This window comes from Eublepharis macularius, chromosome 2 (assembly GCF_028583425.1).
Source record: "Eublepharis macularius isolate TG4126 chromosome 2, MPM_Emac_v1.0, whole genome shotgun sequence".
Taxonomy (NCBI): domain Eukaryota; kingdom Metazoa; phylum Chordata; class Lepidosauria; order Squamata; family Eublepharidae; genus Eublepharis; species Eublepharis macularius.
In genome coordinates this window covers 201,412,813-201,556,991 of record NC_072791.1, presented here as the reverse complement: position 1 = coordinate 201,556,991, position 144,179 = coordinate 201,412,813, and the positions used below count along the sequence as shown (strand labels likewise).

The window sequence follows — 144,179 nt, the reverse complement described above, 5'->3', positions numbered from 1 at the left end:
TCCCTTCTCCTTATCCTCTCCTCCTCCCTTCTCCAGTGTAATCAGTGTCTTTGGAAAGCTCCCTTTATCCTGATCAGTAAGGTTATGGCTGGGCTTTCTGAAGCCAACTCTGAAGTCGTGGTTAAGAGCAGCAGGACTCTAATCTGGAGAACTGGGTTTGGTTCCCCACTCCTCTGCTTGGAGCCAGCTGGGTGACCTTGGGTCAGTCACAGCTTCCAGGAGCTCTCTCTGAGCCTGACCACATGATACGAATTACACGTGAATGACACGAAAACTTACTTACATGTGTTCCAACATTGTTTTCAACTACACGCGCCAGGACTGCAGGACCTCCATCGAACCCGTGTTCGCAGTGGTATGGGTTTTCTCCGCGTACCTCTAAGATATCCCATCATGCATCTCCACTTTGCACAGATAGGAAGCGGAAGATATAGGAAATAAGGACACTCTGCATTGCCGACTTACTGATCGTGACCGCATACACGCGCCGTTGCAGCTACACTGGAGCAGAAAATTTTGAATGCGTGCCTGGACCAGGACACGTGCTCATCAACAGAATGCTGGACATGGGCATTTGGGGTAAGACAGGACTCCTGACACTTGCTCGGTCTCATGTAATTCGTGGTCCCGGTCTCAGCCTCACTCACCTCACAGGGTGATTGTCGTGAGGATAATAATAACACACTTTGTAAACTGCTCTGAACAGGTATTAAGTTGTCCTGAAGGGCAGTATATAAATCACATGTTTGTTGTTGTTGTTGTTGTTGTTATGTTGTTATGATTATAGCTAGGGAGATGAGTGGGGAAAAGAAGGGCTGAAAGCCAGCTAGAGAAGAGGACATTTAAAAATTCAAAGCCTTCCTTTCTAGCCTGTCTTGATCCCAAGCATTAGTGTCATGGATTGGTGGGAAGGGGACAGAAGACTTCTCCTATTCTTTCTACCACCACACAGGAACTAGAGAAACTTCTTTTCCTTGCCACTGCTTGGCATCAAGGCCCCCTTGCAGGGACAGCAATGATGAGGGTGTCACCTACTTTCTTTGCTATCACTGCTGAAGACCAGGGCAAGCTCCAGGGGTGCTGCCCTGATCCTTGCAGTCCCGGGATAGCACGGACTCTGGAGCCCAACCTAACAGCAGCAAGACTGGGAGAAGGCTCCTCCATGCCACACTGCACCTCAGTGATGGGGCATGGAAGGAAGCATACATGGAAAGGCCAAATGGCTTGAGCTGGCCTTGTCTTGCTGCCCTTGCTTTAACTTCTCTTCAAGATAGCCAGTGAAACAAACAGGAGCCTATCCCAATGATCTCTGGGAGTAGAAAAGCGTGACAGGGACAGGGACCCAATCTGCAGAGTATACATGCTGTCCTATATCTTCCGTAAATGACCACCTCTCCTTAATGATGGGCACCTTTTAACTGTTGGTTTTGTGATTTCTGATTTTTTGCACATTTATTGTTGATTTAACTTTGTATCATTTCATTACTGTTGTGAACTGCCCTGAACCTGTCTGTGGAGAGGGCAGGGTATAAATATAAATAAATAAATAAATGCATAAACAAATAAATAACCCATTACAACAGCTGTGCTCATGTGTTCAATCTTCTGAAGGTGCTGCCCTGAAATTGGGTGAGGTACCGGAACATTCTGTGTTGTGGCTCTCACTTCACAGAATGGCTTTCCTGAGGGGTTCATGAAGGTTTCAACAGAATGTGTAGGTGGAAATGTTCAGGAGGTCATTTTTATAAAGAGAAAAAGGTAAATAGACCTCGTAAGGAGGGCACCTTCATAAAAAAAATAGGGATTTAGTTTATTTCACTGTTTATAGTATGTAGTGTCTTGTTTGTTTCTAAATTTTTTGTGATGTAATTATTGCATTGCTTATGGAATTATATTCTTTCTTGAATTGTTTTTCTTATTTTGTAATCCATCTTGAGTCTCTGAGAGAAAGGTGGACTATGAGTAACATAAAGGAAGAAGTAGAAACCCTGGCAGTAGTTCGGGTTGCTCTCTATTCAGTTATGAGCTGGTGGGTCAAAGTGGCCATAATGGCAGTCAGTCAGGGCTGAACTAGATGACACATATAGCATGAGTCAAGACAGGAACTCCGCAATCCCACTTGTGAGACACATAAGATCGGGTAACTAACATTCCCAAGTACTGTAGGGCTGGAATCCATACACTTGGAACCGCACTGCAGGACAAGCAGAGCACACACACACACACAGCTGTTTCAGCTTGAGAAAATGGTGTGGGACAAAAGCCTGAAGCCACTCTCCATCCTGCACTGCGCTCATTTGCTGAATCCGGCCCCACAGCACTTGGGAAAGTTAGTTCCTTGATGGTATGTGTGACATGAATTGGAATGGGGAAACCTCAACCCAACTCGTGTTATACATATTGACTAGTTGAGTCCTCCTCATACAAGGAAATATTACCAATGCTTTGCAAACAAGTAACTGTTCCCAGTGAATGCAGTCCCTTAGATCGTCTGAGAAATATTGTCAATGATAGTAGGTACTTGTCGGAAAATTCAAGAGCTAATAAGCGCTTTGCAAGTTGACTTTACCGTCAGTTCTGCATTGAGTGTGCTGTACTGTGGTGTGGAGATTTTCTTTGTGTAAACAGCCCTAGACTGACAGCAGAAAATGCATGAGTATTGATTGACACGGTTAAAGCTAAGCTTCAAGTAAAGGTCAATTTCAATATGTCATGTACAGAGTTTTATGGGCTCTTGTTTCTAAAAGAGGCTATGAAGGAGCATTCAGTTGGATAAAAAAGGTATTTTCAGGGAAGTCATACAAAGGCATATTCTGATACAGACATATGATGATGTATCAACTCTGCACAATGAACTCTCCTGGAGAGGGATGATGGCTCTAGAATTACTGTGGCAAGCATTCCTTCATATTACGAGGATTTGTATCTTTTCAGCAGAGGTCGTAACTGCAAGCATTTTTTTCACAACAGTTATTGGCATCTCAGTGCGTGGGATGTAATGAAGGGAACAATCCTAAGCAGGTCTACTCAGTACCCTACCCAGGTCAATCCAGTGCAGAAACGTTCTTAGGCTTTTAGTGGAAAGATGGTAAAGGTCTGCTTTTCTCAATTTATACTTTCCTGGTATGAAACGATTGGCCAGGATGTGGCAGAAGGTTCGACAGACCTGTAAGATAAAATAAAAAGGCAGCAGGAATAAATGAATGCAGTGCAGCCTTAAACACGTTGACACAAATGACACACAACGTTGAGGACATGTGATGTGGAGAATCCTTAAGCATGTCATTCACTCCTAAAAAACAACTGCAGGAGGTCCAATATGGGCCATTGGATTTAACTCTTCCCCCTGATTCAGTGGAAAAGAGCAAGAGTCCATAGCACCTGTAAGACTAACAAAATTAGTGGTAGGATATGAACTTTCATGAACCTCAGATGATCTGAAGAAGTGAGCAAAATTAGTGGTAGGATATGAGCTTTCGTGAGCCACAGTTGATCTGAAGAAGTGAGCTGTGACTCACGAAAGCTCATAGCCTACCACTAATTTTGTTAGTAGTTAGTGCTACTGGACTCGTGCTCTTTTCCACTGCTACAGACAGACTAACACAGCTACCCATCTTGATCTATTTCCCTGACTGAAATTGCCCTCACTAGCTTCCTTAAGGTACCATTGGGAAAAAAAGTGAGCCTTTCTTTCTTTCTTTCTTTCTTTCTTTCTTTCTTTCTTTCTTTCTTTCTTTCTTTCTTTCTTTCTTTCTTTCTTTCTTTCTTTCTTTCTTTCTTTTTTGCTACTAGAGTTTAAAGCTGTCCAGTGGTGTTAGTTTCAGTTAGAAAAGGGCATGAGGCAGTTTAACTCTTCCTCATGAGGTAAATTCTCACTCCATAAGAGTATTGATTTGGGGGACAAATACCATATCTGGGATTCCAAGCACAGAATCCCTTATATTATTGCTTTCTGAAGTAAGTTCAGCTACTAGCTCTGGGTAGGTGTGCTTAAAACTGGAGCCTTTTACAGTTAGTAGTAAGTGAAGGAAAAGAGTCACCAGTTCCTCTTCTAGTATGAGTATATCCTCCTATGGTGGGTAGTGAAAAGAAAGTATCTTACGGTGGAAGGGCAGTTCCAGAAAAGCTGAAGCAGTCCCATAGCTCCAACAGCCAGACTGGAAATGATGCAGGACTGTTGATTGCAAAGCAAGAGATGGCCCAGCAAGGGAACCCAAAGGAAACTGGGTTAAGGAATAGATCCAGAGGAGTTAGCCGTGTTAGTCTGTAGTAGCAAGATCAAAAAGAGTCCAGTTGGTTAGACTTAAAGGTGCTACTGGACTCTTTTTGATTGGGTTAAGGAGGGGGCAGATGAAGCCACATGACTGAAACTGACAGCTCCTGCCTGGAGCAGTGGAGAAACCCCCTTGTACCATGGACATTAGACCTCTGGGACTTGACAGAGCTTCCCAAGAGAAGAGCAGTGTAGCTGCTGTTCTCTCTCAATAACAGGAGAGAAGCAGAGAATAACGGGCAACTCCTTGCCTTGTGACAGCCAACACACATGTCCATGAGGCTTACTTATCTCCTCATATGTACCTCGGAGAGCTCTTAGATATGCAAGTAAACACCTGCTGGTGGTCCCTGGCCCCAGGGAGGCTCGGCTGGCCTCAACCAGGGCCAGGGCATTTTCTGTCCTGGCCCCAACCTGGTGGAACTCTCTGTCAAAAGACACTCGGGCCTACCAAGATCTTGTATCTTTTCGGCGGGCCTGTAAGACAGAGATGTTCTGCCAGGCATATGGTTGAGGCCAGCACTGGATCCATCTAATTAGCCTCCCTGCCGGTCTCCTGTCAGTGGGGGGGGGGGAGTACATGGTCCATCTGCCTCCCCATGCTTGAGGAGTTAGAGGTTCACCAACCCACACCTCACCCCTTTTCTTCCCTTGTGTATGGTGGGCAGGGGAAGGGGGAACGGTGCCCCATCTGGAATGTGGATATCCATGTTTGCACTGAGATGCTATTTTTATTGGTTTTACCTATTGTACCTTATTCATGATTGTAACCCGCCCTGAGCCTGCTTGTGGGGAGGGAGGGCTAAAAATCCAATGAATGAATGAATGAATGAATGAATGAATGAATGAATGAATGAATGAATGAATGAAGCTTACTTACCTGACCAGACCCTACACCCAAGGACACTGAAACTTCAGATGACAAAGCTTGCCTGTAGGTAGGTGGGGGATACAGCATTCTAAAGATTTATTGACTTACTGATAAAGCTACAGTGCTAGTTGCATGGGACAAAGCACAGGTGTCAAGCTTGCTCCCTCTGAGGCTTTACATTACAAACTTCCCCCCTCCCCCAGGAGAAAGAGATTCATTCCTACTATTCCCCTTCTATTATATGGTGAGAAAAGCAGAATACACCACTATCCAAGCACTCTTGTTTGGAGGTATGGCTAATTTTGTAGCCCGGGATTCTGATCATCATTTTCGTAAAGGTGTACTTATAGAGGACCCTCTCTACATAAACAGGAACTCTTTGGTTCCCTGCTATATAGAAAGAACCATGTGTACATACATTTTTATGTACATAGACTCTATAAAACCTTCTAATGTGCATATGTGGGCTGTAGTGACCCCGATCCCCTTATATGAATGTTCACAGTGCACACTTTGAACATGTGAAAAAATGTCCTACAATAAAAGCCCAGGAAGATTTTCCAAAATAACACAATTTCCTAGAGGATTATTTCATTCTTTTCATCCAAAGCAAGCAGATGAAGTGGCAGAGAAGCCCAGAGATGGACAGAATGGAAAACACTCATATATTTTCCTATCCTTTCCCCTCTCTGCTTTAGGCCATTTCATCAAAAGTATGTACTTTCAATCCACTATATAATATTTAGAATAGAGACTGACATTGGACAATTCTTATCAATGCTACACCACCCCATCAGCCACTGCCATCAACCTTGTTTTGGTCATGTACTAAAATGAAAAAAAAATCAATTTGAGATTTTCAATAGAGACTTACTACTTAGATGTCTCTATGTGCCTTTGATGTCTGCCCATGAACCCCTGCTCATCTTGTGAACAATTCCAGATGACTGCACAGCTACAAAAGAAAGAGAATGCAATCTAGGCAGTGTTCATCGTTTAAAGGGTGCCTCCAACTAGAAATGTGAAACTAAGAGGGAAACAAGTTGGTTGATTTAATAAAATGACCATGATCCTAGGAGATACTGTCTCTTTAATAAATGAGTTTATTTAGTTCTTAAATTGGGCAAGCAGTCAAGTGACCACTGTGCAGGCACAAAACTGCTTGTCATGGTATTGTGCTCAAGAAGAACTTCCCTCAAGCATCACCAAGGTTATCCAATCAGGCATTTGTAAAGGCATTTCATCAATGAATGTTTTTCAGGTGAGCATGTTTGCAGGTTGTTAGCATGTCTAATTTCTTTCAGACATGAGAAAGACATGATAAACCAAGGTAAAAACCAAATGCTTCATTGAATTCCCTCCCATGCCCTGTTTACTTTGTGTTTTGTTTCCTTTAAAATAACAGTGTCGTTTTGATATAGTTGAAGACTTTTGTAACTCCACCTGCAGTTCAAACCACTCGCTTTTCAGATAGGTTTTGCACCCAAGAGGCATGATATACTTAGAGTCTTCCTTATGTGGGATCAATGGCTTTAGTTCTCAGTTGCTCCTTTAAGGGGGAGGTCCACCAATGGACTGTGTCCAAACTTATTTGCATGGCTTCATCAAATGTCTTCTTTGACTTGCTAGATCTATATCCTCGCTTAACCAGAGGCCTATATTTCAGCTTAACAAAAAGCACTCATTTTGATTTTTTATTTATTTCAGTAATTTTCATACCACTTTTCTCCCCAAAGATGGCTCACAAAATATGAAATACAGTTAAAATCGTTGATCAGGAGGGAAAATACAGCACACCATATCCTGGGCTGCTCTTAGACCTCTGGTTCAGCCGACTTGCAGTGCAATGCTAAGAAGAGTTACACCTTTGTAAACCCATTGAAGTCAATGGGCTTAGAAGGATATAATTCTGCTTAGGAGTGCAGTGTCAGAGGCTCAGGCTGTGAGCTATGAGCTTAAAGCCAAGGACCAAAAGCCCTTGGGCTTATGCCATAAACTCAACAACATTTACCATGCCCAGGCTTAAATACCTGAAAGCAGAGGAACCAAAAATGCACAGCCCAGATCTCATTCAACTGCTGTAAATACTATTAGCATACAAGTATGTCTAAACAAGAGTATTTTACAGATGCCTTTAAACAAATGAATGCAGGCAAAACTCCAGTGACGGGTATCCTTATGAAAAAGCCTAAGAACTCCTGTAGTGAGAGTATATAAATCCAGAGTAACTCCAAGATGCTCATGAGCTTGATGAAAATGAATATACCAGTGGCAATTTCACCACCTGTAACCTACACGTTACATTTTGTACCTTTGACAGAATCCTCTGTTTTCACTCCTTCTCAGCATGCGTGAATCACCTGGAAACCCATGCTTGCAATCTGTCTTGTTAATATTAAAGATGGCACTCACAACCCTCAGGGTCTGTACATGTTTTAATTGTGTTCGTTTTTTGTGATGGTATCTTGTAAACATTTTTAATGCATCATCATTAATATGCAGAAAAAAGAAATCTATTTCTGTCAGGAAAAGAGGAAATAAATCTTCACTATCGCTTTGGTCCACTAGTTTACGTTAAGAATATAGCACCTTTCCCCAAAAGCTGTAGGAGACATATGCTCCCATTATTACCTTCCATGATTCATTGCTAACTCCAGCACAAACACCCTATTCAACTTACTGGCTTGTGACGGCCCTCCCAATTAACACTGAAATCTCAAGGAATCCATTATATATCATGAAATTATTTTGCGAGTGGTCTCCATTTAGGATTCCCGCCTGTAGGTGGGGTGCAGTAGAAAAAATGATAAACTATAATCAACCTGCCAAAATCTAATGCAGAGAAAAATGGAAGCATTGCTCCAATGCAATTAAGAAGTTTACTTTGCTTGCAGCAGGAAACAAAGCTATATCACACACATTCCCAGTCAGTGCAAACAATCTGAAGTCACGCGCTCTCTCTCACACACACACTCACACACACACAGGCTCAGTCTTTCTTTGCATTGCTCCCAGTTTATTCTGCATTCACCCATACAGCTTGGGGGCAGAGGATGGCTTTTAAAAAATAAAACAGAGTTCAGATGGGCTCAAAATGTCTCCACAGGAGGGAGGAAGAGCTCCTGCCCCAAGCCAATTTCCTGCACAGAAACAGTGCAGGGTGGGTGGGTGGCTGGGAATTCCCAATAGTTGCTGTGTGGTTGAGAGAACCTGAGCTGGATTTCGAGAACCTAAATGCATAGTTTGGCCCCAAGTATGGAGCCACTGCTTCCAACAGGGTTTAGTGGTGTCTGACTTTTGCTGGATTGTGTCCTAAAATGCAAGTTGGAGAAATCCTACCCTGGTTCCAGTCTTACCACTCCAGTACCTGTTGTTCACCTTGCACTAATTTTCCATTAGAGGTTATCAGAGTTTCACAAATGAGCTGCTCTATAATCAAACGTACCCTGCTCACATTACCTGTGTCCATTCAAATGAAATGCCCAATATGATTGCAGATTCATTTGCAATTCTAAAACAAGCAGGATTTTAACTAATTTTGCATCTGTGAAGTCAGCAGCATTCAGCAACGCAGCTGGCTGGATAGCCATTGATGGTGCCTGTGCACACTTTGCTGGCTTGTCTGGATTCTGTATGTGCCAAGGACATTTTGGAGGGGGTGCACCAAACAAAAATGTGTTTCAATTTGGGTCCGGGTTTCAGGGATACCATAAAAATTTGGTAGCCCTAAAATCCAGGTCACATTCTCCAATCTGATTCAGTAGGATTAGACAATCCCAAATTCATCCAGCCCTTATTCTAGTAGACAGAGTTTTCAAGCAAACTCCACCGAATTTGCAGGGAATCTACTCCTTCCTGTCCACTAAAGACCCCCTCAAGTTTCAGGAAGGTTTTACCCAGGGGTCCAATTCTATGGTCCCCTGAACAAAGAGCCCCCAGCCATTCTCCATTATTTCCTATCGGGGAAACATTTCCAAGGCTTTCCAGGCAAAGAGAAACCTTAAGCAAAGGCAGGCTCTAGTCAAAAGCCAATCCCAAAGCAAGTCCCACTGAACCAACAAAACACAACAGAACCAAACTACAGCAAGGGAACCAATGTCGAACCAGAGAATCCCAAACTGAAGCAAAGGAGGGACAACCATGGAATTTAAAAGTCAGCTTGCAGTAGCAGCTTAAAGGGCTCTTTTGGAGCTTGAGGGCCGAGGCAGAGAAAAGCAGGCAGCAGCAGAGGCAGAACAGGCAGCAGCAAGAGGGCAGCAGGCCATGGTGCAAAATAGTTCAGCTCCACCAATGCAAGCTCGGTGACAGGGTAGCAGGATGAGACTGGTGCTGGCAGGGGACAGGAGGCAATAGCAGACAGAGAGGCTTGCTGGGAGCATGGGGAGCTGTGAGGGCATGGGCTGAGGGAGACAATCTTGCCTTCCCTCCTCCATGCCTGGGAAAAAAAAGTTCGATGAAGCCATTTGCTGGGTTACTCTGAATAATCCAGCTCATCAGAACCCGGCTTCGTAGATCCAGATGTCCAGATAAAATCTAGACATCTTCCCCCCACCCCCCATCTCTACTGTCCTGTTTTTTACAGGGAAGACAGGTGGGCTGGTTCTGACTATAATGGGAGGCAAGTCATAACCTCTATGTTTCTGCCATGCCTGTCTGCCAGCAGATGCAAGCAAAATGTTTCCTTTGCCCGCTCAGCATGTACATAACCCTAGATAATTAAATAGCTCAGGCAACCAGTATGCATGCTTAACAATTCTCAGAAAATTAGTGGAAAGTAGAATAACCAAGTACAAAAATATAATCTGGAATTATCTTGTTTGATGGGAACTCTTCTGGCTGGATGGTATTCCTATTGTGACATACTGGTTGATGCTGAGTCACTTTTTCTCCTTGCTGCCTCAGCCCCTTCTACCTCCTGCTGGTCTGTAAATCAAAACTAGATGAGACACCAAAATAACCATTGGATTGGGAAGGTTTCCAGCACTTCCCAAATTTTGGAAATATTTTAGCTCGGATTTTTTTTTTAATTTTAGCTCAATATTTTAGCTCAATATTTTAGCTCAAGTGGGCATAGTTTGGATCGGATTAATAAATTTCTGGCTGCACATCAGTAAGCAAGGTCTTCTGGCAGCTGAATCTTTAACTTCCACTTTAAAAATAAAATCCTGCTCATACAAGGAGACTGTATGCATTCTATTTAATTGCTCGTTAATAGGTAAATTTGTCCCTGCTTTCCATGTTCTGGTCCATTAACACAAAAGCAATATCATGTCTGACAAGTAAATGAATCAATAATATCCTATTTCTTTTCTATCGATTGCATAGACCAACCAATGCAGGAACAGAATTTCTGCCAGGTTAATTTTAACTTCTGTGTTACTGCAGCTGACCATAGCTACATTAGTCGTGGCTGAACTGTGGGTTCATGGTTACATTCTTTTTCTTGGCTGTTGGGTGGATATTGCTTTTGCTAGCTCAAATACAAGTTTGTGAGCACCAGGCATTTATTTTTCTGGCTTCAGAACAATATGGTGTGTCTTTGTATTTATTGAGAACAAAATGATGGAGACTTTAATTTCCTTACAAATATTGAAGTTATCCATATAAAACTATTTATTCTTAATTCAAACTGATTTTTACATTTCGCACTTGGTTTAAGATACATTACACACAAACCTACCTGCTTCCGTATCCTATTAAGCTCCATCAATGCAAGTTTTCATGTTAAGGTTCGAAGCTCGATTTTGTGTTTGTGTATGAAATACTGTTGACAATGTCATGAAAATGAGTCTTGGGTTTAAGCAAGAGTTTTGACATTTCTTAAATTGTGTTAAGGGATGACTCTAGATTCTGGATGCAATCACTGAATCATTCACAAAACCAGTAAAGCATGTGAAAGTTCAGTGGGAAAAATAAAAATCTATTGAATTCAACACATAAAACATGGCTCTAACTAACTTTCTATCTAGAACATACTGTCCTTCCTCCAGGGTGTTCAAGGTGGCATTCCCCCTTTCCCTCTTTCCCTGTGAAATGGACTCTGGTGATTATTCTATTAAATTGAGTGCACCAGGTGAATGCAAACCAACACCCCTGGTCTAATATACACAAAATTCAACAAGTGAACATAACAACAACAACATTCAGTTTATACATCACCCTTCAGGACAACTTAATGCCCACTCAGAGCGGTTTACAAAGTGTGTTATTAATATCCTCACAACAATCACCCTGTAAAGTGGGTGGGGCTGAGAGAGCTCCAAGAAGCTGTCTGTCCCAAGGTCACCCAGATGGCTTCAAGCAGAGGAGTGGGGAAACAAACATTTGGGAGGCAGTTCCACATGTAGCTGAGCAGGGTCAACCACAGTCAGTACTTGGATGGGAGACTGCTGAGGAAGACGGGAGGAAGGCAATGGCAAACCCCCTTCTGCTTATCTCATGCGTGGAATGCCCCATGGAAGGGGTTGCCATAAGTCAACTGCAACTCAACAGCATGTTCTTCTTTTGCAGGTAGCGACTTTGAAATCAGTGCGTATACACAGAACAGTATAAAAGGGTGGCAGTCTGCTAATGAGCTGGGATGTAATTAAAGATTTTGAGGATGCATAAGTGTAATGCAGATGAGGGAAGGCAAACAAGCTTGGTAGTAACTGGCAGGATCACCAGCTCATTGGAATAACCCTGTCCTTGGACACCCCACATGTGCTTTTGGCTGAAATGTCCGAGGATCAGCAACCAATTGTTTATATTCTCATATGGCAAATTGTGGTGATATTAGCCACATGGGTTAAGGCCTGTGCCAATCACTGTTAACATCTCAGTTCAGTTCATTCTTTCCCAGCCTACAAAATACCTAAATTATATATATATTTTTAAAAAATAGTGACATTGCATAGGAGAGGCCTGGTGCTCTCCAGACTTCAGAGTTCAGTTCCCCTGGTGGAAATAACTGCTTTGGATGGTGGACTCTGGCATATAATAACAATAACACAATAACACAATAACGATGACAACAACAAACAACAACAATAATAATAAACACTCGATTTATATACTGCCCTTCAGGACAACTTAATGCCCACTCAGAGCGGTTTACAAAGTATGCCATTATTATCCCCACAACAAAACACCCTGTGAGGTGGGTGGGGCTGAGAGAGCTCCAGAGAGCCATGACTAGCCCAAGGTCACCCAGCTGGCTTCAAGCGGAGGAGTGGGGAAACAAACCTGCTATCCTGCCACTGGTTAGCTTGGCAGCTCTGTTTCTTGTCTCTCTCCCTCTACCCTCGGTGTCTGGGGAAGCCAGGCTTGCCCACCAAGCAGAGGAGCTGTACAAAGGCTGCCTGCCCCAAGCTACTTCCCTCCCCCTACCCAGTTTGCTGGCAATTTGACAGAGGGAGGTGGGAGGAAGGATAGGCCATTTTTCTTTGTAATAAACACTATTTTGAAACAGTGGCAGGCTGGAGGGGGGGAAATGTTAAGTGAGCAGTTCTCCCCCCCCCCTTATTTTTTTGTTCAGGACAATCTGATGAATCAAGCTAATTAAAACCAAGCCGTGAATTAAGCATCCATTTGGGGGGGGGTACTACAAATTGCAAGCTGTGTGCTTGTCCCTCCCTTGGTCTCCATTAAAATCACCAGAGACATTGTTAAAAGAAGGGAGGGTGTGTGTGTTTTGCCTCGAGCTGCCAGCTCTCTCCTTTCTGTTTCATTGCCTCTGTTCCAGGATCTAAATTCCTTTAAACGGGAAATGCAATGGGTTCCTTTTAAGCGAGAGATCACAATAGCGCAATTAACATATTTTTTTTTAAGTTGGGGGGAACTTTTGATAGGAGTCCACAGAGGCGCGCAGGATTCCCGTTTGTAGGTGGAAGCAACTGTTCTTAGGATGCACCAGCCAAGAAAGGAGGAGCAGCAAAGCCTTTGCCCTGCCTCCAGCTCTGTCTTTTTAAACTACCCTTTCTGGCTATCATTGCATCTTCCAGCACATGTTCTTCATGTGTCAGATGTCTCACGTAGAGAAACTCACTCTCAAAGTTCAGAGCAGGAAAATTGAAGAGTGGCATGTAGACCTTCAGGAAGAACAGCTGCTCAACTCTCTAGAGGAGCAGGTGAGTGTGATGAGGGAGAGCTGACAATGTCACCCACATGGGAAAAGACACACTCATTCTGCATGCTCATTGGAAGGCATGACAGGAGCCTATGAACTGTGAGAGAGAGGTCTGGCCAGACCACCTCATTCTTGACCCAGCAGCTCAGAGGATAGGTAGTATGCAACCCTCAGGGCTCTGAAAGGTAGTCCCTAACAACTGCATCTGCCGAATCCTGGCTTATATACCTCACATTCCCATAAGGGCTGAGCACATCCCTGATGGCCTCCATCTCCAGGGACACCTTGGGAATGGCCATGGAGGGACTCTGTTAAGAAAGTGAAGTGTAGGGGAGAGCTAGTCTTCCCCTCCTCCTCCTCCTCTGCTGGAAAGGGTGCCCCTCTTAGCCTGCATATGCTGCACCTACTGAGAGAGCTCGTTTCTCATGCTGATGAACTTCCTAGTCTGCTCAGTGATGCTACCCTTGATGCACAGGTCACACATGGTCACCAATATGTACAACTTGTTCTTGGTGAGAGGTTGCAATGCCCTCTTGCAGCCTTCTCACAAGTGTACACACTGCTGAGACAAAGTCTGCATGTGCTTGGCCAGACAACTAGAGTTCCTCCAATGCCACATCTCATTGGTCACTCATTTACTCCCTCCCCCTCCTGCCTCACTCCCCCCTCCTCCCTGCTGCCTGGTATGGGGGAAGCCTGGGAAAGAAGAGAATGGAGAAACCAGACAGCTTTACAGTGGCCGGCACAGTGATTGCTGGATAAACCCAAATAATTGGACAAATTCAGGAATCCAGTATTTGGTATACCAAAATATATCCTGATATATTCGGATAGGCCAAACATACCCGAATAATACCGGTAAGGTATTATTTGGATATATGTTGGGCTTGGAAATACCAAATTGCACACCCTAGTCCCCAACACTAGTCATGAAACGCAGTGCAGCCAAAACAATCAAAAAGATAGAGCCCACAGAGATAAGACAGAGTTTAATTCCCTTTGACAACCCATTCAATTTTCTGTTAAATGTAGATGTTCCCCTCCATACATCTTTTACTCCTGAACAGGAAAACATGCGGATCCTCCCATCATTTCTTATTTGACACTCTGCTGACACACATCTCATCCTCCTGATTTGTTGCATGTGGCCCTATGTGCATGTTTTTCGGCCCAGTGTATAGACATTGGCTTTGATCCAAATAATCATGCATCAGTTAAAGTTCCTTGAGTCAGACTTTCCTGCCTTCACCCTTCTGGGAGTCAAGAGAGAGTTGCAAGGGGCAGTCAGCAAAAACCACATCCCTCTCCTCCACCAACCAAAGGGCTATTACGCGGGCAGAATGATACCTCTGGGTCAAACCCATTCATGAGAACTATGTGGTACACAGAGACAATTACAGAGCTTTCTGTGATCCTAGTGGCTAGAAGATACATAACTATCACTACAGAAGGCCTGTTTGGCCCTCTCCGTGTACCCTAATAGATGGTGGTGCATGAAGAAAACAGATAGGGCAGAAACAGAACCCTGAATCATGCATGCCTACACTCTGAAAGTAACAATTCGTTGTGGAACCTAGCTAGGGGGAACCTCTGCAGTGACATCTGGCTTTCTGGTAACCATTAAATGCTGTTTATAGTGGTGATGTGAATTTGTTCTTTTGTCTTTCAACCAGCTAGACTGCTGTGTGGATTCAGGCACAATACTAAAAGGTGCCTTGATTTCCCATTACCAGATCCTGATCTTAAGAAAATTCCTTGTTGCCAGAATTGTATTTATTGTATACATTCATGTGGTGCCTTTCTATTAAGTAATATTTATTAGTGACTTACAAATGACAAAAAACCAACAACCTGTAAACCAGCCTTATGATCTTCCATGTATCTTTCTCAGACTATTATTACATGAAGACTTTTTAGGGGAGGAGAGGAAAAAACAGGGAATATAAATATTCACTGTCAAGCTCTTTCTCCTGGGCACCTTTCAGACCACCCACATTCTAGAGGCAGGGGAACCTGGCAATGGCAAATGTTTAGAAAATTCAGAGAGCACCTCCGTTTATTCTCTCTTACCCTGGGCCTGTAGGACTACTGTGGGCAGATTTCCACGTGCCATTCTCACTGTGCATAAATGCCGTGCACATACCCATTACAGTTTCAACACAGAAGGCTTTCTGGAAAAAGTGCATTGCTTTCTTCATCAGTCAAGCAAGCGACAGAATCCAGCATATCCGCTGTCTATATTTTCCTTCTGCGCTTTACACCAAGGTCTTTCCTCAATGATATTAAATATTAATTCTGCATAGGTTTAATCCCAAACTGGAGCAGCAGCCTTAAGGTTAATAGTCCTTTTAATTAAGGGATAAGTCAGTTATTGAACAGAGAAGCTAATCACAGAAGGATTACCCGTGAAAATGAACATAGTCTGTGCAATTAGTCTGATAATTAAGACTTAAGTACTGGATGGAGATCAAAGTGCTGGTAATCTGCAATAAAGTTCCTCGAGTTGTAAGGATTTACAAAATGTTAGCTCATGCTTTATTGCACCTTCCATTTATTGCATGCCCAGGATAGCAGCAAACACATTCTCCCTGCGGATGTCAGCATGCCTAACTGCAACAGCTGTTGCCACATAAGCCTGGTGTTTCTCACAATATGATTACTCTGTCAACGACGGCCATAAAAGATGGCATCTGTATTCATCAAACAGAGTTATCAATAAATGTAAAGCCATACAACAATTAGAGATCTCCAAGGAAGAACAAAATCCAACCGGGAAAAAAAAATTAGCCAACTATAGGATTTAATTACTGAGACTGTTAATCAATGAAATGCCTTCATAACTTTTAATTAATATTTTTTTTAATTTGGACAGAATATTTAGAGAATCCAAAATGCTTTTGTTTTCATTTAGGGTATTATTCGGTTTTTTTCAACAGTTGCGCTGCCAAAGGATCGGAGGCATCTGTGATCGGCTCCCTGCCCAAGGGAACACTTCAGGTCTGTAATTGCATTTTGTCACCTACAGAGGGTGTTCGGAATCCTTGTTAAAAGTAAAGGAAATAGTTAGGAGACATCTCACTGTAGCCATTACTATTGTGCAAATTACCGGGTAGAGCAATCTAGAATCTGTCAGGAAAGGTTAGTGAGAAAGAGTGTCGGGAAATCAACCATTCAGCAATTTATCATGGCCTAAACACCGACGCTTTAAAGAAGGCATTGCTTTATGAAGTTGGCAACCGCTGTCTTTTAAAAATATATATTATTATTTTTACAATAGTATATAAAGAGAACAAGGAGAGTGTGCTTCCTTATAAAAGGAACAATGATGGAAAACATTGATAATCCTATCACTCAGAATTGCTGGCTAAGTGTAATGAGAATTTATTTGTTCAGAATGAAAAGAGTCTCCAGATATATCATGGTTTGTAGTTCTACAGTCCTTCCTCCACCCTCACCCCATCCTAAACCAATTACCTAAACCGCTGATTTCAGGAACTTGCTTTCAGATAATGGTCATGATCCAGGGAAGGGCAATCCCCACATGGAAACAGATTTAGTGTGCAGAGTTCCCACTGTGAGTAAATGGTGCAAGTTCCCTGCACCAGTGCTTTCTAAAATGTGCAACCAAACACAAAATGTGCCGTTCAAGAAGAAATTTCCCCCGGTTTGAAAATGCAGGTTGTGCAAAAATTGTATCATGTTAACTGGAATATCACACTTTCTCTGCATTTATTCTGTCAAATTCCCAGCTCTGAGGATCTTCTTCCACTCTTACTTGGGCTTCTAACTGTGCGATATTAAGCAGAGTTACACCTTCCGAAGCCCGTTGATTCCAATGATCTTAGAAGGGTGTAACTATGCTTAGGATGTGCTGTAAATCTCTTGGAATATGACTTTTAAGCAAGGCCACACACATGATGAAAAGTGTGTTGTAGTGGTGTGTGCTTCCTATGCAAATTACAAATACATACCTCTGAGCAGTTCCATAATTTTCTTTGAAAAAAATCCGTACCTGTCTCTGAGCAACCCAAGACGTTTTCCCAACATTCCACACAGCCTAATCCCCCACTTGGGTCTGCCCTCCTGTTCTTGGTGGAAGGGGAATGCAGTGCAGTCTCCTCCACTTTGCCACACTGACCAGGTGGCGGAGGAGTCAGATCAATGGTGTGGCTGCATCTGGGGATGTCTATATTGGAGTGACACACAAAAGGCAATGCCTGAACACGGGACAAGGCATATCTTCAGCATTCTTGCTGCCAAGTCAATTTTATGAATCAGTGAGATGCTAGTTTATAATTTGTTGATTTACTACATTTTTAACCCACCTTTTTCCCCAAGGAGCTGAGGGTGGTGTACATCAGTCTCCTACTTCCATTTTGCCCTTACAACACACTTGCAAGGTAAGTTACTGAGAATTTGGGACTGGCCCAAGGTCACCCAGCAAGGTTCATGGAAGACCTGTGATTTGAAACAGGGTCTCTCAGATCCTAATCCAACATGTAGCTCACAGGTCAGATGTGGTCCATCAGATCCCAGGATCTGTGACCTGCTGAGATTTTTAGCAAAAAAAAATGGAGCTGTTTCATTCAACTAGAATTATATCATGAAACTATGAATTACTGACAAAAGGAAAATAAGTATGAATAAAAGCTCCAATGCACTTAACTTGCATTTGAGTCATGTCCAATACTTGTATGCCAAGATTGGACCGTCTCAGCTCTGATGTTCAGCTGCCACATCGGAGTTATAGAGTGGCTGAGATTAGGAACAGATGTACACAATGCAGAGCCTCATAAGACAAGAAATATTTGTATGACCTCCACTCAGTATCTACAGGTTACAGGTAGAAGAATATGAAGCTATATTGAGAATTTCAGACATTACTTAAGTTCTTTTGTGATGTTACACAACCACATGTACAGGCAGCTCACCAACCTCACATAACAAGAGTACAGGTACCTCCTAATACTGTATACATGGTTGTCATTTTTTGTAAGTGCATTCTATGAATGCATAGCTTTGTGGTGCGCAAAGACAAACCCTGAAAAATCCAGTGGTCAGTTCACACATACCTAAGCATTATATACATGGAAAATACATGTGTTGCCCCTTTTCACACAAAAGGGTGATCTTGCACATTGGGAGGGTCGCAGGTAGTATGCACTCCTGTTATATGTAGCTGGGTGGGCCCCCAGGACCTGTGGCTGTAACATCAGAAGAGAACTTATGTCAATATGCATAGTGGGGAAAGTAAGGAGAAAGTGGTTTCATGCTTGTTGGTTGTTTGGCCCTTGTGACACAGCAAGATAGGAGAGCTGGCTGCGTGACTGTTGCAAGAACCAGCCAATAGGTCCTCTAGAGTCCTAGCTTCTCCTGTAAAGAGGAAGAAGTGCCCTTTGTACAGTGAAAGTAGGTCTATCTAAAAAAGCACAATTGTGGAAACCATCATGGGCTCAAGGTACGTGCATCTCAGTTGATTTGTTTATAATAACATAATAATAATAATAACATTCGATTTATATACTACCCTTCAGGACAACTTAATGCTCACTCAGAGCGGTTTACAAAGTATGTCATTATTATCCCCACAACAAAACACCCTGTGAGGTGGGTGGGGCTGAGAGAGCTCCAGAGAGCCGTGACTAGCCCAAGGTCACCCAGCTGGCTTCAAGCGGAGGAGTGGGGAATCAAACCCGGCTCTCCAGATTAGAGTCCCACTCTCTTAACCGCTGCACCAAACTAGTTTGCCTTATTTTTTCTACAGTACAGTATATTCTTTGCTTTATTACCCATTTAGATTTTAAAGAATTGTCAAACTTTATTACGACATTCTGGTATTAGTGGCTTGTATGCATTTGTTTATTTCAGGAATACACCACAGATCTGTTCCATTATAACATTTTCCTCTATTGGGTGTGTTTTGGGTATGATTCCTATGAAATATATTGTTTTAGACAAAGAAAATCTGGTATCTTGTTCATAGATCTTTCTCTCTACAGGCTGGGGACTCAAATTGATGCTTCCCTTTCCCCCCCCCCCCCGCCCCATAAGAAGACTTTCCTTCCTCACTTCAGCTGGACAGGGAGGAAAAGCAAGAGGTTAATAAAAGTGAGAAGGGAATCAAGAAACTGCTACTTCCAGTGTTCTGGACAGGAGACGATAACTCTAATGATTAAGAGATTTGAAACAAACTTGCAAACCCAACATTTGTGTCATTGGAACAATTAAAAGAAAAGACCAAGCAAGAATTTTATATTAATCAAAAATGGCATCAGAGTTATGAAATATACAAAATCAATTAGAAGTATATTTGTAATCGGGATATGCTTCCATTATAATTCTCAACCCATTTACACCATGGCAATATTACTGATTTCAGTGTGGGATTGCTCTGTGGAATAATTGCTTTGAGAATTGTGGTCCTCATTGCTTATTTGCTATGTTGAAAGGTACCTAGTACCATTGATTTGACAGAATTGTGATGCACCGTTTTCGGAGGGTATAAAAAACAATCTTGTTTGGTGATAGTAATATAAATCACATTTATGATTAGATTTCAGGCATGTAGAAAAATCCAGTCAGCCACTTCCAATGCAGAAGTTTAAAAATGGTTTCCAAAATTATATCTACATATATTTTAATCCACAGGAGGATAGATTAACAAAATGCTACCTCCACGACATTTGGGATGAGAATCTATCTTGTTGAAAAGCTAAAAATTCTCAATCCATCAATTAAATGTGGATTCAGGGCACCGTCTCATATTTCCTTGTCAAATAAATTATGTCTTACATCAAAGACCACACAGATTCCTGCTTAACAAAACAGGGAAATGTCTGAATACATCATAACTGTGAAATATGAAAGAGAACAAAATTAGACAGCCAATAAAACTGAAGATTTGTTAGTCAGCTAAAAGCTACCTTAGAAATGATACCAGTGGCAATCAGGATGTATGATTAAAGGGATTTTTTTTTAATCTGCCACAGTTTTGCTGTACATTGAGCTACAATTTCAAAAGAAAATGGCAAAGGCCAAGTTAAATGAGCAATAAGATTATTTGAAAACAAAGAAGAATGGCCAAAGTTTCGTCATTTCAGATCAGTATGCTACACATACCCCTCCCACCTGTCATGCCCTTGGCCCACTAACCTTCATGACCCCCAGTCTCCCAACTTTTTTATGTTTTTCACAAATGTCACACCCACAAAATGTTTCTTTCGTCCACTGAACTGTGTTCTTCCTCCAGCCCCATCTCTGTGTGTGTGGGTGGGGGTACTTTCCCCAAGTCCGTGTCTTTTTTTTTTCTTCAGTCATCGGTTTTCACTGCTCATCCTTCTAACCGGTCCCTGTTCTTCAGCCCACAGACTAATCTGTCCCTCCTTTCTTCTACCACTTGTCTCTGGAATTCCCCACCTTCTGAACTAAATTCTCACTTCGTTTCTTAACCAACAGAGTATCTTTTGCTCAGAATGCTTTTTTCTGCTATCTGCATGCTTTTTATTAGCATGTACCTCTTTCTGTCCCATTGGACCTTCATGATTTTTTTACTCTAACAGTGACTTGGAACTAAATTCCAAGGGATACAGTTAATTTTGTTATTAACATTATTTCCTTAAATAGTTACACCATCTGTAAGTCAGGACAAATAAATCCCTCCAACATGAAAGAGTAGCCTCTTAAGATTTCTGCAATGTTAGAAAACAAAACTATGGAAATCAAGTGATTCTTAAAGCCAAATGGATTATGAGTAAGAAATTTCACTACTCATGATTCGTTATAGCTGTTGAAGTGTGATTTGATACTTGGTCACTTTTGTCTAAATAATTCTTAATACGACAGTTTTATACTGATATTTATACTAATACTTAATACGACCGTTTTTTATAGATATTCTGGAGGAGCCATCTTACTACTACAGACACCGTTAGCTAATATGATTATTTCAGAATCTAAGGAAACAATTATTTGGGGATCAATTAAATCAAGTGAACTGCTCAGTTCCCAGCAGAGCTTAGTCTCCTGAAGTGGGAGAACAATGTCATTTGGCAATCAGAAGCTGAATATTATTTTGATATTAAGTCATCTTTTGATATTAAGTCATCTTTGTCTACATTGTATTGCTTCCCGTGAATTAAATATTTGGCAAATTGATACTTTATGTGAAGGAGAAAGCATAAAGCTTCAAAACAATATTTAAGTTGTTAAATATGAGTGTGTGAAATTCATATTCCATATACTTTTTGAAGAAAAAAATGGATGGAGGGAAATATAATTTTAAATTTATGCACTGACTTTTTGTTTGGCTAGGTCATCCTCCCAAGAGATGCAAATGATACGTAGCATGTTTCTGTGTGGATCACTAAAGATATCACATATACATTCAGAAGCATGAAGGGAAACAGGCTCAGCAATCTATCAACTGCTTACTCCAGAGACCTCATTGCAATAGTAATGGTATACCACAGGGGTGGGCAAATTGCGGCCCGTGGGCCACATGCGGCCCGCTACAGAGTTTTTTGTGGCCCGCCAAGACAGTAGAAAAGTGTGATAGGGTACATTTGTCTCATTAAACTGATTCTAAAATTAAATGTGCTTGCAGCTATAGATGATATGAAATTAGCACAATAAATAAATTGAATAAAACTACCACTATTTTATTTAATTTATATTTATTGATTTTTATGATACAATTTATACCTTTTCTGAAATGCAAAGTTAACTAATGAATGCAATCGTTTTAAAAGGTGCGGCCCTCCGCTAACCTCCGCACCCACGTGGCCCCCGAGCCAAAACAATTGCCCACCCCTGGTATACCAGACTGAACACTTAGGAGCTACGAATTGCAGAAAGGTATGAGTTGTAGATGTAAGGCCTATTCACAGGGCCTAGAGTTGCTTGAAAAGGGACTTGTGTGTTGTGTTGCTTCACTGGTCTCCCCCCCATCTGTGTTTTCTGCAGGCATCAAAACCAGGATGGACTTTGAATTAACTTGAATGTATAGTAGAATTTAACTCACATGTTGAGTTCACAGTTTATGCAGGCTTGCGCCAATCCTGATGACTTTACTTGGGAGTAAGCACCAGTTATTTTTGGTGGGTCATCTTTCCAAGTAAAGTATTTACTCCTAGAATCTAAAACTCTAAGAAGAAAAACAGTATTAAAAATATTTTCTCATTTGTGTGTATGTGTGTGTCATTTAGCAATGTTCTTGAGACCTGATTCGAGCAAGGCCAGTTTTATGTTTCAAGTATTCTATGGTGCCCAATCTAAAGAATCTATGCACATTATCTATCTGGATCCATCCACCAATATACTTAATTATGTAGCATTGTCTTGGTACACTTTTTGAGCTATATCAATCATATATTTCCCATATTTACAATGTTTGTATATTAAAATTTCAGCTCTTTTAGGCCTGTGATTGTGCATAGCACTGAATCCAACAGAGCTAGAGATTTTGCTGCTGCTAAATAAGAGCACAATGTATGCAAGAAATTGTACAAACATTTTATTTTATTTATTTATTCATAATGGATATTTCTTAGCTTTGCATGATACAAGGTTTAGCAGGAACGAATGGAAATGAGGGTGAAACTGTAGCATTTACTTTGGATTTTTGGTGCTTATGATAAATATTAGAAAGAAATGTTTCATTTTTTAAAGACCAGAACTACTGATAAACTTTAACACTATTGATAAATTTCAGTAGCCCAGTTTGTCCTAGGTTACAGTACTCACAGTGCAATCCTAAGAAGAGTTCCCCCAGTCTAAGCCCATTGAAATCAATGGGCTTAAACTGGAGTAACTCTTCTTAGGATTGCACTGTTTATGTATGCAGTAACACCTTTCCTGAAAAACTAATTTCAATAGAAAGTTTTGAGATTACTATAACATATATGTCTGTACATGGGCAGACTGATTTAATAAAGGCCAGATCATTTTTGCCAGTATATCAGCCAAAATGCCTCTATAATATTATGGTTTGTGGGTCATTGCAGACGAGTTGCCATGCTACTCTGTTGTATCAAAAGCAACTTTAAAGCTTTTTGTTCATCTTTAAAGGCCAGAACTGGAAAATATGGACAACACATGTCCACTGCCAAAAATGGCAGCCGTGAGCCTCTCGGCTTCCTGATCCTGACCCCTACAAATGGCAGCCACCATGCTGCATTCCTTCATTGTGCAGATGTCAAAATAACTCAAAATACTGCTTGTTTTGAACGACTCTCAGATCTTTAAGACAAGCAATGAAGATATTGGATTTGGCACAAAATGACATCATCCACAGGAAAAGTTCAAACTTTGAGTTCTTTTTTGGCACGTTTGCCACATCCATGCTTCCAAATAAGTTTCTGCTTACCGTGATTTATCTTTCATTGTATCCCAAAACCATATGTGTATATACATAAAATACTCATCACTTGCATGGATTCCATGTGGCCCAAGGTCATCATGTGCAGGTAACTAGTCTTTTAAAATCATCCCTCTAATATGCACTTTTGCACTTAGACAGATCCTTCACCATGTTGGTGCATGCTCAGAGCCTGCAGGATTGAACTGCAATCCCAGAGTGTCAGATAAATATTTTATAATTGATAACGACTCAATCAGACTGACCAAACATACAAGACTGCAGTATTAGAAAGACAAGCCATGTGGTTTCCTTTCCATCACCATCACTAGCAAGATTGAGATAATCAGGCAACATACCTTTTTGTGAGCTTTTTTCCCCCATTGGGGCTTTTGGGTTGATGTAGGGGAGGAAGAACATGGTGTTAGCACACATGTTCAGAGATAGTTTCAGGTAAGTAGCCATGTTGGTCTGCAGTCGAAGAGCAAGATCCAGGTCCAACTAGATTTCCAAGGTCAGAGCTTTCGAGAATCTGATAAAGAGAGTTTTTTGAGAGTCTAATGAAGGGAGCTTTGACCCTGGCTATGTTCAGAGATGGTGGACAAGGGACAAGTGAAGCAATGTGAAAACATATAGGCACAAAGGATCGTTTGTGAAGGATCGTTTAGGCATTATTTGAAAGATTTGAAAAAATGAACCTTTTTTATATTTGAGGGTGTTGATTGCAATTTGCAATTAAGCAGAGATCCAAACAAAGGGATGATTATTCCAGTTTAAAAGAGGCTCTTGACACTATACAAGGAAGTTGGAATGGAGGATGTGCTGATGGCCTATATAGGCTTCTCTGTAGGTTCCTTCCTATTGTTGATCCAACACCGCCCCACAATTTGTGAGCTGGAATACTGGGTCCAAATCTTTCCCACCTCTTTATGTCCTTTTGCAGTAGTGATATAGTTTGGAGGTGGTATGAGCAGTACTTATGTGGCAAGTCTGTTCATCTGCCCTCCGCAATTTTGAGAGCTGTAAAGCAACTGTGAGTTGTAAAAAAAAACAAACGTTTGTCACTTGCATCTTTTGCTTATGCGTGTGATACAGTCATTCAAGTGTCATGGTGATTAGTCTGCCAAGTTCTTATTGGTAGAGGTTATTATCCTGTTCCTTAGTAGTCTCCTCTGCAGTTTCCAACCCATTTTGATAGGGAGCCTGTTTTGCAGACACCTCATCATTAATTTGTATGGTGGAATATGGCACCAAATTATTTCCACATCCCACAAATTATTAACAGAGAAAAAAGGAGGGAGAGAGCCCAGATCCATGGCAAAGGAGCTATTTTTCAGATTAATATGTGATACAAACAACTGTACCCTGACCTGGATAGCCCAAGTGAGCCTGATCTTGTCAAATCTCAGAAGCTAAGCAGGGTCGACCTTGATTAGTAATTGGATGGGAGACCTCCAACGAAGACCAGGGTTGCAGAGGCAGGCAATGGCAAACCACCTCTGATAGCCTCTTGGCATGAAAACCCCACCAGGGGTTGCCATAAGTCAGCTATGACTTAAGGGCACACACACACAAACAACCGTACTATGTAGCCAGTTATTTGCAGTGTGATTACCAAATCTGTGTATTGGAGGTGTACCATACAAAATGTGAAAGCCACTACCAAATCCTCTGTTGTCACTCCCTTGAATTTTAGCCCTTTTCAGTCATTACTGTTTTGGTACTCACCATTTGCCTAAGGGGAGACTGTGCTACTTGTGATTCTCTCGATACATGCAGTTGCCATTTTGTATAAATAGGGTAATGCTGGTATTTTCTGGCTTTGATACACGTGATCCAAAGCCCAGAAAACTTGAGGGTATGGACTTATATGTGTCAAAAGTGGAAAAATATGAGCATTTTTCTAATGACCACACATGGCAGGAAGATCGTAGGTGGTACATTCTCCCCTTATGTGTGGTTTGATTGCCAAAATTGTATCAAACGAAAACACTTTTACAAAACTATCTTAAGGATTTGTCTGTTAGAGGCCATAGAATTTGATGTAATTAGGACTCCTACCTGAGGTGAAAAGCTACTGCCCCATGAAACTATTATCCAGTCACTTATTTTTCCAGCTGAGCTGGACTAGTAGAACAATAAACTGGCAATTAAAAGACTCACTTTTAAAATATACATTACATGTCCATCCTCCCCCACCCCCATTATGGCAAAGGTTAAGTGGATTATGTGGAGATAATTCACTCAGCTCCGGGGAGAAATGCACTGGCTGACTTCATTACTATTTGCTGCTATACTCTCTTCAGTTTTCACTAACTGACAGACTTCAGACAAGAATGGAAGTCCTTTGTAGCAGTGAAAACAGTTAAATAATTTTCAGATGGTGGGATGTATAGAAAAGCCGAGAGAAAGCCTGAAAATAACTCCCTGGAGACATTACATTATGATTTATATAAACCCACGGGGCGACTGTTGGATGCCTGGCTCTCTGACGGATATTTCAGGCCCTTTCTTATAATATTCGGCATTCTTTTTTTTTCTTGTAGCCCTTTTTCTAAGAAAATGTGAGGGGAAACATACAGGAACTTTTCTACCGAAACTGCTCCTTCCTTCCCAGTGTTCTATCCAATCAGTTCAAGGAAACTAAACTACATGGCACATGATAGGCACACCTATTTTTAATTTATTTTATTTATTAAAAATGTTTCTACCCACACAGTAAACAGTAGATAAAAATAGAAAACATTTCAAGTAAAACAGTAAAAAAAAACCTAAAACAAACCATCCACAAAGCGCAAGAGTATTAACTAGGGGTGTGCAAGGAAAAAACTTTCGGCTTTCTTGTTTCGGGATTACCCGAAACAAGATTCTCTACCGGCATTAGCCGAATGCCGAAACAAGAATCTCTTTCGGGATTCGGGATTCGGCATTATTTCGGCATTCTTTCGGGATTCTTTCGGGTTATTTTGCTGGGAAAATGCCTCCGTCTTTCAGGACGCCTGGAGGAGGCATTTTCCCACCAAATAAGCCCAAAATTGGTGGGGACCTTCCTCTAACCCTTCTCTAACACCCACCCAAGTTTCAGACAGATTGGACTTTGGGGGGCCATGTTATGGCCCCCCAAAGCAGGTCCCCCCATCCTCCCATAAAGGAGCATCTTCTTCATTATTTCCTATGGGGAAAAAATGAAGAAGCAGGCTTCCTTTGCCAGGGGTGGCATTTTGCATGCAAAATGCCCCCCAGCCCTCAGGGGCCCTTCTCCCACCCCTCCTCCCACCCCCCACCGAGGCTCAGCCTGCTCCCACTTGGGGGGGCCATTTCATGGCCTCCCCAAGTAGGTGCTCTAATCTCTACCACTGACAGCTGGGGGAGGCTTGTGTTGCCAGGGGTGGCATTTTGCATGCAAAATGCCCCCCAACCCTCTGGGGCCCTTCTCCCACCCCTCCTCCCACCCCCCACCAAGGCTCAGCCTGCTCCCACTTGGGGGGGCCATTTCATGGCCTCCCCAAGTAGGTGCTCTCAGCCCCTAAAGTCCACCCTTCACAGCCCCACACAAACCCAATTCCCCCCCAGCTGCCACACACAGACCCAAATCCCCCCAGTAGCCCCTCACAGACCCAAATCAACCCCCACCTGCCCCACACCCACCATAACCCCAGGAACAGGCTGGCCTGCCCTCCCCTTTTGGGAACCCCTAAACTCTCTTTCCCAGGGCAGTTCTGCACAGACAAGGGGTGCCACAATGGTGGCAGTGCCAAATCGTCCCTGGGAAAGAGCACCTGCCCTGGCACACAGACAACCACCCCCCTGACCCCCCCACCACCCGCAGAGAAGGCTGGCCAGCCTGCCCCATTGTTCCCTATGCTGGGAACCAACCTCCCATCAAAGAAGGGAACACAGACACACAATCATTAAGTTTAAAAAACCTTTATTTTCTCATTTTCAAATTACAAGTGGTCAACAAATCACAACATATTACACTTATTGTCCCTCATAGCACAACACAACACAATTAACTACACATCAGAGAATCTTAAACACATTTTTTTTTTTGAAATGGACAAACAGTAAAGTTTTGAACATTACAACAGGTCACATAGTGAGCGGGCACAACAGGGCATGGAAACAGAAGATGATCATAATAACTACCAGCCTAATACAACTCTCCCTCCATAAAACGACTTAATGGGGGGGAACCACTGCAACAAAATCCCCCCCCCAACCCTCTGGGGCCCTTCTCCCACCCTTCCTCCCATCCCCCCACCAAGGCTCAGCCTGCTCCCACTTGGGGGGGCCATTTCATGGCCTCCCCAAGTAGGTGCTCTGCTCTCATCTCTACCACTGACAGCTGGGAGAGGCTTGTCTTGCCAGGGGTGGCATTTTGCATGCCAAATGCCACCCTCACCCTCAGGGGCCCTTCTCCCACCCTTCCCCCCACCCCCCACCACATGCATTCCTTGACAATCAAGAAATCTGGAGTTAAATATAATGTGCATGTAAGTCCCTCAAAGACAGAAGCAATATGACCCATTTGATTTCCACAACCTCAGACACAATTAGGGATCCGTTTCCCCTTGGTGGGGGATCCCCCACTCTCACCTATCACCCCGAAGGGGGAAAGTCAGTGAATGAGCCTTCAAGGTACGCTCCAGGGGCTGCTGCCGTGATGTCACTGATGTCATCTGGCTGCCCTGAGAGTATGCCTGTGCTTTGCAGTGGGCTGATTTGGGCCCTGCAGGCCAAAGCAGGATCCCTTGTGGCCCAAATCTGCCTGCTGTGAATTGTGCGTGCTCCCCAGCCTTGTGTGATGATCACATCACTTCCTAGAACAGACATCATCATGCCAGAGCATTGCCATTAAATGATCATGCGTGTGTGAACAGACCCTATGTATCCTGTAGGCTTCAGTGATGGTATAGTAATGTTTTCACTCACATTATAGAGAGAGAGAGAGAGAGAGAGAAGGGGGGGAGGCACTGAAGCTAGATTATTTCTTCTATTTTACTGTCCCCTTCCAAAGCCAGGGTGGCATTGGCACAATGCCCCCCTCCCCCCGGCCAGAGCCTTAGTACCAGTATGCATTGACAGGCCCATGCATCATAGTCCTTTTTGAGACCCAGCCAAGTTGTGTGCCTTTTGGAGAAAAATGTTCAAGTTGCTGGTGGGGGTATGAACAATTTTTAGATATCCACTGTAGTGCAATGGCTAGAGAGTTGGTCTAGAATCTGGCAGACTCTGATTCTGTGCCTTGTAGGCTTGATGGATGTTCTTGGCTCAGCCTAAGTAAACAATTGTGTTGTGTTTTCCAGAGGCAGTCTAGGTGATTTTGGGGCCCTGGACAAATGTTCTTGACGGGGCCCCAGAACCAGTGCCGCCCCACCACTGGCTCCTTGCCAAGGCCAAGCAATTTGGCAACCTAGGCCCCAGATAGAGTGGGCAGGAGTGCGTTGTTTCCTTCCTCCCCCCCCCTCCACCCCCTCATACAACTAAGAAGGCCATCGGTGGAGTCACTCCAATGTGAGGCATGGAGCAGCTGTCTATTGTTAGCCTGGTTGTGATGAGGGTGAAACAAATCAAGGGAGAACAGCAATGTGTAAACCACTCTAGGTTCCCATGGGGGAGAAAACCGGGGCATAAGATAAACCTTTAATTTGGTGGGGAGGGGGTATATACATTTTATGTGTATGTGTCTGTATGTTTTATGCATTCAAATCACTTGTGGTGTACTTTAGAATTATATTGAGCTCCACAGTATCCCAAAAACCTTGTCCATGTATTGCAAACCGAAGTCAATCTACCACATCTAGGGTATTCTTCTTTTCCCTACTGCCTTCAATTTTTCTTAGCATTATTGTCTTTTCTAGTGAACCTTGTCTTCTCATGATGTGACATAAGCACTATCATCAATTGATATCTTCAAGGGAGAAAGCAGGCCTGATTTGGTCTGGACATGTCTTTTTCGGAGTCCATGGTACATGTAAATTGAAACTTTCTTCCCACTTCACAGTGTGAATGCTTTTTCCTCCTATGAGCTTTGTCTAAATTTTACTGTACTGATACTGCTCATTTGGCCAAAAGGCCTGCCCTTGATCAATGCCACATTAAATACTTCATAATAAAAATATGTTTTTAGAACCATTTAAAAGTGTCCTTAAGTGCCATACGCCGATTTAAAAAACCATAAGCTAAATGTTTGGGAACACAACCAGATATGTGAATGACTGAAATGCAGCCCAATCCCACTGCTACTTAAAATCCATTTTTGATGGAGGTCTGGATTGTCTTACATTGGTGTCATTGGGCTTGGAATCAGGAACCTGGAAGCGTTCCATGGTGGCTACAACTTTCATGCCAAGGCTAAGAGGGTGGGAACGGGATCTCTCTGGGGTGGCAAACTCTGGCCTTGGAAGTTACTGGCAATTTGGGGGTGGGACTTGTGCAAAGGAAAATCTGAGTAGGGATCTCCCCCAGAATCCATGGTCCGCATTTGCCCTCTAAAGAGATTGCCCTTGGAAGCAGCCAGTTTATCTGTAGGGAACTACTCTCTCTAACCTGAACTCAAGCCCAACCAGGAGTTTGGCAGCCCTAGGAAAATTTCTGAAAAAGATGGCAAAGGAGGGCCAGCAACTGATAGAGGCATGGAAGCCCACACCAGGACAGTAGCAGGGGCCTACTTGGGCAAAAGGGACGACCAGTGCTCTCATCCCCCATAGTCCACTCCTTTCAGCCCCACACAAACCCAGTTCCCCCACCCCAGCTGCCACACACAGACCCAAATCCTCCACTCAGCCCCTCTCAGAACCAAAACCACCCTCAGCTGCCCCACACCGAGTACCCCAGGAACAGGCTGGCCAGCCTGCCCCATTGTTCCCTATGCTGGGAACCAACCTCCCATCAAAGAAGGGAACACAGACACACAATCATTAAGTTTAAAAAACCTTTATTTTCTCATTTTCAAATTACAAGTGGTCAACAAATCACAACATATTACACTTATTGTCCCTCATAGCACAACACAACACAATTAACTACACATCAGAGAATCTTAAACACAATTTTTTTTTTGAAATGGACAAACAGTAAAGTTTTGAACATTACAACAGGTTACATAGTGAGCGGGCACAACAGGGCATGGAAACAGAAGATGATCATAATAACTACCAGCCTAATACAACTCTCCCTCCATAAAACGACTTAATGGGGGGGAACCACTGCAACAGGGTCCAGCAGAACCTATGTCATTTCCTGTGGCTGTGCTTTCAGTTCAGACACACAAAGCTGAACTGGGCACTTCCAAGGCACTGGACAATGGTATTTCTGGAGCAGTTCTGCAGAGGTCTCCCCCCACCCCCACACCAGCCTCAGAATTTACCTGGGAACATCTGTGAGAGATCATCATTGGCCGGTGCCCATCCACCACTCTTCCCGCATCCCCCAACCATGCAAACCCAACATTAACATCAAATTTTTTTTTTTAAACATGAACTGAACATCAACTTTTAAAAAACATAAGCACAACATTTTTTTTTGGGTTTTTTTCCTTTTTTTTACATGAACAGAACATCAACTTTTAAAAAACATAATCACAACATTTTTTTGGGTTTTTTTTCCTTTTTTTTACATGAACAGAACATCAACTTTTAAAAAACATAAGCACAACATTTTTTTTTGGTTTTTTTTCCTTTTTTTTACATGAACAGAACATCAACTTTTAAAAAACATAATCACAACATTTTTTTGGGTTTTTTTTCCTTTTTTTTACATGAACAGAACATCAACTTTTAAAAAACATAATCACAACATTTTTTTTTGGTTTTTTTTCCTTTTTTTTACATGAACAGAACATCAACTTTCAAAAAACAGTACAACAATTCTTCTACAATTTTTTTTACAATGATTTCATCTGATAAAAACACCTAAGCAATCCCTATCTAACCTGTTTCTCCCTCCAGTAGCAATCCATGTTTCTGGGGCATTATTTTTCATAATAAATTTGGTCCCACAGGGTATGTCTCAGTGATGGGAGATGTTTTGAATACCCTGGGGGGGGGGCTTTCAAATTGCTGGGTGTTTTCCCTTTGCCACTGGTTCCTAACCACCCTCCCTCTACTGGCCGGTTTTAACTGTATATACAGGGTTTTATACAGGGGAGAGCGCGATTCCAAAGGATTGGACTCATAGAGGATGCAGGCCACAAGTTGGGCTCACCTCAGTCACTCTGGAAGTCCAGTCCTGAGAAATCGAAGAGGCGAGAGTTGACCTTCAGGAAGGTCAACTGCTCGACTCTCCATGGGAGAAGGCGAGTGCGATGTGGGCCGACAATGTCGCCCGCATGTGAAAAGACGCGCTCGCTCTCCACGCTCGTCGGAGGGCATGAGAGCAGCCGCTGCGCCTCGAGGGAGAGGTCCGGCCAGACCGACTCCTTCCTGGCCCAGTAGCTGAGCGGATCGGTGGAGAGCGACTCGCAGGGCTCCGCGAGGTAGTCCCTGACCATCGCCTCCGCCGGATCCTCTCTCACGGTCCTCACGACCCCAGAGGGGACGAGGGCCCACCGGAGCATCTCCATCTCCATCGGCACTCCGGTGGTGGCCTCGGGGGGGGCCTGCGCAGAGGGGGCGTCAGAGGGACCCGCACGGCAGGGCCCCTCTTGCGTCCCCCCTGTCGACAGGCGTCCCCTCTTGGCCTGCCTGCGCCTCACCCAAGAGCAGAGCCCGTCTCTGGCTTGGGTGAGGTTCCCGTCCCGCTCGGCGAAAGTGCCCTTTATGCGCGGGTCACACATGGTCGCCAACATGTATGACTCTTCCTTAGTGAGAGGAGTTAGCCTGGCAGCTATGCCCTGCTGCAGCCTTCTCACTAATGCGCGCACCGCTGGAACAAGGTCAGCACGGGGCGCGACCCGGTCTGCAAGGGTGGCCAGATTCCTCTGGAGCGTGTGCACCAGGGGAATGACCAGACCGAGGGTCGCCGTGTCTGACGAGACCGCCACAGTGAAGTCCTTGAAGGGCTTCAGGACCTCCACTGTCTGGGTGATGGTGAGCCAATCCTCCCGGTTGAACTCACCCACCTGACTCGCACCGCGGTGCTCGGAGAGCCACGCGTGGAGTGCGGCCTGCTGCTCCACCAAGCGCTCAAGCATGGCGCAGGTGGAGTTCCAGCGAGTGCTGACGTCAGTGATCAGAGCGTGCTCTGGCACACCTGTCCTGACCTGTGTCTGGCGCAGTTCGTGCGTGGCCTTCACGCTGCGCGAGAAGTGACCCGTGAGCCTCCGACATTTCTGGACAAGTAACTGGAGTTCACGGGTCCGGGTATCCACGGGTTCCTTCGAGGAGCCCAACCCCAGCGCATCTCTCACCACTAGGTGAAGCTTGTGAGCGGCACAGTAGACGCTCTCTCGGCTCACTAGATGCGCCGCTGCCCTCATGTTCTTGCCACCGTCCGTCACCATGCATCCCACGGTGGCGGGTCCCTGGCCTATCCACTCGTCCAACTGTCTCCTTAAGGTGGCAGCGATGTTCTCCGCCGTGTGGGACACGTCGAGCACCTCGGCGTGAAGCAAGGCCTTGCAGTAGCCGGCCTGGCGGTCTCGCATCCTTCCCTGTCTAGCTGTGCTAGGCACCTCCCCCCGGCCCCCACCCAGAACCGACTCGGGTTCCCACCAGTGAGCAGTAAGCGAGAGGTACGCTTGCTGCACACTTGGGCAGGTCCAGATGTCCGATGTGAAGTGCACAGTTCTCCCGGCAACCCGGGACAGCTGTGCCTTCACATGATCCCTGGCAGCCCTGTAAAACGAGGGCACCACCGATCTGCTCAACGACGTGCGAGCAGGGACGGCGTACCAGGGAAAGCAATCTTGGAGCAGCCCTGAGAAGCCGAAGTCTTCAACTACGGAATACGGTTGCCCATCCACTGCTATCATGTTGACGATGTGGCGCGTGATGCGCCTGCTCGCCCTCCGGATCCCCTCTCTGGGCACACTAGCGCCCTGCATACCAAGCATCTCCGGGAGAGAGGCTTGGCGTCCCTTTCCTGCAGGTACCCTTGGGGGGAGAGCACCAGAGGAGCCTGCCTCCTTCTGGCTAGCTGGCGGCCGTGCGGCGCCACTCGAACCCTCCTCCCGAAGAAGCACCGCCTGGTGGTGCCTCTTCATATGGTACCTCATCCCAGACGTGGAGAGATGCCACACATCTTTGCCACGGCTGACGCGCTGCCTACAATGCAGGCACAGGGCTGCTCGGGGATCCTCCGTTGTCTGGAAGTGCTTCCAGATTTCGGAGGAAAAGGGCATCCCACGCTTCCCAGGAGAAGCGCGTTCGGGACCACCCTGCGGCACCTCCTGTGAGGTGCTCTGGCCGGACACACCGTGTCCCACTCTCGGCCGGGCAGGTGGGGATGGACGAGGCTGAAGGGGCAGAGATGTGGGCTCTTCCACCACAGTCTCTGCCTCTTCCTCCCGCGTCCTCTCCTCCTGCACAGCCGCGAGAGGCCTGCTGCTGGCCTCAGAGGAAACTGGGGTGGACCGCCCCAGGGGGGGTCTCACGGGCAGTTCCTCCAACATCCTCCGGGTTCCTGGGGTGAGCGGGAGCGCAGGGAAAGTCATGTGCTCCGCGCCCATCCCAGGAGACACCACATGCTGCCCCTCCTCCAGCAGCTGGCTCGCAACCACTGGAGGAGGAGGAGCCTCAGCAGCAGGCCCCTGCCCAGTGCCAGCCCCTGCCTCACGCACCCGGGTTGGGGGTGGCCCTCCAGCAGCTGCCTCAGGAAAGAGAGTCTTGCGAACCCTCTTCCTGTCACCAGAAGCCAGGCTGGTGAACGGCAGCAGCGCAGGGGAGGGCCTCCTCCGCTCAGATGGAGGGGCTGCCGCAGCAGTCCCCCTCCCCCTCCCCTCCTCCCCTCTAGATTTCTCCCTAGCCTTTCCCCCGGGTCCCCTCTCTGCTTTCCTCTCTGACATACTTTCCCCTCCCAAATTCAACCCTAACTAATCAGAAAAGATTTAGAAAACAAAGGTCAACTTTGTTTTCAAGACCTAACTAACCTGCTATAAATCTGTGTTTCTAGTGGCTCTGTGACTTGGAGATGAACAATCAAGTGCCTTTTTAAGCAACCCTATTTATGTCAGGGAACCTGAGCCTGCCAATCAGCTGAATTCCTCTGGAATTGAGCTGGCCCTAAACCCCAATAACAGGTGACGAAGCCTTAAACACTCACACACTAGTATGCCCGGGCCGGCCTGGCACCACCACGTGTGCCAGAGATGGGCAGTGGAACCCTAGTTATGGGGGCACTAATGGGAAGCCTATTGACAGCTATTACAAATTTTTATATATATATATATATATATATAGAATTCAAACCTAACACTCACTCACTAATGCTTTCCCTGCTGAGTCCCTATTTAGTTTTTTAAAAAAAACTAGGCTCGGTTTCCCTAATAATTATGTTGAGGGCAATTATCCACTGATCACCTACCAACTGGCCTACCTACCTAAGAGACACTATTTAGCGGGACCGATGTATCTGTGGTATGTCGGTGTGGGGTGTGGATGTGGTGTTTTGAAGATGAGCCTCCCCCCTCCCAAGCTAGCAAGAACCCACCCCCAAGGCCACCCAAATGTCAACCCGGACTCGCTCACACTAACACCAGTCCTGCAGTCCAGCGATGTTCAGGCGGTCTTGCAGCTGGTCCTCCTCTCCTCCACGATGCTGTCAAGAAAATTGGAAATGTTAGCAGAGTCAACACCACACGCCGCACACGCAACCCCAAAATTCAAGGCCCCGTTGCACAAGCCAAGTCAGCCCCCCCCCCCTTAAAGGCTAGGGCCAACCAGCAGCAAAACAAAACACATCCACCCAGCAGAGCTTCTGGCCTGTGCAGGCCAGAAGCTGGCACACTCATTTTTTAGTCCTGTGAAACAGCAGTTCATGCCCACCCCACACTCAAACTTGAAAAATGAAACATGAAAGAAAGCTGGCACTGCGATCAATGCTGGCCCCCCTAACCCCCAAACAATATCCTCTTGCCCAACCAGAAAATGCCCCCCCCCCCGGCCCAAGCCATAAAGACAGAGCCAAAGCATATGCTCGCAGGTAGGCACAGCAGCAGACATAAGCTCAAAAACCAAATTTAACAACAACCCTACCAGTCCACCAGTGCAGATGTCCAGCAATGTTGATCCTCCACGCAGAGATCTGCAGGCCGATGTCCACCAAGTGCAGTCCAGTCCAGAAGAGGTCCACCAACGATAAACAACCTGAATGTGAAGCAAAACAGTGAGTGCCAGGCCAGCAAACGGGAAGGGTTACCAAAGCCGGAGCAGCAGGCCTGTGTGTGGGCCGAAGGCTGGCACAGTTGATCAGGACGGAGCCTGTTGGGAATCCTTGCAAGCAGGGGACCAGACACAGAAACGCAAGCCACACCATTCCAGATTGTGGAGCACAACTGTGAGTGCCAGGCCAGCAACCAAAAAGGGTTACCTTGGCCAAAGCAGCATACCTGTGTGTGGCCCACAGGCTGGCACAGTTGATCAGGACGGAGCCTGTTGGGAATCCTTGCTAGCAGGGGACCAGACACAGAACAGCAAGCCACACCATTCCAGATTGTGAAGCACAACTGTGAGAGCCAGCCAGAAGAAAGGCTTCTGGCCTGTGTAGGCCCGAAGCTGGCACACTCTGGTTTTAATCTTCAAACAGTGGATCAAGCTTAAAGAAGGCAAGCACAACAACCAATGCTGAACCCCCCCCCCCCCACCATCAAACATTGTCTGCCCAACCTGTCCCCCAGGCCATACCTGTGTGTGGCCCACAGGCTGGCACAGTTGATCAGGACGGAGCCTGTTGGGAATCCTTGCTAGCAGGGGACCAGACACAGAAAGGCAAGCCACACCATTCCAGATTGTGAAGCACAACTGTGAGAGCCAGCCAGAAGAAAGGCTTCTGGCCTGTGTAGGCCCGAAGCTGGCACACTCTGGTTTTAATCTTCAAACAGTGGATCAAGCTTAAAGAAGGCAAGCACAACAACCAATGCTGAAACCCCCCCCCCCCACCATCAAACATTGTCTGCCCAACCTGTCCCCCAGGCCATACCTGTGTGTGGCCCACAGGCTGGCACAGTTGATCAGGACGGAGCCTGTTGGGAATCCTTGCTAGCAGGGGACCAGACACAGAACAGCAAGCCACACCATTCCAGATTGTGAAGCACAACTGTGAGAGCCAGCCAGAAGAAAGGCTTCTGGCCTGTGTAGGCCCGAAGCTGGCACACTCTGGTTTTAATCTTCAAACAGTGGATCAAGCTTAAAGAAGGCAAGCACAACAACCAATGCTGAACCCCCCCCCCCCACCATCAAACATTGTCTGCCCAACCTGTCCCCCAGGCCATACCTGTGTGTGGCCCACAGGCTGGCACAGTTGATCAGGACGGAGCCTGTTGGGAATCCTTGCTAGCAGGGGACCAGACACAGAAAGGCAAGCCACACCATTCCAGATTGTGAAGCACAACTGTGAGAGCCAGCCAGAAGAAAGGCTTCTGGCCTGTGTAGGCCCGAAGCTGGCACACTCTGGTTTTAATCTTCAAACAGTGGATCAAGCTTAAAGAAGGCAAGCACAACAACCAATGCTGAAACCCCCCCCCCCACCATCAAACATTGTCTGCCCAACCTGTCCCCCAGGCCATACCTGTGTGTGGCCCACAGGCTGGCACAGTTGATCAGGACGGAGCCTGTTGGGAATCCTTGCTAGCAGGGGACCAGACACAGAACAGCAAGCCACACCATTCCAGATTGTGAAGCACAACTGTGAGAGCCAGCCAGAAGAAAGGCTTCTGGCCTGTGTAGGCCCGAAGCTGGCACACTCTGGTTTTAATCTTCAAACAGTGGATCAAGCTTAAAGAAGGCAAGCACAACAACCAATGCTGAAACCCCCCCCCCCCACCATCAAACATTGTCTGCCCAACCTGTCCCCCAGGCCATACCTGTGTGTGGCCCACAGGCTGGCACAGTTGATCAGGACGGAGCCTGTTGGGAATCCTTGCTAGCAGGGGACCAGACACAGAAAGGCAAGCCACACCATTCCAGATTGTGAAGCACAACTGTGAGAGCCAGCCAGAAGAAAGGCTTCTGGCCTGTGTAGGCCCGAAGCTGGCACACTCTGGTTTTAATCTTAAAACAGTGGATCAAGCTTAAAGAAGGCAAGCACAACAACCAATGCTGAAACCCCCCCCCCCCACCATCAAAGATTGTCTGCCCAACCTGTCCCCCAGGCCATACCTGTGTGTGGCCCACAGGCTGGCACAGTTGATCAGGACGGAGCCTGTTGGGAATCCTTGCTAGCAGGGGACCAGACACAGAAAGGCAAGCCACACCATTCCAGATTGTGAAGCACAACTGTGAGAGCCAGCCAGAAGAAAGGCTTCTGGCCTGTGTAGGCCCGAAGCTGGCACACTCTGGTTTTAATCTTAAAACAGTGGATCAAGCTTAAAGAAGGCAAGCACAGCAACCAATGCTGAAACCCCCCCCCCCACCATCAAAGATTGTCTGCCCAACCTGTCCCCCAGGCCATACCTGTGTGTGGCCCACAGGCTGGCACAGTTGATCAGGACGGAGCCTGTTGGGAATCCTTGCAAGCAGGGGACCAGACACAGAAAGGCAAGCCACACCATTCCAGATTGTGAAGCACAACTGTGAGAGCCAGCCAGAAGAAAGGCTTCTGGCCTGTGTAGGCCCAAAGCTGGCACACTCTTGTTTTAATCTTAAAACAGTGGATCAAGCTTAAAGAAGGCAAGCACAACAACCAATGCTGAACCCCCCCCCCACCATCAAACATTGTCTGCCCAACCTGTCCCCCAGGCCATACCTGTGTGTGGCCCACAGGCTGGCACAGTTGATCAGGACGGAGCCTGTTGGGAATCCTTGCAAGCAGGGGACCAGACACAGAAAGGCAAGCCACACCATTCCAGATTGTGAAGCACAACTGTGAGAGCCAGCCAGAAGAAAGGCTTCTGGCCTGTGTAGGCCCAAAGCTGGCACACTCTTGTTTTAATCTTAAAACAGTGGATCAAGCTTAAAGAAGGCAAGCACAACAACCAATGCTGAAACCCCCCCCACCATCAAACATTGTCTGCCCAACCTGTCCCCCAGGCCATACCTGTGTGTGGCCCACAGGCTGGCACAGTTGATCAGGACGGAGCCTGTTGGGAATCCTTGCAAGCAGGGGACCAGACACAGAAAAGCAAGCCACACCATTCCAGATTGTGGAGCACAACTGTGAGAGCCAGCCAGAAGAAAGGCTTCTGGCCTGTGTAGGCCCAAAGCTGGCACACTCTTGTTTTAATCTTAAAACAGTGGATCAAGCTTAAAGAAGGCAAGCACAACAACCAATGCTGAAACCCCCACCCCACCATTAAACATTGTCTGCCCAACCTGTCCCCCAGGCCATGCCAAGAATAAACTGCAACACCTTTTTGCAGAGGCAGGCCACAGCAGCACATTGCCCAGCATCAAAAAAATTTACAAAAATTTTAAAAAGGCCTACCAGGTGTCCTCTCAGGATGTCCAGCACAGTTGATCCTCCAGGCAGATGTCCTCCAGGCTCCAGGTGCAGTCTCTCTTCTTCTCCTCTCTCGGTCACAGCTCAGCAGCAGCAGCAACAGAAGTGTTCCAGACAGTCTTGCTCCAAATTTAAATCCCCTGCTGCAGCCTCAGCCAAAGATTTAAATCTATTGGCTGGCATGAGAATGCAGCAGTGGGATTGGTGACTCCTAAAGTCCCCAGTCCCCTGCCTTTCCCCACCCACACTCCAAGAGCCACCCTCCTCCTGCTCCCCCTCCCCTACCTGTTAGTTTTGGCGGGAATCTCTGCTGCTTTGCAAATGCAAAGTGCAATGCAATGCTTGCACCTTGCATTTGCAAGGCAAAGCAGGATTCCCTATCCTCCTTTGCAAGAGGGGTGGGGGGTGACAGAAGGAGTGAGTGATTCACTCCTTCTCCCCCCCTCCCCTCTTCTAAGAGCCTGCAGGAAGCCTTTGCTTCCAGCAGGATTTTGCTAGCCGCTTGCTAAGGCAAACGGCTAGCAAAATCAAAATGGCGATTCTCGAATGCCGAAAGAATGCCGAAAGAATCCCGAAACGTTTCGGGTTTTTCTTTCGGCAATCCCGAAACGTTTCGGCATTCCCCGAAACGTTTCGGGATTCTTGAAGAATGCCGAAACACTTTTGTTTCGGCATTCTTTCGGCATTCAGAATGCCGAAACGCACATCCCTAGTATTAACATTAAATAAAATCAACTTTTACTCATATGTAATAAAATTAAATTTGAACACATTAGGCTACCTGTCTTAAAGCTCTGGCTCTTCTCCGTTGATTCACACCCACCCACTGTGTAACATTTGGTCTGCTTGCCACAAAATGTCTGGCAACAGGCCTGGATATAGGCAGTTTCCAGTTTTCATTTGGGCTACAATTTTGAAATTAGACCTGGAAGTAAAATGCTGATTTTTGTATAAACTTTGTTACACGTCATGCATATGAGGGCAACTTTAATCAACCATTAAGCAAAAAAACAGGGAATACAGGGTGGTGTTATTAAAGCAATGTTGAGGTTTAAATTTTTTTTTTTTTACATACTCAGGTTTTATCACCCTGCGCTGAACTGAATTAGAACCCCCATTGCACCTCTAGTTGTGTGGCAACACCTACACGGTGTTTCCAATTAACTTTGTACATTTTTAATCAGTGACAATTTTTTTTTTTGGTAAATTCAATTTATCTTTTACTGCAGTCCTCATAAAACGTCTTGCAACATTCCGGAACTTTGCAAGCGTTTTTTACTTGCTACTGACATAAAGCAGCTGTTCGACCTACAACAAAGGCTCAGGTTTATAGGCAGCCTGAATTAGGATGTTGGTTAATCAATTAAAGTCCAAGAAGAGAGGGAAAAGATCATCCCACCCACTCCTCTGACTCCACTGGCCGGCATGGAAAAAAAAATGTGTGCCACAGTGCACTTGGACATTAGCTATTGAACTGTTTAGCAATGTCACAAAAGCCACTGTTTATTTTAGCATCTTATATGAGACAGGTAAGTGAAAAGGTCAAGCACATTTCATTAATAAATCTACCCTGCGATTTGTTTTTCTTTTTTAATCAAATTCAAATGCATCCCGTTAAAGAACCAAGTGATTAGATCATAAATCTGGATGTCCTTGAAGATGATGAAAGAAATACTCATCTGTAAAGCAATCATCGCGCTGCCCGTTCTATCATCTGCACATTTTTTCAGGTGCGAAGAAAATGGCTTAATTGCAAGCCACTTTCTTTATTTCTCTGGGAACAGATACAGAATATCTTGTTTGTGCTTATGGAAGAAAAGTATGGAATGCGGATCTTGAAGTACCACATGTGTTCAACTGTGGGGCTTTTTAAAACTCTAGTTTTGCAATAATTCATAGATGAATTGGGGAAATTAATCCATGAATTCACTCATCGGAGCAGCCCCCGCCAAAAATGGTTCTGAATTGGTGTTGTCCTTCATGAAAATGACCTAACTTATAAATTAAAGATGATTTCCCCCCCTACAAGTTAAAAGACTTGTCTGTTATTTACTCAAGAGAAACTGTTATTTGTTGTAATGGTTGAATTAATTAATTTGCCTGTTAAAAGCAAGAGAGTTAATGGACTGTCACCCAAGCCTAAGGAAATGTGTTGTCCCATTTTCCTGGAACAGCATGACATTGTAATTTGTAAAAGAGCACTCCCGCATCGGTAAGGGCACCTAAACTGGTCATTGATGTAGTCATGCAGAAAGATTTAGGGTTGGACAGCAAAAAAAAACCCTTTTGATTTTTTGAGCAAGAAAGCCAAGGGTTTAAAAAAAAATAGAGAAGCTTATAAATAAAAAGATGTGTGTGTTTTATGACGTGTTTTTTCAGTGTCAGTAGTGAACCTAGCACTATAGAAAGTAACAAAAGCCAACTTGCAGTTTGAGGGCAAGATACGTTTCTGATATTTCCATGGACATACATAGGAAGCCCCTTTAATAGAGCTCTGTCCCTCCTCACCTTGCCCAGCCATGAATTAGGCCGAATCCACATTACCTTCGCGCGTCCCGGTGTTGCGCTAAATGTCCGCGAAACACCCGGAAGTATAGAGTCTTTCAAGCGCGATTTCAGAAATCGCGCTTGAAAGACGCTATACTTCCGGGTGTTTCGCGGACATTTAGCGCCGCGCGGAGGTAATGTGGATTCGGCCTTAGTGAATTTGTGGATTAATTTCTCTCATTTAAGCTATGAATTATTACAGACCTGTGGTCAAATTCCCCATGTCTAGTATATTGCTTTCATTCCACTCTTCCTCTAAGGAGCTCAGCGGGTATACACCATTTATCCTAAATTAGGCTGAAAGAGAGAGACTCATCCAAGGTCAGTTGCATTTCATGACCCTAGGAATTTTAACCCAGATCTCCAGAACCTAGCACAACAATCTGTCTACTACTCCATACTAGTTTTCTGAAAGAAGGCTGGATCAGTAAATGAGAGGTTATCCATGTTGGATGAGCTCTGGTTCTCCAGGATCCTGTTACTGAGAGCCAAACTACAAGTGATGCCTGACACTAGTTGGACACTTGTCAGCTTCCCTCAAGTTTTGATGCAAAATGTAGGCATCCTGGTCTTGCAGCTTGGCTCTCCAACAGCAGTCCAATGGACTTTTCAACTGTCACTTGTCCAACATTCCGCCAAGCTGCCTACATTTCCCATCAAAACTTGAGGGAAGCTGACAAGTGTCCAACCTGTGTCAGGCGTCACTTGTAGTTTGGCTCTGAAATAGATTGGGGTCAATCATAGAGTCTTCTGAGAGCTGCCTAGGAACAGGAGGAGAGGAAAGTCTTCTGCTGATCGTCTCCTGCTACAAGCAAATACAGAGAAAGATAGATGCATTTATGCCTGCAGGTATGTGTTGGGTGAGGGCAGTGTGGCTAAATCATATCATAAATTGTCTGTATATTCCTCCTTCAATGCCTGTGCTATATTGGACGTAGATGAAGTAATGAATTTTTGGAATAATTCCAAGTAAACACACCTCATTGAAGGGCTGTGGCTTGGTAGTATAGAGCATGCGTGGCATGCAGAATTGGTCCTTGAATTTGAATCTCCAGTTAAATGGATCTCAGGTCACAGGTGTTGACAAAGACCTTCTCCTCTGCTGCTAGTCAGATATAGACAATGCTGAGCTAGCATTGTGTGTGCTTCAGTTTATTGTGCAAATGATACGCTCCTATACATCCTTATGTTTATGCTCTAATTCGTTAATTTGTTTTGTTGGGCCCTGGCCCTTGTACAGGATGTGGCATTTATTCTGTCTCATTTATTTAGTTTGTGGGTTGGGATCCCATTCCCCTGGTGTGGGCGGGGGATTTCCTGCTCCCACCTTTCTCCCCTCACCACCGCTTACCTGGCGGGGGGAAGCGGGGAATGGGCCTCCTGGGTACACTCCCTGTAAGTGGCGTGACAACCTCACTGATGTCATTGTACCACCACAAGAGTGCTCTCATGCTTCGCAGTGAACCAATTTGGGCCCCAAATAGGCTGAATTGGGCCTGTTTGGGGCCCAAATCAGCCCGCTGTGGAGCAAGGGCATGCTCCCCACCTTGCACAATGATGTCACTTCCCGGAAGTGACATCATCATGTCAATGTGGGACTGAGCACGCACTTTGCAGGAGTAGGCAGAAGGTAATTACTGGCGTCCCCCCTCCCACAGGGAGGGGAAGGGGGCTTTACAATCTTTGTATTTTTAGATACTGCTTTCTAATTAGATGAAGTCATGACTGCCAGTTGTTTTAATATACTAATATTAATAATATATTTGGAACTATATATTTGGAGGAAAATCGAAAAGAGTCCAGTAGCCCCTTTAAGACTAACCAACTTTACTGTAGCATAAGCTTTCGAGAATCACAGTTCTCTTCATCAGATTCTCTTCGTCACGCAGCTGACGAAGAGAACTGTGATTCTCGAAAGCTTATGCTACAGTGAAGTTGGTTAGTCTTAAAGGTGCTACGGGACTCTTTTCGATTTTGCTACTACAGACTAACACAGCTAACTCCTCTGGATATTTGGAGGAGGATCCACTTAAGTTGTAGGAAAGCTCCTTCAAGTGAAGGAAAGCTTCAGACGTTGCTGAGAAGATCGAAAGGATACAGGCTGTTGTTAGAGTGAATTTCCTTCAATGAGATTTTTCTTTGCTGTTAATTAAGGTCACAAAACAATATTTGCATATCTTATTTCATACATTACATAATTATTCTGATCTTTCAAAAGCACATGCATATATTCGACTCTTTGAAACACTTGAGCTGCACTATAACTATGAGACTGCAAATATTTTGACAGTACCCAAAACACTCCAGTTTGTCCCACTCTACAGATCAGGCAGAAGTCAATGGATTTCCCAAATCACACTGGGAAACAAGGGATGTGTGATACTTTAGTATCTCTGTCTCAAAAGCTTGATACCACACACTGCATCCAAACTCAAAACACAAAGCTCAAAACCATCTCTCGTTGGTGGTAGCTAACCCAGTAGACAAGGGCAACGGCACCTTTTCTGAAAGAAAAAGCTTTTTGTTGTTGTTTTGGTTTTGAGCCACAATTTTTGTTTATTTATTAAAATATATCCTGCCTTTTTTGTGGCTCAAAATGGTTTTCAAATTACAAATTAAAACCATATAGAGTAAAAAAAAACCCTCAAATAACCCCGTACCCCTTCCATAAGATATCTATAATTTATACCACATTGAGCCCTCACGCAGATAGCCCACACAATCCTGATCTCATCAGATTTCAGAAGCTAAGCAGGATCAGCCTTGGTTAGTAATTGGATGGGAGACCTCCAACAAAGACCAAGGTTGCTCTGCAGAGGCAGGCAAGGGCAAACCACTTCCATTAGACTCTTGTCTTGAAAACCCCAGCAGGGGTCATCAAATGCCAGCTATGACTCAAGGGCAATTTCCACCATCATACCTCATTAAAAGCCTTGATATATAGAACAGTCTATCAGTGCCTCCAAAAGATTTCTAGAGATGGTGCCCCCCTCATTTCCTCTGGAGCCTGTCCTACAAAGTAGGAGCTGCAGTGCAAAAACTACAGACTCTGGTGAATGCCAGATAGGTCGCAAGTAGGGGAACAGCCAGTAGGTGGCAGCTTGAGGATGATAATTGGCACTTGGGGATGTATAGGAAGAAATGGTCCTTTAGCTATATATGGGTCCTAGGCTGTGGAGGGCTTTTAAAGTCATAACTAGCACCTTGAATTGAATTGAACAATGCAGCAGAATGCTTTATGGTGCACCACCAAGTGAAGCAACCATCACATGTTCCTGCGCAGCCATAACCAAAGCTATTCTTACTAGCAGTTCCAAAGCCGTTACTTCTCTCAAATCAGATGCATACTAGAAAACTCTAAACTTTCGTTCGACTTTCAGCAGATACCAGTAGCTTGGTAATCATCATACCAGAGGGGTAGCCATGTTAGTCTGTTGGAATCTCAGCTATTAAAGTTTGCAAAGCAAACACCTTCAGCTAGCAAGCCATTCAGAACTCCAGCGAGAATGTCACATTGCACATCCAAAAAATGTTTGTTTGTTTGCACAATTTATATCCTGACTTTCTGCCCATTCAGGGCCACTAAGGTAGCTAATGATTAAAACAAGCTTTATTTAAAAAATACATCATAAAACCAAGTAAAAACCTGAGGTGAAAATGCATTTATAAAACAAAATACAGCAAATTAAAATGTAACGCCGGAAAGAGGAGTCATCGAGGCAGCATCAGAGAAAACATAAACGTCTTTACATGCTGGTGGAAGACAGTGATAGAAGGGGACAGGCAAGTATCCCTGGGAGGGAGGTCCATACTTTTATTGTCATGACCAAGAAGTTGCATTGCCACCAGGGGTCATTTTGTAGAAAAAGAGCTGGAGAGACTCATTAGCATAACTCATTAGCATATGCCACACCCCTTGACATCACCAGAAGTGTGTCATTAGCATAACTGATTTGCATATGCCACACACCCCTGACATCACCTATTCTGGCTGTTTTGGACCCAATCCTGGCCATTCAGGGCCAAAATTGGGCCCAAAATGGCAAAAACGGGCTGAAAATGGATGAAAAGGGGCCCAAAATGGTCAGGATCAGGCCACTTCTGAGAGGGAGAGTGATACACCACCTATCAGAGGCCCGATCCGGGCTGTTTCGGCCCCAATCCAGGCTGAAACGGGCCCAAAATGGCTGAGAGCGGGACCACAAGTGACGCCTGACACAGGTTGGACACTTGCCAGCTTCCCTCAAGTTTTGATGGGAAATGTAGGCAGCTTGGCGGAATGCTGGACAAGTGACAGTTGAAAAGTCCATTGGACAGCAGCCGGAGAGCCAAGCTGCAAGACCAGGATGCCTACATTTCCCATCAAAACTTGAGGGAAGCTGACTAGTGTCCAACCTGACTAGTGTCCAACCTGTGTCAGGTGTCACTTGTGGTCCCGCTCTGAGAGTCAGGTGGGCAGGGCCACCTGACATGTGGCCTCTTTGGGGAACTGCCGGAACTGCATTCCTGCACGTTCCCCCTCGAAATGAGCCCTGGTTGCCACCCATCTAGTCCCAGAAAGTGGAGCCTCAGAGAATCACAGTGGCAGTTGGGCAGCTTCATAGGGAAATAGGCAATAACATTCGTGCATCAACAACATCAAGACCTTTAGGCGTAATAATCATTTTTCCAACTAACAAAACAATTGCACAAGCATATGTCTCTGTCATAGGAACCATCTGCAGCCCCTGATACATAAACAATCAGGTTTTAATGATGGTAAACTCCGATATGCAGCCATAATTAAAAAGGCATATCCAGGGTCTATTAGTCACTCTCTATCCATAATTGAAGTTTATAAACTTTGCTTTTATTTGCTTTGCCATAGATTCTACAGCCTTTTACCCATAAACACAAATATTAACCATAAAACATTCAAGGAGCCATTTGGGAACAGCATGTGGAGAAGATGAAAAGAAACAATACAGAACTCTCTCCAGGGAAAGATCAAATGGCTGGTTACTTAAGGAAATGTGACCTAAATGGGGAACTCTTAGCCTGAGGGGAGGTTGGAGAATGGGACACCTATGCTATATTTAACACCTCGGCAGTTGCACTCTGAAATGTTTCAAACACATTTTCCGCCATTATGAGGTGAAGAAAACACAAATTAACAGCTGCTGAGTTCTGAATCCTGAAATAAAAAAAAGAGCAGTGGCATAATTAATGCAAGCGTTTAAGAACTCTGTTTAAGAAACAGGAAGGAGATCATGAAGTCATTCACCTTGTACACAAAAAGCTCCATGGTTTCGAAGCCAATACGTAGACTGATACCGTGATATGCACAGTCCAATTAAGTGCCGGGATTTGGATTTCAGCCAGTCTAGAAACTGTACCGCTATTGTAATTGCTTCGGGCTAATCATCTGCCTCCAGTCTTTAAACTCAATCTTAGTTCTTCAGTTTAACAGGATTGTGGATCAGACTGAAGATTTTTAAAAATTCTGTCTTTTTATTCACAGATACTTTAAAATATATACGCATATAAAGGTAAAGGTAGTCCCCTGTGCAAGCACCAAGTCATTACTGACCCATGGGAGGACGTCACATCACAACGTTTTCTTGGCAGACTTTTTTTTTACAGGATGGGTTGCCATTGCCTTCCCCAGTCATCTACGCTTCCCCCCCAGGAAACTGGGTACTCATTTTACCAACCTCGGAAAGATGGAAGGCTGAGTCAACCTTGAGCTGGCTACCTGAACCCAGCTTCCGCCGGGATCGAACTCAGGTCATGAGCAGAGCTTGGACTGCAGTACTGCTGCTTACCACTCTGTGCCACGGGGCTCATTATATACGCATGTATTCATTACCAAACACAAAACTCTGTTTTCAAGAAGGAGAGAATAGTCACACTGTAGGTGGACAATATAGCCAAAAGTATTATATAGATTGGCCAAGTCTGCACAAGCAAGTTCATGAAAGCCAACTTTTCTGAACTCATAGGCACAGCAAGTTCCTTTAATTAAAGAGAGGGGGATGCAGGGTGGAGTTTCAGCTGGCCATCCCTTGCTGTAGGGCTCCATACCTCACTCATGGTACATTGTTCTGGAGTGTCTCACAATCCTCAGCAGTAGATTGGTGTGAGATTGTGGCAGGCAGGCAGGTGGGAACCAGCAAAATCATTTTTTGTGATCTCAGAACATTTGCAGAAGTTTTGATTCCAGCTCATTATCTCTGTGACCGTTTTCAGATGTCTTGGCATACCACTAAATTCATGGAACAAGGGCATCTCCATGGCGTGATTTCTGAAGTCATCGCACCACGATTCCATTTTCATGGTGCAATGACATCAGAAATTCTGTGAATTTAGCGCTATGCCGAGACATGAAAATGGTCTGTGTCTTAGGCCGTTTCCACACAGCTGGTTGTTCCCACCCTTTGCCCGCCTTTTGTGTGTGTTTTGCTGAGTCACTTCAACAACTCAGCTTCCACACACACTCCCCAAAAGTGCTTACCTTGCACTTTGAGGTCACAGGACAGCCTCCACAGTTCTTAGAAAAAGCTGTTTGAGTGGGGAGGTCGGGCATTTTTGTCATCGTCATCCTCCTCCCTTTCAATTGTTTCGCTTTGCACATGCGCAGTTGCATGCTGAGAGCTTCAGGGGACAAACTGGGCTGTGATCGGACAATTCCTCAGAGTGCTTTAACTAGTCACGTACCCAGGGCTTTTTTCCAGCAGGAACACGGTAGAACGGAGTTCTGGCACCTCTTAAAAAGGGTCACAGTGGTGTGGAGGGCAATCTAAACTCCCCACTGTCTGGAGATCAGGGGGTGGGGCCTCCGGCCATGTCACCATTTTCGCTGAGGGCAATTTAAACTTTTAAAACTCCCCCCTTGTTCCAGCTGACCCAAAGTGACTTCATTGTGCGGTCTTGAGTTCCACCACCCCTTTTCCCAGAAAAAAAACCCTGCATTTACCCAAGAACTCAGAAGAAGTGCTCCATCAACCCACAGCAAAAGACCAGAGAAAGTGTGGTCCCAGAAAAGGTGCCAAAAAACCCGAAACCAAGCAGCCTGCAACCATTTGGCAAACAGAGACGTGTGAAATCCTGGGGGAAAGCCACCAGCGTTCTGTGAATGGGTCATCCCTATAACAACATGTGGAAATGGCCTTTCTAAATTCATTGTTCTGGGATATAAGGTAAGATTCACTCATTCAAAGACATATTTTCCTACACAAATTCATATACTAGCATTCAAAGTAATTAATATTTCTAACCAGATCACTCTTACTTCCATTTCACTACCTTCCCTACTCTCCTTTATACTTTGTCCCTCAAATTCAACTATGTAGGAGCAGCTGCCAAAACCCTACAAAATCTTACTGGAAATATGAATCTAGTTGTCCGTATTTTTTAATTCTGTGCAGACTAACACAGTAGAGGTTTCATTACCCTGCTCTTCATACTGACCATGGTCATAGAGTAGGTTTGCCCAAAGGACTATAGAAAAATGTGCTGTCCCTTTAATAGAGGACAAGTGTGTGGAAACTGGCAGCTCAGAGGTGGCCCATCAATTAAGTGGACTGAAGAAATTACCTTGGGCACTATGGCAAGGGGGCACCAAAGAGGCTCAGGGCAACTGGGGCGGGATCTCTGGTTGCCATTCTCGGATCTCCAGACTATGAGATCAGTTCCCCTGGAGAAAATGGCTGGTTTGGAGGACGGACTCCATAGCATTATACCCCACTGAGGCCCCTCCCCTGACTCCACCCCCAAATCTCTAGTAATTTTCCAACCCTGAGATGGCAAACCTAGCAAGTGGCCCCAGTGCTGCCACCTAGGTGCACTGCATGATCAGCAGTGGCGCAGGAGGCCAGGGCATGTGCACCTGGCCTGCCTTCTCTGACCCCTGTCCACCTGGATAAAGAGCAGGTGGCTGCCATCTGTATGCCACCCAGCTACCAGCTGTGGTGGCGGCAGCTCCTTGCCTGCCTGGCCCCATGCACCTGGGTAGTAGCATGGGAGCCAAAGTCTTGAGCCACATAGGGCACCCAAAACTCTTGAGCTGGCCCTGGGGCAGCTGAAACATTTCATGGCAAGGAGGTTGTTATGAAAGGAAGAGCCTGCTGTCATTTTGATGGAGCCTGGTTCCTGAATGTTGGGGAACAGCCTCGAAAACAGCTCACTCTCTCAGGAAGGAAGTTCTAGAGCATCTCTGTGCTAAAAGAGATGCAGTCATCTCTTTCATCTGCAGTCACATTGGGATTAGCCAAAAAGGAGTTCCCATGCTTTTGAGGCCCCAAACCTAACAGCAGATTGGATAACTTGTCTGAGAGTCCATATGGGGTGCCTCCTCAAAGGCTTCCTTTATGTGTCTGTGTCGATGTGTGTGTAGCTATGTGTGTGTGTGTTTATGCTCTCACCCAGGGCTTTTTTTCAGCTGGAACACAGTGGAACGGAGTTCTGGAACCTCTTGAAAATGGTCACATGGCTGATGGCCCCGCCTCCTGATCTCCCGACAGAGGGGAGTTAAGATTGCCCTCTGCACCATGCATGGCACGGAGGGCAATCTAAACTCCCCTCTGTCTGGAGATCAGGGGGCGGGGCCAGCAGCCATGTAACCATTTTCTCTGAGGGCAACCCACTGAGTTCCACCACCTCTTTTCCCAGAAAAAAAGCCCTGCTCTCACCCATCAGTTCCCTCAGCACTGATGTTCAGCAACTGTGAGTTCTTTTTAACTAGCACTTTTTCTGTCTTTTTTTTCCATTAGCCTGTAACCTTTAGACTTTGTCTGCATCTTACTCTAGAGTTGTGGCTGTAGTAAACAACATTATCTAATAGAGGACTTTTGCACCAATTTTCTGGCACACCTAACTCTGAAGCAAGGGCTAATGTAATCCTCCCTGGGAACAATTGTTCCCCTGGGCAACTGCCCTGGCACAGAGAGGGACTCTCAAAGTATAGGCAGGGAGCAAGCAGCAAGGAGTGGTGGCAGTCAAGAAGAGACCCCAGTGTCCTACCTCGCAAGATTGCTGGAAGAGAATTTAGAGCACGTGCCTTCCCAACCACAGCTTCCCCAGGCAAAGATACCATACCAAAGAGAGAGAGAGAAAGCCTTCCTGGTTGGCCAGGGCAGGGAAGGATGTGACGGAGGTAAATAACTTCTGATAAATTAAGTGTCTATTAAATGAACAGAGATCCAGAGCAGTTAGCCGTGTTAGTCTGTAGTTGCAAATAGTAAAGAGTCCAGTAGCACCTTTAAGACTAACCAACTTATTAGTAGCATAAGCTTTCGAGATGCATCTAAGAGAGCTGTGGTTCTTGAAAGCTTATGCTACTAATAAGTTGGTTAGTCTTAAAGGTGCTACTGGACTCTTTACTATTAAATGAACAGGAAATTTTTTCCTCTGGGCAGTTGGCAACCCTAGCATTATAGATCAGCAACAAACAGAAATGTAAGTTGTAGTTCCTTAGAAGGCACCACTTTCCACACTTAGGGAACTGGCTACGACCAAGGAAAGACAGCTTTGAAGTCAGGGGCAGGGTTTGGATGCAGCAGAGTATAAGATCCAGCGCACACACAGAGAAATAGAGGGCCTTCCTCCAGGAATGAGCCTTAGCAGAGGTTTGGCTGGTGGGAACCCAGAGGCAGGACTTTCTCAGCTGTTACCTCTCAGTTTGGAACTGCTTCCTGTGACCGATTTGCCTCCTGAGAAGGGCCAGTGGCTGCTTGAGCGTAAATTTTTTAAGTGGCATAGTATAAAGAGATGGTGCTGGCCACGATGGGTGGTACATCCCATAGACTTGATAACTGCAAGCCACTACTTACTGACATACTCTATTGAACATTGTCTAAGGGCAGCATTATAAACATCATTTGCATATGCTATCAATTTACCCAGTTTGCCATTGTGTTAAGGCTGCATCAGAACTTGTCACAAATACTTGATGGAATGAGGAATTTGAATTGTGTGTGTTATACTTCCAAACCGCGAGCTATTTTCCTTTAGATTTTTTTAAAAACGCTAAATGTGAACAGTAGGATTCCTACAGTTGAATCCTTAGAGCTCCCTCTACTGGTAGTGAGCAAGAAAACTACGAAGGCTCTTTTTACACGCAAGCTATTTTTTTAAAGGCTAATTTAAAACCAAAGCATTTCCCATTCAGTTATCAATCTGAGCCTATATTATGACAGGCATATTTACACCAGTAAAACAACAGACGTTTAAGGCTTCCTTAATATAATGGCAAAAAATCCCTGTCTGAGAACCACTGTTTATTTATTTATTTGGGGGAAGGTGTGGAACTGGGTGGTTTAACAAAGGCTACACCAGTGGAAGAGAATGTGCAGAAAGGGGAGTCCACAACAAACTCGTTCTACTGCTCTTTATGTGTCTCAGCCAGAGAGGCGGACAAGCAGGGGTGAACCAGCCTTACTTACAGGGAAAGTTCTTGGTGAGCTGCTGCCGTGGGAGGCCCCTGGTGCCTAAAGCAAGCGTCGCCAAGCGGTCCCAGGTGGTGCTGACATCGCTGTATGGCCCACTTTGCTCAGCTTGCATCGGGGCTATCAGGGAAGTCATGGGAAGAGTTGCCGATGGTGCTGCCGAGAGTCTATGGCTGCTTCCACACACGTTGGATAATCCACTTTCAATACTCTTTAGTGAACATTTGAAACTGATTTTCCATATGTAGAACAAAAAATCCACTTCAAAAGGATTCCGAAAGTGCATTGAAAGTGCATTATTCAACGTGTGTGGAAATGGCCTTGGTCATGTATAGATTCGAAATTACCAGATAAATCAGTGAGTGCAGACCCAGAGGTTATTTTATAATATCGTGCCAAGGATTTGTTTTTCCAAATGTTTATTTGGAAAGCATTCCCGCAGCTACATCCATTGGCCTATCAGATTCCAGGGAAAGATTTCTCTTTTTGAGAGACTGGGTTTTTTTTTTTAATCCCGTGTTGTCCAGGTCTAAATTTATCCTATTGAATTTTAAGGGGGGATGATTCCTAGTAGGAATTCCACCTCAGTCCTAAACATTATCATCTTTATGGTTTTTGGAATGTGGCCAACAGTATCCTTTTACCAACATGAAAGGCAAGGTGGTATAGTGGTTAGATTGTCAAACTAAAGATCTAGGAGATCAAGATTCAAACCTCTGCTCTGCCACGGAAGTTTGCTTGTTGACCTTCAGCTCTCTCCGCCTAACCTATTTTACAGGGTTACTGTGATGATAAAAATGGAGAAGAGGAGAATTCTGTAAACCACTTTGGCCTCCCGTTGGGGAGCAAAGCAGGCTATTTATTTTCTTCACTTCTACCCCGCCTTTCTCCCCAATGGGAACCCAAAATGGCATAGAGCCAGTTTGGTGTAGTGGTGAAGAGTGGCAGGACTCTAATCTGGAGAGCCAGGTTTGATTCCTCACTCCTCCACTTGAAGCCAGCTGGGTGACCTTGGGCTAGTCACAGTTCTCTGGAGCTCTCTCAGCCCCACCCACCTCACAGGGTGTTTTGATGTGGGGATAATGACATACTTTGTAAGCCACTCTGAGTGGGTGTTGTCATCCTGAAGGGCAGTATATAAATTGAATGTTATTATTGTTATTGTTACATCGTTCTCCTCTCCTCCATTTCATCCTCACAAGAATATTGCACGTAGGTTAGGCTAGTCGTGCGTGACTGGCCCAAGGTTACCCAGTTAACTTACATGGCAGAGTGGGGATCTGAACCTGGTTCTCTGTGATCTTTGTCCAACGCTGTAACCACTATACCACACCACTATATAACCACTATACCACACCAGTGTAAATAACCACTATACCACACCAGTGTAATGGCACTTCTATTGGCAAAGAAAGGGCATAACCCCCCCCCTACTGTAAACATCCACTCTCTTACCCACACAATTGCCTATGGTCCCTTGATGCCCCAGGAGCAGATTGGGGGAGCTCTGGGCTGCTCTAGCTGCGGGAAGTTCTGATCTGCAATCTTTGCTGTACTCACAATGATTTTAATCTAATCCAATGTTGTTACTGTTGCTTTATTGTTATTTACAGAGGCACCTCCACTGGATAACCAACAAAACAAGAGTAGATCACTACATGTGAAGGAACAAAATAATACAGGTATAATCACAGTCAACAATGAAAACATCAATTTTACTATATTCAACCACGAAAAATTCAAGTGTTATTGAATGAATAAATGAATATATCACTAGTAATCCATACCGGGCGTTCACACCCCTGCCCTACAAACAGGGCCGGCGGCGGCTGCCTGTTGTTTCGTCCGCTTCGTCTCAGCCGCCGCTTTTGGTTCATTGACTGTGTGATGATTCATATTTGAATATTGTGTTACTATTGAGAATACACAGATGAGATTGGTGGATTTGTAACCTCCCTGGAGGAGGTCTATGGACGAAACAACAGGCAACACCTGCCGGCCCTGTTTGTTGGGCTGGGGTGTGAACGCCCGGTATGGGCGTCCCGATGACAACCATCTTCACCTGAAAAAGAATATAACAAATGGTTGTTGTGGGTTTTCCGGGCTGTATTGCCGTGGTCTTGGCATTGTAGTTCCTGACGTTTCGCCAGCAGCTGTGGCTGGCATCTTCAGAGGTGTAGCACCAAAAGACAGAGATCTCTCAGTGTCACAGTGTGGAAAAGATGTAGGTCATTTGTATCTACTCAGGAGGGGTGGGGTTGAGCTGAGTCATCCTGTAAGAGTTTCCCAGGGTGTGGAATGCTAATGGCGGGAGGCTTCACTGTATCCTGAGGAGGTTCTTTTGCATATGGATTGGTACTTGATGTGCTAATCTTCTCTGCAGGGCTATTGTCAGGGATAGAATGTTTTGTTAGCCTGGTGTTTTTCAGAACTGGCAACCATGCTCGGTTCATTCTTAAGGTTTCTTCTTTCCTGTTGAAGTTTTGCTTATGCTTGTGAATTTCAATGGCTTCCCTGTGCAGTCTGACAAAGTAGTTGGAAGTGTTGTCCAGTATTTTGGTGTCCTGGAATAAGATACTGTGCCCTGTTTGAGTTAGGCTATGTTCAGCCACTGCTGATTTTTCAGGTTGTCCAAGTCTGCAGTGTCTTTCATGTTCTTTTATTCTTGTCTGGATGCTACGCTTTGTGGTCCCGATGTAAACTTGTCCACAGCTGCAGGGTATACGGTATACTCCTGCAGAGGTTAGGGGGTCTCTACTGTCTTTTGCTGATCGTAGCATCTGTTGTATTTTTCGGGTGGGTCTGAATACTGCTTGAAGGTTATGCTTTTTCATACGATCAGTAATACATTAAGGGGTAAGGCAACTGGGCCCCTGCTTGTCTGCCTCATTGACCTAGGACCAAACTACACTTTATGAATTTTGGCAAGTCGGGTCTGGGTTCTTCTGTCCAAACTTCCTTTACCCACATTCACACAGCAGTGCAAGTAATGCAGTTTTTAAAATCACAGGGGCACAATTAGGCTTGGGACAACAACATGGGAGAGCAGGGCCAGATCTACGGGGGCGGGGGTGGTCGCTTGCCCTGGCCGCTGCCAAACAGAAGGCTCCAGAGCAGCTGCTAGCCAGGAGCATACACTCCCAGCCCTCTGGTGGCAGCATGGGCTGCAGCGCAGGGGCCAGCCACTTTGTCAGCAACACACTGGGCGCCTGCCCCCCCTGACGGAGCAGCCGGCTTGCTGTGCGCTCCTGGCCCTCCAGCAGCAGCATGGGTGGCTGTGTGGCAGGGCTGGGAGAGCTGCAGCAGCTGGAATGGCGGGCATGCTCCTGGGGGAGGTGCCCTGCATGATGATGTCACGGAAGTGACATCATCACGCACTCCTGGGAGTGCATGTGCATGTGCGTGAAGCGCGCGGGGACAGGGGCACCATCAGACTTGGGTTACCCTGGGTGCTGGCAACTCAAGATACAACTCTGTAGGGCTTCTGCCTTCCCCCATGCTGAAATGAGCTGAAATAGCCACAAGGGAAGTAATTTTCCCCACTGAGGCTCAGGAAAATGAGCCCCCCCTCACTCCATTTTCTTGAGTTGAAACAGCTCCAGGGGGGCAGAAACCTCTCTTTCTCTGCACACCGTCATTCCAAGCCAAACTGGGCCCCTGTACACTAAAAAAAATCTCAGTAGAGATATCAAGTCGCCTTTTTGGCCTTTGGAGACAAAAAAATTTAGAAATTGCAGTCTCAGACTAAATTTTTTTTTTAAGTAATTGATCGTATATCTCTCAAATACTGAAGGAAAGATACTACTTCCCTAAAAGACTGAGAGCAAAGGGAAAACATGATTGCCGTTTTATTAATGATACTGAAGATTAATTTAAGTCACACATGAATGAATGAAATCCTGCCCTCAAGTCATAGTTTACTTCTGGCAACCCCTGGCGGGGTTTTCATGGCAAGAGACTAACAGAGATGGTTTGGCATTCCCTGCCTCTGCAACCCTGGTCTTCATTGGAGGTCTCCCATCCAATTACTAACCAAGACTGGCCCTGCTTAGCTTCTGAGATCTCTCCAAAACAAATTACAAACCTCGAAGGTTATATGTTAAATATATTTTGTAAATTTTTATATTTTTAATTCTTACAAAGGTGCAAGTGCTCAAATATGATAAATATTCTACAATAAATATACTACAATAAATATACAGCTAATAAACCTTCATAAATAATCCTAAATATTCATCAAGCGTCCAATCCTTCCAGTCCACTTTGAAAAATCAAAGTTGTAAACTGTATATTCTTAGTTCTTGTTCTGTTTCAAAGTTGTTAATATCTGTGTGGAGCTTGAAAACTATAAATATCTGTGTGGTGTATCCTCAGATGACAACATTGCCTAGTGGTTACAGCTGAAACTCTCCAAGATTGGGCTATGAGAACTGTATGATCTTGTTCTTTGTTCTGTTTCAAAGCTGTTGATATTTGTTTGAAGTTTCAGAACTGTTCATATCCGTATGGAATATCTTCACACAACAACATTGCCCAGTGGTTATAGCCGAGACCATCCAAAAATGGACTGTAAGAGCCTGACGGGTGTCGCCAGCCTGCTTTCCCGTTTCAACAATGTCTTTTTCAAAGGCTCAAATCAACATACAAATCACTCCACCACCACCACACTCATTTCCTGGAAGATGAAGGAGCCGACGGACCATTGCTTAGCTTCTGAGATCTGACAAAATCAGGCTCTCCTAGGCTATCCAGGTAAGGGTCCAATACTGAGGTCAAGAAATGCTAACACAGGGCATGGGAAGTCTCTGGCGGTGAGCTCCAAATAAGGAACAAAGATTGTGCCTCCGCCATACCATCAGGATCAGGGGGATGTAGGGAAGAACGTGTGCCACAGGGGTGCCATTTATGCAAGGGCAGACTCTCGATCCTGAGTTTCAGGCTAAACGTTGTCAAATATTGCCAATTCTTGGGAACACTTGTGCAAAGCACAGTCAAGTCCCAAGTGACCTAGGTGACCCCCACCAAGGGGGCCCCCAAGGGGCAAGTGAGGAACAGATGCGGTCCACCCCGGCCCCCTACCCAGGAGATCCTCGGGGGTCTGGCATCCAAGCGCCAACCCTGCCTCACCCACAAGATCTGACAAGATCAGGCTGAGCCATGCCAACTTTCCTCCCATCTCTGATTAGATGGAGTACTCCAAAGCAGTTCTATAGCAGGCATCCTCAGATACACTGCCTATGTAATTTGGCCTAGCAACATAAAGCTGCCTTATACTGAATCAGACCCCATACTGTCTACTCTTAGTAGACCATTGGTCAATCAAGGCCAGTACTGTCTACTCAGACTGGCAACCGCACTACAGAGTCTCAAGTTGAGGTCTTTCTCATCACCTGGTTCCTGATCCTTTCAGCTGAAGGTACCAGGGATTGAACCTGGGCCTTCTACATGCAAAACAGAGGCTCCTCCAGTGAGCCATAGCTCTTCCCCAGAAGGGAGTTGATGTGCAAGAGAAAGACTGACAAGTGTAAGGGCAGAGGCAAACCAAAGGTCAAATTATCTACTCAACAATCCTAAGAAAGTGCAAACGCTGCAAGACAATTATTTTTTTTTCTAGCATTTAGGGCAGAATCTATTATTGCAATCAACAAAGGGCTGCTTTTCTTTTTTTGAGCTCTCCCCTAGAATACATAGAAAGGCTGCTTTGTTGAAGGCACCACCACTGTTTATTTCCCACCATCACCTCACATCATTGGCTGCTGGTGGTGGGGAGGGAAAACAGACAATGAGATGTCATCTCAACATGTGGAAAAATGATGCTGCTAGGGTTGCCAGCCTCCAGGTAGTGGCTGGAGATCTCCCGGAATTACAACTGCTCTCCAGGGCACAGAGACCAGTTCACCTGGAGAAAATGGCCACTTTTGGGGGTGAACTCTATGGAATTATGCCATGCCAAGGTCCTTTCCCTCCCCAAACCCCACTTTCTCCAGGTTTCACCCCCTAGATCTCCAGGAATTTCCCAACTTGGAGTTGGCAGCCCTAGATGCTGCCTATTACTGGAGAAGTGGGAGGACTTGGTAATGGGATGCCATTTAGGGCAACAATCTAATCTAGAATGAATCGTGTAGTTCTGGCCACAACCTTATGTGTTTTGTTGCCTTAAAAAGATATGAGCTGTTCTTTTTTTTCCCTCTGTTTGATAATCCCAGCACAATTGTATTATTTTGTTTTTATTAGGAATCTTCGCTGTTAGAGTCAAATCTTGTAATCCGCATAGTGATTAACTAATGTCCTGTTTTGTCATCCATTTTGTAATCAGCCTTTAGTCCTGATGAGAAAGGTGGATGAGGATGATCCTGCAAATAATAATAAGTAATCAAATAATAGCAATAACAACCTGCAATCTCCCTCTACTCTTCCTGCAAGCTCAACAGTTGCATTTGTGAGTGCTGTCTGGTTGCCTATGGAACAGTGCTTCCAATATCACCGCGGCAGAAGCCCCTCCCTGCTCTTCCCAGCATGATCGGAAAAGTAATCCTGAACATTTTCCTGAAATGGTGTTAGGAATTTGCCTCCTATCTACCCAGGTGCCTCACCCACATTAGGATGCTTTCTGACATGCAGAAATTAACCTTAGTGCCTCTTGGACTGACAAGGATTCTGTAAAATGACAAGCCAGTTTAGAACATGCACTGACCTTCGTTCTTAACAGCTTGCATAAATATGTTTGGGGAAGAAACATTTGAAAACCAGATTGTTTTTGTTTTACATCAAAGGTGCAAAGGGTGAAAGAGGTGGAGGGGGTGAAAGAGGGGGAGCCATTTCATTAATATTCTTATTTGTTTAGAGCATTACTTTCAGCCAGACAGATACCCAATCATGTGGAATGCTGACAGATTTAACTGCAGCATCAACAGAATTGCTTTTCTAAGACTGCAAAGTCTTTGCAGATTTACTCCAGTCTAAACCCAGTGAGTACTGTGGACTTCCCTCTTCATAGAACCACATCGTAAATGCTCGAAGGATTGCAGTTTGGGTTCTTTTTTCCTTTCTCTCTTCTAATACTTTTTTTTTCTTTTGAATTCAGCTTATGGCCCATGGTTCTCTTCCCAGGTAGGAAAGGATGCAATTTCAGTGTCTGTTATTTAAATTACTGCAATTACTGCGAAGAATTTTTAGGATCTATCATTGATACTGGGATAATATATAAAGACCACATACAAATGGTACGTGAATCTGAGAATCTTTTTATATTAGTGATATTTTATATTAGTGCTATTTTAAACTGGAAAGCCAGTTTGGTGTAGTGGTTAACAGCGGCAGGACTCTAATCCAGACAACTGGGTTTGATTCCCCACTCCTCCACTTGAAGCCAGCTGGCTGACCTTGGGTCCATCACAGCTCTCTCAGAGCTCTCTCAGCCTCACCCACCTCACAGGGTGATTGTCGTGAGGATGATAATAACATACTTTGTAAACCGCTCTGAGTGGACATTAAGTTGTCTTGAAGGGCGGTATATAAATAGAATGTTGTTGTTGTTATAAGTTGAAGAAAAATTATATTCCTCTTTCATCCAAAGTGAAAGAGAGGTGGCATTTTTAAGTGCAAGAATGCAAGCCCAGTCAGTAATTTGTTAAGCATTACTGGTAAACCATTTTGCCTTCCAGTTCAAGGTACGGGGAAAGATTCAGTCACTCTATGCTGCTAATGTCATCAGTAAAGTTATAAAAATACACATGATAGTTATACACAAGAAAGAAGATAAATATTGAGTTGTAACTTACCAATCAGCTAAGCATGAAGCCTTCATCCATCCCAAAGAACTTTCCTCCAACAGAAGAAGTTCTTCCTCTAAGGGAAGGCTTCTTACTCTACTGGATAGTGTGCTGGTATTGCTCTGCAGCAGTCTTTTGCAACCAGATTTTCCCATGTGGACAAAACAATACAGTTTGTGAATTATTCCGATATTACAAGGATAGTGTAAGAGATCCTGTGAAGTGTGTGATTCTTTCCTTCTTGACCAGGCCTTACATATGATCACTTACATTTTTACAGCCCGATTGAAGGGTTCAAAGCATTTTGCATACTTCAGTAATCTTTGCAACAGCAACATTATTATCCTCTTAGGTCAGCATTGTTACTCCCCTACTACAGACTGGAGAGCTGAGGCTTAGAGGCTGTGGTGTGGCTAAGGTCCTGTAGTAAATTCATAGCCAGAGAGAGATCTGAGTAGGAAAATTCCTAGCCTGCATCTAGCACAACATTATACCTGCTAGTGAGAATCTTCAGGTAATGGCTTGGCTCCCACCTAGAATTTGTTAGCTGAGTGCAAACAGAGCAGAGAAGTTACGCTGTGCTGATTAAAGAGGCAAAAGAGTTCATTTGAGGAAATACATACTTGAGAGTGAAGAAGGAGAGATAGGGATAGATTCCTTGCTATCTGGCTACATCTTGTAGAGAGAATGAATCAGGCAGGAGAAAGAAGAAGCAGGATATTGCCTTGTTCAGCCCAATAGGAGACAAGACAAGGAAATGACCCCCAGGAAACAAGAGAGATGCTGCCCTCACTGTCCTAACTAAGAGCCAAGCTACAAGTGACACCTTACACAGGTTGGACACTTGTCTGCTTCCCTCAAGTTTTGATGGGAAATGTAGGCATCCTGGTCTTGCAGCTGTAATGGAGAGCCAAGCTGTAAAACCAGGTCGCCTACATTTCCCATCAAAACTTGAGGGAAGCTGACAAGTGTCCAACCTGTGTAAGGCGTCACTTGTAGCTTGGCTCTCTGTGATCCTTGCTGCCCCCTGCATAGAAGGCTCTTCTTCCCTTCTGGCTGCTGCAGTACACCAGACATTGCAATTTCCAACAGAATTTCAGTGAGCAGAAGGGGGGAATGATTTTTGCCAATCCCCCTTCCTGTGGAACATGCCTGATTCCATCTTCAAGCAATTCCTGGAGTCCCCTATCCCCTAGGAGCAGCACTGGGGGGTCTGCCATGAAAGGGGGCAAATTGGCTAAAATCACCCTCCTCCCATAGAAATTCTAGGTGGAATCCAAGCCACTCTCTGGTAGTCATTATACATGTTCATATCATCATTGACATTTCCCCTCTAAAAATTTGGAGCAGTGTATCACTTGGTAAGGCTGACTTGATGTCTGTACTACATTAAGTGATACCATAGGGTCTACTCTCCAAAGTTACCTTTTCCTCCAGATGAACTGATCTCTGGAGTCTGGAAGTCAGTTGCAATTCCAGGAGAACTCCAGGGACCATCTGGGGATTGGCAACCTGAGGTTGATGGCTCTGAAAATATTTCAGACGTGGAATGAATCCCCCAAAAAGCAGCCCTTATGATACACTCGTCATGTTTTAAAAGGGAGCCACTTTTGTTGAGCTAATTCCCTTCAGATCCACTTATAATCAATCGGTGCAGTCATAACCATTTGCTTTCTGAGTGAGCATTTCATGGGAAAAATTATTTTGTGTTAGGCAGACCTCTCCAAAAATGTTGGCTCATACTAAAACACCAATATAACTTCTGCAAACATCTTTGCCACGTAAAGTATAAAGCCATTTTTACATGTTAGCAATGACTGCATGGCATAGTTTGGCAAGGTGCTCCAATCCACAAACCCAGGTGTGCATTTGCCACCCTAGTCGGAATAATGAGACAGACACAAGGCTTGGAACTAAAGGGCCACTTTATTAAACATAACATCAACCATTAATACGGCAAGGGCCAACTAGCGGTACAGGTCAAGCCACGGGGTCACCCCTGGACCTCCACCTTGACCTGTCTGGGCAAGCCCCAAAGCCCCAGGTGCGAGCCATCCTATGGATGGCTAAGACTCAGCCGGCTGGCAAAATGGATCCCCACAGCTCAAGCTCCTAAGCCTCAGCTGTACAGCAGTGAGGACGGACTTGCACACGGGGTTCCCCAAGGCAGTCTGCCCACACAGCATGGCAGCCGTCACAAGCAGTACCATCCGCTCCTGGCAGACCCCTCTTCCCCATCAGTGGAGAAGCGCCTAGGGTACTCACCAGCCCACTCCCTATTCCCAAACTGTCTCCTGCCAGCGACCATCCTAAGGTGGCTCCACCTTGCCAATTACCTCAAACCTCTGCAAGCAGTACAAGGTAGGCAAAAAACCACCTCTTCCCCATGCCAATTAGGGAAAAGGGGGAAAAATTCCTACCTGGCTCTGACAACAGCAGCCGGCTAGTCCTGCACTACTACAGGGTGAGGTGGGTGGGCCGAGCATGCAGAGCAACTGCCAGCCGGCTGGGCGGAGTTGCCTCATAAGACTCCTTTCTCCGCCCGTCCGGCCTGAGACCCAGATACCATGGAAATGCTCTGTCTCCTTCTCCTTCCAGGGAGGCAAAGAGCGGTCCCCAGCCTTATCAGTAGAAGCTACTGGCTGGGAGGGCCATATTGTACGCATACACAAAAAAGCTTCCCTCTATTGAACTGATTTCTCTGCTGAAACAAATAATAATAATAATTATTATTATTATTATTAGTATTATTTTATTTCATTCAGTGGAAGAAGCAAATTCACAAAGGAATATGTGTGGGGTTCTGCATTATTCCGTTAAAGGAATGGGGCAGCCCTTAAAAGGGAGCAGTGGTTGTTTATCAAAGATTCCATGCTTGTAAGAAGTCAGTAGATATGACTGATACGATATAAAGCTGGAAATCTGGATGTGATCTCAGGTTTTATTTATCTTTACCCTTTGTGTAACCTTCCAAATTTATAGTTATGAGTGATACATATTGTAGATTTATCCAATGAAAAGCACGGGAGCCCATTCATCAGAATCTGCTCCTTGGGATAATGGTAGCATAATTTACATTTTTATAATGTGAATGGCTGATGTCTCCTATCTGCTGCATGTGTGTATATTAAAAGCTTATTTTTCTCCCAACATCAGCCTGTTGTTAACCCAAGAGCTGATAAATGATACTTCCTGATCTTTCTCCCCTTCTTGTAATTCAACAGGGAAGCCTTTTGAAAATATATATCTTGAAAAATGAATCATACTTAGCATTGCCATACAGATAATTCAATATGCATGATACAGACTAGTCTCAGAAAGAGTTCTGGGATAGTTTGGTTTTCATTTTATGGCACAATGATACGAATATTAGTTTTGTAACTAAAACCGAAAGCTCAGACCACTCTGAGAACTATTAAAAATCCTCGTGACTGGAGTACTTAGCTTTGCTTCAGTTCAAAGGGATTCATTTTCGTTCTTGAGAGATTATCTTTGGGCATCTGGTGAGAATCATATTGATAACACTTAAAGGACAAGGAGAGGATAGAATTTCAATTGTAGTCAGGCACCTCCATGAAGAAGGACTCTCCGAATGTTCACAGTTCTTGATACTTTGGGCCCTCCTCCTCATCACTCCTATTGAATTTCAAAAAGTAGATAAATGTCAAGCATGAATTGTTAGGTACATTCAGGGCCAAACTATACTTCATGAGGGGGACTGACAGGTTTGCCAGGTCCTCTACCTTGAAACAGGTGTGGGGTGGGAGGTCCCAGCAGGGGGTGCCACTTCTCCTCTTTGGCACGCCTGTGAGCATATAGCATCATTTCCAGCTTAAATTGGAAGCAATAAGGTGTCAGTGGGGTCGATTATTTATGAATTAGGAAGTCCAGTTCCTAAAGAACAGTTCCCACTGAGACCCCGTCACTCCTGGTCTAAACCAGAAGTGACATCATTGGGAGCCTGTGGAGCACATGCACACCCATGCTTCACCCAACCTCTTCACACCTTCCCCACTGTTCACCCAGACAGCAGGTGAACAGTGGCAAGGATGGCAGCTGTGGGCAGGGGATCACTAAGTGCGGGGCACCGGCATCACTAAGTGCTGACTTGGACTTACTCACATGATTGCCCCCACGTCATAAGACCAAGCATCACAAGACAAGATCAACTCCTTTGTTGGGTCAAAATGGACCAGCAGATCTGAAGATTTCAGCAGTTTCTTAGATTTTTTAAAGGCTTCTTCTTGCCTTCTTGCCAGCGCCAGACCATCTCTTTCAAGAGGAAATGTAAGGGTTCCAATAGGGATGAGAAGTTTGGAAAGACTCAATTATTATCAGGGCTTTTTTTCAGCGGGAACGCGGTGGAACGGAGTTCCAGCACCTCTTGAAAATACTTGGCAATAGTGCATGAAAATAATATTATTTCAAAGAATCCCATGTGTTTCTTCCCCATTTCCCTCTTGAGAGTTCCGCCATCTCTTTTCCCAGGAAAAAAACCCTGATTGTTATAATTTAACATCCCCAAACACGCTCTGAGTTCTGTTGTACTTTTTGTGCTGGAGCCTTTTCAGTAGCCGTGTGACTTTATCAGTTAGAAGTTGCACCCTTTCTTTGTTGATTTCATATGCCAAATACTGTACTTCAGGCTTCCTAAAAAGGCATTTGTTCTGTCTTGTGCAGGCCAGATTCCTCTAATCTTTGAAGTACTTGCTCACACATCAAAAGGTGTTGTTTATTGTCTGGGCCAGGGAAAAGGATATTATCAGTTCTAACCACTACCCCAGAAATCTCCTTCAACAAATGTTCTATAGCTCTCTGAAATATGCCCCGGGCTGAGGAAATGCCATAGCGTAGTCGGTTGTATTGGTACAAGCCTTTATAGGTATTTATGGTGGTGAATTTCTTGCAATCCACTTCCAGTTTCATTTGTTGGTAGGCTGGGGACATGTCCAATTTGCTAACATGTTGGCCTCATCCTAACACAGCCAGTAGGTCCTCTATACGTGGAATTGGGAAGTTGACTAATTTTGAGGCTTGATTTACTATAACTTTATAGTCCCTGCAAATGTGAATGGTTTTATTTGGCATGGATACAGAGACTATGGGAGTTGCTCACTCTGAAAACTGCACAGGAGAGATGATGTCTTCCTTCTCCAGCCGGTCCAATTCCACCTCAATCTTGTCCCAGACAGCATATGGAACAGGCCTAGCTTTAAAATATTTTGGCTGAGTCCCCTCCTTTTAAGGTTCCCTGTCCTTGGAAAGCTGCCGGATGAGCACTCAGGACTTTTTGACTGCTGGCATTCCATTCAAGTCCAGTTGACATATTTCTTCCCAGTCTAATCTCAGTTCTTTTAACCAGTTCCTACCCAGTAAATCTATCACCCTTTATTACTATGGCCTGTAGATCTTGCCATTGCCCTTTATAATTCACAGGGATCCACACTGATCCTACTACCAGAATATTTTCACCAGTGTATATCTGCAATTTTACTTTCACATTTTCCAGGGCCTTGGAACCTATTTTGCTCTGCTGATAAGTCTTTTCATTCATCACGATTACTGAACCCCCTGGATCTATCTCCATGCACAGAGGTTCATAATTCAGTTCCACAGTGACTGCATAAGGTTCCACTGTTTTTGCCTTTATAGAATACATTCCTGGGCAAGGCCTTCTTCCCTCTCTGCCTCTTCCAAATAGCAAACTTCCAGCTTTTTTCCTTTGTCTCTAGGAGAATGTGTGTGTGTGTGTGGGCCTTGTTGCACTCCCTGCTAACTGCCTCTACATTTTCTAAATTTCCCACTTGTAAGCATTTATGGCACTGAGATCCTTTATGTCGACAAACCAAGGTGGAGTGACTTCCTCCACACCTGAAACATCCCTCCAGGGGTGGAGTCATTTGGCTTCTGGCTTTGGATTGTATTTAAGGGGTTCACCTGAGTGTCCTTGCTGTCTAAGTGTAAACCGCTAACATTTTTCACTGCTGCCTCCATGGCTGTTGCCAGTTCTACAGTTTTGGGCCAAGCCAGGTTCCTGACAGTAACTGCCTTTTAATTTTTTCATCTTGCACTCCACACACAGAAATCTATCTCTTGACATATCCTCCAAAACATTTCCAAATGAGCAGCGTTCTGTAAGTTTTTAAAGCTCTGCTCTATAATCTAATATAGAGTCTCCTTCTTTCCTCATTCAATTACGGAATTTAAAATGTTCCACAATGGCATTAGGTTTAGGAGTGTGGTATTCAGTCAGAAACTTTTGCAAATCTGTTAAACTTTTGTCTCTAGGCTTCTCAGGATGCAGTAGGCTTCACAAGAGTGCCTAGGTTTTGCTACCACAGACACTGAGAAATATTGCTTTCTGTTTAGCAGCATCTGTGATCATATTTGCCTGAAAATACTGGCCCCGTCTTTCAATATATTGCTGCCAATCCTCCTCTTCTAGATTAAATTCTCCCATTTTTCCATACGAGGCCAAGCTTAGGATCTCACCTCGTTGCCCATTTTGTGACCACACTGTGGTAATGCAATAAATTGCTGTAGTCACAGGAGTTGCTGAATGTAACACTCTGTTCATGCTCAACTAACAACAAACTAACACAGAAAAGGAAAGCAAGTAAGAGAACGGTCTAGGGGGTGGAGTTTTCCTCCATCTCATAATCAGGTTCCAGTTAACTCTTTACTATCCATTTTACTACAGAATCATACCACTTCAGAATGCAAGGGAGGTTACACTGTTCTCCCTTCTACTATAATAGTAATTCCCTATAAATGGAAAACTAATGCAGCATGTGAAAGGTTGGGCTAAAGCTTCTACTTATGGGCTATATTTTAATTTTAGATTTTTTTAGATCCGCCCTGAGCCTGCGAAAGCGGGGAGGGCGGAATATAAATATAATAAATTTAATTTAATTTAATTTAATTTAATATGAGAGAGCAATTAAATTGTGGCTTTCCCTACCGACAGTCTGAAGTGGTACTGCCCATTCTAACGTATAAGAGGCCTTCCTCCAGTCAAGCCCACCCTCCTGCTCTTGCTCTTTGGAGAAAGGCTAGGGTCTGGAAATGACTTCCAATGACACGTGATGTCACATTTGTCATTGTGCCCATAGGCACCACAGTGGTGACCCCTGCTCCAAAGATACTATTTTCTAGGGCTTTTTTTCTGGGAAAAGAGGTGGTGGAACTCAGTGCGTTGCCCTCGGAGAAAATGGTCACATGGCTGGTGGCCCCAAACCCTGATCTCCAGACAGAGGGGAGCTGAGATTGCCCTCCGTGCCACTCAGCGCAGAGGGCAATCTAAACTCCCCTCTGTCTGGAGATCAGGGGGTGGGGCCACCAGCCATGTGACTATTTTCAAGAGGTTCCGGAACTCCGTTCCACTGCGTTCCAGCTGAAAAAAAGCCCTGCTATTTTCTATTGAGAAGATGAGCAACATTTCAGCTTACTGTTTATCATTACTCCAGCTGGTTTCCCTGTCTCTAATTAAGACAGTCAAGAAGCCAAATATGAAGCAATCTTCTCTGCAGACAGAGAGCTGGACCATGCAGAAAGGAAAGGAGGTCAGGGGAAGAAAGCTCTTCCAATTAATAGCCTCCCCAGCTGCTTATCATTTCCCTTCATTCTTTTTTACTGCAATGAAAAAGAGAAACACAATATTTTTCTTGTGATGTTCCATTTTTGTCAGTAACAGTAACATCTTGTGTGACTCTCTGGACCTGCTGAACTTTATACACAGCTTGCTAGGTTATATCTGTCTTGCACTGTGCAGGCAGGCCGGGCCTCAACTCCTCTAGAATAAGGCCCCAGGCTTAGCTGGCTAGACAATGCAAATCAGGGCTCCGAGCTGGAACACAAGGCTTGCACCTACTGGACTGGTTGATCCAGCAATGACGCCTTCTCAAACCTCAGCCTAAATAGGCTGGGAGCTAGGGTAGTACCCAGAAATATAAGAGGCACCTTCATCAATGCACATAAACAAATGGAGTAGAACACTACATGCGAAGGGATCTTAGGGGATTTACAAAAGCTCCGTACTGGCAAAAACACTAGAAAGAAGTCAATTGCCACAATCAAAACTCCTAAATATATACTTATTTCAATATATTTTATCAAAATCCCACAACAATGGTCATAATCAATGTACAAACAAATCCATGTCATATGTCAATATACAAACAGTACATAAGTCATGTTCAAGCAGTGCACTCTCTCCCCGCTGGTATGCACTCTATTAACGCAAAACCTTCTGAAGGTAAGTCCTCAAAGTCCAATAGTAGAACATCCACTGGTAAGTCTCCCAGGTAAGTATCCACAATTGCTTATAAGTCAATGATATTTTCCAATAGTTAATGATGTTTTCCAACTCTATTCCCGATGATAAAGACGACACTCAGGACGCCTGGAGAGATATCCCACGCACAACAATCAGGGCCGGAGTTTGTAGCCTGTTGTTTCGTCCTACGACCTCTTCTGCGGCGATAATCATTCCAATGAAGTACTGCCAATAAACATCACAACATTCAAACTCATATAACATTACAATCTCCATAATAACGCAAGGAATAAACATTTTAAAATACAATTATCCAGGGCTTTTTTTCAGGGGGAACGTGGGGGAATGGAGTTCTGGAACCTCTTGAAAATGGTCACATGGCCCATGGCCCCGCCCCCTGATCTCCAGACAGAGGGGAGTTGAGCAGCGCTGAGTGGCATGAGGGCAATCTAAACTCCCCTTTGTCTGGAGATCAGGAGGCAGGGCCACCAGCCATGTGACCATTTTCTCCGAGGGCAACCCACTGAGTTCCACCACCTCTTTTCCCAGAAAAAAAGCCCTGCAATTATCCAAACATACCTGTGTATTCTTTGATGGTGTCTTAGTAAACCATAAATAACATTCACAAAGTGAATCCCACCCCGCAAATCAAATTCTTTTAAAGAGCTACCAATCAACTTGTCAACCGATCTTAAAGTCATCGAGCACATATAACTTCAAATGCAGTGAACCCAATTTACAAAAAACAAGACAAATTGAATTCGTGGTTAAGCCCCCTGGGTTTCATAGAGTTTAACTAATGGATCCAATAGGATTCTTTTTGAAATAATATTCTTTTTAAACCCCTTTCTGAAATTCCTTGACCCGAGAACAAAACGGTGAACCTGAAATTCTGTATCCCATGATCTTGTTGTACAAAATGTTCCACTAGGGGGGCTTCCATCACTCTGTTCTTAATGCGTGATATATGTTCTAGAGTACAAGTTTTTAATGCCCTTGAAGTACTCCCTACATATAGTATATCACATTCACAAATTATCAAATATACAACTCCCACAGACTGACAGGTGGTAAACTGTTTTAATTGCACTTGGACTTCTATGCCTGGGATGGAAATTCTATCACCTGTGATCACTTGAGAACACAAGCAGCACCGGCTGCATTTAAAGTGCCCAGCAGGTAAATTCACACTGCTACTACCCCTGCCGAAATCAGAGTGGACTAACAAATCTTTTAGGTTCCTAGTTCTCCGCAAACCGATAATGGGGGGATTCTCACAGCCTTTGATGTCCTGGAGTAAAGGCCAATGTTTGCGAATAATGCTTTTGATATGGCGTGACTGAGATGTAAATAGAGTCCACCCTCCAAAGCAGCCATTTTCTTCATAGAAACTGATATCTGTGGCCTGGAGATCAGTTGTAATTCTGGGAGATCTCCAGCCACCCACTGGAGGCTAGCAACCCTACTGGAAACTAATCTGACTCAGCTGCACTTGCTGGCAGGTGCAGAGGCTCCTGAGACTGTAGGGATGCCAGACCCCCAGCGGGGGCGGGGGATCCCTGCCCCCACCCCCTAGGCAGCGGGGGGGGCGCACACCTTCCATATGTGCTCCCCTGCAGGGCTGCGTGCTCCTGTGAGCAGCAGCTGCCTGGATTGGGCCCGTTTTGGCCCAGGTTGGGGCCGCTGTGGGGTGCGGGAGCACTCCTGCACTCCACAGCGGCCCAAAATGGGCCCATTTTGGCCCAAATCAGGCTCATTTTGGGCCCATTTTGGCACAGATCGGGGCCGTTTGGGGCCACTGCGGAGTGCAGAAACACTCCCGCGCTCCACAGCGGCCCCAATCCAAGCCCCTGCAGAGCATGGGTGTGCTCCCAGGGGCCGCATGATGACATCACTTCCTGGAAATGATGTCATCGTACTTGTGGGAGCACACCACAAAAGGTAAGTACAAGGAACCATTCCCCCACCAGGAAGTTAAGAGGGACTGGCAACACTATGAGACTGTGCTGTGCTTTGGTCAGGATCCTGTTCTGGATTATGGATCCCATTCCCCCGGTGGGGGCGGGGATCCCCCACTTTCACCCTCCACCCCTGCCACCACTCACCTGGCCAGCAGGGGGAAAGGCAAGAGAATAGGCCTCCCAGGTGCACTCCAGGGGGTGGGACGATGATGTCACTCCCAGGAATGACGTTATCACTCTGCCCCAAGAGTGCTCCCACACTTCAGCGCAGGCCAATTTGGGTCCCAAACAGGCCCAGAAGTGACATCATTGCACTGACACAAGGGTGCACATGCGAGGAGCATCATGGGAGTAGGAGTAAGGTAAGCGCTGAGTCCCCCACCTCCCTCCAGGAAGCTAGGGGGGTCTGGTAACCCTATTCTGGATGCAGGCTGGGAATGCACACTTCCCGTCTGGCAGTTCACCTCCTTTGCACTGCCTCAACCCGGGTCTTCCACCACTGCCGCTCTTGTGGATGGGAGCAGGTCCTGAGCGGCTATGGGCCCAGGTTCACATCCTGACTGGAGGAGGCCTAGGGCTGGCATCTCTTGATTGCTTTGCTTTTTGCAGGCATTTTTAATTTCATTTAGAAAATTTATATCCTGCCCTTCTGCTCAAACAGGGCCATCAAAGCGGGTAACAGTTAAAGGTAGAAAATTATCAATAATAACATCAATTTAAAGCTGGAAGTAAAATACATATATATAAAAACATTGATGCAGCAATTAAAACACAGGGCTGGAAGGAAAGCTCATTGAGGGAATGGATCCCAATCGGGGAGAAATGCGAGGTACAAATGAAGTAAGTAAAATAAACAGTAAATAAATAAATGATATGGGGAGACCTTCTAGAGGTCACTATTATAAGAGCCAGTTTGGTGTAGTGGTTAAGAGCGCAGGACTCCAATCTGGAGAGCCGGGTTTGATTCCCCACTCCTCCACTTGAAGCCAGCTGGGTGATCCTGGGCCAGCCACAGCTCTCTGGAGCTCTCTCAGCCCCACTCACCTCACAGGGTGTTTTGTTGTGGGGATAATAATGACATACTTTGTAAACCGCTCTGAGTGGGCATTAAGTTATCCTGAAGGGCGGTATATAAATCGAATGTTATTATTATGTTATTACTACACAAGACAGGTGGTGAATGTGGAATTGCACTGTGAGCAGATTGCCTGGTGAAACAGCTACCACACATTTTGGATACATGCTGAATTCTATACAGGTCCATTTAATCCACATTCTCAATGTGTCAGTTCCATTGACTTCTAGCAGTCATGGGTATAACCTCAAACATGAGTATAGTCTCTTAACAAAAGACTGCAAGCAGCCCATAGAAGTAAGTACGGATCATCTATAGAAGACTGGAGCGGATATAGGAATCTGGCAAGATGACATTTTCCAGAAGGGCCACTAGGTGGCAGTGTTTACAGATTGGCCTTGGCAATGCTGACAATAAAGAGGGGCAACTCTCTCTCTAGGAATCAATAGCAAAACACCAAGCTGCAGTAGTGTAGAGATTTAGGTTGCAACAGCACCTATGAGCTAAATGGGTCACACTCACATCACAGCTCTTCCTCTTCGTTTTAATCAGGTTGTGATCCGCTGTGAGCCTGCATTGCAGGGAGAGCAGACTATAAATTAATAAAAAAATAATAAATAAATCTCTTGTCCTGAGAAAACTAGTTTATATTGAACCAAGCAGAGTCAGTGCATACTGTGTAGAGAAAGGGATTTTCTTTCCCATAGCCACGAATGAACTGTAAGCAATGTGCTTCCAGTTCTTCAGAACTGGCCTGGAATAACAAATTCAAAGGTACAGTTCTATAATATTATAACAAATTGTTATACTATAATATTTATAAACTGTGGTTGTTGGTTTTTCAGTAATTCAGATGGAAGTCTTTTTTAATGCATAGACTCGTATAACTGTGTATATTGGTTTTAAACCATGTGGATATTAACTGTGCTGTGGTTTTATCTTGTTGCTGGACGCTTAAGATAATCTTGTGCCCATGTTGATTTTTCTGTTTTGTCCGCTACCTTGAGTCTTTGAGCGTAAGTTGGGTATAATTATTTTAAATAAAGAAATAAAATTAACTTACAGCCTGTCCTGACTGTCTGGGAGAAATCTCATTGCTCAAAACTGGTATAGTTTGGCACCATTGTCAGAATTCTGTGAGGCTGTTGGGATTGTTTCCCATCTGAGGACAGCACAAATTTTCAAATGATTTCTTTCTATTTTAATTTTTTTTAAAATTACTTCATTTATACTTCGCCTTCCCTCCACCCTTAAATGCCAAAGCAGCTTACATTATTTTCTTCTCTTCCATTTTTTCCTCACAACAAGTCCTGCAAGGACAGTTAGGCTGAGTGTGCGTGAGAGGCCCAAGGTCACCCAGCGATCTTCCATGGCAGAGTGGGGATTTGAACCTGAATTGCCCGGTTCCTAGTCTGTCACTCTAGCCACTACGCCATGCTGGATTGATCATTAGGATCAATGATGCAGTGCACAAGAAAAGGGGCAGCTGTGCCCGTCTTACTTGTGTACATGTATCAAAGTAGATTCTCTATCTATTTGTCACATTTTGTTTGGGAGAGAAACTATATATGACATTACCAGTCTGAGGCTGGGCTGATTTCATTTCTAGTAATTGACTCAGCCTCTTCTTGTGTTCTCAGTTATATTCTGGATTGGTTAGATTTTCTTTGCCCTGACCAAGTGGGCCAGTGTCACATTGTTGATGATGATGGTGGCGGCAGCAGCACTGGGAAGTATTTTTTAAAAAATTGCAACTTATATGGAAAAACTGCAGCTTTCTGACAGAACACCTACAGAATTGCTAAAGACAGTGTTACTTGGAACAGCATACATATTGCACCAATACCCGGCTGATACTTATGCCTCTGATGGAAACTTGTATCAACTCAGCGAGGCCAATCAATGATAACGTGATCTTTATTTATTATTTATTGTGTTGCATGAAATTTGAATAATAATAATTATTATAGTAAAGTGGGATGGAGTTTTTGAATGGATGCAAAGTATTTACACCAACCAACAAGCTGCAATCTTAGTAAATGGCTCGTTTACGAAGAAAATTGAGATGACAAAAGGAACATGTCAGGAATGTCCAATATCACCATTATTGTTTATTGTTGCGTTGGAAATCTTGGCAGTGAGAATTAGGCAAGACAAAAGAATCACCAGAATAAAGGAGGGGAAAGAGACACATAAAATGAAAAGCTACGCAGATTATGTGGTCATATCAGTGACAAAACCATATAATTCCTTGACTTATGTAATAGAACAAATATCAAGATTTGGACAGTACTCTGGATACAAGCTGAATAAAAAGAAAACAAAGATAATGCTATTTACAATAACAGCAGAGGAACAAGAAGAATGAGAAAAAATAATGCATTGTGCCATTACTACAAAGCCGATAAAACGCCTAGGGATATATGTATCAGCACGAAATGAAAAGCTTTATAAGGATAATTATCAAAAAGTTTGGATAAGAATTATTGAAGATTTGCAGAGATGGGAAAAATTGAAACTTTCATGGCCAGAAAGAATATCTGCTGTGAAAATGAATATATTACCAAAATTGAATTTTTAATTTCAAATTATCCCAATTCACATAGATCAAAAGACCTTAAATAAGTGGCAGAAAGTAATAAACGACTTCATATGGAAAGGAAAGAAACCAAGGGTAAGATTTAAAGTACTACAGGATAACAAAAAACTAGGAGGACTGGCTGTACCAAACTTTAAATTGTATCATCAAGCGGCGGCACTAGTTTGGATAACAGATTGGATTATAAATCTGAGTAGCAGACACATCAAACTGGAGATAGCGAATGCCAAAGAAGGCATCTACAATTATCTGTGGCTTAAGAAATCATTGAAATCTATTCAAAAACAGGATGGGACTCACAGACTAAGAGATGGGCTACTTAAAACATGGCTTCAATGCAGAAACAGATTGAGTTCACTGGTTTCCCATTGATGTCGGCAAGGGTTATGTTGACAGGTTGGTAAAACAAAAAATAGGCTGGGGATCTTTGAGGACTTGTTTTCATGGCTGTCGTTACATACATGGCAGCCACTTTACTTACCGGGAATTAATGTCTTGCAAATTTAAAATGACAATTAAGAGCTTCGATGAACTGGAACATGACGCCTCGGTTATTAACTTCCCAACAATTGCAAGGAGAGGAAGCTTGTCAATTCTGAAACCGAATGCATACACATATCTCACTGCACCTGATAAGATGAAATGTCACCAAGGACTAGAAACTTAAGAATAATAAGCCAACATAAATCTATATCTTTAGATATTTATTTAGATCTTCTCCCATCCACTGTGTTATTTATTCATTTATTTACATTATTTATAGTCCACCTTTCTCACTGAAACTCAGAGTTGGATTCCATAGTACAGGTCAGCACAGTCAATTTCAAAGGCATTTCAATATACATGCAATAGAGGACATACATGCAAATTTACAAAGCAAACAGCCACCCTTTAAGGTAGGTTAGGCTGAAAGAGAGAACATGTGGTCATCCAGTGAGCTTCTATGGCAGAGTGGGGGTTCAGACCCCAGTCTCCCAGATCCTAGTCCAACACTCTAACCCCTACCCCACACTGGTTCTAAGGCTATGTAGCTCATAACATCCAGGTATCTTTATCTTTCCCATTCATCCTCCCCTGAAATCCTGACATGGATGTGAGCTTTGAGATAATTGTGTTGGTGGTCCTTCTAAGCTTTATGAACAGTTAACAGATTACTAAGCAAGCCCACGTGACTGGTTAAAAGAAGAAAGAGAACTATTTTTTACAAGGGCCATTAAACTTTAACTACCATCTGGCAGAGAATGATTAGAGGAGATGAAAATTAAGGCAGTCAACACAAATGCAAGGGATATACCTTGGGGAATCGAAGAAGGTGGACTTGCAGTCCTGTTAAGAGACAGTCATAGAAGGAAGTGGTGAACACATCCTTTATGAGAGTTGCCCTAATGGTCACATTCATAGCAGGAAAAAAAGGGGGAAGAAAGAAAAAACACCTGGGAATAATCAGAGACTTGCTACTGTCATTAAAAAAGAGGAAAGTTACAGCCTTATACAAGAGTGACACTAAGTTACATGCCCTACAAGACAGGAAGGAAATGTTTATTGTTGATGTGTGTTAAACCTGGCAGGTAATTAATATTCAAATTAGCCCACTATCTTTAAAGAAAAGGATTTAAATAGGGGTCTGTCATACAGCTTTGAGCCGAATTACCTCAGGGAATGCAGGTCTACACAGATCTAAGTGAGGTCACCATAAATTTTTAAACACAACATAATAAAACAAGGTTTCAAATAAAGGAGTGGTTTTGGTTTTAACCTGTTTTGAACAAGTTTCCTGTCTAGGCCAAATGAGACTTTATTTTACAGTGTCATCCTAATTGAGTTATACCCCTTCTAAGTCCACTGAAGTCAGTGAATTTAGGAGGGTGTAACTGGTTAGGATTGCACTCTAAATGTGTGTATCCTGTTGCTACTCTACTACAATAATGGGGGCAAATCCCTCTGGCGAGGGAGAGAAGAGCCTTTTACCTCAGAGATAGCTGAAGGAAGGCACAGCCATTAGCGGTGTAGGATAGCACCGACCGCTGTATAGTAACAATGACTATCACTTACTTCATGTTATGAGGTAACATCACAGTATTCTGAATTTCCCTGCACCATGCTGCTGCCTGCCACCAGCAGGAAAAAGAACATCAAAACCTTCCGACATCACATGGTAAATTCCACTAGATATTATTCAGGGGGCAAAACGAGACACGTTTGCTTTGGGTGGCAATTACACGTATGCAGCTCAACCCCTCAAACAGTTAACTGGATACCAGCTCCAAGGAGAGTTGTCCTGCCACTCTCTTCAGGAGTTGCCAGGGATAAGGCCTTCACAAGGTCACTGGCACTCTTTCCTCAGAGTTGGTAACTAGGCTGCTGCTTGAGGAACTAATGTTTAATGGGGGATGCACACCTTTGTGTGTGATACCCACGTTATGTGTGCGCTGTGGGAAACTATGTTTCCTGCAGTAATTGTAATGTGGAGCTGGACTGAGACAGGTGTTTAAAAGAGGTATGACATCCCCAAGATACGTGTTTATTTCGGATGTGTGGAGCAGCTGTTGTTACTCTGGTTGATCTGTTTGGCTTGCTCTGTGTGTCTAGATGGCTGCAACACACCCTAACCACCAGAGGGAGAAGCAGGGCCAGATCTAGGGTTCCCAGCGCCTGGGACAACCCAAGTCCAGCCGCCCTTGCGCATGCGCGCTTCCGGTGCTGTGTGATGATGTCACTTCATGACATCATCATGCAGGGCGGGTGTGCCACCAGCGGAGCGGCAGCAGCGCCGGCAGCTGGGAGGCCACCCACGCCACTCGCCTGCCCTGCTGAGGAGGCGGCCAGCTTGCTGCGCGCTCCCTGTCCTGCAGGGCAGGCGAGTGGCGCGGGTGGCTTCCTAGCCCTCGTGCCACTCGCTTGCCCGGCAGGACAGGGAGTGTGCAACAAGCTGGCCACCCCTTCAGCGGGGCAGGCGAGTGGTGCAGGTGGCCTCCCAGCTCTCCATGCCATTCACCTGCCCAGCTGAGGAGGTGGCCAGCTTGCCGCATGCTCCCTGTCCTGCTGGGCAGGTGAATGGCGCGGGCGGCCTCCCAGCTCTCCGTGCCATTCACCTGCCCGGCTGAGGAGGTGGCCAGCTTGCCGCATGCTCCCTGTCCTGCTGGGCAGGTGAATGGTGTGGGCGGCCGCTCAGCTGCCTGCACTGCCACCAGTGTGCTCCCAGCGGCTGGCAGCTGTGCCTGGCGCCCCCTCTTTGGCGGCGCTGGGGGCCAACTACCCCCCCTGCCCCCACTTCGATCTGGCCCTGGGGAGAACTAATGCCTTGTTCATGCAAATGCTCCTTGAAACTGCCCAACCTAAAAACAATTTCCCCATGGATGACCGGATGAAGACTTCTCTCTCATGAAGTGAAACACCTTGCTCTTAAAACATTTATAGAATATTTCTCACAAAATGAATTTCAGCTTCTGTTGGACCCGTGCCAAATAGATCCATTAAAAGAACGGGCCCACCAAAGCCATTTTATTGTGGTTTGTAAATACCATACTATGTTGAATCCTCATTAAGCTCTGGTCCCACACTGCCTGATGGCTTTGGGGATCAAACAAGTATCTTGGAAAATCCTTCTGCTACTTAGGTTCCTCAAGCACCTCTTCATGGGTCTTTCTCTTCCCTTCTGTGCTTCTGCTCAGCAAATACTCCCCATTTTGAAAGCCCTCTGTTCTCCATCTTTCCTTGGAAGACATCTCAGTCCTCTCCAAGGATAGCTCTCTGCGGTCCTCTACTGAAATGCTAATTTGCTGTAGTGCATAAAACCTTCATAAACGTTTATCTTTGTAAAGTATGGTAACATTGGTGAGCACAAGCAAATCAGTGGGGCAGGGGGAAGCTAGCATGATCCAGGGGCGGCGCCAGAGTTTCTGGCACCCACGGCTGCCCCAACGTGCACGTGCACAGCGTGTGCACGCGTGCGCCCCCAAACTGCGTGATGACATCACTGCATGTGATGTCATCACGCAGCAAGCCGGCTCCATTGGCCAGCGGGTGGCTGAGATGGCATGCAGAGGCTGGGGAGGCTCCGCATGCCGCCCCAGATGCCTGCCATGCCTGGCCCGTGGCTGCTGCACCCGGCTGGGGGCGTGTGTTGGTGGTGGCAGCAGCGGCAGTGTGGGGTTGGCCAGCTGCAGCAGCTGCGGACCAGGCATGCCAGCTTCATGGCATGCACCCCTGACCCCGCCCCCCCAGCACCCCCTCCAGTGCCTCAGCGCTTGAAGTGGGGGCCGGACCTGCCTCAATGGGCGTGCCAGCCCTGGTATGATCTCTTAGCAATCTTCACTAACAAGTCTCCCAAAGGTGGAGGAGGAGGAGGAGGCCTAGAAGGAATGACAAAATATCTTGAATGCATGAAGTCGCCTTTGTACTGAATCAGATCATTAATCTAGGGAAGATGCGGTGGCTCAGCAGCAGAGCATCTGCTTGATATGCAGAAGGTCCCAGGTTCAATCTCCACCATCTCCAGCTAAAGAGATCAGGTGGTAGGTGATGAGAAAGAACCGTCCCTAAGACCCTGGAGAGCTGTTGTCACTTTGAGTAGACAATACTGATCTGGATGGACCAAAGGTCTGGGTGTTCATGTGAATCTATCAAGGTCAGTATCGTCTGTTCTGCTAGGCAGCGGCTCTCCACCTTTCACATCAACTACTACATGACTCTTTTAACTGGAGATGCCAAGAACTGAAGCAGCGACCTTCTGCATGCAAAGCAGATACTCTGCCTCTAAGCCACAAGCCCACTCCACCTTTATGATCATTGCTAAAGCTGAAGGAAATCATGGGTAGTACCTGGTACTAATTTTAATGCTCAGGAGAGTGGAAGTGGAATGGAGTCATTAGAATGGATTGCACAAGACAACCACAGTGTGGAAAGACAGTGGATTTGGGAAGAGAGGTCCAAGGTTTGGCTGTCAAGGACTCACTGAGGGTGGTCTTCTCCCAGATCATCAACTCTTCCTTCTGTCAAAACATGAACAGTGGCGATCTACTTCATAGGACTATAACGAGGGTGAATGCAAGAACAATTGTGCAAGATTTGCAAATGGAAAATGTGTTGAAACGAATACATTTGACTCAATCAGTAAATATGCACCTGTGTATTTGTTATGAGGTATATAGTGATGCACATGTCCAAAGTCTTTGACCCTAGTTTTGGGTACAGGAACCTCACAGATCATTTTAGCTATAGCCAAAGTCAAGGATTCAAAGACAAGTTTAGATTTGGAACCATTATGGTCTCCTCTTGCTGTTTCAAATTTCATACCACTTCTAGTGTAATTGATAGATAGGTTCAGAGCTTTTTTTCTGGGAAAAGAGGTGGTGGAACTCAGCGGGTTGCCCTCAGAGAAAATGGTCACATGGCCACCAGCCATGCGACCATTTTCAAGAGGTTCCGGAACTCTGTTCCACCGCGTTCCTGCTGAAAAAAAGCCCTGGAGAGGTTCGTGTGCTGACAAGCAGCCTATGGTAGACAAGACCTGCCAGACTTTGTACCTGTATGAATATTATTTTATACATGTGGTGCCACATTTGCTAGTAAATTATGTCAATTATATGGGTCTAGCCATCTTGGCCAAAGATACACTTTAGAAAAGCAATATTGTATGTCTTGTTTCTCCCCCAAAGTCTGTTAACACTGCTGGGCCAATTAAAATGCACCAAACGGTGCAAACTCCAAAGGTTTCTTAAATTGAAGCAGGGATCTGTCAAAATGTTTGGAGTATATAAAAACCTCTTGCTTCCAGACTTGGTGTAACTTTCCCATGTGATGTTCCAAACACTGAGCTAGACCGAAAAAGAATTCCAGTAGACATTTGTTGCTTTTATGATGCCCACAAGCACCTACAGATGTGATCTCATGTAATGAAGCATGTGGCCCTAAGCTGGAATTATTTGCAAACAGCGGGATCTCCTGGCAGTAGAACTGGCGCTTGCTGTGTTATGAAGCCCCCCCTCCTCAAACCCTGTTTGGTTAACACCTATGCCCTGTTGAAATTGGCACAGCACATTTACAATGGGACCAATGCCAAAACAAACAGATGGAAATGAATCTAAGCCATGCCAAGGAACAAGCATGTTCATCAAATGTGAACATTAGGGACAAGTTTCCTTCCAGGAATATAAAAATGACAGGCAGTATGAATGCTTTAAAAATAATAAATAAATAAATATTGGGTTTAAACAGTGTGTCGTCCTGTTTGGAAGTCCAAACTGGTGGTGCTTTAGAATTATGTACTTTATATTATTAATTTGGAGGGTACTAAAAGTTTGGATAGGGCTTTGTAGAAATGCTCCATGCTGAATGTATATATTCAGTCAGCAAAGGATTGGTCCTGTCTACATCACTGCCTGGACCTGATTCCTAGAAAGGATATGTGTGTGAGATTAATGTTCTTTCTTGAGCTAAACGGCACACCGGAGGCAGACTTCTATTTCTTTCTCCTATGCCTCTGTCTAGACATAGGCCATTTCCACACACGTTGAATAATGCACTTTCAATGCACTTTCACAATCCTTTTGAAGTGGATTTTTTGTTCCACACATGGAAAATCAGTTTCAAATGTTCACGAAAGAGTATTGAAAGTGGATTATCCAACGTGTGTGGAAGCAGCCATAGTCTGAAACAGATGAGGTAGGTTAGCTGAATGTTGCAGGAATGTCATCCACAGAAATGGTTGCAGGGGTGTGCAGCACTTTGATTAGAGCGAAATGGAGCTGTTGTCAAGGAATTACTCTAATACAAGTGGTGTCGAGGTGGCACCCAGGAGGGCAAAATGTTCCAGAATGTCACAGGGCTGAGATCCCTCTCCCCCCACAAACTGGTTCCCATCACCTTAAAGATAAAGTATTTCATTGGAGTTTTCCAATTTTTCCATCAGAAAAATGTTAAAAAGTCATGCCTGATTTTTTGTTTTTTTCCTGGACCCTCACATCTCTACTCTGAAGGGCTTTATAGATCAAAACCAGCACATTTAATTGAAACTGGGGAAACAGGGTTGACATACCTGTAACTTATGTTCATTGAGTTCTTCTGTGCTGACACACATGGGGACAGCGCAGGCGCAGGCCAGCCGCTGGAGAATTCTTTAACGCTTCTATAGCTCCGAAGGGGCCGTTTGTCGCGCACCTCAGCGACCGTTTCCTGCCCAAATGGTCACATGTCCTTCCAGCGACCAACGGCCCACTTCCCTCAGTTCTCCCTTGCCGCCGCTATCCAATACACATAGCCATAATCCTTAAAGACACCAATTTTTGTTACAGGTATCATATTCAATATCATTCTGCATTGGAATTCACAGTGGGGCAGGAGGGAGGGATGTGTGTCAGCACAGAAGAACTCGATGAACATAAGTTACAGGTATGTCAACCCTGTTTTCATCTTCGTTCTTCTGTGCCTCCACACATGGGAGAGTACCAAGCTTCACAAAATAAGGAAGGTGGGGTGAAATCCAACTCAATTTTATTATATAACTCCAGTCCTAGTACCAGGACCAAGAAATAAACAAAGTATTGTTCATTAACATTTTACTTGCTCAATAAATATATACACATATATACATATATATACACAGTGTCATCATCAGTTATTACAATAATACCCTCCAGCATCTCTTTAGGCAAACAGGGAGTGAAGGACAGCCTTGGCTACAGAAACATCCTGCTCTGCATTAACATCCATAGCATAGTGCTTAATGAATGTGTCAGCAGAGGACCACGTAGCTGATTTACAGATATTTACCAGAGGCACACCCCTGATAAGTGCTGAAGAGGCTGCCTGAGACCGCGTGGAATGGGCTCTGACCTGCAGTGGGCAACCCACCCCAGCTAGAGTATAGGCCTTACTAATGGCCGACACAATCCACCGTGACAGGGTCTGTTAAGACGCCCTGTGACCCTTGTCCTTGGTTCCAAAACAGACAAACAAGTGAGGGCCCTTACGGAATTCCCTTGTCCTATCTAAGTAGAAAGCCAAGGCCCTCTTTAAATCTAAGGTATGAAGGGCCCTTTCCCCTTTGGAAGATGGCTGTGGAAAAAACGCAGGCAGCGTAATATCCTGCGACAGGTGAAAGGCAGACACCACCTTTGGCAGGAACTTGAGGCATGGCCGCAGGACCACCCTATTCTTATGGAATAGAAGGAAGGGCGGGTCAGCCCTAAGCGCTGACAACTCACTAACTCTCCTGGCAGATGTTACAGCCACCAAAAACGCCACCTTGTAGGACAACAAGTCCAAAGGGCATGTGGCTAACGGCTCAAATGGAGGCAACATAAGCCTCGATAGCACCAGGGATAGAGACCATTGAGGCACTGGAGGTGACACAGGGGGATAGAGATTAAACATCCCTTTCAGGAACTGTCGAGATTTACAGTGTGAGAACACTGTGCTGCCGTCTACCCGATCATGAAAAGCGGAAACAGCTGCAAGATGGACCTTAAGGGAGGTAACCATCAAACCTTGGTCCCTCAACTGGCATAGAAAGTCAAATATGAGCCCCAGGGGGCTACTGGCAGGCACCACTCCTTTAGCAAGTGCCCAAGCCTCAAACCTACGCCACTTAGCCTCATAGGACCGTCTAGTGGACGGCTTCCTAGCGTTCAGCAAGACCTCTTGCACCTGATCAGTGAACCCTACAGGCGGGGTAGGATCCGCCAGGCAGACAGGTGCAACTTGTTGGGTTCGTGGTGGAGTAGGTTCCCGTTCCGCAGGAGATCCTGCCGGGGAGGCAGACTCACATATGTCCGACTGGACATCTGCAGCAACTTGGGGAACCATAGTTGTCTCAGCCAGAAGGGTGCCACCAGGATGCAATCTGCATTGTCGCTTTCTATCTTGCCCAGCACCTTCGGTATTAGTGGGAATGGTGGAAATATATAGTGCAACCTGTGGGTCCACGTAAACTGGAAGGCATCCCCAATAGAGAGGGGGTCGCTCCCTGCCCTCAAGCAAAATATCTGGGCCTTGGTGTTTGCCGAAGTCGCGAACAAATCTATGTCCGGCTGGCCCCACAGTCGGAAGATCGGCCCAATGTACTCTGCGCCCACTTCCCACTCATGGTCCAACAATTGCACCCTGCTCAGGGCATCTGCTCGAACATTGTCTGACCCCGCTACGTGTATAGCCCAAAGCATCACACCATTTAGGATCGCCCATTGCCAAACGAGCGTGGCCTCCCTGCAGAGAGTCATAGATGCTGTGCCCCCTTGCTGGTTTATGTAATAAATGGCAGTCGTGTTGTCCGTCTGCACCAACACCTGACGATACTGTAGGAGTGCTGTAAAGGACACAAGTGCAAAACGAATAGCTCGTAACTCAAGTACATGAATGTGCAAGTTCTTTTCCCGTTCTGTCCAAACATCCTGTACACATGCAGTACCACAGTAAGCGCCCCATCCCTGCAGGGACACATCAGTGGTCACTGTAACCTCAGTATGCTGGTAACCAAACAGGGTCCCTTTAAACAAGTTGTCATCTGACACCCACCAGTCAAGGGAGGATAGAATAGCCCTAGGTATGGACAACTTGAGAGACGGAGGATGACGTAAGGCGTCATACCTCCTCACGAACCAATTCTGAAGCAGGCGCATCCGGAGTCTAGCAAAGGGGACCACAGAGGTGGCTGCTGCCATATGACCCAATAAACATTGGATGGTGCAAACGGATTGGAACCGGTTCCTTTTAAACATGGATACCAGACCCTTCAGGGACTTGGCCCTCTCAAGGGGGAGCAGTGCTTTACCCTCTACAGAGTCTAAATTTGCACCAATATAGGAGACCTTATAGCTGGGCACCAGTTTAGATTTTTCAAAATTTACCAGAAACCCCAAGCGTTTGCAAGTGCTCAGTACTAACTCTACATCTTGCAACAGCTTAGCCTCCGAATCAGCCACGACAAGCCAGTCATCGAGGTAGGGGAAGATGGTACAGCCCTCCTCCCGAAGGAAGGAGACCACAGGAGCCACACACTTGGTAAATACCCGTGGCGCCGTGGATAGACCGAAGGGAAGCACCTTATAACGGAACACCCTTCTCTGGTAAACGAAGCTCAGGTATTTCCTGTGCTCCTCTCGTATTCCTACATGGAAATAGGCGTCCTTCAAATCAAGGACGGCAAACCAATCCCCTTTCTTTAGCAAGGTGATCACAGCTGACAGCGTGACCATTTTGAACTTAGTCACCCTTAGAAAGGCATTAAGGCCCCTTAAATCTAGAATGGGGCGTAGACCCCCATCCTTCTTGGGGACTAAGAAGAACCGAGAGAAGAAGCCTCTCACAGACCCGTCACAGGTCACCTCTTCTACAGCACCCTTGGCCAAGAGCGACACTATTTCTGCATCCAGCTCTGCCATAGTATTATTAACAGCCATCAGAGGTGAGCTACACCTAGGCAGTTCTAAGAATTCCAGCCCGTATCCCTCATCAACGATCGTTAAGACCCATGAGTCAGATGTTATTGACTCCCAGTCAGACAGGAACGGCTTCAGCCTGTCTGAGAAGTTCAAGGATGCGGCTGGACCATCCCGTCAGTACTGCCGCCCAGGCCCTTGCTGATCCTTCTGCTGGGCCGGGGGTTGAGGCGTGCGGGGCTTAAAGGGCCTACGCCTCCTGGGCTGCTGCGCAGGACCGAAGTGGCACTGAGGGTAGGCAGGGTATTGGTGGTAATAGGGTCGCTGCTGGTACCTGCCCTGATAGTGGTACGGATTGTACCTTGCAGCCTACCGAGGCCTGGAAGCAGGCTTGTCCATCGAGGTCAATCCTAACGACCGTGCAGTCTGCCTGTCCTCTTTCTTTTTCTTCAACGCCTCATCAGTGGTCATGGAGAACAAAGAATCCCCTTCAAAGGGCAGGCCTTCGATCCTTGACCTCACTTCCAATGGGAGGGCCGTCGATTGCAGCCACAAGTGACGCCTGAGGACTACAGCCGAAGCCATTCCCCGTGCAGCAGTGTCGGCAGCATGGCTCCCAGCATTCATCTGCTGCTTAGAGAGATGGATGGCTTCTGTCTGCAGCAGGGACACCACCGCCTTCTTGTCAGCAGGCAAATCCCCGACGTAGGACGCCAGCTTCTCGCAGAGGTATAATTGATAGCCAGCCATGATAGTCTGGTAGTTGGCTATCCTGAGGCCCAAGGAGGAGATGGAATACTGGCACCTACCCATGGCATCGATCTTTCTACCCTCTTTGTCGGGGGGTACGGAAGAGGGGCCCGACCGACGAGGCTGGATCTCCTCAGCAACCAACGAGGAGGGTGGAGGGTGTTTCACCAAGGACTGCCAGGTGCCCTGCTTGATTTTATACATCCGTTCGATTCTTTTAGATGTAGCAGGTTGATCACAGGGCACCTTCCACACCTTCTCCACTATTTCTTCCACCCCCTCTAGCATGGGGAAACCAACCGTAGCAGGGTTGTCTCCGTAGATCCTTTGCAGGAGCTTGTCCTTGGCCTGAGGTGTCGCCGAGGAAATATCCATTTCCAGTGCCTGTGCCATCCGAGCCATCTGATCCGAGTAGATCCGAAGATCCTCGTAAGGGGAGCTGGTACTGGGCGCCACATTGTCGTCTGGGGACGGCTCCGACCACGACTCCGACCTGTAGTCCCCGACACTCTCAGCCTCCTCCTCATCGGAACCAAGTACCGACTCGTCTCCTCGATAGGGTGGAGGCAGCCAACCCTGCCTTGAGGTGGATGGCCTCGGTTCCGAATACTCGAACCCGGCAAGCGCCCCCTCCCATTGGCAGTGGTAGGCCGGAGGGATGTACGTGGCCTGACGATGGCGAGACTCCAGGGAGTGCCTGGTACCGACGCTCCCCACTTCAGAATGGCACCGACCGTGGACGGGAGCCGGCGGAGACTGGAGAGTAGCTGGAGCTGGTGATGGTCGGCTCCGACGGTGGGCAGACGGGCTCGGATCCACAACTGGGGAATGATCACTAGGGATCACGATGAAAGCCCCCGGATCCGGTACCTCTTCTGGAGCTGGTGAGTCCAGGTGAGGGGAAGGCGTGCGAGGAACCACCAGCACAGCTGGCTCAGTTGAAGCCCGACGTGGTGACCGAGAACGCCGACGCTTAGCCTTCTTTGGTTTTTTCGAAGGAGGCTCAGAAGAGGCCCTTGGAACTGAAGCCCTTTCGGTGGTTGGCCTCTTGGTAGAGCTTGGTCTCGGATCCGACACCTTCTGAGGGGTCGACTTCCTGGCGGCGAGCTGATGTCTCGGCGCCACACCAGTCGTCGGGTCCGCCAATGGTATCGGATCCGCGCTCCTCGGTTCCAACTCCGACTCCCTCGGATCCGATCAAGCCGACGAAATGCTTCGGGGCGGTCTCACCGACCCCTGCGATGGAGAGGCCGCTCTCAACGCCGCAGCACTCGTCGGCCGAGATTTCGACGCTGACTTTGCTGATGCCACTGAGCCTGCTCTTGAATGCCGTTCAGCAGAGGGGCTAGGGCTGGCCTTGGGGGATGGCAATGGAGTACCCTCGGACATAACTTTCCGCCACAAGGAGGAATTCAGACGGGCCTGACGTTCCTGCCGGGCCTTGTGGGTAAATTTCTGGCAGATCTTACATACACGTTGTAGGTCTCCCCCAGAAAAAACAGACACAGATCATGGCCATTGGTCTGGGCCATTTTTGTGTGGCACTGAATACAGTGCTTAAATAAAGCTTTTGAGGCCATACTAGGATTAGGCAAAAAGCGTCGTCAAACAGTCCGAGGTTATATTTACCAAGTCCAGTCAAGATCCAAATCAGTCAGAAGAAGAATAGTCAAGTCCGAAATCCGAAGTCAATACCAAATAAGCAATCACGAAGCAATAAAGCACGGAGCTGCGAAGCAAAAAACGTTCTCTCCAAGCGGCGGCAAGAAGAGAACTGAGGGAAGGGGCCGTTGGTCGCTGGAAGGACATGTGACCGTTTGGGCGGGAAACGGTCGCTGAGGCGCGCGACAAACGGCCCCTTCGGAACTATAGAAGCGTTAAAGAATTCTCCGGCAGCTGGCCTGCGCCTGCGCAGTCCCCATGTGTGGAGGCACAGAAGAACGAAGATGAACATGATGGTATCTAATGCCATCGGCTCGCTACCAATTGAATAGATTTCCACCTTATGCCTTCTGCAATAAAGGCAGTAGAGTTTTCACTTTCTTCAAGGGCAGCCCCAGGCAAAGAACTTTGGTAAATTGGTAAGCTGATAAGTTACCCAATGCATGAATTAGTATGGCAAGGCTTTGTCCATCCAGAAAGAGATGGCTACAGTAATAGGTTGAAATAATATACTCCTGGCCTCATTCTCAACCTTCTGTTTAACAAGAAAAGCTGAATCTGGGAGTACTTCCAATCAGTGCTTTTTTTCCTAAAAAAATGTTTAGGGGTACTCTCAGTTGGACTCAAGAAAATCACCATTTTATAGTTCAAATCGGAAAAAAAAATGCAGTCAATGGACAAAATTACCAAGAACATGCATTACCTCATATTACACAGCTCACAATAACTTTCATCAGTAAAACACCACACTACTTAACAGATTAAACACTTGCTTCCATCTGAGACTCAGGAAACACCGTGAAAGGAAATGACGTCAGAAGACTGTCGGTGATGAGAATTATGGGTATCAATAGGCCAACCAAGCCTCTCTATAGTGACACGTGTGCACAACCAAAGTGTTTCGGTATAGACAAACTCTTTGTGCAAAACATACACAAATACACAAATTGGTCGCCGCCATCGGGGTAGCAACAAGACTGACCAATCACCGTGCTAGATTCCAACTACCAGAGCTCCAAGTGGCTTAGAGAAGACTTGTTTGTATTTGTTTGCACCCTAATGATCACTGATTATGCCAGCGATCTCGGTGGCGTGTTCAGTGCTCAAAGACGTTCCATTTTTTGTAAGACGAACAGCGCTCCTAGTGAGTTTAAATATAACTAAACATCTTTGTTGCCGACGTATGCTACATAAAACTTAACAAATCACATAAATATCCATAATACGTTTGGAGTTGGTTTAGCGGGAATTCCAACATTTAAAAATTTTTACTTTCTCCCGTTAGATTCACAAAATGTTTAGGGGTATGCGTACCCCTGCGTACCCCCAGAAAAAAAAACACTGCCTCCAATCTTCTAACCCAATAAAGTAGAAATATTATTTCCAGGATCCAGGAATTCTCCAGCTGCATTATCTCTAGCTTGTCTGGATTCAGTTTTACTCGGGTGTTTGGAGATGTGAAGAGTGTGTGTGATAAGACTCAGTACTGTAAGGAAGACTCACAACAAATCTGATTATGCCATACAGCCTAGTTAACACCCAAGTTAAGAAAATATCGGCACAAGTATTATGTGAAAACACAACTGGTTCAACTGAAGGCTTTTCTGCCATCCAGATTATTTGTATCAAATTACCAATAGCTTCATTCTAAACTGGTGAACCTTCAAAGTGTGCACTCAGTCCCATCTCCCAGGAAACAACATTCTACAGAAACTCTATACGCACATTACAGAGAACATGTGTAAATCCTGCATGTGTGTGTATACATTTGTTTGTAAGGAAGAGGCAACATGTGTGCTCACTTTAAAAATAAAGCTGGGCACCAGTACTCGGATAAATATTGGGCTCAAACTGCACATTAAGTACATGTTGAATGTAACTATTGACAGACACACACGCACCCCTTCACCTTCCCACTCTGAAGCAGATTTCCCCACCAAATTCCACATTTGCCTGTGTTGACTGAGCAGCCTCAAGTAGTGTGTCTGTCTTTGTGTTTTTAACATTTGTGTACCACCCTGATAAGCAGTTATAATTTTGGCTTTTTAGCCCAGCCCAGAAACTTGATGGGGGGCGCGGAAAGCAGGAACCCTCTTCCTCTGTATTGGAAATGGCTCTGGAGACTGTATATCGTTCAAAAGAAACAACAGGCAAGGATGAAATAAGGGCAGTCAGGGAATGAAAAGAGCTGAGATAAAAAATGTTGGTAGAACAGGATATTCTTTAAGTCACGGGCAAAGCAGTTTTCTAGAAGTTTAGTTTCTATATTCTTAATCCTTAACAGTGAGAGGTGTTTTGTTTAATATTTTGGTTACTGCAAAAATGTTTCTTCACAAAGTTCCCATTTACCACTCAGGTTTCCTGATATTAGTTCAAAACTGTTTTCCCTTTACAATGGACCCAGGGTCCTCCTCAGCGCCAAACTCCCTTTAGACACTGGACAGGAATTAATCTTCTTCTCTTAAGAAGAATGAACCCTTCTTCACTTGGCTTGAATGGGAGTCTCCACTTACTACCCAATCACCCTTGCCAAAAACATACTCCCAGTTCTAGCATGACTGTGTAAATGACTTCAGCTTGTGGCTTTTAAACTAGAATTCTTCCTCAAGCCAATGATGTTACAGTTAGGGCAAAGGATTTATTTTTTCTCACTTCAGAGGGGAACCTGTCTGACCTTCCCTGTCAGACTCACTCACAAGTTCTACTGAACTCCAAAACCTGTCAGCAACAAACTCTCCTCCTGAAGGCTGGTTCTGACTGGCCAATCAGAGAGAAGGGAGAAGCCTGTCAATCATTCTCTCATTCCAGGCACTTGTTAACTCCTTCCCTTCCAGCTCTCTGATTACTGCACTAAGGGAACCTTCTTTGAAGTGCATTCTGTCACAGTAACATATGCATTACTGAACCCTTGTGCAAAGAAAAATCATGTGTATGCTGTACGTAGATGGTGCCCCATCTACATACACATGTTCGGTATAATGTGCACGAAGATACACCTATATTGTTAAGGACAATACAAGGGGTTTTTTTCTTCTGAAAGTTGTTCTCTTAGTAAATAAAAGGACAAGTGGGGTGAGGGGGGGGCATAAACACACACAGGTATCTCTGTACACCTATTCTTTGGCAAGGCACATGCAAAATTGCCACATGGCCCAGCAAGACTCTTCATGACAAGCAGATCTTCCACAATGAAAGTTTGGGGGTGAGGATGTGGAAAAATGAAATTGCCCCTGTTGAATGCCTGCCTTCCATGCTAAGTACACGGTATCCATGATAGCAGCAACTTTATTGGGGGCTGTAGAAAAATGAAGCTGCTCCTGTTGAATGTCTGCCTTCCATGCTAAGTGCACGGGATGCATCACAGGAACAACAACGAGGTATCAAGTAAAAAGACATACTTTACTAAATTCCAGCCTATAAAGACTTCTCGAACTCTCTCCTCCACCCTTCCCCATTATCCTCGCTCCCTTTTTCTCCTTCGCCCCGTCTGTACTGCCAACGTTGCTACAAAGTGACCTTGGGAAGCGTTCCTCCACCCCCTCCCGTCCCCTCCTCTTCCTCCAGCATCCGGGCACCCGCCGTACAAAGCGTCGTCACTGCGCCTGCGCCAGGAGCCCGCAGTCCCTTCGACCTCTACAGCAGCCGCTGCCGGGTAAGTACCGGGCCGGGGTTGGCTGGGGGGCTGCCCCGCATCCGTCCCCATCGGCGCGCCTCTCCTTCCTGCTGGGCTCGGGAGCGGCGCCTCGGCCGCGCCTCAGACTCTCCTTTGTTTCCCCGCAGCGAGCCAGGAGGCCCAACCCGCACCCGCCCGGCAGCAGCAGCAGCAGAAGCCGCAGCCCTACCACCATGTTCGCCTGTGTCAAGCTGGCCGCCGGCTCGCCTGCCTTGGTGAGCGGGGGGACGCTGCTGTGGGGCAGCCGCGCTTCTCTTGCAAGGGGGGGGGGTGCTTTTGTGGGGAGGGGCGCGTCCCCTCCGCTTGCTCCCCCCCTCCCTCGTTTTCTTCTCCCGCCCTTGCCGCCTCCTTCGGCTTGGGCGCGGAGGGCTGTTCGGTTCCTCGGCGAGGACGCAGTCGTGCCTTTTCTTTGCTGCAAAATAACGACCTGCAGGTTGTGCCTTCCCTGGGAGGCCTGGCGGTTGTAGGTTTTGCTGCAAGTCCTTTCCCGCCCTACCCAAGCGCTGCAAAGATGGCTTGATTTACCCTTCCTCCTACTCTGCCGCAAACGACGGCCTCTTTTATTTCTTGTTTGCTCTCTCCCCACCTTAGTAAAAATTCAAGTAGGCCTCCTGGCAGAGTTGGTGGGGTTGATCTCCTCCAACGTGCAGAGGCTGGAGTAGAAATCTGTGACCTTTACCGTGAAGGCAAGCCAAGGACATGTGAACAGGCCGCGGCCGGGCCGGGCTTCTCTTTCTCATTCATTCATTGGGCCTTCGTTAGCTTGTGCGGTTTGCTGCTTGGCTTGTTTGTGCCCGTTGGAAGCAACTGAGCCCGAAGCGCTGTACCATTTGGAGAAGGGATTTTCTTTAGAGGAGAGGGTTATTTTCTTTTTATTTTATTTGCATCGTTGATCGTTTGCCCTTCTCAGTGAGACTCGAGGCGGCTTGCACGATTCGCTCTGAGGCGGGTCAGAGTGGCTTAAATGAAAATTTGATAGACTTGTTCTGTTCCTAGTTAAGGGTACTGCTGGACCTTTTCTTTTCTTTTGCAAAATAAAGAATTGCAGGATTGGTTGTAACCTGAAGGTCATCCAGACTAGTTCTTATGTAGTAGAACTGGGGTATGGTGACCCATGTTGCTTCATGTGTCATGTTCCACTGGCAAGGACATGGGGCTTTTTTAGCAGTGTTAAAGTGTAAGCAGTACAAAGTGTAAGTAAAGCACCAACATACTTAAGGGTTTGCTTGGAAATGTTGGAGGGCAAATCAGGATTATAGTCTGCTCTGGGGAATTCCTTTCCCTTCCCACTCCAATATGTAATCTCTCTTGGGAAACTAAAAAAAAGTCTGTTTCCCAAGAGAGAATTTTGGTGTCACTCCTTGTTTCAAATCTCTTACGGGAATGCAGAGACATAAGCGAACGTCGTGATTTGTTTTAAACATGCTTGCCCCCGTCAAAAACAAAATATGCCTATAAATGGTGCAGTTTTTACTTCCTGTTAGATCGAGAAGTTAGAGCTAATGTATAGAAAAGCAGTGTTTTTGTAAACCCATATATGCCCATATTGAATAGCAGGCTTCGGGTCTTAATGACTTACAGGTTGACATTAACAGTGGCTTGTATAGATAAACAGTCTAAAGGTGAATATGACCTCTTAGCAAACGCTGTTGTCTTATGCCATCGAAACGTTTGGTGTAGCAAAGATTGCGGTCTCTGGATGGAATGACTCTCCTATGATTGGGTAAAGAATGTCACTGTTCTTGGAAAACTACACGATCTGTGGTAGTATCTTGGTTACCTAATGCTTTTAACTCCTTCCAGGTGCGTGCGGGGTCAAGAATCCTGTACAGACCAATCTCTGCATCTGTGTTGTCTAGGCCGGAAGTCAGGACTGCTGAGGTACCTTTAAACAATTCTGTAGCTTCCCAAGCAATCTGGTGAGCTTGTGTGTTCTTGTTCTAGTTACCACAATCCACAGCAAAATATCAAATTCTACCTCTGGTCAAGGCATGATGCCTTATGTTGAAAAGCTAATTTGAGGGGGGGCAGGGACAAAACCTGACATATTTCGCTTATTTAGACAATATATTGCTATAATAAACATGTCGCTGATGATAAAAACAAGTTGGTTGTATTAATAACCTAGCTTGTCTCCAAAAGACTTGGACTTACTCGTATCTGGTTGCCTTTTTGTGTGTGCTGTCAAGTTGCAGCAACCTATGGCAACTCTGTAGGGTTTTCAAAGCAAAAAGATGTTCAGAGGTGGTTTGCCATTGCCTGCCTCTGCATAGCAACCCTGGTCTTTGGAGGTCTCCCATCCAAATACTGACCAGGGTTAATCTTTGTAAACATGGATTTATTTACCGTATGGCATTGTTTATTGAAATGTCCTTGATATTGACTGTGCTGATCTCACACTATGTAATACGCCTTGAGTCTCAGTGAGAAAGGCGGACTATAAATATATAAAGAAACCCTGCTCATCTTCTGAGATATGATGAGATTTGGATTCCTAGGTGGCCTTAAGGAACAAACACCTAAGTTTCTACATATCTCCTGGCCACTTAAATGAAAAGCTATTTCTTAAAGCCTCCTACAGACTAGAGAATTACCATCAGTTTCCATAATGGCAGATGCTATAGAAAAACATGAAGACATCATATGAAGGAAATAGCGTCCTTTTGGTTTCTGCAGGGCATCTAGGATAATTTTTATTTATTTGCATTTATGTTGATATAAATGATCACCATAAAGATTTATGGCCATTATTGTGACTGACTTTTTAAATTTCCTATTTGTGGACTTAATTGCTTTTGGGTCAGTTTTTCAAGGTGACCCTGAATACCTGAAAGAAGTTGGGATGGAGTTTAAGTCCTTTCATTGTTGACCAACTAAGACATCTTACTTTCTTGTAGCGTGCCTGTGACTTCCATAATACAACTTTGTAGCTCTCCTGCAACTTCGGACTTCCACACACTAAACTTAATCTTCTTCTCTGACTCTGTTTGAAGGGCAACACAACTTTCCTTACCGGACCTCAGGATCCTATCAGTCCATTTGCACTAAGGAAGTTTCAAACTAGTGCCGTTAGCAGGGACATTGATACGGCTGCCAAATTTATTGGTGCTGGTGCTGCCACAGTCGGAGTGGCTGGTTCTGGTGCTGGTATTGGAACAGTCTTCGGGAGTCTAATCATAGGCTATGCCAGGTAAACCCATCTGACTGTCTGTATCATCTGGATGAATGCATGTTGTAATTTAGTACTCAAGCACTTAATTGTTCCTGATACCAGTGGAGTTCTGGTCACCTGTACTTCACTGTACAGTTCTGGTCACCTGCACCCCATCAGTGCTGCCTTTCCTGGCCCTGATGGAAAAAGAATTACACAGGGCTGTGGCAGTTCCATCAGTTTGCCCCTTCTCTTACAGATATTGGTGCTTTGGGATGAGATGGAGGAAGGAAGGTATTGCTTACCTGGGGACAATTCCCTTACTTTCCTCTATGAAGCTTGGTAAATCTTAAAATAGGTCTGCGTAGAAGTGCATCCCATTTTTATTCTCTGGGGCTTACACTTTGGAAAGTGCTCATAAGGATTGCACTGTAAATCCCAGACCACTGTCAAAAACCTTGGGTCTTGCATAAAGTACATTATGGCTGATTCTGCACACGTTGGATAATGCACTTTCAATACATTTTATCAATCGTTTGAGGTGGATTTTTTGTTCCGCACACAAAAAATCCGTTCCAAATGATCTATAAAGAGGATTGGAAGTGCATTATCCAACGTGTGCGGAATCACTATATAGTAACCTATTGCATTTATTAAGGTTTAGATATTTGGTTGGATCCATCCAGATTTTTGCTTACTCTCCTCATGCTTACCCTTCTTATTACAGCCCCTGCCCACAAGGCTTTTTTCCCATGCAGGTTCTTTGATTCCCCCCCCCTTTTTTTTTTTAGTTTTTATGGTGATCAAAGTGTCTCGCTTCTCTTTTCACCAAGCAGAACAGCTGTTTGGATCCAACCCCATTGGCAGCAATGAATGATGTCAGCTGCTTTGGGCTTCCATTGGGGAGAAAAGTGGGTTATAAATGGAATAATTTTTAAACTCTTCCAGTTTTATATGGAGAGAGTCTTCATACCTTGAGGCTTCCCCTCAAATGTTTTAAATAAAAAAAATTATAATATTCTCTGTACACATGCAAGTAGGAATAATTGGTGGGTGTAATGTATTTACTATGTTTTATAGGTTAGGGTCCATACAGAAGAAAAAAAGGCTGGGAATACTGAGAAACTTGAAATACTGGGAATACTCTTGAACACAATCTAAGTCTGGGAAAATGAGCTACTGAGTAACAGTGGCACTACTTAGTCTTAAGAAAATGCCTAGGAGTTGGATCTCATCAGCTTTTCCACTTAGTCTCACCCAGTTTCTCGCCCTCTCCCCCAATTCCACATGGTTTTTGTCCATGCAGTTAGAAAGGACCCTCTTTTTAACGATCAGCAGAAAAGTTGGTTAGATCCAGTTCTGTGTTTTATGCTTCCAAGTTCTCTTGATTTTGCATGGACATAATAGTGAAACATGTCAGCACCTTTGTCTACATCTGTATCCAAAATTGTAGGCAAGCACTGCATGAGGAAATTAAGTAGGAACCACAGTTCCATTTAAAAGGGGACAAGAGGAGAGTGATCAGCTTCTTTGCAAGACACTCTTGAGTACAAGTAGAAGAGTAGGCTATAGATCTGTTAAGTGTAACCATCGTCTCCTACTTCCTCAGATTTCAGTGGTTTTAAAGTGCTTTGAGGTTTACCATTTTGTCTCAAGCTTCTTCATATTGAAGCTGTATCCTTTGCATGGCTACCATGTACTCTCCGCTCCATTTCCCACTTTTTCTAGGAAGTGCTTGATTGTTGCAATTGTAATCTGGTCCATAAACTGTCATGGCTCTGTTATCAGCCCTGCACAGTGCATCTAATTAAGCACAAACGCAATTGTTTTGCTATGTGACTTAAAGGTTTCTTGGGCGTTTCATAGTGTAGTTGCTGAAATCTATAAACAGATTCATTCCGTTCGAAAAATCAATGTTCCTTTTACCATTTATACATTGAAATGGCTCATCTCTTGATTTTCTGTTCTAGAAATCCTTCTCTGAAGCAGCAGTTATTCTCGTATGCTATTTTGGGATTTGCCCTGTCTGAAGCCATGGGTCTCTTCTGTCTGATGGTTGCTTTCCTGATCTTGTTTGCCATGTGAAGAGAACTGCTAAACTGGCATTACTGAACTACGAATGTGATTCCGTGTACTCGGGCTCAGAAATTGTTTATCATGGAAACGTATGCTTCTTCCAAAGCAGATTAATTAAAGATGGTAACGAGTTTAAACTTGGGCTATGGCGTCTAATTGGCTTCTTTTTTTCCTCCCTTTGACTGGTAGGGCATGATCTGTCCAGAGAGTTCTGCTTCTGTTTAGCTTCAGAAGCTTTTGCATTCCAGTTTAGGAACCTTCTGTGCTGGTAAACTTTAATGGAACAGTATTGTATGTGTTGGCAGCTCATCCTGGGCATATATAGCTTAGCTTATTCATGGGTGGCCTTAAACTTCACTGCCACACAGTGGGCCTGGCAGTCAAAGCTATAAATAATGTTCCAGGTAAGACAAATCTAAGCTAATTTCTACCATGACCATTGGTGGTCTGGATTTCTCTTTTAAAAAGTAACACTTTCCCGAACAGAGTGCTGAACACTTTGCTTTAAGGAAATCTGTTTCCCCAAGCACTGTAATACACTTAATTCATTAAAACAATTTGAGCAAAAATTAGCCGTTTATATGTATCCCTAAATGTTTAAGGATTGCCGGATAAAATTACCAGAAATGGATTCAGTCCCAAAGTGGTGGAAAGTGTTTTGAAATAAGAATGTATTCAAAACAGGTCTGTTTTTGTTTTTTTAGTAGTGGGGAAAATGAGTGGCGCTTAATGCTAAATGTGAGTCAGATTGTTTTGTCAGGCTGAGAAAATTCTCATTAATTCAGACATGCTTTTTAGAATGTTGAATATTTATATCAAACTGGATGGATCACAATTTTGCATTACTATTTAGCATTTTGCATTACTATTTAAATTAAAGTTCATACTAGAGTCTATAACCACAAACACTGATTTTTGAAACAATTTTTCTGCCATTTCAAAGGCCACACAATAAGCCGCTTAAATATTTTTCCTTTTAGAAAGTGATACACTGGTTGCATTTTAGGTAGGCCTCTCTTACAACCCGCAGTCATGATGGGTGGTGGTTTTTTGTAGACAGATACCAGTTGGGATCAGTGCTCAAATGTGCTTTGCTCTGGTGTTCTAGCCTCTTCTTTGTCCTACAACTTGCCCTGACCATGAAGAAAATAACCAGAAGCAAAGGCTGGTGGTAGTTACTGGGTAATTGGTGTTCTCTGTGGATGGGAGGTGGCTCATATTAACCTGGTCTCAACGACAAGCTCAGATTTCATTTTAAAGATAAACAGGCCCTACTGAAATATTTTCTTAAAATCAGGCTTCATTTTAAAAAGTTTCTTAATCCACTCTGGAAAGTATGGATCAATAAAACAATAGTTTAAGTTGGTAAGTGTATACAGCTACAAAGTAAAAAACATTACTGAACTTTCCCAAGATCAAATCATTCCTATCTTAGAACACTCATTGCCTTGGAAGTGACCACCCAAGCTGGAAGAGTAATACACAAGATTGAGAGTACTATCTCGGTTCTCTGTGGATGATTCTTTTTATTTTTTGCTGTCAAGCCACAGCTGACCTTCAGCAACCCTGTAGGGTTTGCAAGACGAGATGGTTGGCTGTTGTCTGCTTTTGTGTAGCAAACTTAGGCTTCCTTTGTCTCCCATCCAATTACTAACCAGGGCTGACCCTGCTGAGCTTGTGATATCTGACCTTAAATCCCTCTACAGGAGACTTCAAAGTGTGCTGACGTCTTCTGTTGTTGGGTTGTGCGTATAGCCTTTTTCTACTTGACCTGTCTTCCACACTTAAACCAACAAGTTCAAATATGCAGCTCCTTCCAGTAGAAAATGTATACCATCGCTAAAGACAATGTCAAGAGGGTCAAAAAGGATATTGGTGTGGCAGAGTGGTTCTGTCTGAGCTGCAACATAAGGGCTTTATTCTAATCTTGTCACCAGTAGAGCGCAGATGTGCTAAGATGGAGGGAGTGGATCTTTTATTAAAAGCTGGTTAGTTTGCAGGCTGAATGGGCAAAGAACTTTTAACCCTTCTCCTTGCATGGTTTCGCTACCCCCCACCCCAATTCACCCTGAATAACAACCGCTGTTATGCTTTACCAGAACTGTAGGCATAAGGGTTAAACTTCTGTGCACATCCCTGATATGAATGCTGTGCTGCTGTGATTCCATTCTTAAAGACAAATTTGTCTAGTTTGATCCTAAGTGGATTTAGGAAAGCTGCTATATTCTCCGTCGCAACTAACCTGTTAAAATACAGGTCAATGCTATTCCTGTCTTACATAGTTGCGGGAAGTGGCTTGAGCAGTTGGAAACAGCATTTGTGTAGCCTTTTTCAGTTTTAATAATCACGTTTATTACAGTAATGCCTTTGTCTCTTTCCTGCATAACAATGAAAACGTTACACTTACATTCCAAATAATACCACTGAACTTTTATATGGCCGACATAAACACAAATATTTTGATTATGTTTCTGTCCAAACATGGCACAGGCAGGGTTGAATCTAGTATTACAGCACAGTCCACAAAAAAGCTTGAGGTACAGGTATCTGCATCAGAGGAGCTGAATGCTGTTTCAGATTTACTTTATATTAAGTATGGCTGGTACGGGTACCTGAGAATCACTAGTTCTCTGCCTAGAAAGGGCTATTATTTCTATTTTACTTGTAAAATAGAAAGTCTTGTGGATAGTAATACTTGTGCTATGAATGTCAGTCTGTATCATGTTTAACTATCTCTTGATTCCAGTATTGTGACCAAGACCTTAAGAAATGCCCTACCAGAGAAACTATAATGTATTCTGACAGCCCCATAGTTGTAGCAGGGCTGTGTGTAGTTAGGCTTAGGGGTGTGCATCCTGAAAAGATTCGGGTTTACCCGAAGTGGGGGGGAAATTCAGATACACCATAATTCTGAAGCGGCAATTCTGGTATTTACGTGCTTCCGTATGCTCTGTAAATATTCGGCGCATACTGAAGTGAGAGGGAGCAACTCCCCACCCACCCTGGGGCAACCCCTCCACCCCCACCCACTTATCTGGCCATCAGGGAGACAGGGAGGGTGATCAGCTGGACCACAGTGGCCATTTGAGGGGCAGGAAGGGCTTTCTCCACCTCCGCCTCAGCAGCCCCACAGGGTGGGGGGGAGGGCCGGAGCCACCACTTCCAGCCCTTCCTGCCCTTCAAATGGCCACTACGGTAGCCATTTGAGGGGTAGGAAAGGCTTTCCCTGCCTCCAATGCTCCGTGGCCCTGCAGGGCGGCAGGGAGGGCTGGAGCCACCGCAGCCACCAACCCTGAGTGAGTAGGGGTGGGGTGCTGGTGCTGGGGTGATGTTTAAAGGGCCCCGTCGCTTGCACGCTGCAGGAAAGGGGCCCTTTAAACTCAGCCCGAAAGCTTTTCAAAGCACTACAAATGCTTCGGAAAGCTTTGATTCGGGATTTCCAAATCAGGACCAGCATGCTGGCCCAATTCAGATATCCCGAATCTTTACAATTGGGTCCGATTCGGGTATTTTACCCAAATCGAAAACCCAAAGCGCACATCCCTAGTTAGGCTCTGAGAAATAGATGGGTGTGAATCCTAATGCCAGATTTCTGCAGGTATGACATTAAACTTGATGCTGGAGTCCTTATCAGAGTAGTTGTGAGCTGGGAAGCCTTGGCAGGGTGGCGTTCAGAAGAAAGAGTATGAGTAGTCTGAAACTTCCAGGGCCCTTGGGGTATAATACATGATCAGCTAGAGTGGTATAATGGTTAGAGTGTTAGGCTAGGAGATCCATGTTCAAATTGCCACTCTACCATGAAAACTCACTGAGTGACTTCAGGCCAGTCACAAACTCTCAGCCCAATCTACCACATAAGCAAAGTGGTTGTGAGGATAAAAAGGGGAAGAGAATTATGTACGCTGATTTGGGTCCCCTTTGAGGAGGAAGATGGAATATAATTGAAATACTGGTGAGTGCTATTGAATGTGCTGAGTTGACAGATGCAGCATCCTGCTATTAGAAATCTCAATGTTTTTAGCACGAGTGAAAGACGGTTATGCACACAATTATTCGGTAGGAGAAGCTTCAAAACCTCAGGAATTGGATACCCAGTGTTGAATGGAAGTAAATAGGTATGTCTGTTTTGAATAACAGGAACATGCAGTTCATAGGAATGGTTGGCTTTTTAATATAAATGCAGATTTATATAGAATAGCTTTCCGGGGTGTCAGGTGAAGATCTTTCATGTCACCGACTAGCTGATTCTTCCCATGTTCTTGCTGGGGATTGAAGCCGGGCGCTGAAGTTGGGTCCTTCGTGCAAAGCAAATGCTGTAGCCCTGAGCTTCTCCCAATATTTACTATCTAAAGCAAAAGAAGTATGTCTGTGTCAGAAAAGGGGACTATGAAGTCTGTGGTAGCGGAATGGCCAAGCACGTTTTCATGAATTCAGAAACTGATACTGTATGGAATTGCTTTAGTACTCAGATTCAAGCAGGAACACTCAAAGCTGCAAGATGGCTTTAGCTTTCACTTGGGAAGCAGACCACCACCGCTATTTTACTTCACTTATTTCCCCACCTTTCCCCTCTGTGGGCACCAAGAGTGGCTTTCATTGCTGTCCTTTTTATCCTTAGAAGAAGGTAAGTTAGGCTGAGTGTGTGTTCTTGGCCCAAAGTCGAGTGGCAGAATGGGAATTTGAACCCAGATCTTCCAAATCGAATCACAACGCCACACTGGCTCTTGGAGGATGCCCCTATCAGGTGCCAGAAATACTGGACTGTTTGGCACAAATTAATTACAAGCCACGCGGGTCATGCGCATTCAAATGAAAACCCCACAGGAGGAACATCGCCCTTGACTGGTAAATGGAGCCTGCATGTGCCCAGGCCTCTGCAGTCCAGAGTGACCTCAGTGGGGTACAATGTCATAAAGTCCACCATCCAAAGCAGCCATTTTCTTCAGGGTTATTGGAGAATCCTGGAGATCAGTTGGAATTTTGGGAAATCTCCAGCCCTCATCTGGAAGTTGGTAACCTCAGCACATCCGGGGCTGGGGGCCGCTCCCATCAAGCCTTACGGTCGCAGCCTTTCGGATTTTCCCGCATCTCCTCAGCGCTGTGCTCCAGCAACGCCCGCCAACGGCTCTCTACGCAGTCGCAGCCCGTTCGGTTATTTCCGGACATTCTCCTGCCTGTTTGCCTCTTTTCGACTCTTCTGAGGACCGTCAAAGGCCCCGCCTATACTACCACGTGTCCTTTCCCCTTCTCTTTACATGCCCGCTCCGCCTTCCATGTCACATGACTGCATCTTCTCCTTCCCAGGGAGTGGGAGGGGGGAGGACAAGATGTGAGTGCCCAGAAAACGAGAAACAGAGAGAGGTGTCAATGAGTTCCCGCGAGATGTGACGGAAGCCTGTGAAGGACCTGGGCCTTCATGTGCGGTTCGGCCGGTGGTCGTGCGAGGGGTGAGTGGTGCTTGTGTTTTTTTTTCTTTTCCCTTCCTCCTCCTGTGGTAAATAAAGGTCGAGGCGGGTGAGGCCCTGAGGCGCAGGTCGGGTGTGGCCCGAGTCTTTTAGCCAGAGGCGGCGGCCTGAGTGGGAACATGACGGGCCCTGCTTGGGGAGGAGAGGTGAGGGAGCCTGCCTGGGAGGCTGTAACATGGCGCCTCAATGCTGCCGAGAAGAGGCTGGTCCTCCACCCAACCGCCCGTAGACTGGTTTCCGCCTGCGGGGAGCCCCGTTATTCCCTTGCCAAGCCTGACTTCCCTGTGCGAACACCCGCCGCCCTTGAGCCTACTCGTACTCCACCTTTCCCCTCCTCTCACAGCATCACTGGAATAAACCTCATAGGAGGAAAGGATCCCCACAAGCCGTGGGCTATAGGAAGGGGGCGAAGAAGCGCCTTTGCCGCCTCCTTCGATGTTTTTCTCCTCGTTCCTGTATAAATTTGTTTTTTTTAAAAAAGGTGTAAACATCAAAGTGGAAGGAAAGGCGCTTCCCTGCCATTCTGTTCACCTAAATGTCCTATAGTTACATTGGCTGTGGAGATTTTTCTCTTTCTATAGCCCACCTCACCTTCCCCGTGCAGGGAGCAATGAAAGGTGAGCATCCCCACAACCAATGATGCAGCATAGGAAGCCCTCATTCCCCTTCCTGCCCCCTTCCCTTCTCCCCTCTTTCATGCTTACAATTCAGAAAGAGTTGTCTGGTATATAAATAGACCAAAAAAGAGAGAGAGAAACAATATGCAAACATCCTTCCCTCCATTCAGTTTAACTTCCTACAGTAAATTGTTTGTGGGAATTCCTTTCATAATCTCTCCCTGCCCCCCCCTTTACTAGGAATGGAGGAAGGAAGTTGAATAGCCTAGGACAAGGGTACATGTAGTATGCAGATTGAGGATGGTGCGTGGAATGAATACAAAGTGTGTTAGTCCACCGTTGCAAAATAAAAGTTCAGTGGTGTTTTGACAGCTAATAACTTTTATTTTGATATGAGTTTTCATGTGTTGCTGCTTAGTTCCTCAGATCTGAGTGCAGTGAAGTTTGAATTCTTTACCTTCTCTCATCCCCTGCTCCCAGTGGGATTGGGGCTGAGAAGGTCACAGAACTTTTGCTTCACCTACCTTACTGACCCTTTTAACTGGAGATACCAGGGATTGAACCTGATACCTTCTGTGTGCAAAACTGATGCAAACTGAAAACTTGCAGGTGGAGAAAGGTGAAACATTCTCCCATCTGTTGGGTGCAGATGTATATGCCTATTAAGCATGTATTGATTGTGGGAGGAAAAGCAAGAAGAAAGTTCAGTTTATCTTACCTGCAACTCTTAAACAAGTACGTCAAGGTGGTGAGGACATGGATTGTGACAGTGGCATCTGCCACCTTTTTGTTCCATCACCGCTTCATTCATTAATAGAAAACAGTTCCTGTAAGTTAGGTAACTACCAACATGTGTCTTGTATATTTCAGCTTCCTGTTGCCCTTTGAATAATCTAGTTAATTGTGTGTCTTCCTTCAAATAACCTCTGAGGGCTTTTCTTAGGTACCTTTCAGCTTTTCTTAACCTGTAGTTGTCAAGTCCTGTTATGTGTTCTTTTGAAGTGATATAGTTTGGTTATGTTCTATGAAGCTTTGTTCTAGGCAAAGAATGCTCCCTCAGTACAAGGTACATTGGGGTGTCATTCTTCAGATGAATTTTGAAATGCCATTGTCAGTTCTTCCCATAAAAGACTCCTGATCACATGATTATGGATTGTAACTGTTTCTAAAGCTGTTGTCTTAGCAGCATTACACTTTTTGACATTCCACCATTGTGATTGTGAAGAACATAATATAAAGTAATTGTACGCTTAGTGCAGTAATTGTTCTTAATGCAGTGATGAAGATGTTTTCTCCAGATACCACTAATTGGGTAACTAGCTAAATATCTGAAAAAAGAGTGTATTAAAACCATGCAAAGGAACTGGCCCAAGCGTATATTCTTGTTCCACCCTCCTCCCTAAGTGGATGAATTATCATGGCAGCCAGTTTTATTTCCAAGGCAGAGGACACCTTAGTGTGTGATACTAAAGAGAGTATTTTTCATTTTATGTACTCAACTTGCAACAACAGCTCATATATGCTCATGTGAGGAGGCAGAAGAGAGTAAGGTGGGAAGGGATTTCTTATTTGAAAAAAAGTTTGAGGAACCCTGACAGAAACAAACTAGTTTCTTATGGCAAGAAATTGTGTAGGCAGCTATCTGTTTTATGATGTGGACTGGTATCTGTATGCAATATCTTGACTGGGGACTGTTGGAGAAAAGCCATTAGAGGAGGTTGGTTTTATTTTGTTGTAATAACTTACTAACATGCTGTTACATAAAATGTGGTACAACACCTGTATAAACATGAAATTTGACCAATTTTTGCCATTTGAAATCAAGCACTCTCTAATAAATACAGATTCTTATACCACCAATTTTATGCACTTTTAAGTTTCATAGGTTTCAGTGGGAAAGAGCTAATGTGCTAATAATTGCCTCATTGAATGTGATGAATGTGCTCAGTGATGGCTAGATTGTGCCTATAGGAAGAAAGACTAGCTCCAGTAGTATTAATAAAGAGTGGCAAACCCATGTCTTGACTATGCTACTTGAGACCTTAAGTGTGGGTTCACATAACCATATGGAAGAGCCTTGAAAAACAGCCATACACATAGAAAGTGAGCTACCTTGATAAATGTCAACTTAATTTACTGTGAAGCAAGGCCACCTCTGAATTTTGGCACCATCAGCAAGGTACTGTCAAGTGGCCCTCTCCATCCTCCAACCGATTTTGGCAAAATAGCAATATATCAAACTTCCTAAAATAAATTAGTGCCTCATTTCAGAGCATGTACTATAGTAAAACAGCTGAATTGTCCGCTTGAAATTAAAGGGTTGACAAGCCACATCTGAAATCCAACAATACTGGGTGAATCTGCATGAAACTGAGCGGACTGTTGCCCTTATCACATTTGAAAAGCTGCTGAGTAGCGAAAGGAAGATGGAAAGGAAGCTTCCCTTGGCTGGTCTTTATGCAGAAGCATAACATATAGGAAGGGAAAGGGAGGGATTCTGCACTGGTCATGTTTTATGTTTTAAGGCTTTTGTGCTGAAGATACCTTCACCTTGGTTTATTGTTTGTTGATTGCTTTTAATGCTGGTGTTTGGTTAATTTTAGGTTGTTTAATACTGTATTAAATTGATAGTAAGCTATCTCAAGCAGTTTTCTAGAAAGGCGCCTAAGAAATAAATTAAAGTCATATTCTGAGTCAATGCGTAATTATCTGAAATTCTCCACTCTACTTTGAAGCTCAGAGATCTAGACTGAGGGTGATAGGAGTGGTCAAGCTGCTTTTGCAGAGATGTGAGAATAAAATGAGCTAGTCTCCTCCTCCCCCAACCTCCTTGGAGATGGGCTGGAGACAAACGTTAATGAGTGAGGTCAAGTTCTAGGACCAAGATCTAATATAGATTAGTTTTAGCTGCTGTCATTCAAATCAGATAGTGGCAATTGATGCTTAGCCCGTGCTGCTTTATTCTGTGCATTTTCAATAAAATCACTTTACTATAAGAAAGCAGTTGTATAAGAATTGTGTTCCTGGTCAGTAGAAAAGTCCACAGAGTATCAAATTGTTACCTGTTTCTGCTTGGAGCAGGTTCACTGCGCAACATATTTATGTTGCAAGGGAAAAGAGGGCCTGTACCAGTGATAGCAGCCATGGTACTGCTTGGGCTCGGGTCAGTTGCCAGTGCTGATGTGGCCTGAGATATTTTGTCTAGAACACTTTGGACAGTAAGACACTTCAGTTTAACTTAAAACATTTCTTCCAATCCCAAGTTGTTTTATACAGGATGCCAATATAATTGTGGTATGTTGCATATCAGAAGAAATGGACATACAATTATCATTTACGTTTTAGGACATTTGATAGTGCTTGGACAAGTTTTTGCTTTAAAGACTGTCCTCTCTCTATTTGTGCAAGAGTAAGAGGGGCAATTTTGGACAAGTCTCCCTTGTTGAAACCACTTTATGGCATAATGTTCCAAACAGCCGCTTTTCCAGTCTGCCACAAGGAGCCTATTGTGAAAGGTGACAAAAATTACTTTTGCAAACTATCTTTGTTTATGGAAGCTTTGGATCTACCCTGTTCTTTCATTTAACTATCCCACATATAGTAAAAATGCTGAGCAGTTCCTTTTCATCTCTCTCATATGGGATGTCCTCTGATTTGAGAAGACTATGACTAAATAAGCATTTATATTTATTTCATCCAATGTTTCTTTTCATCCATTGTCCTTTCACAAAAAAGCCTTGATCCTTTTCTACCTTTCTTTGTCCTTCGTGCTTTTTTGGGTGGGAATTCTGCTGTCACCCCCCCCCTCCCTGCCAGTTAGTTCTAAAACTTGAGTTGTGCCACAAATTTTTCTATTCAAGTGACAGAGTAGGAAACATGGAGGTCATGTTGGGACACTTAAGCTTCCTTTTTCATGATTACTATCTGAAGCTTCCCTTTGTGTTCTTTTGTATTTGATTTCCAAGGAATTTTTGTACTTGAAATCCTTCCTATATCTAAAGCATTAGTTATCATACTGGTTTCCTCTTTACACATTTCATACTGCACCGGTCTTATAGTTGAGAAGTAGAATTGTTCAAGCCTTGTCTTATATATTAAGGGGGGGTATATTTTGCAGTATGTGTTGTTGCAGATGATGTTAGCATTTTGACTGTATCCTGCTTCAGATCCATTGACTCATTCTTGTTGTACCTCAGAAGTGCTTTTATAAATAAAATAACATTTTCTTTAAAAATAATGTAGAAAAAGAATTCTCCCAGATGACCAAGCAAAAAAACCCTGATATGAGCAAATCTAAAACAAAATTATATAACAAATATTAAATAATGTACAGTATGTTCATAATATAAATAGGACAAAGTGATGGTAATTTCATTGGCTCAACCAGGCAAAGTTGGACATGAAACAATTGGACTTAAGTTAATTGAAATTAACATGTTACACAGCACAGTTCTATACAATTCTACTGAGAGAGAAGTTATACTGTTTTCAGTTCAGCGTTCTCACAGGCATAGATTGCATCCCTAGACATTTACAATTCTCGTTCTTTCCTTAGACTTCTTAAACTTAAGAAACAGGTGGCTGTAACTGAAGATATAGTCCATGTCAAGAAGAGAGTGCAATTGCAGCATTCAGTCGCTGACCCAGTTACACGCGTGAGGCTGCCTTATACAGAGTCAGACTGTTGGTCCATCAAGATCAGTATTGCCTGCCAAGGCTGGCAGCAGCCCTTCGGGGTCTCTTTCACTTCACCTCCTACCTGGTCCTTTTAACTGGAGATGCCAGGGATTGATCCTAGGATCTTTTTCATGCAAAGCAATGGCTCTTCCTCTGAGTTGCAGCCCTTTTCCTAACTGATTGGGGTGGTGTCAGCTCCCTGGTTTGCACAAATATAAAAAATAACTTTTAAAAACTTAAAAGTGCTTAAACAGGGAAAAACCAAGATATCATGACACTACATCATAAGATCTTACCTGCCATTTTTAGGCAGTAGCAACTGGAAGGTGCTGCTGCCAGGCTGTACAGGGAATGGGAAGAAGTGACTGGGGTGGTAGCCGTCCTGCTATCAAGTGAGACAAACAAGAGGAGATAGATGTGCTGCAGGCAGGCCATGGATGTGCAGAAGCATCCAAAGAAGCAGCAGTGAAAGGAGGAGGATGTGATAGAGAAGGTGAGAAAGAGGTGCCATCACTGGGTGAGCCCAAGAGGAAGAAGAGAAGGAGGAGGCAGCAGTGGGGGAAGGAAGAGGAGAGAATGGAAAAGGGAGGGAAAGTTCAGGCAGTATACTGTTTAAATACCTATGCAGTGTTATTATTACCATTGATAACTTTTTTTGCCTTTTTGTAGAATGAATGTACTTCAATATAAATAATATTTGGTTATCTCACTGTGCATTCAGACATCATAAATGTAAGGGAAATTTGCATGAACCCACCTTGCAGCCAGGTTTACATATACGCCTCACTCCACCCCTCCCCATAACAAGAACTGTAGTTCAGCATTACTTCCATGACGTAACATATGGGTGCATGGGTTAACTGGAGCTGGATTTCCACTAATCAGTGTCCTAAACCAATTCAGACTTACTATCCTGCTTAGTGGAGAAAAAGCTAACTCACATGCCTGCATTTGTACATCATGGGTAACCAGAGTCAGTAGTTAACTGATGCTCAGCAAGAGTGATGTGCGCACCTGAGCCCAGCAGCAAGCAGATTTATGCACATTTTCTCTTAACTGCTATTAAATGTGCCAGCCGAATGCAGCTGTTGTCTTAGTTCCTTGGCCTTCTTTCTAACTTGGTTACACTAATAACCATATTCCATATGATAGCAGCAGACCGGGGCATTCAAACTGGATTTTCCCCAGTTATGCATAACGGGAAATTGCCCAGTAAAAGGTACATTGGTATGAAGTGCATCTACTGCTTAACTCTCTGAAGCTGCCCCCACTGTGTTTTTCTCCCATCTGGGTTTTTCTTGCATTGAAGTTAGGCTGAGGTAAAAGGGACAGACTGGGGAGGCCTGGCAAGCGCACTTGGAGGTTCTAGCACAGCGATGGCGAACCTATGTCACATGTGCCACAGCTGGCACGCAGAGCCCTCTCGGTGGGCACGTGAGCCAAATCGCTGATCACTAGGTCCAGGGCTCGTTTGGAGGGGGAACGCCTGGAACGGCGTTCCAGTAGCTCTGAGCAGAGATCACATGGGTTTTGGCCCTGCCCGCGTGATTCCTTTTCCTCAAGGCTGCCTCCCTGCTGCCCGTCTCTTTAGCTGCAGGAAGTGGAGGCAGCAGCCGGGCTGCTGGGGCTGGCTTTCTAAAGAAGAGTAAGCTGCTTTGATTTAATTTGCATTACTTTTAGTCATGGCTCTTGAGTGTGAGAGAGAGAGAGTGTGTGCTTGCAAGCCAGGCTGGTGGTGTAAAGAAGGGCAAACTGCTTTGATTTAACTTGCTTTACTTTCATTTGTGGCTCCTGAGTGAGGGAGAGAGAGAGAGAGAGAGAGATGTTAATTAGTTTGGACAACTGTTTTTTCTTAACTAAAACCTCAGTATTCAGGTTTAATTGCAGTGTTGGCACTTTGAAATAAGTTGGTTTTGTGTTGCAGTTTGGGCACTCGGGCTCAAAAAGGTTCGCCATCACTGTTCTAACATTTCTTGTCTATTTACTTGTACCCAGGGCTTTTTTTCTGGGAGAAGAGATGGTGGAACTCAGTGGGTTGCCAGCACAGGGGGCAACTCTTGGTGGGAGGTAGTGCCCCTGGTACCACATGCGTAACCATGTGTCACATCCGGACAAATAGTAAGAACACACTGCTCATCTAATAGCACTAGAAGAGTAAGAGTAGATAATTGGTTTCTTGTGCATATATTCAGCTTGCCATTATATAGATATGGACAGTGTTAGAGAGGCGCCTGGGGAATCCTGATTCAGATCTGATCAAACAGGGTACATGCTGGAGCAGTTGCTATTTCTAAGGATAGGTGAACAATTAACACAGTGCATTGGGGAGGGGTCTGGTGAATGTGGACAAATGTAATGTCTGAACATGGATGTCATGGATATAGCTAAAAGAAATTAATGTGATCTCAGTAGCTGGGCAAAGTGCTGTTATCAAAAGATCTGTTTTAATTATATCCTAGCCCACCCAAACATTGGAGATGTCTATCTGAACATATCCCCATGGAAGGTTAGAGAAACCTGCAGAGACAAAACATGTATTTTTGTACTCAGTGTTACTTACTTTGGTTACTATGAAGATAAATTATGTAAAGATGTGTTTGTAGCCCACCGTTGAGCAGACAAATAGAATAAGAAAGAAATAATCTTTTTTTTTCTTGAATTGCAGGACCATTGTCATGACAAGGAGATTATAATAAGTTCACCTTATGAAATTCAACTTACATGTGAAATCTGCCAGGTACATGTGTGTATGTTATGCAATATTGCTTTCTGTTTTTAAAAGCATAATTTCCACATTTTATTGAAATGTCCCCTGATAGACATCATTGCACAGATCTGTTTGGAGTTGCTGTACCTTCCTCACGTAATTTAGAAAACATTACCTAAAAACTGTTAATGTGCTCATTGAAATATTTGCTCTTTTGGAGATTGAGACATTTCTGTACAGGGGAAACACTAACAAGTGCAGAATTGCCTGTTGGAGTTGCGCAGGGTGTTTGATGACTTGAGTCAATTGTTCTGTATCATTGGAATTGTTTATTATTGCAATGTAGGTAATACAAGGACCTGTGGAATATGAGTGATGACAAACCCTTTTTATGCACTGCCCCTGGATGTGGACAGGTAATATATGTTGGAACTATCCATATTAATCAACACAGACTTTGTTGACATTTAGTAATTAAAATAACTACCTGCAGCAGTCTTCCTAAGGAGGTCACAATCCTTAACTGCATGTCCTTCTGTCAAGGTAGTCAACACAGTCAATTCTAATGGGCAGATTTGCCTGTTGTCTAGGGGCAATAGTTTCCACTCCAGCTAAGGTCTGTACTCTCGGTTCAAGATAGTAGCCAGCATTGACAGTTCCCATCCTTGATTGGGGCATTTACTGATGGGGAGTCATATGCAGTAGTATATGTTAAACCATATACTTATTGCTTCACCAACCAACCAGGGTGAGACCAACAGGTTTTTTTAATCATTAAAGCATTAAAATCGATTTATCAGAAGGGGCTTGTTTCAGTCTTATTGAGGTCTAGAAGATTTTATCCACGATCTATTTAAAACAATTTTGAATTTATATTCCTAAAAATGAAATGACTATATGGCAGTGCCATTGTGCTGAAAATCACGGCTACAGTCTAGATCAACTGGCATGTGCATTCCAAGTGCGCTCATATTTTATAACCTGGTAAATCATCTTGACAGGCTGGTAGATTTCTTATATAGTTATGGTGCTGCAATCACTCTGCAGCTACTCATCAATAAAGTGTGCAGGTAGTGTGAAACCTTTGTTAAGAGGTTGTTGGCTCCGGAATTACTGTAGGGCTCTTACAATTTTACTTACAATGATTCAGCTTAAAAAATCTGACTTAAAAGCTTTTTTAAAAAGAATCTTTTTGTGCGGAGGATGGTTAAATGTATTTAGGGTGTGCCACCAGTGTCTTCAGGGCTTTTCAGAAAGAATCAGCTGCTACCTGTTATGAAAATGATTCTCCGTATTGTTTTCACTTCAATCAAAATTCAATTTTTTAACTATATTTTAAAACTTTTTGCCACAGCGTTTTACCAACGAGGATCATTTGGCTGTCCATAAACATAAACATGAGATGACACTGAAATTTGGTCCAGCTCGTAATGACAGTGTCATTGTAGCTGGTTAGTATATGTTTTTATTAATCCATCTTCTGGAATGTGCACACATTTTGTGTATTTTCTGCATATGATTTGTCTCAGTTCCTAAGAAGCAATAACAAAGGATTCCTTTGCCAATAAAATATTTGCAGCATATGTTGGCCATTGCTTTGCCTCTCAAAGTAATGTTCTGTCTCAATACCAACTTTGACTTCTTCACAATGAACAGCAGTCCTGTGGAAATGGCACTTTGGTCTAGCCTGAGCAGAAGATAATCAGCCTTACTGTAACAGTGCAATCCTGAGATGTCTGGCAGTAAACTCCATTGAGTAGAATTGGACTCTTAGAATGGTGCTGGTCCTAGAAAACATTTACATGTGGTGGTTATACCTTATATTGACAAAGCAACATGCGTTCCTGAATGACTTTTTTCTCCTGTGACTGAATTTCAGGTCATATAGTTGGATCCAATCCACAATAGTGTTCTGTCACTAGCATTCCCTATAATGTTAACTGCGTATTTGGGGTAATAATTTATTGTGTATTATATAATGTACAGTGGCTATAAAGCTGGAAACTAAAGTTTATTCTTAGAGGGTGTATTGATGATGGCTGTCCTTATCCTATTTTTTTGGGGAATAAACCCCATTGGAACAAAGAGAATTTATCCTTCAGGAAATGGATAAAGAATTATAGTCACTGAGCAGCATCAAACATTTTTATATATGACAAACTCTGACCCAGTGTTGAAATCTGTCACATTTTTATCCCACCTTTCCTTAGAGCGCTCAGAGCATATACATGGTTATTCCATAAACTAGGCTGAGAGAAAGTGACTGACCCAAGGCCACCCATCAAGGTTAATAATGAAGTGGGCATTTGAACTTTGTTTCCCCCTGTCCTTGTCCAACACTCAATTGCTGTGCAATGCTTTCATCAATTACATTCCAGTTGTTCAATGTGTAAACGATGGAATTTCAAATAATAGAATTGCTGACTTTTTAAAGTAGCTTCTAGATTTTTATATTTATTTGGATGAAGCCACCAGCTAGCATTGAAGCAAGTACTTAAAATTATTCTCTGTTTTACCTTAATCTGAAGATTCTAGCAGTGTCGTGCATGTCGAAAAGTGTCATGCGTGTCAAAAAGTGAGCAAGTTTTTTATTTTTAAAGCATTTTTAACCTTTTCACAGATGTCTTTAAAGTTCTCCTGTATAGACAATGCCTGTTTTTTAAACAGGGTTAGTTAAAAGGTAACATTCTGGATGTATTTTAATTTTATTAAACCAGAAGTTTTGATTTGTTTTTACTGCGTTGTTGGAACTGTTGTGTTTTTGCTGAGACAGTAGTAGTAATGGTGACTTGATTCTGAAGATATGTATAAAAACAAATGTGTAACTGAGTGAGAATTAAAACAATAACCTTTACTTTTCTTTTTAGATCAGACCCCAACACCAACCCGGTTCTTGAAGAATTGTGAAGAAGTGGGTTTATTCAATGAACTAGCAAGTCCTTTTGAAAATGAATTCAAAAAAGCTTCTGAAGATGATATTAAAAAGGTATGATAATGATACAGAGGTTTAAAAACGAAATAATTTTGTGCACAACTGTCAGTATGTAGTTTACTATTGGGGTTCTTGAACCAGTAGGAACAGTAGTGGCCAGTGTTTCTTTCCCATAATGTAACAATAAAGTGTCTTGGAAATAATCTTTGCACTTTCTGTTTCCGTCTTTATAGTTTTTACTTGGGATGAACTTTTGTTGCTTGTGTCATGAATAATATCTTTTTAAGGAGGAATGTCTGGTTCCAGCAGAATATAATTTCTTTTCATTAGACATCTTGCTACTGCCAAAAGCCGCTGAAAACAGATGTTAGAGCCAAGATACTGGTTTCTTTATTGGGTTGACCCTAATAAAGATTACATGGATTATGTCTTTTATTACCAGTGGCCACTTGCTAAAAAAGACCTACTCTGTTGATGTGCAGCCTTTTTTGGGTTACTTATTTATCTTCCTGCTAATTTTTACAGATGCCTCTAGACTTATCACCTCTTGCAACACCAATTATAAGGAATAAGATTGAAGAGCCTTCAGTTGTTGAGACAACTCACCAGGATAGCCCTTTACCTCATCCAGAGTCCACTACCAATGATGAAAAGGTCAGCATCTTTTCAGTTGAACTTTTTGGAACTATGTTCACAGAAGTTATGGGTGCCAGGCCCATCTTCCCACGCACAAGCAACCTGAACAGGAAAGAGACCAATGTCTTACAAAGGCTGAGATGCTAAAGCCAACAAAGCTCTAGATGTTGTTCCAGCAAAGGTTGATAGTGAACGGCTTAAATACACCTGCAAGGAGATGGAGATGCAAGCCCCTCCCCATGAGGAGCAGGCTACCAGTTCTTAAAAGTGCCAGACTTGATTTCAGTGGGAAGTACTCTGATGGGGTTAAGGTGGTTCAGGGCTTTGTGAAGCCTGAGGAGACAGTTGGGGAGAGACCTCAGAGGCTGCACTGGTCTCCAGAATAGGAGGTTCAAAGTCCAAATCTGAGTCAAAAGGTAGGGCTGCATCACATATTGAGAGACTGGCCCAAATTTCTATGGCTTCTCTTGCACATCAAAGGGAATTCTTAGAGGTGTGTCAGATGTTCAGCCCCCTTCTCATCTCAGTCTTCAGTCTCTCTGCCTGATGAGGAGTCAATATTCTGGTCTGCACCTGAAAAAAAATAGGTATTTTTGAGTTTTGTATTTCAGGAAGTGCTAAATATTGGTATTCTGGGTTAATCGGGTTCCGCACATAATCATTTTCCTGAGTACTATTAATCAGGTTCCCTGGTACAATTTTGGTATTCAGATTGAGGGTTTTTTTCCGGTATCCCAAAATTTGGGGGATCCATTGCTTTCTATGGGGAAATCTTTCCAGATTGGCTGTTTTTCAATAATAATAATAACAACAATAACAATAGTGTGCTTATATACCACCCTTCTGGACAGATTAGTGCCACATTCAGAGCCAAATGGTGAGCAGTGGCTGGCACGGAAAAGGGTCAGTCACCTCATTGGCGAGATGGTCACTCTAGACAGTGCCTGCTTTTTACCCTGTTTGCCCATGAACCAATTTTCCTGGGAGAGGTGCCTCCCTCCTTCTCCCTTTCATTGCCCAGAAAACCTTGGGGAGGGGCAAGTGGGGAATCTTTAAAATGCCTGCCGTGAATATTTATAGGAATATTTGGGATTGGGATACTGGTATTGCAGAGAATCACAAATATCAATCCAGATAACTGAATATACCTGAAAAATACCAATAAGATGTATAAAAATGTGTCTGGTTATTTGAAGGGCTGTTCTTACTTGGTCCAATGTGTGTGGCTGTTTATAAGTGTGCCTCTGTATGCACACAAACATGGACATGCTTTATATAAATCATATTTAAATAGGCTGGATGGCTGCTTAATTCTACTAATGAAGGCTTAGGTACCCACTACCATAAGGTGGTAAATGTACTTAACATACAGTGTTAGCAAGAACTTCAATCAGTTATGCTGTGTCCTGTACATTATCAAAAATTCTGTGGTGTAAAATTTTCAAAAGCCCCTTCGCACTCACCTGGAAAAAATGCATGGCATGTGAGATGGTGTTTTTAATTAAGGTCGTGCAAGACATGTAAACGGAGATCTACTTGGAAACTCTCCTTGCCGGACACTGCTACAACAGGATTATGGAGTGCAGCATGGAGATTCCTTGTGCAAGTGGCTCACTTGGTGAGAAGCTGTGACAGACAGGATAACTCTACCTCTCCTAAGAGACAGCCAATGGGAACAGGCAGAATGCTGGACCAATGAGAGTTAGTGTCCATGGGGGAGAGAGAAGGCTTTTGAGAGGCTAAGAGAGAAGGGCTTTGACTCTGCTGAGGAAGACAGCAAAGATATTGCTGACTGATTCCAAACCTGTTCTGTTACACTGAAGCATTCTCTGTTTAACTCCAGTTTGTTTAAAATCTGTTCACTCTTACATTTCATCTTGTAAATAAAGTTTGTTTTTGTTTTGTTTAACCCTGACTGGCTTGAAATCATTGACTGATGGAATATATCCCAAACACAGGCCTCAAACATTCTAGTCACATTAAATGGGCCAAGTTTAAATGGTGGCAGCGTATATATAGGGAAAGTAACCTCTAAGTTCCCTTTTCCCTAATAGCCCTGGGCTGTAGCTTGGTGAGGGGAGGGACATACAGGGAACTGGCTGCCTGTCTGTCTGTCTGATGGTGCTTCTGGAAGAGGAGAGAGAGACCTTCCTCTGAGGATCTGGGTCAGGGCTCTCTGCCTGCTATATAGTGGAGGCTAGATGTTTGGCATGTGATGACCTGGCTTTTCCTGGTCTGGGAGGCGTCAAACCCATGAAGGAAGGTTTAGAGTTGGTGGCAAGGTGGTGAAAGGTTGTGAGGGGGTTGTCATCATAGAAGCCTTTTCACGTTAGCAGCCACTTCTACTGAAAATGTTTCCAATATCCCTAACATAAGACATGGCACAGAAAATATTTCCATGGAGTGGCCCTAATGTAAGAACTGTTACTGCTTGTAGTTAAAATAAAATTTGAATTAGTGAAAGAATTATTAACGATAACTTTATATAGATCAAATTTGATTGTAAAGAGCTTCTGGAGAGTTAAACTGCAATGATAAGTTTTCCGTTCTTCCCCCCTGTAGGAAGTGTCTCTACAGCAAACCGCGCAGCCTACGTCGACAATTGTTCGTCCAGCTTCTCTACAAGTTCCTAATGTATTGCTGGCGAGTTCTGACTCAAGCGTCATTATTCAGCAAGCCCTACCTTCACCAACTTCTAGCACTGTCATAACACAAGCTCCATCCTCCAACAGGCCAATAGTGTGAGTTTTGTGTATATGTTGTATGATAAAATATTGAAAAAGACTTATTTTTTTAAGCACTTCCCTTTACTCTTGATTAGACATGGGCACGGAACGGGGGGAAAACGAACCACGTGGTTCGTTCATTTTCATGGAACGTGAACCACAAATTAGCCAAACTTGAGCCAGTTCCGAACTGGTTCGAGGGAGTCCAGAATGGGCACCTTCACGCTCACAGCCAAACTAAACAAGACTTTCCCAATGTCCAATACCCATCAAATTTGCAGGTGACCTAGTCTTCACTGTCCTCTAAATACCACCCTCCCCCCAAGTTTCAGAGAGATTGAACCCCGGGAAAGGCATGGCCCATGGGTCCCCCCTTTTCCCGTCATTTTCTCTTCACAGTGGCAAAAACTGGAGTGTCTGCTGGCAGCTACTTTGAGGGGCTGGCCCTTTTCCTGGCTGGATGCGCCAGAGTGGGAGCTCTCTAGTTCACAGGGACAGCTGCCAATCAAGTGTGGAGGCTTCAGATTGGGGGCAACCAGAAGACTGCCACTGTTGCCTGGGCGATGGATTGAGTGGCGCAAAGTGTCTGGCTTCCTGAACCAGCAATGGAACAGAACAGTAGGAAAAGTTGTTTGTTCCATAAAAACACGGACCCATGGAACACGTTTCTTTGAAACGAACCAGCTGTTCCATTCGGAATTTTGTTCCGTGGTTCGTTTTGTGCCCATCTCTACTCTTGATGCATCTTCCTTTAAAACAGCTACTATGATTTGAATTGAACCTATTAAAGTTTCAATTAATTGAATGAAGCATTGTCTGTTAGAGGATTTTAAAAAATGTAGTGTCTGTCTCTGAAGAACTGTGAGTCTCTTTCATAGTATGTTTTGGACAATCTTACAATTAAAAGTATATATATAATGGTTCAGCATTTGTCTTACATATGTCATCATCTTTTAACCTCTGATAACTTGTGTAAGGTTTATGTATATACATTGTAAAATCTTGTCTGTGAGAAGAGCACTATAGTCATTGTTTATTTTCTGTTTCTGGTTTTCTTAGACCGGTGCCAGGTCCTTTCCCTCTGCTATTACATCTTCCTAATGGACAAACCATGCCTGTTGCTATTCCTGCCTCGATCACAAATTCCAACGTCCACGTCCCAACCGCAGTTCCAGTAAGTGTGTGTAAATGGCATATCGCAGCCCACTGGCTTATTCCAGTTTTCCAAAAGGCAAGCGCACGCATGCAGACACCCCCAGTCCTAGTGCTGGGAATCAGTTATGGGCTCTGGCTCCACTTAATCCAAAAGAGCATATGTGGGTGAAATCAATCTGGAGAATTCCCAGGTAGATGGGAGAGAGGCTTGCAACACAACATGCCGAGTTGGGATACAGCTGAAGAGAGAGTGGCAGGATCCTACTCCAGGGTCCAATAAAAAGAAAAGCTTGAGAGTGAAGGCGTTGGGAAAGGGAGAGAAACTTCAGATCAGCTGTGAATGGGAGAAGCACTCCGCATCAGACATCACCAGGCTCTCATTCCCACAAACCAGGCCTGCTTCTCAAAGGCTCTGCAGTCTCCCCCACTTTGTGGATTTAAACCATTTCAAGTCCTCAGTCAGAAACAAAATTATAAAAATATCTGTTGCTAAGTAATCTCCATTCTGGGTCTACAGTCTTTGTATGTGTGTTTTAAATTATCCCACCTTTCTTTTTGTTAGACTCCTTCTTTTGAAAAATAAATATTAAATACCACTGAGTGAAAGGAAGCCAGGGTAGGGGTCTTGCTATTTCTCTGTTTCACAGCTGCAGCATGAAAGTGAATTCCACAGTCATGAGCATTTCTCGATGCTCCAAGTGTCAGACTAGGATCTGGAGACCCTGGTTTGAATCCCCACTCTGCTGTGGAAGTTCTCTGTTTGACCTTGGTCTAGTCATAAACTCTCAGCCTAACCTGCCTTACAGGGTGGTTGTGAGGATATAATGGAGGAGAGGAAAATGTTGTAAGCTGCTTTGGATCACCATTGGGGAGAAAGACCAGGTATAAAGTATAGCATTTACTCAAATGACTAGCTTTTTTTTCCCTCAGGTAAGCTGTAAAAAAAAAGGGTGTTGTCTTACATTTGCAATTACAGCTGTTTCTAAGAAGCATTTTTTAAAATGTATAGAACATTTTTAAACTGGGTTGTCTTATGTTCAGGGTCATCTTCCTTTTGAGTAAATGTGGTAAATAAATAAAATTACTAGTCTGTACTGTGGCAGCACACCTCGGATCTTGCAGAAACAGCTCCGTTATCTTGGCGCCTTTAACTAGAAAGGAACAGCCAAAGGAACTAGCTGCTTGTGATGTAGGATATGCTCTTACTTATGTATTAACTCTGACTCTCTTGGACAGCTTGTTAGACCTGTCACCATGGTGCCTAGTATCCCAGGAATTCCCGGGCCCTCCTCCCCACAGCCTGTGCAGTCCGAAGCTAAATTGGTAAGTGGGTGTTCCACAAATGGTTCTAAATGTTTTTTAAGATGTTTTAAAATGTTTTAGATTGTTTTTAGATGTTGTTAGCTGCCCTGAACCCGCTTGCAGGGAGGGCGGGATATAAATATGAAATAATGAAATAAATAATAAAGAAGGTTCTTGATTTTTAATAGTGAGGATGCTATACAAATCCTTTGTTTCATATACTTTACCCTCGTCAAGCAACAGCAGTTTCAGTCCTGAAGGGAAAGTAGATCACTGAATATGTTTCTGAGCATTTTTCCATCAGTTCAGTTGATATCTAAAATATCTAAAACAGCCTGCTAAGGTGGATAGCTTAGCATTTATATGGCATTTTAGACAACTGTAGGCATTTTGCATCACACCAAGAGTGCTCAATCAGCATTAGGGGAACCTCCTTTGAAGTGTATTGTACATTGCTGTCATCTTGCTTCTGCATGAATATTCTAGATGCTCTCTACAGGTGACTGTTGCTTCTGTTTTTTGAGTGATGGAGAAATGTATAGTTCCGATTTTCTGCAGCACTTGAAACTTCATTGCTTATTTCTTTTATAAAAGTGAAGTAACCAAAGACAGCAGATAACCAGTAGATACGCTGTTTGCTAAAGATAAAGGGGATTGGAGTAGCCTGCACCCGTTTGTGGTATGCACAGCCTCTGTGTTTATTATACACAGGTAACACTACTCTTGAGTGTTACCTGTGTATAATAGCCCTGTGGCGCAGAGTGGTAAGCTGCAGTACTGCAGCCCAAACTCTGCTCATGACCTGAGTTCGATCCTGGCGGAAGCCGGGTTCAGGTAGCCGGCTCAAGGTTCACTCAGCCTTCCATCCTTCTGAGGTCAGTAAAATGAGTATCCAGGTTACTGGGGGTAAAGTGTAGATGACTGGGGAAGGCAATGGCAAACCACTCTGTAAAAAAACTGCCAAGAAAACGTCGTGATGCGACGTCCCCCCATGGGTCAGTAATGACTCGGTGCTTGCACCTTTACCTTTACCTAGCACTAGTCTAGCTATCAAGATAAAAGGATGACAAAAACATAGTATTAAAAATGACTGGTAAAATATACTTCTATAATTACACAATTACAGGGTTGTACTTTTTATTCCTTGAATCATTTTGTTGTACGGTGTGAATTCTTTCAATGTGTTCAGCTTGGGTTTTTTCATTTGTTATTGTAAAATGAAGGAAAATGTGTGCCATAAATAAACCATAAAGATACCATTTTAAAGAATCTGTCAGGTCATATTCATTCAGTAAAAAATGATTGGTGACTCCAGGGTCACTTTGAGCAAGACTCTGAGCACCCGCTCTTTTGCTTAACAGCAAAAAAGCAAATGTAATTTCTATTACTGCTCATTTCATGACCAAGCACAATGAAATGACGTATTAATGATGTGAGTATCTATGATATGTGGTCAGTAGAATCCTCTGTTCTTGAGTTCCATTCAGAAGGTCTGAAAATTTTCAACAGCGTCCTGGATTAAGAAATGGGCTGCAGCTTGGGTGACTGGTTTTTACACAAAGCAGGGTTCTAGTACCTTTAATACTGTTCAGAAGGGAGCATTTTGCCAGATATAGATTCTTGCTGCTGCAGCTCTAGATTGGAGCGAGCTGTGCCTGCCTATGTTTTCCCATCTCTTGCAGATGGTAAGGATTCAAGTACCCTGCCCCGTAATGAGTTCTATCCTGCATTATACTTTATCATGAAAGTGTATTATGCCTGGCAGCAAACCAAGGACCTAAGAAACTAATTTAAATGCTGAAAGGAAAGATAGGGGAGAACTGTTAATTGCACTGAGTTGTATCTGAACCACAGCTAAGGATGGTGTATTTTGTTGGCATGAGATGCCTTCCATCAGTAGAAAGCACCAGTCTCAACTGCATGACGGCCAGTGTGGTGTAGTGGCTAGAGCAACGGACTACGATCTAGGTGACCCAAGTTTGGTTCCCTGCTCTGCCATGGAAGCTCGTAGGGTGACCTTGAGTCAGTCAGGCATGCTCAGCCTTAAACTACCTCACAGGGTTATTGTGAGGATAAAATGGAGAAGGAGAGAATGATGTAAGCAGCTTTGGATCCCCATTGGTGGGAAATAATAAATAAAATGAGATGGTAGGATACAACCCGTTACAGCAGGAATTTTGTTAACTCTGAATTGGTGGTCTACCAACAGCTAAGATGACTTTTGTATAATTATATATTAGACTAGTTTTAGAAAAAAACAAAATAATGCAACAGTGTGTTTTATGAAGCTTTATATATGTTAAATGTTAAAGGCTTTTGATAGTACAGATGAAAAACAAGTGGCTCTTGAAGGCACAGATGATAAAATCACTTAATTTAAATTTTAACAATCTTTCTAGTTGATAAACTTATTGAATATTTGCATTTTACTGTCTTACTGTGACAATGATTCATACTTCTTAAAAAGTAGGCAGCAACTTTTGCAAAATACTGAAAAGCGTTCAGGTTTTACAAAAGGCAGTCACAAAGACTGCAAACTGCAGTTACTAGGCATAAACTGAGGAAATGTATCTCACTGGAATGAGCGCTGACCTGATTTTTCTACTGGCCCAATAAAAATGTAGTACCATTACTTAAAAAATAAAACCTAGCATTTCAGGATGTGGCCTTTCACTGTTCCCCCCGCCCCTTGTATGGCCACCCAAACTGCTGCTCCTGGGGGACCCCCAGAAATAATGGAGGGGGAGGAACCTGAAGAAGAGGAATTTGCAAAAATTTGCACCCCTTGCACTCACAGAAATTCTAGGCCATCATTCAAGTTATTTTTTTTAATCACTTAACAGAGTTTAGGTCATTTTAAATCTAATATTTCTTACACTTCCTCCATTCAGATGTAACTAGGAAATTTTTACTTACTGTCTGTGTTCTTGGAAAAGGCTTAAACACATAGCAGGATCAGTTATAACCATTCTAAGTAGAGAACTCATATTTGAATTGCATTTAAAATATACATTTTTTAAAAACCCATTACTAATAGATTAATCAGCTGCTTTCAGTTCCATGTACAAACTTGGATGTTTATTCATGAGTATGCAATGACTGTCTTGGGTCTTAGGTTTAGTGGAAAAGGAACTGCTAAGTTATTAAACAGATATATAAGATGTCTGCATACATCATGATTAAAATTTCATTTTGCTTTTTTTCACCTTCTAGAAGTAAGGGAGGGTAATTTATCTTGTATGCCAAATTTACATCCATGACTGCATTCATCTAAAGAATGTCCTTCTGCCCATTATGTATATTCTGACTGCCAGCAGCTCCTGAAGTGTTCCTTTTGGTTTGGAATCGTCTCTGTGCTCTCTAGTGGTATTTCCAAATGTTACTAGTTTTCCTGACAGCAGAAAATCATTAGGTTGTATGGTGTTCCCTGCCATGTGTCTATTTGAATGTAAATATATGTAAATATTTACACAGTATTGTATTCCCTGAACAAAAGTTGTTAGGGTGGGAATATCTTTGCCTCGGCAGCTCTTTAACCTTCCCCCCCCATCAGTGCTTTGGATCAGGGGACCCTCATGGATAGAGAACCATGAGGAAGCTGCGGTGGGATGGGGACAGAATCATTCCTGTGCACTCTTTACACCAGTGCTTTGTTTCTTCCACCAGCAGAGGGAAGGTGTTGGTAGGCTAGAACATGTTCTTACAACTGCCCTGGGTTTGATTTTATGGACTCTTAACATGAATATCCATGGGGTTTAAAAAAACAGCATTCATGATGAGATCAATGAATGTGGAAAATTTTAAATTCAGTTCGCTCTTTTTGGAACACACTTGAAGGCCGGAGTCACAGTAATAACAGTTGTTTATGTAACTGGTCCAGTGAACCACCTTTACTTCTGAGGTAAATATGCCCAGGGCGAAGTGGTGGTGCAGCATGGATGAGAACTTTAGAAGAAATTAATATTTAAAGGTCAGCTTGCTTGTTAGTTTTAATACTGTAGCTTAAATATGCCCCTGTATGCCAGCTGCAGTCCTCGGGCTGCCACCTGCTAGCTGTTTCCCTGTTTAGGGTAGCCTGCTGGGCATCGAATAAAGCCTGTACTTTTTCCATAGCTCCTGCACTGTAGAACGGAATCCCCGAGGTTAGCAGTGTCTAGGAAGCTCTGCAAAGGCGTTTTATGTGCTTAGCGCTTTTAACGGGATGTGGGCTGCAGGCATTTCTTAGTTAAGGAGGGGAGGGTTATTTGGTATTTGAATGTCTGAATTTATAAGTCATCTTGAGCCCCAGGCAAATGCAGTATATACATATTATATTTATAATATTATATAAATCTTTTATTTTTAAAAACTCTTAGACCTTTGATTAGACACTTGCAAGTGGTTAGCCAATAAGTATAATCATTTGCTCCTTAATTATTTATTTAGAATTTTTAATGCTGCCTCTCTGAAACCTGCCCGAGGCAGCTTACAAAATAAAAATAATAAAAATAAAACATTAAAAGATATTAATCAAAATCCTGCATTGAGGAAAAAAATTGTTACCCTTTATTGTTACCTGTTGGAATTATCCCACCGTCCCAGATTAGTCAGAATGCATAGGATACTGGTATGATTCCAGTGCATGCCTGGGTGGGAAGCCTCCTGGAAAATTTATCTGCTCTGTATTCTTGGGTTGCATGATAAATATGTATTTAATAATAATTACGATCAAAAGAAACTTGAAGCGGAAATTAACTGGATGATCATGTAAGGCTTTAGCACAAAAATAGCTATGCCATTCTGCTTGGGTGTTTGCTGTAAGGAAAAGTTATATAGACATTACTTAGTCTTGGTAAGTATATACAGTGAAAGTTTTGTTAACTAGCACCAGATTAACTGTATGGCTTAGTTAACCAGTATACGTGGGCTCCAGAGGCCTACCACAGTTGCTCATGTTCTACCCACTTGGTATGGCAGCCTTCTCGCTGCCACCAGATTTAGGGCTGCAGCAGACACATGAGTGATTGGGCAGGTGCTGGAGTGAGAGGGAAGCACTGCAAGGAGGGTGGTGTGTCCCGGCTAGGTCTCAGGTCTGGCTGCTGCCCACTGAACACAGTTACCTTCCCATCATCAGGTAAAAACTGGCTTTTTGGTTAACCAACAGGCTCTGTTTCCCTGGAATGCTGGTAAAGAAAGATTCTCCTGCATTATATGATATTTTATTAGAGGAAGAAATAATCCTGGAAGTCTACATGCAAACTAGCTTCACACATTCCATAATCCATGAGCAAATTTCTGGTCATTCAAGTTTAACCATGAAATTGCCTAGTTACCAATAGAGATGGGCATGAATCAAATTACGACCAGGCCAGTTCATGGTTCACAAACCAGTGGTTTGTGGAAGCTCATTTCCATGAACTTCCACGAACTGGTCTACTAGGGAAATGACCATATAAACTTTTCCTGTGGCTTGCAAGCGGCAGGTCCTTTTAAACTATCAGGTGGCGGGGGGATCCCCCCTTGCTGGCTGCCAGCTGATAGTTTAAAGGGACCTGCTGCTTGCAAGCTGCAGGGCCCTTTAAACTGCCCAAACCCCAGCCCCCACCCCACCAGCCCCAGCCCCACACTTACCTTGCCCTGTGGGCCTGTGCCGTCCTCCCGCAAGGAGCAGGAAGGCCATTTTTGGACTCTTCCAGTGCTGTGTGGGCCCGCAGGGTGGTGGAGGAGGCCGAAAACGGCCTTCCCACTCCTGAAATGGTTGCTGCAGCCCGCACAGTGGTGGAGGAGGCCGAAAACAGCCTCCCTGCCCCTCAAATGGCCGCAGTGGCAGTATGGGGCTGATGCTGGGGGGGTGGGGTTTGGGCAGTTTAAAGGGCCCTGCAGCTTACAAGCAGCAGGTCCCTTTAAACTATTAGTTGGCAGGCGGCGAGGGGGAGATCCCCTCCTGCTGCCTGCCAGCTAATAAAGGGACTTGCTGCTTGCAAGGTAGGAAAGGGCCCTTTAAACTGTCAATGCCTGTTTCCCTGCTGCTGCTATGCAGCTGGAAATGGGCATTTAAACCCCACGAACCATGAACTGGTTCGTAAACTGGCCCCAGTTCATGCCAGTTTGTGGTTCCTGGTTCGTGAAAACCCATGAACCTCATGGTTCGGGGTTTTTTTTGGTTCGTGCCCATCTCTAGTTACCAACATCCTTTTTAAAAAAAAAACTTTTCTCAGAATATGTATAAATGTAGTAAAATGAGAGGCGCAGTGTCGTGAAGGCAAATTCATTTAATAATTGCCCTGATTTGTTTGAATTGCAGATTTGCAACTTGTAAAGAGTTAAAACTATTAAAAGTAAACTTATAAAGAGTTTAAAAAGCAGAATAAAAGGCATTTGAAACTGGAATTGTCTCGCTGTCTAAAAAAGAACCTTTAAGCAATGTTTTTCCAAATTCTCCATATACCATTTTTTGTGACAAACTGAGAAATGCCTGAAGCATAGTAGGTAGCCAGTAGGTTTTCTGCAGGGGGTTACTACTGAGAGTTGACAGAGGGCAGCTTGGCAAATGTTCAGAAACTCGCATTAACTTTGTTGAGCCCGGCATGGGACCTCGTGTTCAGCAGAATTCTCCTGACCTGCCTCTCTGCATGCCGAGCTAATCAGCAAACACCTAATGAGCCTGCTCTAAAGAAACAGACCCTCTCCCAACCTACTTAATTTTCATACATCCTCGGGAGGGAGGAGGGGGGAGAGAAGACTTCATGAGGACTGATGATGCTGCAAAGACCACAATAATGATAATTAACTTGCTGAATTTAGAAGATTATGCTGTTAATTAGTTGCAAAATAAAGATAAGTAATAGTGCAGCAGATGGTAGCATAACACCCAGGAGGAGGAGGGTTATTACTCTGATGAGGTTTTGTGGCAGATATGAAATATGGATCAGAGCCTTTCATAAATTGTTTCTCGAGTATTTTCTCTTGTTTTTATGAACTCATGATGGAGTGATCTATTCCTACGAATTCTGACAGATGTGATAGGGAGCTGGTTTCAAGGGTAGACATGTTTTTCAACACCTTTACTGTTGAAAACGGCAGCATTTCAGAAATACTGCGAATAACTGAGTTCCTATTACTGTATTATTTATCGATGCTAATTGCATTTTATGTGTAACTAAAAACTAGAGATATAAATAAAAACAGCACATTAACATTGTGCGATGCACTGGATAGAGTGTTTCATTGCAAAGCCTAATGGGTAGGCTTGAACATGTCTTACCCTTCAATTTAATTCATTTCATAGGGTTATTGTAATATAGATGTTGCCCTGAAGGAAGAGGAGAATAGAAATGGATGCAATAAGTTTATGCAATGTGTGCCGATTACTAGGGTTTCTTTCCCTGGAAACATGCTTCCACATACTGGGGCATGTAAGACAATAGATTAAAGCATACAGGATTATTTAAGAATAACCTTTCAGACATGATCAAGATAAGTAGCTGTGTTAGTCTGTCTGTAGCAGTAGAAAAGAACAAGAGGCTAGTAGCACCTATAAGACTAACAAAATTGTGGTAGGGTATGAGCTTTCGTGAGCCACAGCTCACTTTCAGACATGAAAATTTCAGGTTCATTTGTAAATTTATAAAATTACATCTTCCTAACACTTTGACCATGTGCTTTTTTTTTAACCTTCATAATCTCACGTATAAACGTCTGCCTAGTGAAGACACATTGATGAAGTGAGCTCCAGTACATGAAAGCTCATGCCGGAAGAAAAATGTTAGTGTTTAAGTGTCACAAGGCTCTTTTTTACTATTACAGACTAACACATCTACTCCTTGCGTGCGCTTATCCCAGTACCACTTCAGTTCTAAGGCTATTCTTTTGGAGTGTTATGGTTTATCCTAAACAATTTTAGAGTAAGCGTCATTTATTTATTTATTTATTTATTTATTTTCAGTTTCTATTCCGCCCTCCCCGAACTGGCAGGCATTATACACTGCAAGTTTGTGGGGAGGACAGGCTAAAAATCAATAAAATAAAATAAGTGCTATGCACCAACAGTAGACTGTGGGTTTCCCCAGTCCAACCATTCCTTTTCTTTCCCATATCATTCTACAGTAAACCTTCTGAGATAAACTCACAGTACAGCCCTAAGAATCCTACTGAAATCTATGCCATGGGACTTACTTACACCCAGGAGGAAAGTGTTCTCAGGGTTGCACTGTTAAAAGCATAGTGTAGCATGGATCAAAATGAGTGTGAGTCAAGTTGTGCTCCTGACTTGGTTGGCAAATGCCACTCTGGACATTTATGGGTTGCTTCAGTGGTTACTCCATTATTGCAGAAGACTCTTGGGGCAGTCCCCCATTCTTGGTGGCACAGGCATCCAGCAACCAAGGAAGGAGCAGTTAGCACTGTTCTGGATACAGAATTCTTCTGGAAGTGTCTCTGGCCAGGCCAAAAGTAAATGTACAAGGTACTACTTGTATGTCTTGTGTGTTCTGTTTACTTCCATGTATATCTGTTTATATCTATGTATGAACCATTTTGACCCAGTTACAGTGACACATATTGACAGGATCCTGGCATCTGTGAAAGCCATTTTTTGTATGAAGGGTAGGAAAATTAGTGAGAGGAAGCAAATAAAGTGGTAGTAGGGCTGGATATAACTCAAAAGGCAGCAGTTGATCATCTCTGTCATGTTCTGTATAGTGTGTAGTTCAGCACAAAAAAGCAGTAATGATTATTTTTAACTACAAGCTGATACACAAAGCAAAGGCTTGTTGTAGTTTTATTATCCTTAGTTCCTTTTGTCTAAAAACACCACATTACTCTGAGAGCAGCATCATGTTACATTACATTAACTGCCCAAGATGCTTTCGTTACCATTTTAACTCCACATTCCATAATCATGTGGCAACAACAGCATTTTATACAATGAGCAGGTGTAAGTGGCAGTGCTGTGAAAATCAGGGTAGTCAAGCTTATCCTCTGCACTTTATTTGGCATTCATGGAGGTTTGGTTCGATTGTGGTAATGGTTTCTATTAGTTTTAATTTGTTTGAGCTGCTTGAAAACCATGCATGTAAATCAAACCACAGGGTATATAGCTTCTGGCTAGGGTACAGGAGAGAAACTGCCTTGGTAGCCCTGGCTAGATGACCCATGCCAGTCAGCCAGCAGGGACAGGTGAATCCCTGCTAGTTCTCCTGGACCATTCAATGTCTCCCAATACTTTAAGCCAATATATCTTTCTCCCTATTTGACTGTTACAGGCTTGGCAGCATTGTTTCACAATGGCTCTGTTCAGTGGTGGCCAATGACTGTTCTGCCCTATGGCCATTAGGCTATATGACAAGGGTCCCCAACCTTTTTTAGTTCTGTGGACACTTTTGGCATTCTGACATAGGGTGGTGGGCACAACCATAAAATGACTGCCATGGGAAATGGAGCCAATCACAAAATGGCCACTGTGGGAGGCATAGCCACCCACACAGAGGAAACTTAAGTGCAGGGGACAAGAGGAACAATTTTAAAAAATTAACACTGTGGTGGTAGCTGCCACCGAAACAACGTTATTTTAACCTGCACAGCTAGTCACATCTCTAATGACAGTCTTGTGCAGGGCAGAAGCCTCACCTGGATCCACGCACTTTCTGAAAACACTCGGCATATACCAGGATGGGTGGCAGTGGGTGTCATGATATTGGGGATCCCTGGGCTGTGGAGTGCTGCAGGGTTCTCAAGCTGTTCAGCAATTATGTGAAACCACTGTAAGAGATCGTTTGGATATTTGGAATGAGGTGTCATCATCAGTACACTGATACTTGACTCACATCCAGTTCCAAGAAGGCATTGAATACCTTGAAACGGCGCATGGAATCACTGAAAGGCTGAATTAGGAAACCTTACTGAAACTTATCCAGATAAGCTGGAAGTGCTATGGTGTGGGAGTTAAGCTGGTGCCAATAGGATTTTGCTGCTCCTGCAAGCTAGCTCTTTTGGTTCCATCACTATCTGGGTAAGCAAATAGTGGAGATGGCCAGGAATGTTTTTAAGGGCTTAGTTTGTTAGCCAAGTGCAGCCATTTCCTGGTGGAAGTAAAGCTAGCAGCTGTGGTGCATGCTTTGTTGACATCCAGATTGGACTGCCATTCTACATTGGACAGGCTCTCTGAAACCTGTCTGGAATTCCCAGCTGGCGATTATAAAGTTAATAGGTGCCTGGCATGGTTAATATAGCCAGTGCTTTACCAATTAGAGTGGCTTCTAGTTTATTTCTGGGTTCATTTCAAAGTGCTGTTTTTGACTTTTTAATGCACTGGATGGCCTCGATCTGAAGTACCTGAAAGACTCCCTCTGCCCTACTAATTTGCCTGGAGCTTGAAATCAGCTGGTGGTTTCCCCATGGAAGAACCAGTTTTTAACTACTATTACTGTTGCCGTGTTTTTAGTTTGGTTTTATTTTTACATTTTATATTTCAGTGATTTTATTGTTATACTTTTGTAAGTTGTCTTGGGTAGTTTGGAGAACAGGAAGGCAGAGTACAAATTGTCTAAAGATATAATATTTACAAGTGCAATGGGATGTACAATTAAATGTGATTTTGGCCTGGTAAACATTTTCAATTTGTGCGCATGATTCAGTGGGTGTGCGTGTTTTAATTCAAGTTTCATAACTGCCGTACTTTTCAGCTGTTATTTTATTTTTGGTACCCCATATTACAGCTTTAAAACAAATTTCAAATTGATGGGTCATCAGTCAATATGATCCAAAGGATAATACTATTAAAAAGGAAAAAATAATTATTTGGCTGTTATCAAAAAGACCAAGACATTTAAAGGCATTTTAATGAATATTCCTTTGAGGAGGTAGAGGTCTTATGTTGGAGAGCAGCGAGAGAAATATGTCTTTTGCTGTTTTTCACAAAATATGTGCCGCGTTAATGGGCTATTTGTTGTGCCATGTCCTCAAATATATAGTATTTCATTATGTGAACACAATAACAGTAAATAAGCTTGCAATCCAAGTGGGTAATTTGAAAAACAAGCACTTTAGGTGTGTACAAGTTCATGCAATTTGACATAAAAAGTCACGTCAACATTATTTGGAAGTATTCAGTGGAATGTTACTTTGTAATACTAGGAGATGACCACTGTTCATTTCCCATGGGTCCCTCTTTGTAATTGTATATATAACTATTAAATGCCTTTAGAGCTGCACTGGTGCAAACATGACACTTTTGCATTTTCTGATCGTGTTGCATTTTCTAATCATCTTGTCTGCTTAGTGAACCTAACTAGTGATAGCTGACTTTTTGAGAACAAAAGGTTTGTGTTCTATCCTCTCTTGAACACTCTGAATACTACTTGACTTTGCCAAAGTTGAGTTCATTTGATCTTTTGAAAAGTACCTGCAGCAGTATAAAATAATGAATAGCTCCGCCTCTCCCAGGGAAGAGCCATTGAGAGCTAGTGCAGTGCTGAAACTGGAAACAGTTGAAATCTGTTAGGGCAGTTAATGAGAGGCGAGAAGGATTTGAGGCTGGTGATGGTAGGCAGGTGATTGACACCTGTTACATTATACTGTAACCATCTACTGTTATAAGAGTGTGGATTTTTAAAAAATGTATTTCTGTGTTTGAATAATTCAGTCCTGTGTTTGAATAATTCAGTTATACATCTTGTAAACAAAAGTTATTTTTTTCTGTTTAATGCTGGCTGAGAGGAAATAATGCACACACAAACATCAAACATTCTGGTGATGACCAGTGGGCTTAATTAACTAAATGGTGGCGGCATATGCAGAAAGTAAACACCGAGTTCCCTGGCTCCAGTAGCTCTGGGCATTTAGCTGAGTGAGGGGTAGTGAATATGGGGAACTAGCCGCCTGTTTTGTAAACTCGATGGGAAGAGGAGGGAGGGGACCCATTCTGGATTTGGGTCAGGGCTTTTTGCCTGATAATTAGGGAATAGATGGGCGGTGACTGCCCTGTACTGCCTGTGAAGCCCCAAACCTATGCAGGGAGGTTTATGGTGGGTGGCAGTGTATAAGGGGGGTCACACTACCTTTTAAAACTGAATAGCATGACTCATTATAGAGTTGCACACATTCTTGATTTTTTTTTTGTCTTTTTAGAGATTAAAAGCTGCTTTGACCCAGCAGCACTCTCAGGTAACAAATGGAGATACTGCTAAGGGACAAACTAGTGGATTGGTTAGAACTCAGTCTGAAGAAGCACGACCGCAGTCACTACAGCAACCTGCCACATCTACTACTGAAACACCGGTAGGAGGCCTGACTTCTGACTCTATTTGGTTATATAAAAAGTTCCCTGTAACTCTCCTATTCAGTTTTAAGACAAAACTCTGAAGCTGTGTTAGGAAGGAAAGTTGTCATGCTAGATACAAATTCTGTTCATAGTTTGTAATCGTGAATAGCTTTGAATCTAAAGTTCCCATTCCACATGAGGAGCTCAGTTGCAGTGGAAGAGATGTGTTGTGCTTACAGAGGGCTCTTTACATCAAAGGAAGGCTCAACTATTAGTAGAACAGAAACTATGTACCCAACACATGGATTTTAGCATCACATAAAACTGGCACAGCTGAGTGATACGTTTGCATCTGAGCTTTCAGAGTGTTGTATCAATCTCCTATAATCTATACTGTGGTGACTTTGACCCATGCTGCTTTAGTAATCAAAACAGGCCATAAGACTGTATTGTCGAAGGCTTTCACGGCCGGAGAACGATGGTTGTTGTGGGTTTTCCGGGCTGTATTGCCGTGGTCTTGGCATTGTAGTTCCTGTAGTTCTCTGTCTTTTGGTGCTACACCTCTGAAGATGCCAGCCACAGCTGCTGGCGAAACGTCAGGAACTACAATGCCAAGACCACGGCAATACAGCCCGGAAAACCCACAACAACCATCAGGCCATAAGACTGTTGTGTTATCCCACTGCACTGCCATCTTTTGTTAAGTGCACCTACCCTGCACATGTTAACTTTACATACTGTTCCTCTCTGTATATTTTATTCTTTTTCATAACCCTTTCTAATTAAAAAAAAATCTCATAATTTCACATGTCACTATGTTCTGAACTAGCATAGCCTGTTATATATACCATAGTCATGTAGATTTCTGGATTCCTGTTTGAATTGTACGTTTTCTGGCAGTGGTATTCCTTGGTTCCCGCAGGCTTCTCCAGCTCAGCCTGCACCTCAAACTCCAAATACAGGTGGTCGCCGAAGAAGAGCAGCAAACGAAGATCCTGATGAGAAAAGGCGAAAATTCCTAGAGCGGAACAGAGCAGCAGCTTCAAGGTGCAGGCAAAAAAGAAAAGTTTGGGTACAGTCTTTGGAAAAGAAAGCAGAAGACTTGAGCTCATTAAATGGTCAATTACAGGTACCCCCTCCCCTTTGTTTGCTTCTAGTTTAAAACAAAACAAAAGTCTGACTTGTTTAACTGTCCTAGAGCCACAGGATCTACAGTTTTATAAAAACGTATCAAAACTCATTGCATCACTTACCTGGAAATGTTTTATACATTAATGTGTCTGTCTTATGAAATCAAGTCATTGTGAGTTCCATTTGTGGTGAAGCATAAGCCAAAAAAGCCTGGATAACACTGATGTAAGAACTTTGCTGGCTCAGACTGTTAGTCCGTCCAGTCCCGGATCCTGTCTCACACAGTGGCCAGCCACTTAGTCTGGAGGGCCAACAACAGGGCATAGAGGCCAAGGCCTCTGATGTTGCCTCTTGGCAGTGGTATAATATGGAGGTTTCCTTTAGTCATCAGTGCCTCCATAACGGTATTCTGCTTTTTGGATTGGGGCTTGTGTTAGAATGCATTTTCTTTCAACTGTGTACTTTGTAAAAAGTTGGATATAGTGCTTATGAAAGGCGCCGGATTGACCAGAAAACGAAAGGCTTCTGTTTGTCCTCCAGCAAATCCATCACAGGCAGTGACAGAATGGAGTTTTTGTATGCATCAGTCCTGATTTTGAGGATCAGTTATGTGAAAAGTGGGTGTTAAGAATGGTTTGTTTTAATTGCTTGCATTGATTATTATGTGGCTTAATACTTATAAACATCTTAGATTAAAAGGTGGGGTACAGATTTTTTAAAAGTAGGTAAAATGTCTACTTCAAATGTCCAGAAGAGTGTTCATCTCACTTTTTTCCTTCTATGAGATAGACCTTATTTTATCATTTATTTACTCAGAGCATGTATATGACACTTCTCCCGAGTGACCAGTTCAAAACCTGGTTTGGTATTGGCTTAACATACATCCTCTGGTTAGTTCATAACACTTAGCTCCTTCATTATACACTGACATGTGACCAACATTTATCAGTTTTCTCTGTTTAATGTGGGATTAGATTAAAACAAACATTTTCAATTTCTGTAATCCTTAGTAACAGATATAAAGGAAAGGATTTTTTTACAGTCTATGAGCTGAAAAACTAGTAACTGTGAAGAACAAAACAACTTGTGTAAAAAAAAAAGTCAAAGAAATAATTAAACTGTACTTTATGTGAAAATATCAGTCCTGCATTCCCACAGTTATTCTTTGCTTAACAAGCCAGCAGAGCTGATCGACATAGTAGGAAGGAAAGACCCGTGGTTACTTATCTTCAGGTTTAATGTTTGGTCTCTAAAGCACTTCTGGGGACCAGTTGTTTTTGTTCTAGGTTTGTCAGCACAGCACAGTAAACAGATCAGGGAATACAATTAGGAGCTCAACTCATCTGTGGATACTTAAATCCAGAGGAATGAATTGATGAGAGAAATCTCTCTACAATCCCAATAAAAGCCCCAGGTTTGCAGAAAAATCTGAACTCTAATATATAAATAAATAAATTTTAAAAATTGAACACCCCCCCCCCCCACACACACACACCATAGAAGCAGCACCTGTAGCTTTAGGAAAAGAATGCCCTCGGTGACCATTGCTAGGCCAACATTATTCCCAGCATTTGGGCCCTGATTTCTGTCAGGAAAAGGCGGCGGCCGGGGGGGGGGGGTGCTGTCCAGGAAATGTTTTGACCTATAAGGAAGGACTCACTGGGGTCAGGCCTGGCAACAACTACCAAGTGACTTACATGACTTACCCAGGTCCTGCTGCACAGCAGCCACTCCATGAAAGCCAGTGTGGTATACTGGTTTGAGTTTTGAACTATGATCTGGGAGACCCAGGTTTGAATCCTCATTCTGCCATGAAAGCAGTCTGGAGTGGCTCTGCTTGATGACTCTGTGGTGCCTCAGTAGTATGGAACAGTATTGATGTTTCATCACTACCATATTTGTAAGAGTGTTATCATGAAACTGTGGTAAAGCTTTGTTTCAGCTCTGTTTCAAATTTCTGCAGTCCAAATCTTATTGCATTGTTTATTGGGTGTCCCATCTCGTTTATCGTATTTGAACTATACTGTGTAATGTGCCTTGAGTTTCAGTGAGAAAGGTGGACTATAAATGTAAATTACATAAAAATTCACATGTCGAACCTCTTGTGGGAGATTTTGTAGAGGTATAGTCATTAAGATGTTATCAGCCGCACAGTGCAGTTGTACTACAATCATTCCGCATTTTTAAAAATAATACTTAAAAGTAAATTGTTGGCGGTTTCATAGCAAATTATTGCTTAATACTAATAGCATCAATCTCAAGGGTATGTGGAAGATGAGACAACAGTTACATTTGAAGTAAGATATAAACGTTTTAACAGAACTAACAAAATGCTATGTACATCTAAATTCTCAGCCTGTGGTTGTTCAACATATCTATCTCTCTCTCTCTATATATATATAAAGACAAGTGTCCAGACTGACTCATCAATGCACAGCCCAAACCCCTGGACCCAGAAACATGAAATCTGGGGAGAACTTTCCTTTCAAGATGTAAACACCCATTAAGAAGAGATTTTAAGAAATTTGCCCCCTAAGGGGGTAAAAAAGGGTAAAATGTGTTTCCCCAAAGGGAAAGCTTCCCTGTGTGGCTGGCAGGCTGCTGCCTACATGCGCCCCCCCCCCCCTGCCCACTGCCAGCTCGGCCACTCTTCCCTGATTGGGCCAGCCTTTCAAGTTCATTTGCATATGCGGGCTGATTGGGGCTCATAACCTTCCACACCTCATTTCCCCCCACACACAGTTGGAACACAGAGGTCATTTGCATATGCCTGATTGGTTCTCACCCCCCCCCCCCACATTCTAAACAGTATACAGTTGCTATTAGGAGTCATTGTAAAATGCACCTCCCAGTCTTCCCCTAGGGTTGTCAACTCAAAAAAATTTTTTACATACCCATAAGTATTATAACTGGATTTAAAGTAGTTAAATACCATAGCGAAGCATGGGTATCAAGCTAGTCTGTCTATATAGCTTTTAATTATTTATCTTTATCATGAACCTGCATGAGATTGCTAGACATTTGTGAATTCTGAGGGCATTCAATAAGTTTCACAACTTGATTTTATGCACTTTTTAAAATTATGGCTAGGGGTCTCAAAATCTAGACGTGGCCTGGGCCTCTCTAGACATGAGAGCACCTGGCTGATCAATGTACGAACATCCAATTCTGGATCAAATCATCTCGTCCACCGCTCTGACAGTAGCTATCTCCTGTTCCTTGTCCCCAGCATCTAATGGTCTCAAATTCAGTCTCAAATTGATCAAAGTCATATTGCCTCTTATCAACTTTAAATCTTTCCACCATTTGCATATAAGTAAACCCTTGGCAAGAATAGCCTGTTAAAAAGTCCTCTCTTGATTTTATTTTAACATCACCCTGTGAAAATACTAGCGTATCTTGATAAATTAACCAACTCGAAGAGCTTACCATCTCCCTTCTAAGATGTACTTCTTGTGGTGATAGCCACGTAGATATTTTTGAACAGAATCTAGGTTTGTATTTGTTCCACGGAACTTCTTACAAGATTACGTTCAACAGAAAATTTGAATTGGGGGGTACCTATAGAAGCCAGAGTGAAACAACTGAGTGTAATATGCTTAGTGTAAGGTGATTTACAATGTTTTCTTCAAAGTAGAACATGGAAAGATTCCGCTGTTTAACACACAGCATTCCTGTTCTGACATTGATTCTTGTTGTAGTAACGTATATAAAAAAGTGTGTGCTATGTCTTTTATTTGCCTTTACAAAGCCTTGTAAAACTAAGTCTGAAATGTATGCAACTTGATCCTGGTTAAAGTACATAACTTTCTTCCCCTTTAGAATGAAGTCACCCTGCTGAGAAATGAAGTGGCGCAGCTGAAACAGCTTCTTCTGGCTCATAAAGATTGCCCTGTAACCGCCATGCAGAAGAAATCTGGCTATCATAGTGAGTAATGTTCCATTACCTATAGCCTTAGGCTGCACCAGGGAAAAACTGCCAAAGCAAATAGAGAAAACATTAAAATGGAGCGGTGATGTTCAAATACTTCACTTTCAGTGTAACCATTTCTACAAGGTTGCTGCAAGATAAATGCAATAATGAACTCTCTGAAACTCTTTCTGAATTCTTAACATTTTTTAAAAGCTGTACACCTGTTTCTGCTATACAGGTCTCCTAGTTATAATCTAGCTATACTAATATTGCAAGACTTAAGTTCTTTCAATATCGGTAGTACTTAACTCTGATTATTTTTTTAAAAAATCAGCTACAACTGACATTTTTCTCTTCCATCTATCTCACAAAAGGTTAGGATCAAGACATTGTGGATGGGGAAAACCTGGTTCTGTGCAGCTGAGCTTACCTATCATTTCATAAAGCATTTGTTTATATTGCCACTGCACTGATAGCCCATTGAAGGAAAATAAGCTTTAGTATTTATGGATTCAGGGTTGTATGAGTGAAGGTAAAATGTTAAAAATGAAGTTCTTTGCTTTTTTTTTACCTTTTTCAGCATTTTAGAGGTTAATTATGTGTTTCTTTCTTGATACTTTGGTTTTTGGAAACAATACACAGCCCCAGAACCAGCTGCTGTTGTAGAATAAATGGCCAATTTTGTCCATTGTGCACAAATTTGTTACAAATAACTGAGCTGGGAATGCATTAGGCAACATTCATAATATATAACCCATGGCTTTCGTTTTTATGATTTAGTGATATTTCAGGATATTTGTAAATGTGGAGATTGTTTCTGCCATATGTAGCCACTTCATTTTAATTTGCCAGTGTCAGTAATTTAGGAGAATAAAAGAACATTTTGTATTGCATGCGAACAGTTCCTCAGGTGCTTGCGATAAAACTTAATGGCCACCATCTTTACTTGTAGTCACTGTAAGCAGTTTCATCAGAATGGGCAATATTTTTTAATTTAAAAGATTCAGGAGATTTAGCAACTCTCTGTTGCCATATATATTTAGGACACTGATTTTGTCAGTTTTGAGCTTATAAATCTCAGTCTTTTTGATCTCCAGTCATTTTGACAGGATGGAAAGTGGCATCTTGGAGCAAATTGAAACTGTGTAGAAATATGTTTTGAATTTATATTAACAATGATTGTTGCAGGGATGAGGCCATTATGGCTCCCATCTGACACAACAGCCTGATTTCATATAGAAGCTGCTATAGGAGAACATTATGCATGCATAGTTTGTTGAACAAGCCTAGCTGCCTTGAATTTGACATTATGAAAGAGAACAATCTTTCTAGATGTTGTTTTTAAATACTTGAAACTTTAAAAGACTTCGTAATGCATGTGGTGCACTTCTAATTCAACAGCAAGTAGCGCAACCAGAAGTGTTGAACATTGCTGTCCATTGCAGATAGTTATTGAATTACAGTTTACATAAACAGCAGTACTTGCATACACTTAAATATATGATAAAGTCAGATTTATAGTCCATGGACTACTCTCCTATCCTAGATGCTTAGGAATGAATATTCAGAGCACATGCTCTGTCTGTAATAATTATAGCAGCATTTTGGACTCAGCTATTGAGTTCGGGTTCATTTTAAAATGCACCTGTCTTTACAGCATGCTGAAGAGGTCAAGAGTGCCTAAACAGCTTCACTTTCAAAGAGCTACATCTGCAATAGAGGGTGCCAAAACTGAGGAGTTAAAGGGGACTGTTGGTTAATAGTTGGGCCAGTTGGACAATGCTATTTAAGATAGTGATCTGTAACTATACCATTAGTATGTGAATGAAGCTATGTAAAGAATGAGTTGGATCTGCCTTGAGTGTTACCAACTCCGTTTGAGAAATCTTAATAAGAGACATTTGTGTGAAAATTACATTTTTGTGATAGCCTCTTCTGGGAAGCAAACATAAATGGTTCTAAAAATGTGCAGTGGCTTCTTAATTTTCTTATATAGAGAAACTGCAGGAGTATGTATTTTCTGGTCTAACGGTAATTTTTTTAAAACACAATTTAAGGCTTTCAGGTCATTCAGTTCCCAAATAATGAGGTCTGGATTAAAATAAACTCAAACAGCTGGATGATATTGTCAGAATTTTCCAAGACATATGGTAATGCCCTCTAGCTGCATAAGCTTGTAGAAAGTATTAACTAGAATGCCAGAAAACATGGAAAAGTAAAAATAATATTGAACACCTAGAACAGTTTCAGATGTGTGATCTGTTCTAGGTTTTCCTTAGCTGCCTAAAAATCTGTGTTTATTTAATTCAGCCACTATTTACCATCCCACTGTTTATTTGGTAGAATCCAACTGTAATTACATTTCAAGGGGTTTACTGAAGGAAATCCCAATGAACTAAAAATATCATTAGACAAAATTACATTGGCAGTCATTCTTCTATGGGCAATCTATTATTTGGCCTCTTGAAAAGGCCACTGTAGTTGCAAGGCTTGATGTGAATTTTGTATGTGAAGTGATACCCAGGAAGCAAATAAACCAACCCTGTCCTCTGTTTAATTGCTTTAGGATAGCAGTCTTTATCATGTAGGATCCTGAACATGATAAAAGTCCTTCAGAGCCTTGACAACCTGACAAAATAACCCACGTCTTAGAAAATGTTGTGCAGAATTGGTTTATCCTGGCAATGGATAAACCAATGCCTTCTTTAAATTAGGATCTGAATAGATGTTTGTTCATTATTATGGCAGTGAAACCCAAGGACATGAGTTCCAGAAGCAACAGGCTGTTTGACATTGGGCAGCAGTGTTCAAAAAGAAGGAAGTTGTGCAGAAATGTATGCCCTTGGTTGCTGTTAACGATATCCAGTGGACATCTTTTATTGTGTCACAGACTTAGATTGATTTCAGCTTCTGATTCAGGAGCTGGCACTTACAAGTTTTTGATGTTATCATTGAATATTAAACTCTTCTTAAAAGGACTTTTAATATATATCTTGGTAGTTTTAAGAGGTCCTCAGAGCATGCTAGTTCTAGAGTTCTAGATAGTTCATCTACTGTGTCTTCCCTTGATGATTGCTCATGCTTCTTCTCTCTTTTTCCCAACATTCTAGGAAGTGAACTTGAAATATTTTCTATTATCTATTAAGATATTTTTCTAAATACATAAAATGCAATTCTGTAAATTCTGCCCTTAGTAATGTTACCATGTGTGTGGCTTTTATCTGTTTTAGGACTGTTACAAAGTTAGCCCTATCTTCATAGGTTAAACATCTCTGTTTCTCCCCCCCCCACCCCCAATCTAAATATTTGCCCTTTGACAATGTTAATATTTTTACGTTGGTTATTTTGTATTGTTTTATTTTAGTTTATTATTTTATCTGTTAAGTTGTGGTTATTATGATTTCAATATTTTATTTTATTTTTTTTATTTCACTCCTTAATCACTTGCATACCACTTTGTTCACTGGAAAAGTAGCAGATAAATGCTTTCAATAAAACCTTCCTGCATACCTCATCCTTACGACCACCCTTTCTGTCTGTAAGTAAAGAAGAACGATAGAAGTAATAGCCATTAGGGAATCCTTGGAATTTCCTCCACCAGAGTATTTTACGGTTAGGTTGAAAAACATCTGGCAGGTTATAATGGAGATTTTAGGCATAATAAAACAATGCCTCGGTTTAGATGAGTGGCCATTGAGGCCGGCTTTGCTCAGTCTGCTTCTATATCGTTTTTTTAATTGTTACCCACTAGTGCTTTGTTCTTTCTGTTTTAATTCATGCATTGAAATTAAATTCTTCCAGGGTGGGACTTCCCCCTTTAAGTTTAATTCATTGTGTTTCATCAGCAGGATTTTTCCCCTGTTAGCTTACTTCTTGATAGAAGACTTTACAGTCTTGTACTAGGGGTAGGACTAGCTATTCTAGTTATAACTATCTCATCCTAAAAACTTGGTTTATTTGAGTGTATTTTACTAAACAGTGCCCTGAACAATCACCTATGTGCTATTTAGACCATTTATATGGTGAGGATTTTAAAAAATTTAACCATCCTTCGGTATAAAGCTGTTAGCAGGAATTGACTCAAAATAGTAGATAACATACAGAATGTCTTGTATGAGATTGATGATGGTTCTGTTCAGGGGACCATTTAAAGTGCTATATTTATTATATTATTTAATTTATACCCCGCCTTTCTCCTCAGTTGGGGACCCAAAGCAGTTTAACATTGTTCTCCTCTCTCCATAAATAGATTTTATCGTACTAAGAAGAGCAAGATTCAGGTCCAGTAGCATCTTAAAGACCAACTAGATTTCCAGGGTATGAGCTTTCGAGAATCAGAGCTCCCTTTGTCAGACCAACACAAGCTACTCACCTCATACTAAGAAGTATACCAATAAAATACTAACCAACGATAATATTAGGTTAGATTCCAAGTCTTTCCAATCCCGCAAGATTTCTGCCAGTTCCCCTACCTACCCATGCACATACTGAGCATCTCATGCTGTCCCCGAGATCCATCAAACCCAGGGGGTGTGTTTGAGGCTTCATTTTCTGTAAATGGTATATGGGATCCAGTCCATTTATTTTAACTCCAGCTTCCTATAGTAGGTGGCATTTTGATTATTGCTTATTCTTGAATATGATTACTAACAAAATTCGTGTAATCATCAGTCGCGACTATCAAAAATCATCTCAACATGGCATCAAATAAATTACTTAAGTGTTATACTTAAATATTTCTTCCATTGGCACCTAATCTCAGATTTAAAAGTAAAGAATAGATGCATATTGGTATACTAATGCAGTCTAGTGTTGTTAAGAAAATTAGCTGTGAAATTCCATGTTCAAATCACATCTCGGCAATGAACTCACTGTATAGCCAAATGTCAAAATATGGTTACTGCTATCAAGAGAGAGCAGTTGAGTTGACTTCAGTGTTTGTGTTGTACATTTGGCCCTACACAGAAAAATAGTTCTAGAATTCAAAAGTTAAGCATCACATAAATACTATATCAGTAACTTATTTAGTAGTTTTTAAAATTTGCTACTATAATTAGACAAATTTCACTTGCCATTCCAGTTTCACCAAACAGGTTAGGTTATACCAAAATACCATATTAGCTAAACTCAAAACCTGTTCGGCAGAATCTGTTCAAGTCAGCTTGTTTTCTAAATTTTGATCATTATCCAAACAATATTCTTACAGCTGTGCTTGGTTTAGATGCCACTTTAGCGGAGGACTGGCAGCAATTGTTCTGTGTTGCTTTAAAAAAAATCACTTATACAAAGAAAACTTTGATATCTTACATCTTTAAGCTTAAAACGAATCCTACCCTTGGTTATACACTGTCAGGGCCTGCCAGTTAGATCCCCAGTTACTTCACTGTAGACACTCCAAGAGTCCAGTTAAAGTTTCTTTATTAGAGATCCATCAGTATCAGTGCAGTCAGACTACAGCATTGGCAGAAGTGACATAAAGGGGAAAAGCAATGTTAGTTATAGGGCAAGGTTCCCGCCCTGGGATAAGGACCGTTAGAATTTAGGCACGCAGGGCCTAGAAGGTTGGATGGGGTGTAGGGGAGGGGAAGACAAGGATGAGCTCATGTCATGTCTCAGGGAGATACGTCTCCCACTGGCACTTCAAGGACACTTTCCCATACCAGTCAAGAAAGTGAAAGTAGCCACCTGCAAGATAAGCAATTCACAGCTATACAGTTAGACAGCTACATGGATATATCTTTACACATTTCCAGAATACAGTACAGAGTATAATAGGCACACATGGCAGATAAGCAGGGCGCATCTGACATACACAAAGGACCAGTTTTGCTTACACAAGGATGTCTTTAGATCCAACTGCATTTCTAGTTCATGCAATATACAATTCCAACCCCTCTTATACTCTTACTATAGCATCATTAATGTGAATATAATTACATTAAGTTTTTTTCCCTCAGCTACAGATAAAGATGATAGTTCTGAAGACGTTTCCGTGCCAAGCAGTCCTCACACAGAAGCTATCCAGCATAGTTCTGTCAGCACTTCCAATGGCGTCAGTTCGACCTCCAAGGCAGAAGCAGTGGCAACGTCAGTTCTCACCCAGATGGCAGAGAGTACAGAGCCCGTGCTTTCACAGATTGTAATGGCTCCTCCGTCCCAATCGCAGCCTTCAGGAAGTTGATTAAAAACTTGTGTTGCTTCTTAGATATTCCTTAGCAACTTCAAAGGGAAACCAAGGAAATCAGCCTTCACCTAGAAAAATTTCTGTAGCTTAAAAAATATTCATCTGTAAAATTCAAACTTGAATTTGGCTTTGAAAGTTGGCAAACAAAGGAATTGCACAGCAGGTTCTGGTTTCTTAATAGACACCCAGGTTAGGTTTTTTTTTCATTTTTTATTAGGATTGCTAGTTATTTTCAGTGCTCGTTGTGTATAGTGTTGGTACAGTCGAAATGTACTTGCTTCTCTAGCATTTGGTGATATTCCAAGAACCATTGAGATCAGTTATTTAATGCTCACCCCCAAAACTGTGATAGTAATCTTGTAACATTTTATACCAAAGTTCTGCAAAGATTCCTATTGACTTTGTATAGTCAACAAGATCATAAAGCACTAGGCAAGAGGAGGAAAAAAAGGAACAGTAAATTTGCTTTGAGTCTTTTTGCCTTTTTATTGTTTTGCACATTATGAGAGGAGAACCATTGGGAGAATATGTTTGATTATATTGTGTAGCATTTTCTTTGGCTTTTTACTGTTCGGGTGTTATTGTTTTTTAAAGAATTTTGTTTAATAGGGCCAGTACAGTATATGATATACAGTACTTTTTATGCACATATGTAATCTTGATCAGGGTCATTACTAGCTAGACTTTCTTTTTTAAAAACATGTTGGCTTAGTTAGCACTTCCATTTTTAAAATCAGGACAGGAGCTTCATTTCTGCAGCTACTTTCGTCTCACTAGACTAACGAAGAACAACAGACAGATACTCTACAGGGTTATGAAAAATGGAATACTTTTTCAAAGTCAACTTGATGTTTTGTGGGTTCTTGAGTCTTTAGAGTGAGGATCTTATTCATGCACCAAGATGGTATGGACGCCAGGGAAGTTTTTAAAATTCCCCTCATCAAGCAACTCAAGACTTCTTTTTCTTTTGGCTTTTTTTTTGTCGGTCATTGTCAAGTATTTGCAAGGTAACTTGTACTTTATTCTTGTGTAAGCACTGTCATCCTTTAGTAGCAAATTTTTGATAACTTTCTTGTGGAAAATAAAATCGATATCTACCGTTCCGTGAAAACAATGTAATTATAGTGTGAAGTGTGTCTGTGTGAGTGCGTGTGTGTGATTGAAAGAGAGAATGGTTGTGTAGTTTATGCCAGCAACCTGTGCTTGAATGTTTAAAGATGCCTTCAGTGTGATGCTGGCTTCATAGAGAATTGAAGTTTTGAAATGTTATTTACTGTGTGAACTTGGATAACTAACATTCCACGATGTAGTTTGTTTCTGATGAGATGATTGTAGGTACACTCTTTCTCATTATCCAATCAACTGTAGGATATTGAGTTTTTTTAATGTGCCATTATCTATTTTAATTCTGTACTCATGTTCAAAATACAATATAATATTTTATGATTAAGTTGTAAAAGAACAAAAATAGGTGTGTGATTTCACATTTTAAAAAAACACCTTTGTATAATAGCAAAGTAAATTACACAGTAGCAACATCTGGCAGTAAAACTGAACTCTATTATGTATATAACAAAACACTTTAATGCATTTATTGTGGGTTGTGTAACTCATTTGTTCTACTCTGTTCTACACACTGTTTTTGAACCTAGGTGCCATCAAAACTATGAAATGAGACATTCAGTTTTAAATCATTGAATTGTAATTGGTGGTAGTAGCAGAGGACAACTCTAATTTGTATGATGTACAACCAAACAAGAATGGAAGCTGGACAAAGTCATCTTAAATTATGTATATATCATTTCAATGCTTTAAGTCTGAAAATAAGAATTTAAATATTTTGTGTATTAAAAAATGTAAGGATACGTGTTTTTGCGTAGTTTGCAAAAAGTATTCTAAATGTGTTCATTTTATCAGGTTTTTTTTAAAGGAATTTAATTTTGGAAAACAAGTTTTCAGAATTTTTTTTAAGTACTGCAAGTAGAGTGAGAGAATCTCAGGCACAAAATGTGAATTCTGTAAGAAAACTGTACAGATAACTGCCCTGATCCAGCTCTGGTCCTACCAGAATGTGGTAAGGGATGGAGATGTGTGTTATGAATGCACATCCAGTTGAAAGCAGATGCAGTGCAAACAGAAGGCATTCTTGTGCTCATATGTATCCAATTCCACTTACTCATCTCCTTTTTGGATCAGGGCAAATTTCTCCCATTGTGGATTGGGTGAACTAGATGTGGACCAATGTGGTTACGTTTGCTCCCCTAAGTATTATGGGCATAATTCCACCAGACACTGCTCTTCTTCCTCCCTTCATCTCTGTTCCTAAGCAACCCATTGAAATGAATGGTGTTTCTGCAGTAGCAATGCCTGGTGCTGTATAAGGCAGTCCTATTTTTAAAAAATCTTATTTAATATAAAGGTTGTTTTGGGTTTTTTTAGTAATAAAGTTGTTGCTGTTGTAAAGTAAATCTAAATATGTGTGAGGAAACATGTAAATGATTTTAATGGTAGGGTTAGTAAAAATCCTATCTATGTTCAGCAAGCAGGAAAAAAAGAAACCCAGTTGTACAACTATCAATTCCATTTTAAAATGTATGTCACACTACTTCTGTACATCGCATTTGAGATCTTTGCATTTGACATGTTTCACAAACTGTACTGTTATCTTCCGTGTGCAGTTTGCATGAGTAAATCATCAGAGAATAAAATCTATCTTTAAATTGTACCTATTTTATTGCAAGAATAACTTCTGAAAAGCTGAGATGGCATCAGATTTCTTTCCTGCTGTGAGGCACTTTTCCACTTCTGTAGAAATTGACACATTACCAGAAAATAAGACTCATCTGTTGTAGAGTTTGATTCAAACCATGCTGATCTTAATAACAGTTCTAAAAGCAACTGTGGTGTAAAGTATTTCTTGCTATTACGGGAAGAATGTGGGGGGGGAAGTTTTGATCTTTAATCAAGACTTAAGCTTGTGTTTGCTGCATCAGACTGTTTGACATAAGCTTTT

At 43.5% G+C, this 144,179-nt stretch overlaps 2 protein-coding genes across 4 annotated transcripts; both read left to right on the top strand.

The window, feature by feature from the left end:
- Window positions 1-90,156: 90,156 nt before the first annotated feature.
- Window positions 90,157-95,620, top strand: ATP5MC3 (ATP synthase membrane subunit c locus 3). The gene is made up of 5 exons (XM_054972704.1): window positions 90,157-90,235; window positions 90,364-90,471; window positions 92,060-92,137; window positions 93,250-93,446; window positions 95,378-95,620. The coding sequence occupies exons 2-5, from the start codon at window positions 90,430-90,432 to the stop codon at window positions 95,490-95,492; spliced, it is 432 nt and encodes a 143-aa protein (XP_054828679.1). The 5' UTR covers window positions 90,157-90,235; window positions 90,364-90,429; the 3' UTR covers window positions 95,493-95,620.
- Window positions 95,621-100,792: 5,172 nt separating this feature from the next.
- ATF2 (activating transcription factor 2) lies at window positions 100,793-143,891 on the top strand. 3 transcript variants are annotated; one of them, XM_054971614.1, is made up of 13 exons: window positions 100,793-100,930; window positions 108,908-108,979; window positions 109,296-109,365; window positions 110,304-110,400; window positions 111,817-111,935; window positions 112,407-112,535; window positions 115,080-115,258; window positions 116,303-116,417; window positions 117,635-117,721; window positions 129,806-129,955; window positions 130,861-131,067; window positions 134,892-134,997; window positions 140,940-143,891. In XM_054971614.1, the coding sequence occupies exons 3-13, from the start codon at window positions 109,318-109,320 to the stop codon at window positions 141,161-141,163; spliced, it is 1,461 nt and encodes a 486-aa protein (XP_054827589.1). In that variant the 5' UTR covers window positions 100,793-100,930; window positions 108,908-108,979; window positions 109,296-109,317; the 3' UTR covers window positions 141,164-143,891. The 3 variants fall into 3 exon arrangements, with proteins under 3 accessions (XP_054827589.1, XP_054827590.1, XP_054827591.1); XM_054971615.1 differs by lacking the exon at window positions 109,296-109,365; XM_054971616.1 differs by lacking the exons at window positions 109,296-109,365; window positions 110,304-110,400.
- Window positions 143,892-144,179: the final 288 nt, after the last annotated feature.

Coding starts and splice junctions, on each gene's coding strand:
- ATP5MC3 (XM_054972704.1), top strand. CDS start 90,430: ATGTTCGCCTGTGTCAAGCTGGCCGCCGGCTCGCCTGCCTTG. Junction 90,472..92,059: donor CCGCCGGCTCGCCTGCCTTG/GTGAGCGGGGGG, acceptor AACTCCTTCCAG/GTGCGTGCGGGGTCAAGAAT. Junction 93,447..95,377: donor CTAATCATAGGCTATGCCAG/GTAAACCCATCT, acceptor TTTCTGTTCTAG/AAATCCTTCTCTGAAGCAGC.
- ATF2 (XM_054971614.1), top strand. CDS start 109,318: ATGAGTGATGACAAACCCTTTTTATGCACTGCCCCTGGATGTGGACAG. Junction 131,068..134,891: donor CATTAAATGGTCAATTACAG/GTACCCCCTCCC, acceptor CTTCCCCTTTAG/AATGAAGTCACCCTGCTGAG. Junction 134,998..140,939: donor GAAGAAATCTGGCTATCATA/GTGAGTAATGTT, acceptor TTTTTCCCTCAG/CTACAGATAAAGATGATAGT.